Raw genomic sequence first — 144,179 nt, 5'->3', positions numbered from 1 at the left:
TTAATATGTACATATAATACCTGAATGCTGTGCATGCTGTGAGGCTATGTGAAAACCAGGTTATATATCAAGTGAGCAGAGAAGAAGAACAAATAGCTAAACGTACTGTGTAAATGCTAAAAACCTAGTGGATAAACAGTAAAAGTATATAAATGGCTAAAACATGTAACTTCTGCCACTATAGGTGACAGTATGAATGTGAACGTGACCAAAACAGCCATTCAGGTGCATAAAATAAACACTAACAATATTCACCTCCGTATACAGTATAGTCATAGTGTTAAATTATGTCCCTTTTAAACAGATTTGTAACATCTGACAGGTGGTGATATTGAAAGAATATCTGAGGCCTGTGGGGGTCCATCACAGAAGAACTACTGCTGCAATCCATATGTTTAATCTGTCTAAATACTAAACACAGACATTGTTATCTTTAATGGCAGGCAGTGATTGATATCTTGTGTCATCTGGAAACATTTCCAGTTAAGTCTCCTTGCCAGTCTGGGACTTGCATTGTGATTGCAGCCCTTGTGATGACCATTTTGATAAAATAGTTTCCACATACAACACCTGACTGATATGCTGTTTAGCTGTTTGTCTGTTTAGGCTCAACTTGCAATGAAGTGAGTTTTCTACCTTACAGTTTGTTTTCCTTTAGGTCTTGAATCACAACACGAGACCTCTAAACTCGATCACCTGATTTCCTGACTTTGTTTGGTCTTTCAGGTGCAGGTGAAGAGGAGGACGGAGCAGCGGCGGAATCAGGTGAAAGTCGGGGGGAGCCTGACAGCTACTGGAAGAAGAAGGAGGCCTTCCTCAGAGGGAGTACTGTGTCACTGGGAGAGAAATTCTCTTCAGGTAAGTTTCACGATGGTTTCAACAGAGTTCAGTGTCTTGTTGTGCCTGCCTTCTGGAAAACTGGCTTTTCTATCAGCTAGTCTGAACTAGTTGTATTTTGTACAGAGAAGCATTTCCCATGGATATTATGTATGCATACTGATGAAGCACATTCCCCTGTCTACTAGTGTTTTACTCACTCAGCAGTTTAGTCTCATCCATCACTTTCCCCCAGGTTCTTCCTCTCAAATGGATTTAAATGGCCACACTGAGAGTCCAGTAAAAGGCCTAATAGCTTTGTTATTCCTCCAGAGACTCACGTTGTGCTCACAAAGCATCTCACTGAAATATGAGCTCTCAGAAAATATTTAATAAACTCTCAAAAGTTTTGTCTCTCTTGCCTATAGAGAACAAAACATTTAATTTCTGTCTCAGTTTTATTTTCTCATTATTATTCTGACCTGGAAAAATACAACATATTTGTGATAAGTGGATTAGATCTGCCTTATGTTTTAGTCTTTTTCTCTTCCTGGTCAAAGAATGGATGCTTATTGGCAATGACTGGTTTTATTCCATTTTATTCCAGTATAAGAAATGATCGGAGCATGCTTTTTGTCTTTCCTCTAGAAATTGTGCTGTTGTTTACCGGGCGGAGGCGCTCCAGCGTGGATCCTGACCGGGCCCTGCAGGAGGCGCTTCGCACACGACTCCGAGTGGTGGAGAGCAACAGTCAGGACGTCATACAGCTCTTCAAAGTGGGTCAGACCTGACAATGCAAACATTACATGGACTTTACTGCATTTCAAAATGTTCTGATATGATACTGAACAGTAACGTGCTTTTTAATCTGATTTAAGTCCATATGATGCAATGTGATATATTATACTGGATATGTATTGTGTACTTTATAAAGACGGCTAACTGTTGTTACTGTAATATGATACTTTAATCTGCAGGACTTGTCTGCCCGTCTGGTCTCTGTCCACGCTGAGAAGGATAGCTTTGTTCTCACATTCAAGACTGTGGAGGAAATCTGGAGGTTTTCAACGTACCTGTCATTAGGTAGGACTAATAAGCATATTTTTTTTTCCCCTATGCAGGCATTTTTAGCATTATTTCTTATTTTTATCATCACAGTTATAGCTCTGCTTCCCAGCCTATGGTTGGAGCAATATTAGTATTACTTCAGTCGGACTTGCATTATGCTCTGTTCCAGGCTATGTGGCTCGCTGCTTGGAGAATTTCCTGTGCGATCAGTCTGTCTGGCTGGACCCAGAGCTGCTCAGTGACTTGGAGATCAATGTGACAGTGGACGAGGAACATCTAGCCACTCTCTACCTGGGACTTTTACTTCAGGAGGGTCAGTAGTGTTGCAATGAGCAGTGATATTTAATTCATGTTTTATACTGTCAACACAAGGCTCAAAGTTGTAATAGGGGGAGTGAAAAAGGTCTTCTTTACTGATCTTTTTCTAAACATTTGTGGATAGAAAACCATCCAGTAAATTGGTGATTAAAAATCTGTACTTGGCAAAATTACAATGAGAAATATTTTTCTAAGGAAAACTTTAAAAGATATTAATTGGAGCCATCGTCAGGAGAAACCCTGAATCTGGGCACTTAATTGTATATTAACTGAAGGCAGCTGCTATTTGATCCCATTATGTTTAATCCACTTCTTACTGACCCCAATTAACACTATGAAAGACTTATGAATAGACAGCCACACACAATTTAAGACAAATAATAGAAACATTTGATTGCGGAGCTTTTGCCCTTTAAAATTAATCTCTAAACTGTGACACTGCTAATTAAGTCAATATTAGGATCCCAGTAGTATTTTTAACAGAAAAACTTTAATCAGACTTTCTAATGCACTACAAAATTATTCAGTGTCGTGTTAAAGGGAAACTATTGCACTATGAATACATATTGATCCCCTGCTGCCCCGGTCTACACAGACATCCTTACTTTCTCCTGAACATTTCCCTCAGGCAAAAAGCTTCACGGAAATATATAATAGGACTGCAGCGCTGGCAAATAGTGATGAGAATTACATTAACTTAATAGGGGGAGGGTATAAAACATCCATCATTTGCCAGTGACTGAATGAGGGCGCAGTAGCTCGAGCAGTTTTGCTGATATTTAAGTGCAGCAACTTTTATCAACAACAAAAACACTGCGTGTCTGGATTCATACATTTACAGTGTCTGTACATGTGTGTGCGTGTGCGTGTGTGTGTGTGTGTGTGAGAGTGTGTGAGTGTGTTTGTCTGTGTGTGCGTGTGTGCGTGCGTGCGTGCGTGCGTGTGCGTGTGTGTGCGTGTGTGTGTGCGTGTATGTTTTCAGAGGCTGAATCTGCCTACTGATGAATCAGTCTCTTTGCAGGATCCTTCTTTGCTAAGGCACTATTCACAAGAAGTGATCAGGATGAGGATGATGAAGAACAGCTGTCGTTCAAAAAGAACGACCTGCTGATGGTGAAGGAGACGGGGCAGGACGTCATGTGGGAGGGAACCATGCTCTCCACAGGAAACCACGGCCAGGTGCCAGTCAACGCCATGCAGCCGCTGCCGTACCCCTTCTATCAGTGAGTCTCTATATGTTCAGATATCGATTTCCTGATTTACAATGTGAGCAGCAAAATGATTCACACGCTCTCTTGAGAGTTTTGTTAAATCATAATTCCCGTTTGTTCAGGTGGTTCCTGAGGAAGTACCCAGGCCATGCTGGATGCTCAGCAACAGAAAAGGAACTGTTTGAACATTCTATCGGTAAATGTTCACACATGCAACATACTGTAACTCACTGATAGGACCAGGAAGCAGAGCTGCATTGCCTCTTGTGTCGCCAAGCAATAGTACTTTAGATGAATTTCAACATGTGCTTTTTATGTCTCTTCATGGAGTTTGATGGATGAAGTGTATGTTGAATATCAATTCGGTCTCACATAAAAAGGTTCAATAGCTACACTGGTCGTCAGTGCAAAATGTATTCGTTTAACTGTTAACAGATCACAGATTGTGGGATGCCTTCATTTCTATTGTCCTACTTTTAGCCTGCGTCTAACAAAGCCCACTGCTATCTCAGACATATTCACAAGGCGCCCCAGGTTTAGCAAACACAACTGTGTGGTTCAATTTAGGAAAAGATCATGGTTTGGGTTCAAATAAGTACGTTACTTACGCAAGTTAAATGATGTACGCTAGTTAAGTTCACTAAATTTCTTGAAAAAAATACTCATAGCTTTATGCTTTCTCACCATCTTGAACTCTGGTCTCCTGGAGGAAAGTCTTGTGTTTGATTCATCTAACCACCCCGGACCTCCTCCTATTTAGGACACTGTCAATCTTTCTACTCTGTCACATGACTTCCTAAATCAAAAACCAAGTCTAAAATGAAAGCATCTCACAATTTTCCAGCAGTTGTTGTGAAATGAACATGTTTCGCGTTATGGACCAACATGGCTACTGCACACTCTGATGTGAGACCTGGCTACGAATGTTGAGGTCAGCTCAACATAGCTGATCTTCTGGCGGTCTATTGTATAGTATTCAGTAAAAGCATCCTGAATGTCTAGTGCATTACATTTACTCTAAAAAGTAACTGGAGTCACTTGAATGCGATTTTCTCACAACAATTTATGATATTATATCATCCTCCTCTTGATTAGACAGTGTGATTAAATATACAGCGCAGACCTTAAAACACCCATGTCTGTTGCCGTAATCTTGTTCTCCTCCTCACATACTTTAGTGACAGGCTCGTGTGTCGCAGTAGTTGACTACAGTCCAGTGGCGGCAGATGAGCTGCAGCTGAGCCAAGGCGACACGGTGGAGATCCAGGGCCTGCTGCTGCGAGGCCTCGGCGTTTTCATAGGGAGACACACGTCCACAGGACACACTGGCTTCGTTCACAGGGCCCACGTCAAGCCCCTGGACACCACACCACTGTAGGAAGACACATTTTTCAGTTATATACTACATGACATGGCTTGAACCTACTCATAGTGCATCATTTCAACTCTAAAGCTCTTTATCACGATCAAATCCACATCGGCTACCTCTTGTTTATAGTCTAATCTTTTCTGAAATCCTGTTTAGTGTGTCAGCTGTCTGGGGAGGGTGGATCCGCTGGTGAGGCTGGGGAGATAATGCTGCCTTTGTCTTTCTCGTACAGAGATGGACAATTGGTCTTTCTGACTGAGGAGGAGAAGGCCAGCCTGGCTCAGGTTAACCCGTGTAGCTCTGAGCCAAGTGACAGCAGCCTGCTGGAGAGACTCTTCTCGTCTGACATCAGCTCGGTATACCGGCTGGGTAAAGAAACCACTGGGCTGATCAACATATTGTGTACTTTGTGTCAGTTAGGGAAAAGGAGCTGCCGTGCAACAGAAGTATAACTGAAATATAGGTCATGTTTGGTTCAGCGTGCCGCTTCTGTTTATGTCATAAACAGCGCTGCTGTTTGTGATTCATTCTTGGAAAAATATTTTCCGTCTCTCCTCCCGACTGGAAAATTGATGCTAAAATTGATTTACCTTGTGTGTTTGCAGATAAACTGGATGAGACTGACTTCATGTACATCAGGAATCTGCCAAAGCATGGTAATGTTTAACTTTTAATGAGCGTAATGTATTCAAACAGCTTGAAAAATGAACTTCTCTGTTCTGCTCTGATACATTTCTACTCCTCCTTCACAGATCATAAGGTTCTGACAAGCGCCCGTCAGAGCGGCATGTCGGAGAGAAGTGGCGGGACACCTCCATACCAATCCTCCCCTCGCACCTCTCTCTCTCACTCCTCCCCTCGCCTGTCCCTCTGTCACTCTCACAATCCTCTACCACGAGAGGGGGAGCGTCTGTCCTTCGCTCCGGAAGACACATTCAGGGAACTGGACGAGTTCCAGGAAGATCCACCTCTCTTCTTGGAGGAGAACAGCTGGGACGGAGAGGAGTCCGAGCTCAGCGACCCGACACTGACCCTCCTCAACCACCCACACTTCCAGGTCAACCAAGTCCCAGTTTAATCATTCAGTTATTTATCACAGGACCAATCACTGAAGCCAAGCACCATCTGTTCTGTTGTCTTTCTTCCTATTCTTTTCTATTTTCAATTGATATTTAACTACAAAGATGCAAAAACACGATTTTTCTCTGCATTACTTTATCATTTATTATCCAAATTGTTGAAATCATCTTCATAAATTGAAAGACAGATCATTGGCATGCCTTTATCAGATCCTATGAACAAATCAGTCAGAACAGCTTCCTGTGTCTGACTTTACCAAGAGAGGCTTCCTAAGACCTTGTACAGACTTTAACATGTTCTGGGTGATCCGATCACAACTGGACTCTTAAGTGCGTCTGTTCATATGAGCGTCAACAAGTGTCCCCACATACATTTCGAGTGACCACTTGTGATCTGACCTCACCTTTTCCACTCTATATGTAAATGAACACACACATTGCATAAAAAAAAACAAGAAAATAAACACAAACAGAGAAGTAAAGAGAGGAGTCAAAGCAGCAGGCACTTAACACAATGAGACATCTTTGCTCACTCAAGCCTCATTTTAATATTTCCCATTTGTAAATATCTGAACACTCGAGTTTGTAATTTACAACCTGAACAGTCAGGCATCACCTGATCAAGTCATTCAGGCTCAGATTGTTTTAACATTGCAGTGGGTTTGAGGTCCGGTTCTGCGCTGCAGTGGATCCATTTATTGTGCAAGGGGACGGGCGCTCTTCCACAATTGTGGGTCTACCAAGTGGCCGAAATTACAAATGAGGTAAATCCAAAAAAAAACTAAACCGAGAGGAGGCTTTGGTGAAACAAACGTCAGGTAGACAGCAGGTGTTTTCAGGTAAATCTTTCCAACCTTCTGTATAATTTAACCGTGCTCAACAGAATCAATAAGAATATTTTTTTTTTCTATTGGATATTTCTACAGCTTATTCAGAGGATATCAGTTGAGTATGTGGTCCTTTAATGTGGCCCAGGATGAATTTGTGTTCACATTGCTAAAAGAATGTGACCATTTCCATCCCCGACCACCAATGTGCCCTGCGGGTTTATTCACAGCTGTCCACTTGTGATCGGATCACCCAGGATGAATGTAAATGCAGAGAGCTTTTGGATACTAAACTACTTGGCGAAGTGGATGCGAATGTTACGCCCCTGAAAACGGGGAGAACTAATCACGAGTCATGTGGTGATGTTTCCTCAGTGAATGCATTTACTGGAATTAATTACGTACATTTATTATATACAACATAACAAAATGCCCAACACTTGGCTACGGCAGATCACAAAGTTTGCATTACATACCTTGACTGGCAATTAAAGTGAGTGAGATTTCATCACTGGAGCATTTACTGAAATAAGGAAAACACCGCGAATTCCCCGGGTATGCAGGCGAAGACAAAAGCAATCGATCTCAGGATAGCTGATCGGGCTACCGAGCAGATGATTGATAATGCAATAGTTAACTAATCTTTAAACATTTTTATGAAATAAACAATGAATATATACGTTTCTCAGTATTTCAACCTATTTTAACACACTACGAGTTCTCACATTTTATACATTCTTCGTCATGACATATTTTTAACCATTTCATGAGTATGAATTGACTCTTAAAATTATAACAGATCATTATCATTTCCACTTGTCACACTAACACATATTTTACCAAGCACCATGTGCCAAGATTGTAAAAAAAAAAAAAAAAAAAAAAAAAAAAAAAAAAAAAAAAAAAAAGTTACAAACACAAAGAGCTGAAAGAGACATTTACACCCCCTTTAATTCTATTTGAACCCAATGTAATTCTCAAATCTTGTGTTTGTTGTTTTTTCCAGGAGGACTTCCTGCCCCTGTATGACCTGCAGTATTCCTTCCTGTGGGTGACCTTCAGTGGTAAGACTGAGGATGAGCTGCCAGGTCATCTGGAGAGTATCAGGGAGTGCGCCAAGAGAATGGGCATGCACTGGGCTCATCGACGGGCGTGCTTTCTCCTGGGGAGACTGTGTGCCAGGAAGTTAAAGTTCTCCCAGGTATGTGCTTTTTTATTTACAGTCAATGCTCAATATATAAATGATTGCATGCCTTAGTCCATTGCAAAAGGACAATTCAATAAATTCTATTCAGTGTCTACTGTATTTTAATGGCTACAGCATGCTGACTTCCACTTGAACTGAACATAATAAAAATGTGCTACAGCTTTTAAATAAAAGCAAATGTTGAAATACTTGACCAGTGAAAATGATGACCATTTATTACAGCCCACATCTATGTGAAATCCTTTTTCAATCCTTTTTCAGGCACGTGTGTACTACGAGGAGGCTCTGAGCGTCTGTGTTGACAGTTTCTCCGACACGCCTCTCCTCGTCGCTCTCTGCACCAACCTCACTGCCGTCTACCTGAAGCAGCGTATGACGGATAAACTGCCCCAGACTCTGGAGAAGGCCTGCGCCCTGCTCCTCTGTCTTCCCTGCCACGCCTTCACATCTACAGACGAGGTCGAACTGCTGAAGCTGCTCCTGAGGAGATCAGTGGTGCTGGTGGACAAACACCTGGAGGCTCGCGTCTGCTACCTCATGTCCAGCCTCCTCCTGCTTCTCAGGAAGACTGATGATGCTCTTCCCTTTGTCGAGCGACTCCAGTTTCTCTCCACGAGTCTTTCTGCCGCAGAGGGACGACCTATTGTTCCTTTGGACCTCAACTGGCTCTTGAGCTGGCTCTATCATCGTAAATACATGCCTTACTTAGCACTGGCCTCTCTGAGCCTGAACTCAAGACAGGACCACTCCCTCCACGATGCCTTCCAGGGGATTGATCTGTTTATCAGGAACTCTGTTCGTCTGAACCCGTGCTGGAAGGAAGGGACCTCCCTGCTACCTGCTCAGATTGTGGTTTACCTGCAGCACACGCTGGCTAAAGCTGAGCAGGGGGACGACATAAAGACCCAGAGGGACCTGTGTCTGGGCTTGGCCTCAATGTACCAGCAGTATGGCGCCCTGGATAAAGCAGTGCGCTGTGCTCAACAAGCTGTGAAGACAGGAGGCCACATCAACGAGGAGGAGGGCTTCGAGGCATCCGTGCTGCTTGGGTGGCTGCTGGTGTTGACAGGCGAGGCTGAGAAGGCCCAGAGTGTCCTACAGCCACTGCTCACATCACTACAGGTACAGCAGCCTGTGATGAACAATGACTATATTATATTATATTCACTTGGAAAACTGTGCAACTTTTGTGTAAATTTTGTGTAAGTTTTCCTTTCCCAAATGAATGTCATGTGTAATCTGAGCCTCTGTGTATACGTCTTTGCAGAGCACTGACAGTCCTACTCAGCGAGGTGTCATCCATAACCTCTTGGCTTTGTGTCTGAGGCATCAGGGTCGCATCCCAGAGGCAGGCTGGCATTTTCACTCTGCCCTGGTAATCTCCAGAGAAAGTGGAAACCAGAGGAATCAGGCTCTGGCACTGGCCAACCTGGGCTGTCTGGCACTGGATGTGGGGGCATCTTGTGTTGCAGAACGCTTCCTGGTCAGGTCAGATATTTGTTTTCTTATGGAAATATTTTCTGCATGGTATTTCTGACAGCATATATGGAGTTTACACTGAGGTATTTATTTCAATAGTAATGTTTATTGTCTCTCTTAGATCCCTGTGCCTTTTTCTGGAGCTCTGGGAAAGGCCAACAGACGAGGAGCATGTTCAGACCTACCTTTGGCTCGGGCGGAGCTACAAAGACAGGGGGAGGAGCCAAGACAACAGGGAATGTTATGAAATGGGGCTACTAATTGCACTACATGCCAGAAACTTGCACAGTGAGTATAAGTTCAGTGTGCAAATGTAACGTGATGTAAATGAGCTCAGGCAGACACCACTGAACCTTTTTAGTTAGGAAACCCATTCATGTTCCAGTAAGCATACATGACACAAAGCTTGTAACACAGAGAAAGTAACACAACAATTAATTTATTTAAACTCTCCAAAAAAGATAGTGTTCTGCTCCATATTACTGCATTTCAAAGCTAAGATTTTGATGCCAATATCAATATTTGAGGCTTTTTAAGAGTTTTAAAAATAAAAAATCAGATTCAGGAAAAGGGCTAAATTCAAATAACAATACTCACATTAATTGTGCTAAGATAAAAATGTCTTCTATAAGTCCTGCCAATGTAAAGGCTATGCTCTGCTTCTTATTCAATCTCATACATGTGCCACAGTATTTTTGGTTTCAGAACTAACTAAATTGAATTTGTGTTTTTCACAGGTCAGATGGTGGTGGCCAAGGTGCTGAGTCGGCTGTATGTCGACATGCTGCTCTACGGCCAGAGCATCGTCTACTATGAGCACTGCGTGTCAGTGTCCAGGGAGCTGAAGGACAAGAGACTGGAGGGAGAGTATCTGGAGATCCTCAGCAGCCTTTACCTCTCACTCAACACTGAGAAGTGAATGTTTTTGCCTCTCTCCACCTTTATCATAACACCTCTGTTTCGTATTTTATTTTGAACTTTTACATTTTGCCATGCAGGTCATCTCTGAAGTCTCTTGACTACACCAAGCAGAGCCTGAGGATTTCTATCGATCTGGGCAAGAGAGAGGAAGAGTCGGAGACCTGGCTGCAGGTCGGACGCATCTATTACCTCATTAAGGAGGACGAGCTGGCTGACATGTACCTGCAGGTGAGGAGGAAGCGTCATATATGAGTGCGGAGTGGTTACATGAGGGTGGTATTTCAGTCACTATTTTCCTTTTCTTTTCCTTGTTCTTCCCTTTGCTCTTTCATAAAACTGGATTCATGCTCTCCTCAATCCTGAGTTGCAAAGATTCACTGTATTTCATTTTTCACTTTTTCTCAACTGATTTATCTGAGTTTTTTTTTTTTAAATGAGATGAAATATGACATTTCCCTGACAGCATTCTGATGTTTGACATACAAACACTGTTGATTAACAGGATGATTTGATTGACAGGCAGCAGTGAAGACAGCCTTGAGGATGAATGACCCTCACTTTGCAATGAGCATCTATGAGGAGGCCGGAGACGTCTACTTCAAAGGCCACAGAAACAGGATGGCTTCACTGCCTTTCTACAGGGTAAGAAAATGTAAAATGAAGATTTTGAATTATTTTCTTTGACAGACTGGAGTAAATTTGTATTCTAAGACTGTTTTTAAGCCTCAACGCCAGTTACAGACTTGGCTGAAGGCATATCTGGCTCTCAAAGATGAACTGATAAGTTTTGGTGATCTGAGGTCAAAGGTCTAAAGTCCTTGTGACCTCACAAATTATACATGTGGCCATAACTCAAGAATTCATGCACTAATTATGACAAAATGTCACACAAATATTATAGGATAAAATGATAAAGTGATGACATGTTACATTCAAAAGGTCAAAGGTCAACCCCACTGTGACACCATAACATTTTGCAAAAACACTTTTCTGGCCACAGTTGAGGAGCAGAAGGGGATTGTGACCGTTTACATTTGGTCCGATAGTGAATTGGTGACACAAATCTCAGGTGTTCACCTTTAAACTGTAATGAATGTATAAATCATCTGTGCCGTCAGGTTAAAGATTAATTTGTAGCTTCTTTTCAGCAACATCCACATTTGAAGCATTATCTGCTGACATGCATACATCTTTGTGTTTTATCATAATCAAATCTATTGGCAAAGTCCCTACAAAGTTTTCACTATGTAAAATAAGTCACTATGGACTGGATGTAAACTGCAACTTAACTGGTTGACAGAGATATTCAACTGCAAGGTAATTCTAGACATCCTGGGCACCAGTGATCTCAACCAGTTAATTCGTGTTTGTTTTCAGGACGGCAGTCTGCCCTTTGCCCGGAGCATCAAGGACATCCATTCAGAGTTCCGTTTGTTAAGTAAACTGACAGAGCTGCTGATGAACCAAGGAGAGCAGGACGAGGCCTTGCAGTACGCAACACTGGCCGTTCAGATCGCCAGCCAAACAGGTACAGAGTCTAAACATACTCTGACCCTGTTGCTTGTGTAATATCCCTCTTAATGAAGACGGAAATTCAGGCCCAGTACCTGTGGTGTGACTATTCTGTGAGTCACTATTTCTTCCCCGCAGGAGTGCGTGTGAATGAGAGGACAGCCTACCATCGTCTGGCTACAGTTTATTACAGCCTGGAGCAATATGAGATGGCAGAAAACTACTACCTGAAGTCCCTGTCTCTGTGTCCGCCTGTCCTGCAGCACCCCACAGAGGCTCGCTACTACACTAAGGTTTACTCCAGACTGGGAGACCTTACTCTGCACAAACTAAAGGTACAGGTGCTGTGACAGTGTAGAACAAGAAAACAAAATTGTTCATAATGTTCCTAAAATGTGTTCCTAACACAGATGTAAACAAGCTTTTCATGTATTTTTTCCCTCCACCACTAATTCAATACACAAGATTTAAACCTGCAAAAACTTCTTAAATGGTCTTTTAATACACGGACTAACATGAGAAATCAAGAAGTTGTTTTGTATTGGGAGCCATGGTGGCCCTTCAAGGCTCTGTGAGCCACTGTTGTCCCTGGTTTCATCCCTTTAATGTCAAGGAAAAGGGAAGGAAAAAATGTCAAAAAGGAAATTAGAAATGCTTTTTGATACTGATTAAGGTTTTTCTTAATTACTCAAAACATTAAATAAAACTAAAAATATACACTCTTCTTCCATACGATCACAAAGATTAAAGATAGCACATTAAGAATGAATCAAACATAAAAAATGACAAAGAAATTCTTACAAAGCAACAAGAAATATCTCTTCCTCTTTTAGGTATTTCCTGTTGTGTTTTTTCTCAGAAACAGGTTTGATATCTCAAAATTATTCAAAATGTCCTCTTTGTACAAGTAAAATAGTTTTTCAACCTGTCCCTGTTAAAGTCCTTGGCAAAGAACTGATGTCTTTTTAATAGCAAATGGTGCTGATCAGAATCCAACCCCTGTGTTTAATTTTGATGAAACCAGTCCTGACCTCTGTTCTGTGCGCTCGTTGCAGGATGCTTTTGATGCAGTCAGCTACTTCCAGTTGGCTCTGGCAGCGGCTGTTGAGGACCAAGCTAACCCCGAGGCTCTGTACGTGGTGTACATGAAGTTGGCCGAGATCCACGGCAACCACATGCCCGACACTCAGCTGTGCCAACTTTACAGAGACAGAGCCCAGAGTTTGAAGAGAGTGTTGGCTGGAGTGGAAAGCACTGCTGTTGGAGAGGAAAACATGGACGATGCAGACATGGAGACTAAAAACTTGGATGCTGATATGGGATCTAAAGAAAGTTTGTTCAAGAGAAACTGCATTTTTGAATCTATAACTGAAGATGAGAAGCGCGAAGAAGACTCCTCTCCAACAATTTGTACGATCCATGCAGACTCGGAGCACAGATGTACAGACATTACAACTGACGGGAGGGAAAATAGCAACCACTGTGTTCCCGATAAAGATGTGGATGTGTCTGGCTCCGAGACTGACATCATTGCCAGTCAGTCCTACAGTGACAGCATTTTAACGGAGTCCTTTGACACAGCTAAGGAGAACATCTCAGACTCCAGCAGCTCCACTGACACTTTACAAACATACCAGAAGCCAACAGATGGAAAAGTCTCAGAAACCGAACTGTTCACCCTGACTAAAGAGACAGATGCTCAAGCAGATCCTGTTCAACTGGAGTCTGATTCTGATCAGACAGAGACAGTTAGCATAAACACTGATAAAGCTGTGAGCGAGGACGATGCTTTAAACTTCACAGAGAAAGATAAATCTGAGACACGTGGTGACACGGACAGCACACACACAGATGTCAACACATAGTCTCCCGGTGGCACTTTATGTTTTTCACTGACATTTCCTTCATCTGGTCACATGCCTATTGCACAGCAAACTGACCGCGACGTTCGAGCCACATGGCACTTATTGTACTAACGATGATGTCAATACTGTAAAGCTGTCAGAAATGTTGTCAGTTCAAAGCATGTGCCTATTGTGTAATATATAATGTGGTTATTTCAGTGCACTGTGCCTGTAATATATGTTTTCTACATTTTGTTTTGTATCTCTGGTAGATATGAGAAAAACATAAAGAAAAATGTTATTTTGTTTGCTGAGTGTTGATTTTTTTTGTTTGTCCATTCAAATGTGAGGGAAATATGTTATCCCTGAGGAGCAAAGCACAACAATATATGATACAATACATGATTAAATTAAAACACACACCACAACATCACAGCAAAGTGTATAACACAACCACCAGTGCACTGGAGGACGGCGTGTCAGTGTCACGTTTTCACTCGCCTAGGCGTGAAAAAGTAAAAGCCTAGGCGGTCATGAGATGAAGTAGTGATAAAGTTCACAGAGAGGCCAAACAGTACTTTTACGGTCTGTGAGAAAGCAAAAGTCAATGTTGGATTCTTTTTTTTTGTAGTGACGCAAGCAAGTCCCTCACATGCATATTTACCAAATTGTGACCGTGTCACATTTATCAACCCAAGCCATGATCTTTTCGGTAACTTAACCCGGTTGTTTTTGGGGCCTAAACCTAAGGTACCATACTTACCAAGCGGCAACCAGCGGTGACGTCATCAATTGATTTGTGAACGGCTGTTATGAACCTCATGAAGTGACCATATTTGGGCGAGCTGGGGGAGAGCGAGCGGGTGATCTGACTCGATCTGATTGGAAACCCGGCGATACTACGTCCTGCCCACTGATACCTGACTGAACCACAGGCCTGTCAATCAAACAACTCTTTATGTTTTGGTCCATTCGTCAATATTTTGCAACATGCATGGTTCCAAATTCTCTAACAACGCTTGCTGAACCTCCAACCTTTACTGAGATTCAGGTCAGGGAGGATTTAAATGAAGAGTCCAGTGTTGAAGAAGACGCGAAAGACTTCAGACAACCAGACTCTGCTGTTGTTCCAGCTTCACCAACACCCCCTGCTGAACCTCCGTCCATGACATTCAGGCCAGGGCAGATTTCAATTATAACTTTAACCCCAGGAAACTTGGAAATTGTGACAATCCTGCAAATAAGATTTAATTAAAAAAATAAAAATAAAATAAAAATAAATAATTTTATAATAATGAAGACATTTTCAATTGGAGAAGTACAAAGTGATTTACTTAAATTCCAGGGTTTTATATTTGTGTGGCATGGGAGTTTAGGCAGTGTAGTAAATGTGACCATGTCTTAAAAGCACCACAAGAGGGCAGCAGTGGCATATGTATTTTCGTGCTTTTCTGCACTGTAAAAGACGTCATGGTGGTATGATTTTAGCCAGAGGTGGGCAGTGAAAGACTGTGTCTACAGCTGCAGCTGCTTTACACCAGGCGAGAGGAAACAGAGGAGAAAAGAGACAAAGATTTCCATCCTCTTCCTGGCAAAGGCAGCCATCCAAAGTGTCCACTTAGCCCTATTTAAGGCTTTGATTCAGATAAAGTTCAGTAATAACATCCATTTGAATGATGCTTGTATGAAATAAAGGATGAATAAGAAGGAGGAAGACAAATGTCCTGCCAGATGATTTTAAAACTGACAGTAATATCTGATTCGGTCTGTACATGTGGTGCTGCATGACTGTAACCACAGTTTTGGAAGAGAATAGTGTGTCTGATTACATTTCTCGAATTACAGTAATAAGATATTCCCTATAAAGTATATATCTTTTAGTAGTGGCACAGATGAAAACACCAGTGAGAGTTCAAGCAAAGGCAGACATGGCAACTGCAAAAGATTAGTTTGTTCTAACACAACGAGCCAAAGGAAGGAATGTCTGCATACATGATCTGCATGCTGAATAATGTTTCAAAGCTTCTTCCCCTCACAGGCGTGAGAATAGCACACATTCAAAACAAGTCCAGCAGTGCCAAAACAAGCACTGAATTGTTCTTCCTTTTTAAGTATTGCCAGGGTTACTGTCAAATGATCTTTAGGGACTTTTACTTAATTTTACACTATATACTCCATCATTTAAAACTTGGATTTGATGACGGAAGCTCATTAACATCAACAGCGGACGAACACAACATTGAACAATGTTATGTCACCCCAAAAAAATCCACCAACCCAAGTAATAACGTAATAAAAAAAACATGTAAAACCCAAAGTGCACAAAATGTAAAACTTGAATTGTGTAATTTCTGTGGCATAGGAGAGAGCGAAGGTAAAAACACCAAGAAAACAACTTAAAAAGTGGTCTGTCAAGCCCTGACAATGATTAATTCATTCTTGCTCATAATATGCAAGTGACTTTATGTCTTTTACACAATACCCCAAAGGGATTGTCACTGTTGTTTTGTTTTATATAACATGATCAAATTGAGAGAAAACGGCTTAAAAAAAATAGAACTACTTGGAAACCCGTGGAGTTACAGTATAAACGAATGCGGACCTATAACTAGTCTCAAGAGCGTTAGCAAGAAATATCAATAGTTATTTCAGCTATACAGGGAATTAATGCCACTCAACTGTGACACAAAACAAATCTTTACTCTCCTCAGTAAACATATGCAAGTCAGTCTATAAAGCTTTTTATGACTTCATCTGTACAAATGAAACCAGGAAGAACAAAGGCTAGAAACCATTTCGGCATCACTATTGTTTATATCTGTGTCTAATTTATTTGTATTCATCGAGAAACCCAAGAGGACTCCTGGACCCAAAACTGAAGACATTGCTGGAGTAGTGTTGAGTTGAACTCAATGTGTTGAAAGTTGAAATTTCAAACGAACTCATGTCATTGAGACCTTTTGGACTACATGCTAATGTACTATAAACTAACTAACTTTTTTAAAAACTGCTGCAACATAAAAGAAAACATAAACATATACAAAAGTATTGATGAAAGGAAAAGCCTAATACAGCGAGTTAGTTAGCTAGTTTTATGAAGCTAACAGACAGACTAAAAGTTGGTTTGGGAGGTGAAAGAAACTTACACATACATACATACAAACATTGTTGTGCACATGATACACGCTGGACCACACCTGTTGATGTGAGTGACTCACTTTGCGGGACATACAGGTTATACAGAAGCCAACAAAAACAATTAGAAAGGTTCATCTTCAAATGGTTCACAGGAGAGAATCGTACCTTTTGGACCTCTATCTTTTTATTTGTGGAGAAGTAACTTGAAGAATATTTTTGTGGTATTTCTGCATTTGCAAAACCCTGCAAACATGTCAGAGAGTCATGACTTTCAGGATAATTGGTTTGTTTCTCCAGTGTGAAAAGTGTTGTACAAGTTTTTCTGAACAATACTCCTGTTGTGTGGTGGTGTTAGAACGGACCTAAACGCAGCACACGCAGCATATGACTTGAATAAACGATAGGTTTAGAAGAACAGAAGAACAGTCCAGGATATAGTACGTGAACTCTGAGACAAGTCCGGGGTGGCCGTCTTATTATTGACACGGCCTTATTGGGAACATAGCTGATTTGTCACGGTCTAACTTCAGCAGCAGGATTTAAGGAACATGCATGCTTTTCTGTGCAGTTAAGGACACACACACACACACACACATCACAACATTTCCACCCTGCCCTCATGTCCTTCTCCATCTTTCACCTCTGCAAGATCATAACTCTCTCCTCTTCTCCTTCACTGTTCACATCCACCGCAACCAACACACACGTAAGGGCACACATAAACACACTAAAAACACACACGCACACACATGACCTTATCATTTGTCCCATCAAGAGTTGGAGAGTGTGTGCTCTCTATAATATTAAGGAAGGCTATGAGTGAGTAGTCCAGCTCAGATGATCTCACAGCAATATGAATTGTCTGTACCAAAAGTGCCTTTCTGTAACCTCAATAAGGTCGAGGTGAATAACTACAGCAGCTTGTGATGACAGTTTTTCTGGCAGGATTTCACTGATTTCACTGCCTATTTCATTAGAGGAGGTTTATGTTGACAGGGGCTGTCTCCTCTCACTGGACTAGATATGAAGTTGAAAATGTCTGAGATGGTTTATTGTTGATAAAAGGTTATTCAAGTTTCGTGCATTTGAAGTGGTTCGAATACAGTCTTCTTTGAACATCAACTACGGCATGAAGTTTTCAGTCCTGTTTCTTTCATTTACAATTTGGTTTTTAACATATATTACATTTAAGTCTTTGAACTGAACTTATAAAAAAGTACACTTGAAGAACAAGGGGGCTGAGTTGGTCCATTTACTTAAAAACAAAAAGTTAAATAAATGGCTTAGTAATTAAGCTGTGAATAGCAAATGAATCAGTGTGTGTCCATCCACTTGATTAAGAGAGAGCTTCTGACAAGTCTGATGGAATGCACTGTCCATGCTACAATTATTTGCTTTTGGCCTGAGGCGAGTTTAAAATACAAATTCATAGCTTTCCTTTCACATGCTGCGCTGCTCTATTGGGATTGTGGCTTACTGCTGGATACTTCCTTGCCGCTGGACACTAACCATGAGCCATTCAGACCACACACGTAAACACACGTCCAGCAGGAAACACTTGATCGCCACCTCTGCACACCAGCCGACACGCTGCGTCCATATCTGTAGCACCATATTAGGCATCCAACTGACAAGCATCTTTGTCTCACACAAGCATGTCAGGGAATGCTCGGGGGAGATTACTGTGGTGTCAAAGGCATAAAGAACAATCACAGAGAGTCTAGAAGTGATGACGCCTGACAAGTCTGGCTTGGACAGGTCACCATAGGAATTTCGACTCCTTTTAGGATCCAACAAAAATGTGACAGTGACACTCCATATACTTGTGTTTCTTCAGAATGTCTTAAAATCTTTGAGTTCTCCAATTACTTAAAGGTCCGAAATGTTATACTTTTCCAGTGTTTTATGTACAGTCTACATATCTTCTGAAGTTTCAAGTGGCAAAAAACATCTCAATATAGATTTACATCTCCTATCTTAAGCTTCTTTCTGGAGCTCTACCAAGAATAGACTGTTTTGTGACTGTTTTTAAGTCGCTTTGATATCAATGACCCCGACTCTTCTCTGTGTGATGCATGCCCAGGCCAATTACAGGTTTTTCTTCATGTAGCTTTCTAGCTCCATTACAGTGTGTTTTTTCCACATAAAAGGTTGGACTGTGCTGAGGGTTGTGACATCACAAACTTACAGAAGTCCAAATGGACTTTACAAGTTGTGTGCTTTTCCGAGTGGACTTCTTTTCTTCACGTTTACAGTATTTATAGCTCCATTTTCTGATAGAAATAATCCATTTACACACATGTAACAGTGAATGCCTGGTTTTCATCAGACCATTCTCGTGTATTAGTCTCAGCTGCAGAGTAGTCTTATGAGCTGAGATAATAACGAGTTAACAATGGTTAATGTAAGCTTTCTATTTTACCAGTCCTGCTGATGACTGTGCTGTACAACAGTGAGGCTGCTGGTTGATGAATGCCTTCTTCAAAAGCCAATTCCTGCAGCACAGATCACACTTCACCATTCAACGCTACTACAAACCTCCAGAACTGTACTGCAGTATTACATAAGGCTCTGGTTTGACTTTGTAAAGCCTCCAGAAGTGACACTTTACAAAGCCCAATACAATTGCTTATCATTATTAATACAATACACTGGAGCTGGCTCTGAGTCAAATTGATTACCTGGAAGCAAATTATGACTGCTATTTTGTCAGATAATTGAGTCATTAGGAGAGAAAGAAACAGACAGAGCTCAGGGCCCATTTTAAATGGTGTTATTACGCTGCATCCCCTTTGGGCTGTGTCAATGTGCCAGCCACTATCAGCAGCAAGAAAACAATTAATAACACTTCAAATAAGAGGCTGACACTTGAAATTAAGTGGTACAACACTCCCTCCGGATTGCAAGCAGTTAACTTATATGACCACCCGTACGCTCAGTTAAGAAAACTTTCTTCACCTCCTGTAAACCACAGCCAGAATACATTTTTCATCACAGACAAACCACAAACATCTTTCTGAGGAGCTGCTCATACTGTACACGAGTACACATGGGCAGCGTCGGTGTTATCTCCCCACGGTCTTCATGAGGAAAAAAGCAGGAGCCACTTTATTATTATTTATAATTTACATATAATAAAGCCACACAAGGAAGTAAGAGAGACAAAGTAAAACAGGCATCCCGAGTCTCCATCTTCAAGGTTTGACTTTTGAAGAACATAAATGAAGTCAAATACTGTCATGAAAACTAAGTCCATGTTGGCTTTTTCAACATAGTTACCACACAACCATTGGATCCACTTTGAAAAAGGGTCTATTAATAAAGGTAAGATAGTCAAATGAAATTCACAGTTTAAAGTCATTTTCATAATCTAAAAAAAAGCAAACAAAGAAGCAAAGAAAACACAACAAAAAACAGATCAGTCATATCAAAAGTCATATCTGTGTTTATCAGACTATTAAATCCCTAAAATTTTAATGAGGGGTTCCGGTTCTGATGCCACTGATTAGAATCTCCTCAGGGAATGACAGGTGGAACTTGTCTTATCTAAACCTCTGACATTAAGGGTCTGGTGTCCTGTTTGCTATTTAAGTATGTGGTGTCATCATGCCAAGCTAGAAAGAGCTCTCTGAGGCCTTTAGAAAAAAGGTTGTGGATACATAAGAGTCTGGCAAGGTTTTTAAAAAGCTTGTCAGGGCAGGAAAACAGCAGGAACATTCAAGACTCTAAAAAGAAGACAAAACACCTGTTGTGGTTGTTCCAAATTATATTAATGTTGATCAGCATAATATAGAGATGTTTATAGAAGAAACCTCTCAAACATCTTGCAACTGAATGAATTTCTTTTTTTACTTTTTTTCACAGAAGCAGTTGGACAGCAACAGCAACAACAGATCAACAACAGTAAACACAGATGTCGGTCACTGAGCGAGTGACTGCAGATATAGTTGCCCCACTGGTCAGCAGAATGTTTCCTGTATCTGTTTCAAATTAAAAGCTCTCTAGTGTTTTACGTTCATGAACAAAAAAAAAAAGAAGGAGGAAACGTTTGTTTGTTCAAATATGTCTAAAAAGCCAACAATTTCCATGGGATATACTCACTTATTAATGAATAAGAACATACAAACTGCACTGATATTTTGGTTATGACAAAGTACCAAATGGGTTGGCAGAATAGTTTGATAAGTAAAATGTTTTATAGCATTTAATTTGGCCTTAAAAACAGAACGAAACAGATCTTTTGACGTCAAATTTGCTTTCATAACCTCGGGTCGGGTGAAGGGGAGAAAGTGATTTGGGATGCGTCTCTGCGTGCACGTACATACGCATGCTTTCAAATAAACACGGACACTACATGTGCCCACATTGCAAGCATGGCCCTTGGGAGCAAGGGGACTGCAGACATTGTGGTGCCTTGGTCACTGTTGCCACCAAAGTGCCGGGGGACAGGTCCATCTATCAGATATAATGTTTTCACATGCTCACACCATGCATGCATATCGGAGAAAATAGTCATCCTGTTCCAACACATTCTTTCAGGAAAGTTTTCCCTCTCTGGTGCTTTTTTCATTTTAGCTGTGTCTCAGACAACATGGTAGGGGGGTAGATCTGCAAAATTGCCTTATTGTCTCACTCTTAAGGATCTTACTCCTTGAAGCCATGATGATAGATATTACCATGCATGGTCTTATTTGAAGGCCTGAGCAGAATGTTGTCAAAACCAGTTGGGAAGGATTTCTTGAAGTTTCTTTTTCAGGACTGAAAATTGGCCATCGAGCTCCAGAGAGCACGTGGCTGATCTCACAAACCTATTTCTGCACACAAGCTCACAGGGAGGCTGAGGTGTAGCCCAGCTGCCACTGGATGAAAGGCGGGATACACTTGCAGGTTGCCAGTTCGGCCAAAACATGGCCCTCTTCGATCGTCTAATTGCTACGGCCTGCTTGAGACATATAGTTTCCATTCACAGTTTAAACAATGAGTGTTCCTGTTTTGTGAAAACTGGAACAGAGACTGCATGCTTCAAATTTTGTGTCAAACTCGGACCAAAGAAGGCGCGTCAAGTCAGAATGCACACAAGAGCCTGTTCATATCTGGGTGATGTGATCGCAAGTGAAGAGTCCAAGGTACAGGTGTGATCACACCCAAAACACAGAGAGGACACATTGAGATGCGATCTGCTCAAACCACATTCAGAGCCGCCTGTTTGCACAGTTCATTTATCCACCGCGGATGCAGAGCCCAACCTCTCAAACCTGCTGGAATAATCTGAGCCAGATTATCAGGTTGAGCCTGATGGTTCGGGTTGTGAAATCCAAACTCTAGTGTTCAGACATAGCATAAATATAGCATACATTTCTAATTGACAGTGCATCAAAAATGTGGTTGAAGTGGACAAGTTCTCATTTTGTTACTGTGCAGTGTCCATGCCGTGTTCCATCTGGGAGGAGGCTGAGACCTGTAGCCCTACAGATAAATGTAAAGCAAAGTTTTACTTGGCTTTGGCAGCAACACTTGGGTATTACTTTTCAAGTAAGATAGTTGTTTTAACATTTGCATGAGTCTTAGCAATCCTTACAGCTAGTCGCAAGTCTTAATGGTCTAAATTGAAATTGATCCTTTCATTAGCAAATGTGTGTAGAAACAAAACTGTAGATACATGTTTATGAGGATATTACTGAAGATGTTTGTAAATCATACAAAAAATAATATATCATACTGTATGTAGATCTTCTTAAATTGCCTCATTTCGTACCCTACTTTGTCTCATGAGGAAAAGGGAAAACAGCACACATGCTATTGTCTCATTAAAACTACTCATTTAAGTGTCCGACATGTCTGTTCACCCTGAAATATGAGAACTCATTACATAAAATATGTTCATGTTCATGCATCCCTAACCGTGAGGGCTACTCTAAAGGATTTTAATCTTCATTTTAAGAATGAACATATTTAATACTTGAAAGAAACATGAAAAATGCTTTCCACTCTGACTAAGTGCCAAATATCAGGACGCTTTTATGGCTCTATATATCTCCACTGCCACCCTGCCTTGGATTTAATCTATGATCATTTGGAGCTGTGGGGAGACATACAGTTTAAAAAAGAGAGTGGAACATTTTAATAGGATCCCCATCTCCTACATGTCCATCACGCCATCTGAATCACATGCTGATGGTTTCCCCTGCGTTAGAATTTACTACTTACTGTTGTGCACTTTAATGGTCATGAAGAAGAACACATTAATAAGAACATTATGTGCACCATGTACATAATTTATTTCAATACAAATGTTACATCACATACACTTATTTTTCTTAATAAATACCACAGGACACCACATCGTGTAACATACTGCAATACCATAATAAACAGTGACAAGAACTTGTGCGAAAAATAGCTTGCAAACATTTAGTAAACATTCAGTTGAGTGATACCTCCGTCACCCTGGTAACAAAAGAAAAAAGTTCACATATGATAGGTTTACTTTTCATATGACTGCTGAAGCAATATTTAAATTTAATCAAAAAATTCACATTTACACACGTCAGATTCTCTTATTTCAACTTTAACATCTGTGCTGAGATGCTGCTGTGATCATCCTTATTTTGAGTAGCAGACAGGAAAAAGAACTTCCACAAAAAATATTATGGTACAAGTGATTTGGCAAAATTATTTATTAGCCTTAAAAGTGTATTCAGTTGACAAAATGCCTGCGAATGTTGCATGAAAGTGCTACAGTGCTACGTTAAGCTAGTGAACGACTTAATCTGAATCAAGAGGGAGTTGTTCTTGTAGGGCAAAGACACTTTTATTCAACATAGGAATACTAGTGGATCAGTAAGGACAAGGATGATGTGTGCTATGTGCATGTGGCATTGTAACGTATCCTCTAAGACTTGTTTTAGCAGAGAAATTGGTGAGATAACTAAGTGTACATTGTGTGCATCAGTAGGCGCGTTTATGGTTCGAAACCATCCACTGTGCTTAGAATGTTGTAGTGTCGGCTAATTATTCAAGACTCGTTGCACAGAGCAGTGTTGTGTCCTCCAGCACTGGCGAGGTGAAGGCATGAATTACTTCCTTATAAATAAAGGCGTATTGATGAAACACTAACCGTTAATAACTCTGACAGCTGAGGTGCAAGGATGGGCCACTGCCAGGAGGGAGCAGTGTGGATATATAGTTCACAACCGACTCCACTTCAGCTAAAATAGATCACTTTGAAAAGAAAGGGAACAATATTCCACAAACACATCGATCACCACAAATATATAACAGACAGTCAAACAATCACTTGCACAGTGCTTTTAAAATGACATTATTTTTTTTAAACTTATTTTAAACCAGCAGAGATTTAGTGGCAATACATCAATTAATTATGAGTGGATAAATACAACATATCAAAAACTTGGTCTCGAATCATCATCTGTTTTGTGCTTTATACATGCTGTACAGTGAATATGTTGAAAAAAAAAAATGCTGAAAAACATTTGTTATGACCTTCAACCCCTGCATTTACTTTGCTGGAAATCCGTTATAAAGAAAAACAGGAAAAGATCAACACACTGGAAAGCTTGTTTTTCACATGGCAAACACTGACGTAGGATGACACTGTATTTACGTCTATTCCGAAAAAGGTCTGTGACAGCAGTGATGGCAAAACTGAGCGATACAGTACGTAGAGATTCCTCTGAGGGAACAAAGTTCACAGTTTGGACGGTGTCAGCTGACCTTGCTCCGTGCAGAGGCAACGCAACATGCACTAAAACACAGGTCACTCACACCGATTTAGACTGGCAGAGAAGACCCGGTCCCCCTCCCACCTTCAGGAGCTACATTTAGCATGCTGTCACTTTTGATCAGAACACACTAGAGACTGCCAAACTGACTGGGCAAAGGGGTGACATATGCAGCCACACCGCCTTTACTCATCTTCAGACTGATGATCTTACAAGATATACAGTGTAGGAAAAATGTATCAATTCTCCAATTTAAGTCCAGCATATAAAGAGCTTATCCTCCATTAATGCTTCAAAAAATGATATTCCCAAGAGCCTGAGATCTTAAGATGGCTGATAAGAAAGACGGTCTTATTTCAGGTTGGCCCGCATCATGACCTGCAAATTGGAAACTGTATACTTTACAATCTCCTAATCTATTTCGGTGTTGTTTTTAGGAGAGATTTATCGGATTCCCCAGCTGAACGGCAGAGATAATGTATTTATCCATGTTTATTTGGCTGTGCTCAGCTGGATTGAGGCGTTTCCTGGAGACTGCACATCAAGAGAAATCTCAAGAAAATGGAAAGAGCTGAAATAGCTGACAAATTACTGTTCTGTGTACTACTGAGTGTCTCATCCAAATGTTAGACTGCATGATTTCACAAAGACATCCGTGTACACTGAGGAGACTCTGGGAAATATCAGAGAGCAGTGACAAAGTTCCACTATTCAGAAGTACTGACAGTTTTCCGCTTCCTCATTTATTGGGCTGCGTGGTCACGATCACCACCATGTCTGGTGCCTGGAACTTTGTTATCACTTCTCTATTTTGATGGACTGTTTATTATTGTGTGTGGTTTGTACCCCTGTGCCATGACTAAGGAAACGGCTTCTCTGGTTTCAGTAAACATTGCGCATGCTGGAAAACAGCAACCACAAAATGTGATACGCAAACAGGGCTTATCCAACAAAGGGCATAACTGTTGCTGGAGCATTGAGTGGATAGAAACGGTTTTTTTTTCTTACACTTATGTAATGGCTATATAATGTACCAGATAATGGTTTATGTATCACATAAATGTGCTAATAAAGTGCATGAAGTGATGGGTTTGGACTGTGCAGTAGCAACATGCGCTGGAATTTACACATTTAACAGCTGTAGGCTTTAAAAGGTTAATATTTCAGATCAACCACATTATCCATAATGCCATGAGCATTGCTCTGAAATATATCTAATATCTTTAGGGCTGATAACAGAATCTGGCTTATACAATGTACACAAACTGGTAAGATTTATTATATGAATAACAGAGGACGGCACCCAGCCGTTTCTCAGCCTGCACCACTGAGATGTAGAGTACTGTGAACGTTCCTATCTCTGGTGCTACCTGCTTGACACAGAAACTGCAACAGCCTGTAAAACACTAGAGCAGGGAGCAGGGCCTTGCAGCATTGCTGAGGTTCTGCCACACCTCTTATTGGTCCAAAAAAAATGCAAAGTAAAAGATGACAGATTATAAATGTTGGTGGATTTGGAATGTATATATTAAAACAAAGCATCAAAAAGGTATATTGTTCAACCCCTCCATACAACTAATCCACTTTCTAATGAAATACTTGCTATCCGTGCCATTTTGGTGCGCTCAACTGGAATCGGCAACCTCCTACAACATGTACTTTGAAATTGAAAAGCATCTCTTTGATAATAAGAATTACAAGATCTTTAGCCAAGAACTCAGGGATAAATAAAAAAACAATAAACATGCCCATGTTTTCAGTTGAAGCCAAATAAATTGTTCTACTACAGTCCACAGACCATTTAGTAGAGTAAATAAACAGCTGATAAACTGCCCTGGTTTCACCCGTGTGGACAGTCAGTTAATGTGTATGAATGTCACTTTAAATACAAATATTGAAAAGATGTGATGAGGTAGATGTCAAGTCACTGTGATCAAAGTAACAAAAGAACAAGTGATCTACCAACAGTATTTGTTGATTGTGTTTTAGGAGGAACTTAAATATTTATTCTGTTGAGCATGGTTTAGACTGTTTCTTTAAAGTTAGGTCCAGAGAGTCTGTCAGTCAGCAGGACTGGTCTTACCTTCATCAGTAAATTGGAAAAAAGTTTATGATAGCAGTGTAAACATATCTGGATTCCCCTGTTGACTCGGAGTCTCAGAGCTCCGGGTTTACAGGGCAGTCGCAACAGTCGAAAGGCCTTTGCTGCAATTCCCGTTTGGGTCCCCCGTTCTGTCCACATCACTGCAGACCTCCACTGCCTTCCCCAGACACCCTTCGTTGGCGTCACTGTCTTCCGAGCTGCCCTTACTCCTCCCTTGCTGCTCGCTCTGCCAGCTGTGCCTGCTGTAGATGTATCCATTCACAGGTCCCGGATTACTGAGGCGGTTCCTCTTCATGCAGAGGATTTCCTTGAAAGCATACCTGAACTCAGGACTCCGGCAGTAAATGAGGGGGTTGAAGGCAGAATTTGCGTACCCTATCCAGTTGAGGATCCTGAAGGTGAGGTCGATGTCCTTCACCTTCCATATAGCCACCACCACATTGAGCAGAAAAAAAGGAAGCCAGCACAGAGTGAAGATCCCCATGATAATACCTAGTGTCTTTAGGGCTTTGTGTTCCCGCAGGCAAAACTTTACCCTTTTGTGGCCACGCCCGTTGTTGGGTTCTAGAGATTTTAAGGTGCTGTTGTCGCTGTTGTGAAAACGTCCAACGCTTTGGTCAATCTTCTTCAGCTGGCGCTTGGCCTCTTGGAAAACACGGCTGTAGACAAAAACCATGATCACCACAGGGATGTAGAAGGAAATGATAGAGGAGGTGATGGCGTAAGCCATGTTGGTGTAGAATTCACAACAGTTACTGTCCTCAATGCACTCCTTCGCTTCCTTACCATCTGATATCCACCACTTCATGTGTATTGGCAGGAAAGATATCAAGGCAGCAATCACCCATACCAGCACAACCACTATGCGAGCTTTGCACTTGGTCAGCATGGACTGGTAGCGGAAGGGAGAAGTGATGGCCAAATAACGGTCTATCGCGATGACACACAGGGTTTCGATGCTTGCAGTCACGCAGAGAACATCGGTCGCAGTCCAGAACTCACACCAGAAACTACCAAAGTGCCAGGTCTTAAAGATGATGTAACAGGCACCGAAAGGAACCACAATGAGACCCATGACCAGGTCAGCACAGGCCAGAGATATGATGAAACAGTTGGTGACATTTTGGAGACGCTGAAAGCGGGCGATCGCTGTTATGACCAGGATGTTGCCAAAGACAATGCACAAAACCAGTAGGGACATGATCATGCCCAGCAGGATCATTGTTGCCTCACTGTAACCCTCCTCATTCTTAGCTGGTTCTGATGACGCGTTGATCATCTCTGCACTCACATTGAGGTACACTGGGGGGGTTGTACTTCCCATCTGAAGGGACCATATGTGGACAACACACACACACACACATACACAAAGAAGTGAATATCACAACTTAAATGTAAAAACTGCCTGATGAGAACAGAAAAAAACAACCTGTGTCTATATATTAATTGTTCTTTGAAAGCATGCACTGAAAAAAAGGAAAAATTACAGCACCAACACCACAAAACAAATTCACTACATCCTGTTAAACTCCAGCAAGCAATACAAGCACGTTAAAAAAGCACACGAAAATAAAAGCACAAACCTCCACAGGTAGTTTCTGTGTTTCCTGCCTCCCATACAAAGTAAAAATGTCACTGTTCAAATAGTTCCTGCAAAGTGTCGAAGATCATATGTCCCTCGTTCTACTCAGTTTTTTTCTTAATCTCTGTGCGTCTCACTCGCTCGGTCCCTCCGTTGAGCAGTGTCTCTTCTAATGTGTTTCCCAGGCTATTTGTCTGAGCCCTTATAGCATGCAGTGATGACATCATGGTCAGTGTTCAGCCTATCAGACAGCCTGCTTGCGGAGGGTGCTGAGAGCTCTCAAGAGTTTGAACACACTGTCCCTTGCAGTCACTGCTGCAGGGCTGTATGAGACAAGCGCTGCAAACAAAAGCACATACATTCGATTTCAGTTTACACTTTTAAAAACTTCTGCTCAATCAGTTTTAGAATGCATGAACTGTGTCTGAAGTTAAGACAAAACATTCAGAGCAGAAGTGGAGTCCAAGTACTCAGGAGAGTTTTATTACAACTCTTGCCTGTGAGTCTGGATCATATTAAAAACAGGTGAAGTTTTTTGGACTCTGATTCCAAAGTTATCCAACTGGCAGGTTAAACCAACATCAGAGTATAATCTCTAATTTATTGGAAGGTTTGAGTGCTACCACTCCTCTTGTCCAGACAAAATCTTGGCAGGTTATTGTGTTTTTATGATGTAGTTGTTTAACATAAAAATGTAAACTACAGCAAACACAAAAAATTAGAGCCGTTGAGTCCTTGGAGGTACATTAAATTAAAAACAATTATGTTTACATAATGCAGAGGATAAAAGTTTGAAGTTTAAACTGGAGAAAATTACCTCTTGTTTCTGGTCTGAATCAGCATCCATGGCCCTGAGGGTGTAGTCTGCTGGACACAAACAAAGGCGTGTCTATTGCATCCAAATACAAATTTGCATTTGGGATTCAGGGTAAATTTACATTATGTAAAGATACAGCGTTTATGAACACACTTTGCTATACAAAAGAAGAAAGTTTCTCTATATATCTGAAATCCTACCCAAATTCTGATGCAAAATGTTGACCTCTGCTGCAGTTTGTGCATAATATCTACCTGCATGGAGTCAATATGATGTCTCCCCACTAAACAGAAATCAGTCGATTTTACTTCTATTCTTTAATTTAGGGAGCAAGACAGTTAAGATCTTAACTAAATTTAGAGCTCTAATGACTTTCATTGTTATTTTCTGAGGTTTTACTGGAGGACTAAACTGAATGTTGAAAGATTGCACAAAACACACTTAACAAATGGCATTAACGTAAGTTCATAAGATCAGACACCATGTAAGCCACCAAAAACTAAAACGTGTGTGCTGTGGATTGAGATTTTTGTTCTTTATTTACTGTACTGCTTTCCTTTTCATGTGTGCTTTACTATATTTGCCTTTAAAATCACACATTAAGTCCCTGTCACACTCATACTGGATCACTGCAGTGAAATGATTAATGCTCTTTCACACGTTCGTCATCAACTGATAAAACACAATTTCAGGCATGAGTTATTGTGTATTACTTTTTGTGTCTTATCACGACTCCAGGCAATTTGATTGAAATACAGTAAGAATAGAGGTCAGGTTAGGTTTCTGAATAACATAATCATTGTAATAGAACATGGATCACAAACAAGCCTTTGAGGTAAGTGAGTTTCAGTCCTCTGAGTGCTTGCAAGACCTGCTCATGTGTGCAGGTCTTTGCTAAGCTCACAGAGGGGAAGTGATGATGGTTTCCAGAGCCCTGACCTTCAATGAGTGCAGACGCCACAGGCACTGTGATTCATCCATGTGCTCTACAATAATCTCTCACCAAAGTCCATATGACGTGTTCTTGCGTCATGCAAGAACAAATCCAACCAGTAAATATCCGTATGTTCAGATCTCAATACTCAGCATTCATATTGATGTTAAAAACTATTTCCTTTAAGATGCTTTTGAAGATAAACAGCTCAGGTAGCCATGCTGTGCCTTATGATATGAATCTGCATCATGGGCTCCATCAAATAATATTAACTTATTATGTTGCTGCCAATGCAGAGATCTGCACACGTGGCCCTTAAGGCAGAATCCCACTAACCACTGGGCAAATTACCATAAACTCTACGACAGGTATTCATGGCATTGAGAGATTTCTATTGATTTAGTGGCCTTTTGTCTTCTTACACACTTTGTTTCATGACAACTTTTATTGAGAGGTTTTCATAAACATGAATATTAATGTAGCCACAGTTAATTAAAATGTTCTCATGACCTTCTGACCTGTCTTCTGCTGTTTCTAATGGGCCTCATCTTTTGCTCAACATGCATGACAAACCCACCATGTGTAGATAAGTCAGTCAGTATCAGCACCTCCCAACCAAAGGTTTGTAGGGTATATTAAACACAGCAGACCTCAACGCTTTGTTTGTCGTGTTGCTGTTGCCATCTGAAGAGGCCTCACATTTGTCTTTTACATTTTTATTAAGTGTTTAAAAAAAGAAAAGAAAAAGGCTGTCACATTTTGACCTAACCTATACAATCATTTTATTTTGATCGGATGATCAGGTACATTATTATCTGGGGATGTTGGCTTAAGCTCCTTTGGACTGGTTACTTTGAATGTACCTTAGTCAACTACCTCACATATTAAACATCGTTCCTCTGGTTTAGAGCCTCAATGCACATCCTAAACGTTATCTAGATGTAATTTCTGTGAAGTGTTCTGTTTTGGAAAAGAGTGCCTTCGATTCATCATAATTTGTTTCCTCAGTGGGTGACATCTATCTTCCTGTATCCTGTCACTGCCAGGCAGAACCGTTTCACATTTGGATAACCCTTCAGCTGTTTTGGATCCTGTCTACACTTCGATATTACACACTGCTCTGTTGAGTCATACATTGCTCCAATAAATCTATTTCCTCTCCACCCCATCACCTTTTGAATTCCCACTTTTTCTTGGAAAGTTCTGATGTTGACCTGATGACCGAACATGCTCCATCGCCCTCCTCCCTTATATTTGTCCTGCAATCTGTGAGGAATACCTGGAGGTCTGGTTCCCCTAGGGAGAGGTCTCAGTAGTATGACAGGAAATGAGAGGGCCTCAATTCTCTCTTTCACTTCTTCTCTTTAACATCAAATTACTTTACTGGCTACATATTTAATGCATTATAAAGAGAAAATTAAACAAAATGAACAGCCAAATTTTATACATTTTCAAGTTGAAAGTTAGAAATAAAGATTGATAATACCGTTATGACTGTTTGCTAGGTGTAAAGCAAATACACAGGCTGTAATTTTATCATTTCCGATCAGTAGAAAAATAGGCAAATATAATTAAATAAATTGGGAAAAGATTTGGATTTTCCAACTGAATTTGGTGATGTGATTTTTCTGATGCTGATTGTTCAGTCACGTCTAGTCAATTCAATATCTGTCTGATTTAAGGAATTATTGTCCAGCTCAATCATGTCCTTATTTAATTCATTGGAACAAAGACCTTCCCCTTGGGATTATTCCAGACCAGGAACCACTGATTGGTTCATTAGTAAAAGCCCTTAGGGAACTGCTTGTGAGTTACACCCAACAACAAATGGGTGTACAGCCATTGGAGACCAAAGATGTAACACTATTCGCACTTCAATGAAAATGTAGTGTCAGAGTGAGTTCTTGTCATAATTGGAAAATATCAAAGCTGGTATTGCGTGTGGTTCAGATAAACAGAAATAGTCAGACAAAACTATTTTGTATATTTTGAATAGAAAAGACTATATATAGACTGAGCAGCTACTGACCGGGCATAAATGTCATTGTTCACTGAGTTTTGCCCTGATAAAGTTCAGGCAGAGGAAGAGGTTGTAAAAACATTTTACAGTACGATTCAACAACTGTTAGTCTGTGGCTTCTTGAAACAGTTCAACATACACAAAAGATAAATGAAAAATGTCCTTATGGGGGTCTGACCAATGTAACACATGTATTACAGGATACCGTCATGTTTTACTTTGTCTATCTAACAGATTGTGCTGTTTCAGAGCTTGTAAATGTGCGAGGGTCGAGTGTGTTTCACTTGTACTTGTTTTTTCCGAGCAGGCGTTGGCCTGCATTTCACCATAACAATACCCTGCATGGCAATGCAATAATATCTATGCCAAGGCACAGTAAACTCCAATGTAACTGACAGAGGGCAGAATTCTTTCGTTCTTTGCTTGGTGGTAAAAAGGCCGGTCTCAGGGAAGTCACTTTTTCTGTCTGTCTTATTGATCAAGCGTACAAAGGGAAACACTCACAGAGAGTATGCTTGTTTGAGAAGGTTAAAGGTTGAATACTTGGAATGACCCAATGACCGACTGGTTTACCAGAACATCCTGTTGAAAGACAGGAATTCTGTTGCAGGACTTAGAGCAGGATTAATAGTGTAAATTAGGTAGTCAAGACTGAACTGAATTATTGCCTTGGTTAAATGTGTGGGAAGAAAATGAATGCACTGCTTTGCTGTGACAACTTAATTAGTGTGTGCTATTCAGCAAATTATAGACCTCTAGTCAGCAGAGAGGGGAATTTTAATTCATTATTGTTTAAAAAACATTGATGATCCAATTCTTGACTATTTTAACACAAATAAAAAGCAAAGACATTCTCAATCTTTATTTCTCGACCAGTTCAGGAAATGTTTTTTTACTCAGACATCTTGGTGCCATTTGAACTTTGAAGGCAAATTGAGATATAAATAAATGAACAGCTATAATTTTGTCTCCCAAACATTTCAAATGAAAGAGATGGAACAGAGGCATCTAATGGTGTGGCTGCCAATGATATTAATCATTAATGTGAATTTTGTGATGCAGTTTAATCATTATGGATTTGAAATAAGAATGCAAGCATTTTTCTCATCATGTCTAAGTTGGTTTGTAGCCCTCACACCATAGCCTACTGGGTTTTCACGTCCTCTAGCCCTGAAACATGCCAAAGCTTGTAATACACGGGTCCGTCCACAAGAGGATACTGTGTCAGTGTCACGTTTTGCACCACCCAGACGTGAAAAGTACACGAATGTATGACCAAGGTCAAAGACAGACATCATGTGACAAAGTACAAAGAGTAATAAAGTCAGAGTAAGGAGGAGGTCAGGGGTGGTTGGATGGAACCAAAAGGACTTTCATCCAGATGACCAATGTTCCAATTCCGTAAGTGAGTTACTTACATAACGTAACATATTTAACTTTGGTAACATGTATTAAGTAACTTACATGATGTACATAAAGGTACTTGCCTCATGATCTTTTTCCTATCCACACGGTTGTTGGTGCTTCAACCTAAGGCACTTTTCTTTTCATCCGGAGGTGAGGAAAAAAGTGACACAGTCACTGTACCCTCTAGTGGACTAACCAGTGTATTACATGCTTTGGCGTGATAGCGCGTTGAATCCTTCTCATGTGCATTGCATTGAATAACTTCTGAGTGACTTTTGTTTCTCACTGTATATCTGGCAGATATCTAGCTTGTCTAAATATCTGCAGTCTTGTGAGCTTCTATCCACCAAAGCTATAAGTTGGGAGTATATTTACAAAACACAGTCACTGTGAAGAAGCGAGAGAGACACAGGACATTATAACTTAGAAGAGCATCTTTATGTTTCAGTGAAAATACTGACAAAGAGAAGGGCTGACCAAAATTTACTGAACCTGCTGGCTGAAATGATCTTGAAATGATTCATAAGAATCTCAGCTTTCCACAGACCTCTAACACGTGAACTTTAGCACTAGGGAGGAGTAAATCGATGGCGTTAAAACGGGAATATTATGAATCTATATCAGATTAATAAGATCAATTCAAATCAGAAAATATACTTTTTTAAGCCCAACCCCAGTTGGAACTACATTTTGAAACAAATGCTTGACTTCAACACCATTGCACTTAGCCAACTCCACTGATCACTGATTGGTCTGCCCTGCGAGTGGCTGAGCGAACCTTAACGCGAACAGTTTCCAGACTATAAGCATAGTGACAACTGAAGCTGTGAGCAATAAGCGGGCTTTATATTCCTTTATCAGTGTCTAAACTGCAAACAGTTGGATGGAATCAAACAACACAAGCTCAGTAATTTATCACTTATTTATTACTCTGTTAGAGTGTACCACCCCCTCCCCCTCCCCTACACATTTAAATAAACTTTGACAGTGTTCATTGTACCTCTGCACATGACTCACTATATTCTGGTGCTGCTTTTGTCTGAGTGCATCCCGCAGCTGCAAACATTAAACTGCATTGCTGTTTTTGCCAAGTACGAGTTATACATCTACTGGTGACATAAACACTTTTATTACCTTATACAGAACTATTTGGAGTCTAACATAGGTTATATCAACGTTAACCTATGTTGTAATAATAAATGATGATCTGATGTTAAATCTTGGTCATGATAATGTGGGTGGTTTCCATGTCAGAAAGATATACTGAATCTGAGGCCTGCATATCAACAGGGTCTTTTATCAGGATCAGCCATGCCTAGTCAATCTTAGTCACGTGTGATGATAAGTGCCGCAAATGCTCAAGGGACATTCAGACATCAAATTTATTTATTTTGGTTTGCCACAATTTGTCAAATATGATCTAAAGCCAATTGTAGCCTATTTTGTCATTATGTCCTACTTTACTGGAAACAATTACAGTCCATTGGAGGTACATTTTTGATGTAACACGAAGACCTAATGGCATCTGGATTTAATTTCTGATTAAAAACAACAACAAAAAAAAATGTTGTATTCATATAATGTGCCTGTGCGTTTTGGTACCTTTGGATTTGTAGGCTTACAAGGAACTTCAAGGGGTGTCCCTGATGACTATCGGCTAATAAATAAAAAATAAAACATTATTGCACGCAGCTTAATATCAGTTTTTCAAGAGCCTTTGAACGTCATTTTTTGCCATAAAGGTATTATTTGACTTTGCAGTTCATCACTGTGAAGCATGAAATCGGCCACAGACTGCGCACAACTTAATTATTTCATTCAAATGAACAGTAATGTGTCAAGCGAAGCATGAAATTCATGAAAATTGTGACATCAATAGAATAAATTGGGAAATCAGGTAGTGGAATAATTGAGTCATTTCTGCAGCACTGTAGTAATTGATCTATTATTATTATTGAACTAATAAAATTGTTGTTGCTTCAAGTAGCTTATGGCGGATTATTTATTATTCCATAAAAGGCTACTACTAAAGTATTTTTACATTTGATTGATCATAAATGAATATCATCTTATCAGTTAAAAAAAAGTGAAGAATCTGTTTCACCCCTGCTACATTCATTCCACAATACCCACTTATCCCCGAGGTCCACAGGGCACTGGTACAGACAAACATCCATTCAAGTTCACATTCACACTGCAGCCAGTTAACCTGACCTGTGTGTCTTTGAACTGTGGGAGGAATCTGGAGTGCTGGCAGACAACAGAAGAACATGCAGACGGCACACGGAAAGGCTCCCGACAGTCAGCAGGTTTGAGGAACTTTGACGTGCTAAACACTGTACCACTGAATGCGTTGCACCGTAAGCATGTCTAAACCGTGTCACGGTAGTGACAGCTTTGAACATGCAAACACAGCTGTCTTGTCTTGCCTTAGTGCAATTTATACTGCAATTTATACTGCAACTCCACATTCAAGAACATCCACTACATTTAATTTGGTCTATTAGTCAGACTTAAAGCAGTTGTACTAAAGAGCAGATCGAAAGCTCCTGATATGAAAGATTTGTTTCTTTGACGCATTGTCTGGAGATTTTTCAAACAACAGTATGTTAACAGCAGTCAAGGAAAATAAGCATGGAGGTCAACACAACAGAAACTCTGCTTAACGAGAATGGTTTTCCTTTCTATAAGGTTGTGTCGGAGGTAAAATATCTTGGCCTCATATTGGATTCCAATTTAAAGTTTGCAAAGCACCATTTCATGCTGCAAATAGTTTCATGCACTCTATGATCTTTTCACATTTAAGTTATTGTGTAACCTCTTGGTCACAAGCAATATCTACAGTGACCAAAGCTCTTATGATGATATTCAATTGAGCTATCAAAATCTTGGACGGGAATCCAATAAGATCACATCATTGCCATATTGTTAAGAAATTAAATTTAAGTTTCGATAATTTTATCAAATTTTCTAATGTTAAACTAATCTATAAATGCATAAATAATCAGGTTCCCCAGGTTCTCAGCGACTTTGTGGTTCCAGTCAGAGCTTCAGAGTCTGTAACACGTGGAGCATCCAGCAGGAATTGCAAGGTGCCTTTATGACAATCTTCATTTGGACAAACATCGTTCTCCAACCGGACGGTTCAGCATGTGGAATTCTCTGACAACCGAACTCAAACTGGATCCTGATTCAGACCATTTTAAACTCAAACTGAAACAGTTTTTAAAAAGGGAGCAGTCATGTTGTCATGAATGATCTGGTGCTCCTTTTTATGGTGTGTTTTTATATACATTTTCCATATAATCTGTCTGTATTTCTCGTTAACTTTTGTGTTTTGATTGTGTGTACCTATTGTTGAGTGTATGATTTGGATTGTCTCGTGTGAATGTGTTGAGTTGTTAATTTTCTGTATTTTAAAAGGCCCATGAAGGGACGGGCATGGCAAATTAGCTTAGGCTATAAATGCTGTGGTGTGTCGCATTGTTTATGCTACATATAAATAATCTCTTCTCCACTAATTTTTATTTTAATGGGATTTATGTTTAGATTGTGACGCCTCTTAGCTGAATATTTAAAATCTTTCAGTGGTCATAATATTGTTCAAAAAAATAAACTTTGGATGCTGGAACAACTCATTGACAGAGGGCAGCCACTTGATATGGAAGTATTTACTCCCTTCGTGTTTGGCCATGTATCCGATTGGAAACCGCATAGTAGAAAAAGAAAACACACACACACACACACACACACACACACACACACACACACACACACACACACACACACACACACACACAGATGGAGATGGAAAAGCTATGGTCACTGCTTGACAATCAATAAACAGAAGCATAGAAAGGTCTACACACAGATTTAGACATACTCATGTTTCTTTCTGAACTCTTCTCTAAGCTTGTTTGATATGTAAAAAGTAGCCTATTTTTACAGTTCAACCGGCTTTTTATCCTATGGGGATAGCCATAGCCAGAGGTATTATGTTTTTGGGGTTGTTCATCTGTACGTACATACGACCACCCCATTGTCATGAATGCGATATCTCAAGAAGGCTTGGAGGGAATGAGTTAAAATTTGAGCATGGGTCAATGTGAGGTGACAGTGACCTTGACCTTTGACCACCAAAATCTTATGTTCATCGTTGGTATTTGATTATTAAATAAATCAAACGGGCATTCTGTTGTTTGGATTCAAGACAAAAGAGTTGTCACCATAAACCATCTGCTGTCATTGCATCTTGCTGTGTCTATTCCACAGATCTCAGTGGGAATTAGATCTCAGTATTGTATCTGCAGCACTTTGCTGACTACGAATTAGATGCTCATCTGAACCAGGTTCAGCAGCAGCTGTGTACGTTAATGCTCAAAATAGCCATGAGAGAGGGTCAGAATCGACTGGGCAGCCAACATGCATGAGCACGCACCGCGACGCCAACTTTGCAGGTCAACAGCCTCTTACTGCCTTTAAGTACACTGTTGAGCAGGCCAATAAAACCTGCCTCACTTCACTGACTCCATCCAGGTAGTAATGGAGATAAATGTAACTTAGATGTTTTCTCAGTGATGAACCTCTGTTATCTTGGCCGAAGAAGGATGGGACAAGCCTGCAGGATGAGGCTAATTAGAGGTCATTATCACAATAATGGCTGTATGGTACAATAAAAATGCTTTGCAATTGTAGAAAATCACAGGTTAAACTAAACTAAACAGAGCTTGTGTCATTTGCTTTGTTTTTTATAACTGCGAACAGCTTCCCTTCTGCTAAATTTATGTTCATATTTCCTGTCTGAAAATGTCATTTTCAGGTTAGTTCTCTGTGCAAAACAAGACCCCAGCATGTAGTCTTCCTGTCATAGATGCAATCAATTATTCTTTGACCCATTTCTGCAAATTGACAACACACACACACACACACACACACACACACACACAGGTTAAAGAGTCAAACACGTACATAGATAAAGAGAAAGCCACAGCATTTGTTTTTGTTTTGTTGTGTTTCTTGACCTGAAAGTCTAATTCGGACCACAATGATTACATATAAGTTGAACAGAAAATAGAAACGGGGCTCAAAGAAGGGATGCTTCACAGCTTGTGTCATGGCTCTGCATGTCCCTGGAAAGATTGAGACGATTATTTGCTGAATGTATAGCTGACGGACACCAATGTGAAATTATTCCTGTTCGATCACATTACCACTGATCTTTTATTCCAAAAGATGTGAACCCAAAAGCAGGAAACATAAAGCTTGTAAACCACCTGTGACCCAACTTCAGCATCAAAGGGAGAAAAGCAGTCACTGTATTTGAATAAAAGCCACAACAGAGGGCTTATTTTTCTTTGCCAGTGCTAAGGAGTTGTTCGGACATTTGTTTCCCATTACTGTGCTGGTCGCCACACTTTCTTTCTTTCTATTGCATTTCCCCAGACACGCAACACCGCTCGACAGGTGATACATCACTGTGTTAAACACAAGGCCAGCTGAAGGGTTAGAGTTGTAAAGTTCACAACCCTGCCTACGTACAGTGGGTACGGAAAGTATTCAGACCCCTTTAAATTTTTCACTCTTTGTTTCATTGCAGCCATTTGCTAAAATCAAAAAAGTTCATTTTATTTCTCATTAATGTACACTCAGCACCCCATGTTGACAGAAAAAAAACAGAAATGTAGAAATTTGCGCAAATTTATTAAAAAAGAAAAACTGAAATATCACATGGTCATAAGTATTCAGACCCTTTGCTCAGTATTGAGTAGAAGCACCCTTTTGAGCTAGTACAGCCATGAGTCTTCTTGGGAATGATGCAACAAGCTTTTCACACCTGGATTTGGGGATCCTCTGCCATTCTTCCTTGCAGATCCTCTCCAGTTCCGTCAGGTTGGATGGTGAACGTTGGTGGACAGCCATTTTCAGGTCTCTGCAGAGATGCTCAATTGGGTTTAGGTCAGGGCTCTGGCTGGGCCAGTCAAGAATGGTCACCGAGTTGTTCCGAAGCCACTCCTTTGTTATTTTAGCTGTGTGCTTAGGGTCATTGTCTTGTTGGAAGGTGAACCTTCGACCCAGTCTGAGGTCCAGAGCACTCTGGAAGAGGTTTTCTTCCAGGATATCTCTGTACTTGGCCGCATTCATCTTTCCTTCAATTGCAACCAGTCGTCCTGTCCCTGCAGCTAAAAAACACCCCCATAGCATGATGCTGCCACCACCATGTTTCACTGTTGGGATTGTATTGGGCAGGTGATGAGCAGTGCCTGGTTTTCTCCGCATATACCGCTTAGAATTAACGCCAAAAAGTTCAATCTTGGTCTCGTCAGACCAGAGAATCTTATTTCTCATAGTCTGGGAGTCCTTCATGTGTTTTTTGGCAAACTCTATGTGGGCTTTCATATGTCTTGCACTGAGGAGAGGCTTCCGTCGGGCCACTCTGCCATAAAGCCCCGACTGGTGGAGGGCTGCAGTGATAGTTGACTTTGTGGAACTTTCTCCCATCTCCCTACTGCATCTCTGGAGCTCAGCCACAGTGATCTTTGGGTTCTTCTTTACCTCTCTCACCAAGGCTCTTCTCCCACGATTGCTCAGTTTGGCTGGACGGCCAGGTCTAGGAAGAGTTCTGGTCGTCCCAAACTTCTTCCATTTAAGGATTATGGAGGCCACTGTGCTCTTAGGAACCTTGAGTGCTGCAGAAATTATTTTGTAACCTTGGCCAGATCTGTGCCTTGCCACAATTCTGTCTCTGAGCTCCTTGGACAGTTCCTTCGACCTCATGATTCTCATTTGCTCTGACATGCACTGTGAGCTGTAAGGTCTTATATAGACAGGTGTGTGCCTTTCCTAATCAAGTCCAATCAGTTTAATTAAACACAGCTGGACTCCAATGAAGGAGTAGAACCATCTCAAGGAGGATCAGAAGAAATGGACAGCATGTGAGTTAAATATGAGTGTCACAGCAAAGGGTCTGAATACTTATGACCATGTGATATTTCAGTTTTTCTTTTTTAATAAATTTGCAAAAATTTCTACATTTCTGTTTTTTTCTGTCAAGATGGGGTGCTGAGTGTACATTAATGAGAAATAAAATGAACTTTTTTGATTTTAGCAAATGGCTGCAATGAAACAAAGAGTGAAAAATTTAAAGGGGTCTGAATACTTTCCGTACCCACTGTAAACACAATATAAAACTTCACACAGCTACGACATGGACAACACTTCAACATACAAGCAGCTATTAGTAACAGAGCGATCGATCCTGACATCGCAGACTCTAATTACAAACACCTGCATCACCAGTATATTGTTCCGCAAACCTGATGTTAAATGAATAAGCAGCATAGAGTCAGAATGCGGGCCTTAACCACCAAATGCATAAAATTCATAACAAGCAAGAGAGACAGAAAAAAAAAAATCACACACTTACCACAGGTCGCGCCTGTTGTGGTTGAGTCCAGAGGCAGCAATGGTTTTGTTGCTGTCCGGAGCCCATTTCCTCTCTGTTTACAGCACACAGTGGCAGCTTACTGGATCCTGATGTCCCACAGTTCCTCAAGTAGTTTTTGAAAATGCTGCATCTTTTGGACACAGTTAAAACTTCTCTGCTGATTCCCAAAAGGCCGTGCAGGGTATTTTCTGAAGAACTGCCTGTCCAGGTTCCTCTTGGGAAGGACTATGAACTCATACAGCAATGCTAGCACCCCCAGCAGGATCACCTAGCTCAGTGATTTTAACTTCATGGGACCTATTAACATCCCCTGTGTTCGCCATATAACCTTCACAGTCTCCCTTGATCTCTTTGATTGAATCCCCACAGGCGTTTTTACATGAAGTTAAAAATGATTCATCTACACCTAACCCCTGCCTCTGTTCTGTAGAACTGTGGTTGATGGGATTCTTATTATTCACAGGTATTTGTATTTGCTATCATAGACCTGATGATAGGGCTATAGATGACAAATCAATGAGATTATAAATGTACTTCTGTACTTGTTTTATAACTATCCTCTGTGTGCTGGTGTAGCAACATGTAAAATGAGCAGGGTTATGCATTTAAGTGTGTATGTATGTCAACGAATGCTCCACTTGTGGTCAGTGATGGGGTCGCAAGGTCACAGTCTAGTTTATTAAAAATCCAAATCAACCGAATGCAATAGAAAATCTAATGTAAAAAGTATACAAACAGAAGACTGTGTTAAACTGGTAAAATCAGGTAGACCACTGCAGAAGTTTGAAAATTACATTTTGTGAGCGTACATTTTTTTTTTTCCATCAGCCATAGCTTTAGTGTTCAGTCCAGTTTACAGTCAGTTCTTAACCCATATCATATTAGCCTCACTTTTTTGTACATCTGTTAATGGAGATTTTAGTGTTGGTCTCCTCTCACAAAGAAAATAAAGTGAACTTTTCTCTACAGCCTCAGAAATGAAGCAATAACTGCTAATCTTAGGATGCCAAACCATATCTTTAGGAAGTGATCTTAATTTTTTCTGATTTCCTGTCACTTCTAGTTTCCTTTTTTTTCTGCTGCTAGGAGACACAATGTTCAGCACTTATCAGAGGAAGAAGCAAATGTGGGTTACGCAACTCGTTACTAGCCACCACGAATGAGGTCAGTGACTTGCTGCTGTTGCTTGGCTGGTGTCAATCACTCGTCTCTTGTTGACCATTGTGAATACATTCTCCTGTCTGGTCATGTTATAAACTATAAATATTGCAAGCACAGTGTATATGATTTTTATTGTTCTGTATCTCTAAAGATTGTTGTTGAGAAAGAGGGCATTTACCATCCACATCAGAACAGACTGAGGTGAACTTTAAGTGTTTGAAGTTTGTCCTGCACAACGTCTGGACTATGAGCTCTTCATTCCAAAATAAACATGTCAGTTCACTGGCAGGTTTCTAATTGGTAAAGAACAAAGTATGGATTACCACATGAATATGCTGACCTCACTTGCCAAATTTAGACTGTCCTGAATTTTCTCAAAACTTGAAGATTGAAGTTGTGAGGGCTTTACTTGGTAACATAATCCCATAAAAACTGACAATAAAGAGGCAAAACATTTCAATTATCTTATTTATAGAACATGACAGACTTGTATTGCTTTGTAGTATTAACAATTTGAAATTGCTTATTTAGACAGTGCTGTTACACAGGCAATTATATTTACAGAAGATATGTGTCTGAGTGCACATCAGACATTTTCCATAACTTTTTTCAGTCCCAGGCAACTTGACTCACCTTTCCTGCTTGTTTGATGTGTCATAAATCTCTTTAAAAAACAAAGAAATATATCACAATCTCTTCCTCAGTGCCTTCTTGTTTTGAAGGCAGAACATCACAAAATCAGTATTAACAAACGGTGTCATTTGATTCCCGTTAGTCAGCCTCATTTCTTTGTCTCTACACCATTACTTGTATATTTCACCTAACTTTGTATTCTTTGTTCTCTAATCTGACGTTCATCGGCGTTAGAAAAGAGAACGGATCATTTTAAGTTCTTGACCTTATGGAGTCTCATGTTGTGTGCTTGTGAAAAAGACGAAGGCAGATGAGGGGGGAACGAGAAACAAAATACTGAGGGGGCTAATGTCAGTTTTCAGCACACAGAAGTCTGGACATGTGATGATATTTTTGTTCCCTGGGGAAGGGGATGAACACCTGTTCCCCACATGCTGATGGTTTGCTATACATTGGAACCACATCAGCCTGTATTTAATCCTCTTATTCATTCCCTTGTTATAAAGTCTCTTCTCATGTGCACGCTGACCCCAGCATTGATTGTTCTCCTTGTTTAGAGAAAGAGCGGGTACAGACGGAGCAACGCATTAAACACTGACTGTAGCTAACAGCCTGGATAATTGGAGAATTATTTTCGAGGAAAAGTGACGTACAACAGTTAGTACAAGCGCTGACGTGCCTAAGAGCCGGGAATATTCACACATGGGCATGCATCTGCCGGGACACACACACATGCACACGACTGTAAATCCTCCCCCAAGAATTGCAGTTCGCTCCCAGCTCTGTAGGGGGTTGCCAGGGTCCAAGATTACGTTTTAAAAACCAGTTAGTCATATTTGTTGCACCCATAGCGAGCAACAACAGCAGTAATAGTGCAGGCTTCACTAATACTGAGCAAGCAGGCCAAACTTCTACGTAGCATACTGCTTTAAATAACAAATACAAAGGGCTTCATAGAAAACCAAGTCAGACAAACAACGGTGTATTTTAATTGGATGGGTTGATAGAAAAATTAATTCATTGGTATTGTTATATTTCTCAAAAATGTGTGTCAGTTTTGAAGAGGGTTGTACACAGCTTTATACAGCAGCTCAAACTAGACGTTACTGTCAGTTAACACAGCCTATGACATCTTACTGTTTGAACATACTGATTTAAAATTAGGCAGTTTCTTTTTTCTGCAACAAGGTCTGAACTGGAACTGACTCTGAACACTCCACTGGTTAATTTTTGACAAATGGTTGTTTATGGCAGCCTAAATCATCCAAAAATCTATCCAAATGTACTGCACCACCTCATTTCCCACCTACTCTTGCCCAAATACCAAACACCCAGTGTTTAAGTTATTTGCAGGCAAGTGATGGGTCAAAAAAGTAAAACTGTGACATAAACAGGACTCATAAAATGTCACTGCAGTGTGTAAATAATGAAAGCCAGGCATAAACGCTACCGTGTGTATTTTATTAGAATTGTGGATAAGTTGTCATTTACTATGTGTAGGTTGTTACAACCATACTATGACAGAAATATAATTATTGTGTAATTTTACCATTAGCTTGGTTCATTGTTTACCTGTGGTCCATCACATGTTTAAGGGAAACATTAAATTATTGTTAACTCGGGTGTTATGGAGCTTCACCTTTTACTGGTGACTTACCATCTTTGTTCAGCTGTATTGAAAGTATTGACATTGTTACAAAGACAAATTTTCTGATTGACAATGAAAAGAAAAAATGGAGGCTCTATGGAAGTCTTATTCCATCTGAATCAGAGGAGAGTTTACATTTCAAAAGAATAAACTGTCCAATAAACCTCTTTTTAGGCTAATGACCTTTTTACATATATATACTGTAGCTGTCCTGAGCTAAACTTCACTCAAGGGGGAAAAAGGGGTTAAAAGCTTACTGCCACGGACAAGGTAGGCAAGACTTGATAATGATATCAATAGATAATGTCACACTTTTAAACAGGCTATACACACAGGGACGTTGGTACTATTTTCCGGGGGTGCTAGTGTAGAGACCACACATTATAGACTACCTTCCTCACGGCAGTGTTGGACAGCTCTGTTAAATTATGAATGAGCCTGACCCAAGGCTTTGATTTCAAATATCAAATCATTTGAGAAGTATACAGAAAGTAAGATTTGGCTATTTATAAAACGTCTCCTGCATTATGACCATAAAAGGGTTGATATCAGGCATTGCCTATGTCACTCATTCTCATAGTCAATAAACCTCAATATGAAATCCTTTAATAAAAAGTGAAAAATCGAATGTCACTAATCAAGTAATAGGCCCTTGTCACCTACTTGAACAAGAGACCACTTTTCAATAAAGGCTATCTAGAAAAAGTGTGTGAAAGAGAACATGGGGCTGAGTAAAAATATGTGAAAATAGAGAAATAGGAACCTGCACTTAAAAATTTCAGAACTACACTGTTACTTTTTACTTGAGATCTGGAAGGTGCAGGTGTCAACTCATCAGCTGTTGTTTGTGTGTGCGTATCTCTTTCTCAGGTGCTTAACTGGCTCAGAAGGTGCTGTAAAAACAAGTCAGAGTCATGAAGGCCCCACCTCGCAGCTTGCAGGGCTTAAAGGATCTGCTGCTGATGCCGCAGGACACCCTCAGACGTCTTCTGGAGTTTATGGATCGGCAGGTCAGAGCTGTTTTGGTGGCACAAAGGGAACCTGTGGTTGATCTGTGATTAAAGTCCATCACTACAGGATGGGCATGCTTGTCAGACAGTCAGAAATTATCACCCCAATTCTGATGTCAGAAAGTTGTTTCAAAAGTGGGTTAATTGTTTGACAAGCACTTTTGTTGGAATGTAGTGACGCCTTTACTCAGTATGCGAGTCAGTCTACCTGTTTTTTTAAGGACAGATGCTGTGTTACACTTTGTTGAAGTGAGCTATTCCACACACACACACACACACACACACACACACACACACACACACACACCCCACTGCCCTGCCCTCCCCCTCTAAATAACCTGCATTGTCAGAGGACTGTGATATATGCGTGTCCTCTATGATTTAGGATTACAATACGAAACTAATCTTTACTCTAAGAGTAATCACTCTGCAGTCACTGTGGACAAGGCCAAATGATACTGAGCTTTAACTAATTACACACAACCCTGCTGTGACCTTCTCTACGTTGTGTCTGTTTGTGCGGTCCTTCTGACCTTGGTGTGCACCGTCTGAGACTCCAATCCAAACAGCGGCGCCCGGTTACCCTGCACTGACCTGATCAATACTGTTCTATGAGCCACAGCCTCAATACAAATCCTAACCAGGCATCAGATAACTTGGCCTTTTATCCTCGACTTTTTTGTTGCAAATCTCATCTCTCCTCATTACAAACACTGTCCGCATGAGTTGGGCCTTTTCAGTGATTAATTAGAGCATTGATCTTAATCATAAATGACAACATTAGCTGTTCTACAAATGAGCAGCAGGAACTGCCAGATTGGTTTGGTTTGTTAGGTACTGGAGATGTTAGCACAAATTTGTTAAAGGAGCCCAAAACAATCCACATGAGAATTTGAGCAAAACTCAAAAATGATGGTCCTTATATAGCCCAATTCTATATAGCCTATTTCAAAAGCATGTTATACAAATGAATAGTTATTTATTAAAAAAATATAAATCAATAAACATCTTTCTTTTTTCTCATTATTGTATTCCTTACTTGCATATGTATAATGCAGATCCCACCACAGCTACTGTTGCTAAGGCAGTGTAGGACAATCACACAACTTAACAGTGGGTTTTGGGAGATGAACGGTCTACTGAAGGTTCTTCAGGTGCATGTTTCTCACAGAGGAACACACTATCCAAGTATGGCATCTTGCACCTAACTGTCACTCACGCTGTGGACGACAGGATGACAGCAGCGTCTACGTATCTGTGGAATGTTGAAACTGTGAAGATCTAGACTTGCAAACTTACTTGACTTTGTTTATTTAAGTTGTATGCAAACATTGTTTGCAAGTTTGTATATTCAGGAGTGAGCTCACTGGCTTTATCATTAAAGAGCTGAACATCTAGTGTTCTGTCGGTAGACTCTGTTGTGCAAGTTTGCACATTCAGTTTAGTCATAAGCTGGGGGGCAAACAATGCGTGGGTATGTGTCTTACTCCGCTGCACGGCTTTGTACACATTGTTTTGTAAAGGAAAAAAACACAGTTCAGAAGAAAAAGAAGTTATGAACTTCAATTCAAGTAATTTGTTTTTATGGAGCTGCAACAACAAAAATGTATAATTCTGTCAATCATGTGACAGACCAAAAGAAACGCTCACTAAATATTGGCGTGATGAATTCTAATAGCATTGGAAGGTCATGGTCCAAACATTTGATCACAGTTGTAATCTTCGTCATTCTCGTGTTGAGCTGTTTTCTGGGTTCTTTTTTGCCACAATTTTCTGGTCAATAAAATTATTTTGATCACATACAGTGCATCCGGAAAGTATTCACAGCGCTTCACTTTTTCCACATTTTGTTATGCTACAGCCTTATTCCAAAATGGATTAAATTCATTTTTTTCCCCTCAAAATTCTGTACACAATACCCCATAATGATAATGTGAAAAAAGTTTGTTTAAAATTTTTGCAAATCTATTAAAAATAAAGAACGAAAATATAACACGTACATAAGTATTCACAGCCTTTGCTCAATACTTTGCTGAAGCACCTTTGGCAGAAATTACAGCCTCAAGTCTTTTTGAGTATGATGCTACAAGCTTAGCACACCTATTTTTGCGCAGTTTCTCCCATTCTTCTTTGCAGGACCTCTCAAGCTCCATCAGGTTGGATGGGGAGCGTCGGTGCACAGACATTTTCAGATCTCTCCAGAGATGTTCAATCGGGTTCAAGTCTGGGCTCTGGCTGGGCCACTCAAGGACATTCACAGAGTTGTCCTGAAGCCACTCCTTTGTTATCTTGGCTGTGTGCTTCGGGTCGTTGTCCTGTTGGAAGATGAATCATTGAAGCTCTGTCAGAGTGACCATCGGGTTCTTGGTCACCTCCCTGACTAAGGCCCTTCTCCCCCGATCGCCCAGTTTGACCGGGCGGCCAACTGTAGGAAGAGTCCTGGTGGTTCCAAACTTCTTCCATTTATGGATGATGGAGGCCACTGTGCTCATTGGGACCTTCAATACTGCAGCCATTTTTTTTGCACCCTTCTCCAGATCTGTGACTCGATACAATCCTGTCTCGGAGGTCTACAGACAATTCCTTGGACTTCATGGCTTGGTATGTGCTCTGACATGCACTGTCAACTGTGGGACCTTATATAGATGGTGTGTGTCTTTCCAAATCATGTCCAATCAACTGAATTTACCACAGGTGGACTCCAATCAAGTTGTAGAAACATCTCAAGGATGATCAGTGGAAACAGGATGCACCTGAGCTCAATTTTGAATGTAATGGGAAAGGCCGTGAATACTTATGTACATGTGATTTTTTTTAATTTTTAATAGATTTGCAAAACTAATTTTAAAAAAAAACAACCTTTTTCACGTTATTATTATGGGGTATTGTGTGTACAATTTTGAGGAAAAAAATTAATTCAATCCACTTTGGAATAAGGCTGTAACATAACAAAACGTGGAAAAAGTCAAGCGGTGTGAATACTTTCCGGATGCACTGTATTTTTCTCTATTCAGTGAATGCCAATTTACTTCGCGAGGATTACATTTTTGCTCTCGTTATTACATCAGCAAGATGACGTGTTGATGGTTGTCAAAGACCATAATGATTTCCTCGCTGATGTTATTGAGTCTGGCTCATGTTTAGGTGGATGAATGACTGCTTGAAGCTGCTGTTGCTGCTGCACTTTGACGTGCATTTTGTCTGCTTGATGCACGCGTATATGCCTCGTACTTTTGAGCTGACAAGTCATATAATAAGCACATACATTGGAATTGTCAAAGCAGACACCTGTCAACAAACTGAGTACTGAATATCAATCTTTCAACAGAAAACCAATTTCATAGTTACCAGTATACATTCACAGTTTAGCATTAAATAGCACACTGAAATTTAAAAATGAACTTGATTTCATAATGTTCATATATTCACTGCATGCACTCAGCCTAAATATTAATTGATTAATGAATCAGATAACATGCTATCTAGTAATTATGACCTCTGGGTCTTAGTTTTGAATCAAACATTAGTGATGAAGTAGAAATAGCCCAAAGGGAGACAAAGGTAAGCATTTTATGTAACATGTGCTATTATAGACTATTGTGTTCACCCAGTTGTTAACACCACCACTTTAATTTTTTCCACAGCCTTATTTCCTTGAGGCCACTGGTCAGTTCCTCAACCCACCCTCTCCTCTTGTTTTCTGGCCTTCACCGTACACACGCCCAACCCAGTAACACTTCCTTTCTGGTCAGACAGAGTGAATGGGAACGACATGTTGAAGCCTGTTTACGCTGCACCACACAGCACTAAAATGTAAGTACACATGAAGGGATAATCTTTGTCAAGGTAATGTTGCAAGTTATGAGACAATATATTTAGTCAATTCTACAGTAATCTATATGTTGTGGTTAAAACTTTAACTACCGATTACTTACTTGAAAACGTCCAGAAGAAAAATAAAATGATAGCAATATCAGTAACCGTATGCTGTGATTTGGTCAAAGGCGTCAGTACCTCTTTGCCACTTTTTAGGATTCATTAACTAAAGAGTTTTAACTCCTCTTCTTCAGTTTGAGAGGTTTTATTGCTGCTCCAGGCATCACAGACCCTGATTAACTAATTATAAATTAAAAATGCATGAATATCCTGTACTGAAGCGGTCAGAAGTCTTACTAGGTTATCTGAAACTTAAACCACAGATGATAATAATCAGTTATACATTAGCTGTAACGTTGCATCAGAAATATTTAATTACACGTGCAGTTACTGTATTGAAAGTTTCATGCTTAAGGGAGAAAATTAAACTACCAACAAAATCAAAGCGAAGATAATATCAGTTTAAAATTGGACAGGGAAACGACATGCCTTTTGAGGTGATAAGCATATTTGAGAACAATGTTTCTCTTCTTCTGTGATAGTTAAATATTTTCCCGAAGATTCTTCCGATGCATATACTGACTAACTATGAATCACATGTATCTTCTCGTGGCCATATAAATTAAGCCTACTATATTCAACTCAACTTTATGTATCAGAAACACATATTAAAGTGGGAAAGAGAGAAACCACAGATCAAATGGCCTCGCCTCCTCAAACATACAGTACAATTTGTTTCATATATCATTAACCTTTTCACAGCAAATGTCACGGTATGGAAATTCACAGTGATGCAGGAAACAGTCAATACATGTGAAGATTAATGGCATCTGAACCTTCTTCCATAAGAAACTGTTTGGTAACGAGTCAGGAAGACCAGAGGTGTACTATAGCAATTTGAAATGTTGATAAATGTAGTCAGTGATGCTAAAAAAAATGTTGATGGGAAATGTATGTTGCAGGATCTATGTGTGTGGTTGGATTTTCTACTGAATAAAACATCAATCAAAAAAATATATTTCACCACGTTAGTTGAAGCCTTTTATTGTGATAATTGTGTCGTTTAAAGTACAGACAGACAATATTACATTAATGTGACAATATTGTTGTGTGGCACATATAACACCACATACATAACACTGGTCTAACCATGGTTTTAGTATTGCTCTTTACAACAGAAGAAGATCAGCATCTGCACCTGTAACTGTTCAACATTTAAAGAGGAAAAACAAATCCTTGACAAATGGTATTTAATAAAACAATAAGGTTTTAAGAATGGAGCATAGTTACAATTGGAAACATGTTGGAGTGTTCAGTGAGCCAGGTAATTACATACATACCATAGTTGAACATACATTCACTCTTTGCTATGGGGGCTATCTAATCTAAAACCTGACCCTCTACTTAGCCGAACTCACAGTTCTGACAAGTTTGCACACGTGCATAACACATGCCGGTGGATTTGTCCTTAAATTGTTTTGTCATTGATTTAAAACAGGAACATGAAATTAGCTTTCTCAGTTTTAGCCAGATTTTAGAAGCTCTAACTAGCAAGCAAACATTAAAAAACAACTCTATAATAGTCACGCCCAAACTGCAGTCAGACAAACAGCATTTAGTATCTAAAGAGTGAGATATTTCCCTGAAGAGACAAAAAACCAAAATTAGAGGAAGTAAATATTGGACTGAGTCTTTATTTACTAGGTGACCAACGACACAACTCCAAATTGTTTATGTAGCCTAAATAAGCAGGTGTTTGCTAATAAGTTGGCCCTTACAACTTAAAAGGTGATAAGTCAATAGTATTGATAACTTGTTTCTGTCTGTCAAGAAGCAGGACTCACTTTCTCTGACTTGTATTAAAATCAAAAACCTGGAAATGGTATAATATGCCGTACATATTTGTCTGAATACTTGTTATCATGCTGCTAACAGAAGATAAAGCTTACAGGTCCCAGTCTAAAAAACAACATTACTTTTAACTCCCATGCTAATTATATTTTTGCTCTTTAAAGTAACTATACTACTGAAATGAATGTGGCACATTGAGATATCCTGATTTGGACACTTTGCTGTTGCAGCTATTTGCTATTTGAGGAAGGAGTTCATCATTTTGTCACTTTATAAAAAAATAACTCACAGAAGTGGGGGCATTTCAAGAAGATAACGCAGTGTAATACATTCAAATCGCAGAAGAGCTCCCAGAACGCCTTGAACACACCAAACTGACTACACTTGAATATTTCAGTGTAGGAATATCTGACATTGGAATCTTTCTTTAATAAAGAGTCCACTCCTTCACTCTCGCTCCCCCAAGCATTTTTCCACGACGGTCAAGAGAAAGCCCACCCACAAGCCTTTCAGCAGATGGAAATAACCTTTCCCGATTATCCGCGCTGGAGATATAATTATCACAGCTGCCTTGGCTGTTCGTGGAAGTGTTCAACTGCCCCCTGAATGCCTTGCCAGGTCCCTCTGTGACGTTGATTTCCCATGGCCGCCCATCATTACAAGAACACACAAACCTTGAACAGGAAAGAAAAGAAATACGGCTCCCAGTTGTATACCTTCAGCAAGTAAGCAGGGGACAAAAGTGTCAACCTATGTGATGGCAAAAGTACAAGTGCTGCAACTGATTAGGGTCCTGTCATAGAGGGAAAACTGGTTTTGTCTGATTATGCTGGTTCACTGCTGTGACCCTGAATCACACTATTTTTTTTACCCTTCATGTGGAAAGGGGAGAGACAGGTAGAACAGAAAAAAGAGTCTAGCAAGAAGCAATATATAGTTATTGTATTTTGCTACAGCATCCCCGACGTGGAGGTGAACTTGTGGTGAAAACCACAGGAGGCTAGGTGCCAGTCAGCTGGTTAAAAGCATGATAAGCATACAAAACATCATAGGCAGATGGATGGGCAACTTTCAATGTTCTGGCCACGGGGTATTTAATGTGCTCTCCTTGGGGAATTCATGGATGGTGAGGTTGAGTGAATGGACTGGTTTTAGTGTGAGAACAGTTATTTAACTGAGGAGAGAAAGAAGCTCTGTTAAGTGAGAGAATGACAAGGGGAAAAAGATGCAAGGGGCAAATGCTGTGCATTCACTCTTGAATATGATGTGCCAACTGACTATCTGTTAAAAAGGAAGAGGAGCTTCTTGTGTTGGGTAACTGATGTAGAGTCAGCTTGGCTCTTTTCTTATTTAAGGTGGGCTAAAACATACGGGTTCCAATTCATAAGAACTTGAGATGAGACCCATTTCACTTGTGCTGTGCTCCTACCCACGCAGAACGTTTTTTTTAAGACCCCACATGGGAAGACACAACACTGCCAGTGTTTTATTGGCTATGCTTCCTGCTGACTGATGGCCCTGGAGCCACAGATTTGCACTGTTGAGCTGTTGTACATGCAGCCTGAAGGAGCAGTTCATTCCTCTGTCATCTTTTCTCCTGTGTATGATCAGCTTGTATGCAGCTCTGGTCATATGACTGGATGCCAGATGCTTCGAGGTGCTTTTGTGATCACATGGTGGTGATCAATGGACGGTTTGCAATGCGAGGTGAGGCTAAAGGCAAGTGCTGAGTCATGAGAAAATTGTATTTAAATTCACAAACACACAGGTGTGTGTGTGTGTGTGTGTGTGTGTGTGTGTGTGTGTGTGTGTGTGTGTGTGTGTGTGTGTGTGTGTGTGTGTGTGTGCCAGCTAATATTAATTTCTACTCATGCTTGACTCTTGGTCAGGTGTTGGTTTGCCTAGGTCTCTGCATGCCTGCATTTGAGTGGTGAATAGCACCGTATCTGTGTGTTCCTGAGCATATGATACCGGTTACTCACAAACACACACCATATGCATTGCCACCAAATGAAACCTTGTACCCCTGAGTGTTCCCGATAGCTTGGCAGTTCAGACTGGGACAGCACGGGGCCAAAATTACTGGAGGGCAGACAGACTATTTATACCATAGTCTACTTCTTATCACATGACAGCATTCAGAAATTACAATCACTGAGTTTTAATTCTGGACATACAGTACAGTGAAAAAAATTCAGTGTTTACATTTCTGCACTTTAAAGAACAACGGTCTGTCAGTAGATAATTTGGATATTCTAAGGTTTCCTTAAATCTAAACACAGCAATACAGAATTGCAAAACTTTAAACAACTCAGGGTTTTTTGTTTGAGTTTATCAGGTTTCAACAGAAAAAATAGATCCTTAGCAATTGAAATGTGTTTCATCCTTTCTGAATACATTTCTAAAAGCTTGTCACTCATCCAGGGTCCGTATTCATCAACTGCCAACAAAAGCAAGAATGAAAAGGAAAAGAAATAGAAAAAGAAATGCAAAAAACCCAAAAACAGACAGCGATAAAGAAGAGACAAGACAGGCCCACTTTTAGTTTCTGAATGTTGACATCACATTCACTCCATTTACTAAAAGTGGCTTGAAGTAAACGTGAAACTTTTTACTCACCTTGAAAACCTGTGTATGATTTGCCCTAATATGCTTTTTTTTTTTTTTTTTTACTACAGAAATGGTCTGACCTCAGCATTCTTACGTCAGCGTATTACTGATCAGTCATCACCTCCTCTGGTATTTATGACCTAGAACAGTATGTGAGTAGCCAGCAGGCAGGAATAGAAAGCCGTGAACAGGTCTGGCTGGTCTGCTGAGTTCCTGCCGTCTGAAACCAATCTGTGTAGTACTACAACAAAGCTTTCAGGTACCTTACATTCAACTGTGTGCACATGTGAGGACTGTATGTGGGTTATGTGCAGGAGCTTGCATACATACTGTACATATCTGACATGCAATGTAAACAGACATACACAGAAGTCAAGATTTAAACTAAACATTAAAATAGCGAAACAGCTGCTGTTTTATTTATATTTATAACTTTGAATCTCAAGGAAAGCTGCACTGGGAAGCTGCATTTAATGAAGCCAATTATTAACATGTGCCTGAGTGAAGGTGTTAAATTGGAGAGTGCTCTGGTAATTACATTAGAGAGATGCTCTTTTTACCACATGCTATCTTACTTCCTGCAGGTGTCAAGCGAGGCAGCCTTAAATTGCTCACATTTCTATTGAACAACTTTTTCTTTCAGTAACGAGCGGAGCCAAGAAGTTCAGAGCGAGAACGAGAAAAACAGCTTCAACCTTAAAACTTAGTGCAAGAAAGTTACCCTAATAGCTGTGTTCATCTTTATAGATATGAGTCATAAAGTCGTAAGTTTAATGTCGGTGTTTTGTTATCACCTCAGTGTGCTCTCAGATGTTTAATAATGGGAACCAGCCTCTGACAATTCTATGTTTCTGCACACATGATTTTTGACACAGTACAAACATTATATTAACCCTTGTTTTGAGGTTAATTAAAGAAAAACGTATACGTGAAGTGAAGACATGAAAGTTACAGTTATGCTGTTTTTTGACACACAATCATAACCAAAATGTACTAAATGTGTATGGTTGGTCTGCTTTTTCTGATGTAGCCTGTAGTGGAAAGAAAATCCCTCAGCTTCAAGCTTTTTCCTTAAATTGATTTGCACATTAGGTCGCAGATGAGAATGACTCACCCGTTTTCTCTTTTTCACCCACCTTCATTGGTGTTCTGCTCGGTTGCCATGCCGACACAGATGCACACAGCCTCATCGTCTTTTATTTAGGGTGAAGCTAAAAAGCAAAAGGACAAAAGAGCAACAATTAAGGACTCCCAGGACAGAGCAGACACTCAGCAGAAGGCTCATATTTACAATTAGATAAATATTCCTATGATTAGGAGGACAAGAAGCACAACATAAATTACCGTCCTGCTTTGTAACTGTCTATAAAATGTGGTTGAAACAATTCACAGAATAAAGCTCCAAAGACAGTTAATGATTTCCTTTTCTTTCTTTTTTTCTACCCAATAGGTAATCAAAGCTAAGACTGATTTTCATTTTTAATCCCAGGAGAGTGGCAATTAACAGATCACCGCTGGCAGCAGACATAGAACATTGGCTACTTTGTGAGGACATGTGCTGCCATGGTCCCCCCCATGTCTTACTTAAGACAATCAGACCCACAGAGAGCAGAAAGGCTACGTAATATGTGTGGGGTTAGACTTCAAAATGAGCTTCACATCAAACCACTTTAGGACAATAACTCACTTTAAAAAGGAAAATATATTTAATGGACTGAAGTTCAAGGTCAGAATTTCATGATTATTTTTTATAAGCTTTTATTATTTTATCATTCTACAGTAAACATACCATATAAATGATGCATTTTTTTACTCCTTAGGGTGGATATTGCCTTATTTTCCCTGTTGACAGTGTTTGTAAAGCTCTTACATTCATAAAACCACAGATTTGTTACTTTTCATGTAAAATGTTTGTTGAATCAGCATGGTTTTTGCATTTGATGGAAGTTGATCTAAATTGGCTCTGGTACTATGTGTAGTGCATCTTGCTTGTGAGAAGTTGCAATAAACATTTTAAAAATACAAAAAGGGGAGATGACACACCAGCTATTATGTGTCATGTCTTGTGTATCTAGTGAGATATTAGTGGCCAGGAATTAATCTGTACTGTCAGTTCAGGCAATGCTTTATGTCAAGTCACGTTTCTTTAAAAAAATATCTAGTAACAATTTAAATGGATAAATCAGATCCAATTATAAACTTAAAGGACCTAAAAGAAAAAAAAAAGACACACACACAGTTTCAGTACAGCTTATACAAACTGTTGGTGGCCTGGCCTCAAGGTACTTTTAACAAATAACTGCCGTCGATATAGAGTCAAAGACTTCTGAGTTCATTTCGTGGCTTTGACTTTTCTGTATTAGAGAAATCAAAATCTTTGTGGAGACACAGCCTGAACGCAAAACACATTATGTATCTAACAGATAGGAGCCTGACTGTCTTTTGATTTTCTAGAGCTTTACAAAAACCTCACAATAGTGTGGATCAATGTCCAAAAATACTTCTGGAACATATCTGGGTGACCAGCGAACTAGTTCTCTGTGACTTTTGTGTTCAGCAGACTGTAGCATCATCTGTTTCACAGTAACGGGCTTCCAGACATGTCACTTCACCTCCTGCCCTAAAGCTAACCCACGACATAAGTATAATACAATACAAAGTAGTTCAGGTAGCATATTCAGCTCCATAAGCCAAACACTCACATTTCCCTTGATATACACCAAAGTCAGACACCACGCAATGGGAATATGATGAAACAAGGACAGGAATTGTTGCTGCGAGGCTTGTAAAGTGTTTATTCACCAAGTGCTTATTAATTTCTCTGTAAAAGCCTGGTTTACATCTAGGTTTCTATATTTTTCAGAGGAGTGCGGTACCACTTTGAAACATTGCATGACACACATTTGGTGCACAACAGACGTCATTAGAGCCCTGAAAAAGCTCCGCAAATGGGACCTCATCACAGAGGCCATGGCCCTATATATTTCATGAATAGTAAGAACAGTAACGTAGGAGTACTAACAGCATTTCAGACTAAATCAACACCTACAACTACAGTCATTGTTTGATTTCAAATCCAGGCCATCATTCCTAACATTGTACTTATGTCGTGACATGGCTAAAAAGAAGTCTGATACCACAGGAAGTTTTTAAACAAAGCACGGGACTAGTTGCATTTTAAAAGTTAGGGCAAAGTAATTACCCAAATGTGTTGTGATCTGAAAACATCCACTGCAATTTCTGATTTGGCTCAAATTATTTCCTGTACTTGTTGTAGGCTACTTGGTGGAGTTCCTGTACTTGGTGTAGTTGTACATCAGGAATATCAGTTTTACCCATTTAAAAAGTGGTTTAGATCATCAGGCTTATGTGTTGGGCTTTTCACAACCTTGCCCCATCAGCCTTTAGTTTACTGCTAACTTCTAGAAAGTAATTTCCAAAACTGAAAAAAAATCAACTTCTAATAAATTGGATATATTGTTTCAATGTTAGTATCACTTAGACAGTGGACAGTAGTTGAACTCGTCCTCGTACGTCCTGCCTGTCCTCTGTTTTAAACATCACCAACGGCGGTAACAGAGGTATGAAATGAGTACAAGTGTACTGAACTTTCCAGTCCACTATAAGGACCGGTCAAGCAGTGTTAATTTTGACACAAGATATCGCCATGAACTCTGCCTAATCCTTAACAGATTGGGATTTAAGGGTCATCAGGGCAGAAGTTGAGTTATTACATCCTCAAATCTCTTGTTTTGGAGCAATAACACAGAAACACTAGCATGGCTGACCACAGTATATCGCTAAAACACACGTGTGTATGTGCATGTCCAACACTCAGGAAGGCAAGAGATGGACAGAGGCCAAACATGAGAGACCTGTATAAAGAGAGAGGTTCTGTTGTCTGGTTCAGATAAGTAGAGTCAGGCATTAAAGAGGAGCTGTTTCGTTATACTGCCTGTCACTTCACATCCATATGATCAATGTGACCTTTCTGCTTGGACCAGGTTAGTGCTGTAGAATGTGCAACTGTGCAGCACTTGATGAAAATGCACTTCAATGTTTTGTATTCGTAGGTCTGTGATGTGGTTGCTTTTGTACATGAAGAGGACTGCATATATATTTCCTCCATACATGACTCTAATTTGCCCTTTTGATGTACTTTCTGAAATTTGAAAACTATTATTTCAGGCAGCCATAAGCTCCGTGTCCAACAGTTTAGGTATTGATACAGTATGTTTTCTCTGATTTTTACAATCAAATATTAGTAACCAGACTTCAACTTGAAGTCCGTTAACTGAGTATCTGACATTAGCAGTTTGTTCTAATATCCGTACTGCCATACTATTTTGTATGCCAGAAAAAGATGTTGTATGTCCCAATACATAGCATGAGAAATGTATTATGTCAAAAGTATTAAGATGTCGTACTTCATCTGGTCTTATTTTGCAGTACGGAGGCCAGCATGCTACTCTGGCTGTTCTGAACAAGTGGCAACTAACAGTGACGTCATCCATTTTTAATTTAGTTGGCATTTTTGGCGATTCGCACGTTGTACTTTAACAAACTCGTCCTAGGGATTTTGTCGGACAGACTTGAAATTTTTTCTGTGCACGACATGTTCTCCGGTGCTAAAATAGTCCAGCGGTCTATGACGCCTCTTCACAGCAGGAAACGACCTCATGAAGACACGGGTTCAAGCCACGCTCAGGTATTACACATGGTTCACAGAGGGCGAGTCCCCCTGAGGAAATGCTTCACGGAGTCACTCTAAGGTGAGTCCCTGTAAGGCTAAGCCACATGGTTCATGGGGGCGAAGTCCCCCCTAAGGCAAGGCCCTCTAAGGGTAAGCCACAGAGTGCTCACGATTTTAGGTTTCAGATTCACGTTGTACATGCAGCCATACTGATACCAAACTAAAGGTCAACTACAATACAAAATAATAATCCTATTAGTACATTTTAATGCTATAGTATTTTTTTTACATATTTCGGACGACATTCTGTAGTATGACACAGTGGAGCAGTGGTTAGAGCAGTTGCCTCAGTGAGAAGTAACTGGGTTCGATTGCCACTTGAGGCGTACGTCAGTTCAGAAAAGTGATGAATAAATTGATAAAAAAAAAAAAGTGATAAAAAAGTAATTTTTGTATACAGTATACAGCATAGCCAGGGCGATGCGGCTGAGTTTGATGTTTCGCCGTGACACAGGAAGTTGATGTTTAAGGTCAAACAATGCTCCAAACCTCACAAAACTTTCCACATGCGTCAGGCACCAACTTTCATGAGTTTTTTGAAGATATTAAAGCCGCAAAAAAAAAGCAAATTTCTTTCTTAAGAAGAATAAGGAACAAGATCGAGAAAAAAATTAAAACTGCAAGTGGGAATATGCGGACCCTTGCATGCTGCATGTCGGGGAGCCGGCGGCCCCGACCCGCTGGATCCCCGACGTGCAGCGTACAAGGGCCCGCATGTCACTGCTTGCAGTTTTAATTGACTTTGAATTTCATGAGACAAAGTTGAATAGAAGTCTATGGAGCTGGAGGCTTTTTGGAGCCAACTTCTAGCAGCCTCAGTTGTATTGCAGCTTAAGGCACCACAGAATCAACCTAGTTTTTCACACCCGGAAGCCACTTCTATTTGACCCACAATCCTCTGCGCGGTGGAAGATACGTTACATCGACTGAGCCACTGAGAGAGTTGGTGTGCTAATGCTCCACCCGGCTGCAACTTGCAAAATGAAGTAGGAGAAGAAGAAGAGGAGTGTACTCATTCCAAATCACATCCTTTATCTCTTTACTTCAAATGTTGTGCTACAGACTGACACAGATATGACCAAGGGGGTCAAAGTTCAAGCTGCATTTTAATGATAAAGTGGTATGTCCCAACTGTATACATACAGGCAACAGTGCATTATTTGTAAGTGTAGCTGCAGTACATGCTAAAAGTAGAAAAAGTACGTGATCTGGAATGCAGCTTAGATCTTTGTCCAGTCTGACTTCAACACATGCATGAATATTTTTGGACTTGAGTGATAAAATAAGCTAACATTAGAGCAGCATCCATGAACAAGCGTGGCCGCCGTATGGAGAAAATAGTTGTCAGCTTGGATCGTGTCAATGAAATTCAAAGTTGACACATTTTCATAATAGAAAAAGTACCTATGGAAATGTTTGTGGAAAGATTTTAAACCACTCCATAGTGTGATGTACGTCTGGCTCAGTATGCTCCAACAATAAAAAAAAATAGCTGAGTGCACTGTTTGTGTGTTGCTGCCTCCATCATAGGTCAGATTGTCAGTGCTTTAAAAGTCAGTGATGAACAAAACTAAAAACTTTTCATCACCACGTTTCAAGCCTACATCGGTAAAGAGTTTCAGAAGATCATAGTTTTACAATTGTACTGTTTGATTTGGGAGCACAGTGGTTTTTCAACATGCTTTGGATGTTTCACTTAAACTATTCACATGATGGTTTTTCTCATGTTTGAACCCAAAGCTTCTCAGCTTCTTTTCTCAGCATTTAGTCTGAGTAGCTTTATATCTGTAGCTTCACCTTGCACACAACCTTTGAAGCTCAGTGATTGGATATCTTGATGATGTCTCAATTTTTTAAAAGACACAGGGTTGTTGCTCAAACTTTTTTTTTTTTCAAGTGAACAAGATATAGTCTTTCACACTTGCCCAACTGTTACTACTGGAAAGATGTCCCAAAAGTGCAATTGCAATGTAATTGTATTTCTGTGGTAACACAGATCTTATTACAGAGATTAGAAGATGTTACGAGGATCAAAGGAACTGCAATAGACTGGTTGAAATCCTACTTATCAGATAGAGTCCAGTTTGTCCATGTCAACAATGAGTCTTCCAGACAAACAAGAGTTAGTTATGGAGTTCCACAAGGCTCAGTGTTAGGCTCAATACTTTTTACTTTGTACATGCTTCCATTAGGAGATATCATCAGGAAGCACTGCATAAACTCCATTGTTATGCAGATGACATTCAGCTATATCGTTCTATAAAACCAGATGAAACTAATCAGTTAGTAAAACGTGAAGCCTGTCTAAAAGACATGAACGCCTGGAGGACCAAAAACTTCCTGCTTCTAAATTCAGACAAAACAGAAATTATTGTATTTGGTCCTAAACACCTGAGAAACTCTTTCTGTAATCACTTAGTTACTCTAAATGACGTTGTCTTGGCCTCCAGCAAAACTGTGAGGAACCTTGGAGTCATCTTTGATGAGGATTTGTCCTTTAGACACCATATAAAGCAAGTCTCCAGAACTGCCTTCTTTCATGAAACCCTCTCTAGCTTTAAGATTAGACTCAACACTTTCCTTTTTGAAAAGCATTTAGTTAGGGCTGGCTCAGGTGGACCTGAACCAACCCTTAGTTATGCTGTTATAGGCCGAGGCTGCTGGGGGACCTCATTACATGCCGAGCTTCTTTTCTTTCCTCCCAGTCTTTACCTCTCTATGGACTCATACCTCACCATCTTTTTCTCTCCCATAGTTTTTGCTTCTTATCTGTTGTCTCCATTCAGTTCCCTCGCTCGCGTAGTTTCTGTTCTTTCTTTTGTAGATGTCCCGCCATGGAGCTGCATGTCTCTGCCCTGCACTTGTTGTCTCCACCAACAGTTATTCTCTTGTATCTCTATGCTGTCCTTTTCTCTCTCTGCTCTCCTCTCACCCCAACCGGTCGAGGCCGATTGCCGCCCACCTCTGAGCCCAGTTCTGTCGGAGGTTTCTTCCTGTTAAGGGGGAGTTTTTCCTTCCCTCCGCTGGAGGTTTTTCTCCCTTAAAGAGGAGTTTTTCCCTCCAAGCTCATGTGGGAATTGTTGGATTGTTGGGTTTCTCTGTATAATGTTGTAAAGATCCGCTGTGAGGACTTTAATGTGTTAAGTGCCACGAAATAACCTGTTGTGATTTGGTGCTATATAAATAAAGTTGAATTGAATTGAATTGAACACATCAAAAGAATGGGTTATTAAGATATCCACATGCATTTCAAACCTTCTTCACTTTAGACAAATGGGTCCTATTAAGAAATGCATGATAGGGGTCAGCTCTTCCACCCAGGTTCTTTGCCAAGATTGGGAGTGATGAATTATGCAGCTTTTTAATTCAGAATTTAACTGAAAGATGCATTAGCAAAATCTCTAATATTAGCGTTGTGTTCCGGAAGAAAGCTGATATAATTATAGAATCTGATTGCTCTCCATCTCCACCATCATCTCTGACGTGTTGTTTACGAAATATGAATCAAGGGGATAATAGATCGGCATCCACCTGCTCCCTCACCTGCATATAAATGGGAATATTTAGCGAAGACTAAACTGCATCCCAAAGAACCTGAGAGTAGGAGGGACAACAAAGAGGCAGAATACTGCGGGCCTTTACTGTCATTTCACTGTTCCTCTTTTTTAGTCCTACAACACACCCAATTAAAACAGCTGAACAGACTGATGTTAACAGCTTTTAAACCCGACCAATACAAAGCTAAAATAAAAGTATCTCACTGTTAAGGCCAATATCCCAGTATCTGGAGGGTATTTCTTAGTACTGGTAGTAGTTTATATATTTGTGATGTAGAAATGAGAAATTGTGTGTCAAGGACAGGAGCCGTCAGCAAGAGAAGATTTTGTATCTAAACAAACACCGATACAACCAGTTTAACTGGATGTAAAGAAACGCAGACTGTGCAACATTTTATGAGGATGCCTCAGAAACACTCCCATAACAGACTAGTTTCAGCAGACGATGTGCATGACTGTAAGCGATAAATATTTAAAGGCTTAGAGATGTTGTGACGCCTGTTCTGGCTGTGAAGAAAATAAATTTAGTGTGACCATTTAAGAAATAAGAATAGGATCGAGGATGTGGAACAAAGTTCATAAAAGTGCTCCTCAAAGGACCTGCACTATCACACATTGTGGCTGTTTGGTTTGCACGAACCCTCACTAGCTCAGGCAGATCATATGTACAAGTCACATGAACCTATACAGATCCTTGTGACCAGGCAGACCCTTAACCCATATATTGCAGTTAAAGCAATTCACACTGCATTGAGGGAATTACAGATGTGCCTGGCCCACTTACTTCTTGTGAAGGCTGGCAGGCAGTTCTATGTGAACCATGACTTTCTGAGGGGTTAATGTTTACAGACCATCTCCTTCCCGTCTTCCTCATTTATTTCCCAGCCTCTGGGTGTAACCAGCTGTTGACCAGTTGCGCTCCAAGGGGATGGGAACCTTTCCAAAAACGAATTTGTCTCATGTATTAGCAGACACATGGTGCCTCTGTAGCTTGTAGAACATTGGCAATCACTTCCGTCTTGACAAACACATTTAAAAATGCCTCATGTAATCAGCATGAATAAAGAGCACAGACATGTCCATCAATAAAGTAACATTTGTGGTCAACACCACACACTTGGAGCACATTTGTTTTAAGGAGAGCAGTACCCTAAAAGGAAAGAAACAGATATTTCTTCTGTAAGGAGTACCAACACGTAAATGGGCTAAGTGTACTGAGCAGAGATGATGGAACGCACTGATGACATTAGTTTAGTAACAGACCAAGAAACTGGTCAGAGTTCCCCAAACATATTCCATAAAATTTTTCTTTTAAAAATCAGTCCACCTCTGTTCTATATTTATTCTTCGAAAATCAAATTAAAAATATTGTACCCTGTCACCAATTATGGCCTTGTTCAAACTGCCAGCCCAAATCTGTTGTTTTCACATCCAGATTGTATCTATGTTTGATTTTTTTTAAATGTCTGGACACCAAAAAAAACACATAAAATGCGATGTTTGCAAATGGGATCTAAATCACATTTGGAGGTGATTAGAAATGCATCGGATGGGATTTGATGTATCTCGGTCTGGGCGTTCTGGCAACAGAGTGAACAGAAACTATGCTCCCACCAGCAGAGCTATCAGAGAGTGCAATGTGCACCCTTCTCTCAGCATACATGCTTAGATTGAATAAAAGAAATAACATACTAGGAATGGAGAAAGTAAGCTGCATGACAGGAGGAAAGAGATAGAAAAAAAAAATCCAAATAGTGACATGGAAATCAGCTGAAACAGCAGAGTTACATAAGGGAAGAAAACAAGTAAACCAGAACATGCATGAGTTATGACCATGGGAACATTTTTTTGTTGTTGTTGCTTGAATTTTATGTCTTCATTGCGGGAAATATATGCAATTTCTGGTGTCCAGTTTGGAACCTTCAGTTTTTCATTCTCCAACTTAATCCAAATTCAGTTGATTGTGTGTGTGTGTGTGCGCGTGTGTGTCTGCTTGTTTTCAAGTTGACTACTTGATGCTCCAACAGAAAGAGTTTAAAGGTATTGCCCTTATTACAATGCCCGTGGATGTAATTGCAAGAATGTTTTATTTTTTTGGTGGAAAAGATGTCAGCCACAAACATTCAAATCAGTGTATTTGTATAAATGTTTCTGAGCATATGTTGGTAATTATTTTTTTTAAACATATGGGCAGTTGCAAATCAGCATGTTCTCCTTCCCAGGGCTTAGCGCTGCTTAGTCAAAGCTGTTGGTGTTAGAGAGATGCACAACAGGTGCCCTTTGACAATGTAGAAACAGTGACAAAGTCGCTCAGAGAGGAGGTTTACGTTGGTTAGAACAAACATAAGAATTTTACCTGTAATGTTTCAGTCAGGAGGCAAAGGTCAATGTAAATTTATTTTAGGTAACGTACTTAAGTTACTTATTTAACATAATGTATTCATCTTACTTAATGCACTTAAACTAAGTTATGTGACATACGTAACGTTAGTGTCAAAAACTGGCTCAGAGTGTGACATGTAAATGAGTGGACAGAAGATATTCACATAAAACAAGTTAAATTTCTGAAAAATAAACTAATACAATCCAGGAATGGGATGTGAAAATGCAGGAATGGGGTGTGAAAATGAGCACTATTAGCAATGCAAGCAATGAGTGTGTAATATGTGCTGTGGAGTAGTTCAAAATGCTGAAGGGATAAAGAGAGACAGCATGAACACGTATCAGCTTATAAAGCCTGGAAAGCCCAGGTGAACTACATCAGCTGACGACCCTCCCATGTCAGCTAGTTGCCCTCCAATGTAGGATAGGGCTGCCGTTAAGACAGTGTGAAGGGCATAAAGTTAATTAAGTAAAAATACTTATTTTAACCCAAACCAAGCTATTTTGTTGCGTAACCCGAAACAAATTGTGAACGTGTCACTTTTACCCCAAAAGATTATCTTTTCCTAAACTTATACACCTGATTTTTAAACCGAGAAGTTAAAACCCTGTTGCCCATCTCCGAAACTCCATCTGCTGTGACAAAAGTGGCAGTATTTGACACCCTGAGATCAGACGAGGTTGACATAATAGCATTGCCTCTCATCTGATGTTTGGTTTGTGTGTATGAGGGCATATAAAAGCATAAATACTTCACTGAACTTTTAGATCTTTTAATGCCAGGTGTTGTTTGCTTTAAAGTTATTCTTGTGCTTCTGTCTCTATGTTTTTCATCTCAGCCAATTGAAATATTAAATTGTAATACAAATGTGAAAACTACTTGTTAAAAAATGTCCAAGGAGTTAGTCATTGAATTAACTATAATTAAGCAGTTTGACAGGTGGACATGATCCACCAGCTCCTCTGTTTCCTGTGAGTTCTTCTCACACACATGAAAGCTATTCATCAAGTGAAGAAAGAAAACCAGTGCCATGGTGTGATCCTGCCTTTGAAGAGGCTGCCTCAGTGGACATTTGGCATTCCACTGGCACGGCATCACAGGTTCACTCCTCCACATATCAGCTTGTTCAGCTCAGATAATACAATGTGACCAGACCAAAATAGTCCATTACATTGATGGCTGTTGCACGCACTACTACTAATTAGGCATCAGCCTCTTTTATCCAAAATTACAACTGAATGCATCTGAGCTCTGAAGTACTACCTTTAATCAAATTTACAGGCTAACAAATACCACAGACCCCTCTTAGTTTCTCTGTTTCCATCTGTCATACAACACTATCTTTCATTCAAAAATATGCAACCAGGCTGCTCAGCATCACTCAACAGCTCTGATTGACAAGAATAACACACATTTCAGAGGATTGTGCCAGTTAGTGCTTGTTTTTGTAAACCAGCCCATAATCTTAGAATAATGAAAACATTAATGAGTTTCCCAAGGTTCAAGTAGCCAGACCATCTCCTGACCATGTTTCTAAATTGTTTGCAAGGATATGATATGGAATAAATTATATTTGCAGATTTACTGTAAATACAGATTTTCTGTAAAAAAAAATAAAAGCAAAGCAGATTTTGAAAGCCCAGCAGGTCATTTGATGGCACATAACTGCTGTTTTAAAGACCAATCCAGACTCAGACTGCCGAGTATCAAATCATCTGCGTAGTCAAGTTGATTTTGAACACTTTTTACAAAGTTTTACTCTGTTCCTTCAACCCAAAATTAAAAATCATACACATTTTCAAGACATATCAAAACTATAAATGGTTTAATACTGTTCCATTTATTATTCCTACTTCCTGTGCTGTTATTTTTTCACACATTATAACATATACACCATATTTGGTATATTGTTTAAGATATATAAAACAATATGTATAAAAAAAAAATGAAACAAAATGGCAGAAGATTTCTGTCTTTATGGCCTCATTTAGGAGTGGACAAATAAAGGTGAGACCAAGCAGCAGATAACATCAATTCAAAAGTGACATCAGTCTTGTAATAGGCTTCAGTTGAAAACCACTAGAGTGTATCTGCCTTTACAGAACTGACAGGACATTCTCTCGGTCTTTCTGTCATTCTCCCCTTGTCACGAGAGTACATACAACAAAAACTTGCTGTTGCAATGGTAAGGTTGTGATGTACCATACTGCACATAGCAGGAGGGATTAGCCCATTTTGTCTCAGATTTCTCTGGCTTTCCTCCTCACTGAAAAAGGCTCCCAGGCAGAATGCCAGGATACCCAAGGAGAGTTCAGACGTTTGACCTGCGTCAGCCTCAGGACACCAGAACAGGAAGAAATACATTAATTACAGAAAGAAATGGATACAAAAACGGGAAAACGATATTCATGTAGAGCTTGGCGCCATGCCTAATACTTGAAGATAAGAGGCAGGCAAAGGTTGAGTCCTTCAAAGCACATGCAGCAAGTCAATTTGGACAGCAGAAGCTGGACATAACACTTAAAGGGAAGTTATTAGTCATTTCGCTTTTTTGTCTTCGTTGATTCTACGCACTTTATGCACACACCCAACTGCAGACAGCAGTCACTTATCTCATGAGACAGTATAATAAAGTTGCCAGACAGAAACAAGATGTCGTGCATGAACCAGCTCCTTTTTATACTAGAGTACAGTCCAATAGATTGAAGGGGGAAAAAAAGGCTGAACCTCTATCCTACACAGTATGAGAGGAAAATCTGTCCTCCCTTTAAGGACATTCAGAGTTTAAATAAAATGGTCCTGTGTGATAAACTGAAACTAATCTTTAACATTTTAATATTGACATCTCTGCTAAACCAGTATTGAAATAATCCAAGTGTTACAATTTCAAAATGTGGTTCCAGTTATTTCTTCCTGACATATTAATTCTCCTAAAATATTGAACTCCTGCACACTTTAATTAACACCAGTATGTGAAAGGGAGGGAGACCACTGACTGACTTTGGCTGTATCTACATTCCTATTTCTCAAAGCAAATCAAAAATATCCATTATGATTTATACTGTCTTATAAAGTATACATTTTGGGAAAACTGAACACCTCTCTCTCCTGTCTGTATGAAAAAGACATCCGTGTGCTCTTTCACATATCGTGCTTCAAAAATACACAATAGGGAAAATCAATGTCTTAAACATTTTCTGGAATTACTGTATTATTTAATTGATTGCTTCCTTCCGCCTCTCTTGTCTGTTGAGAAAATCATTGTTTCTCCCTGAGAATACCGGAACAAAAAAGAAAAAGAAAACAAGACTACTTCACACAAAAGGCCTCATTGTTAAAGCCAAACCGTCAGACCACCTGATCGACACTTTCTTAACGGGTTTGTAGGATGAACATTGTGCCAAAACTTACACACAGTGACTTGTCTTCAGTGCTTGAGGAGAAACTTTATAGGCAGTATGGTAAAAGGTGATATAAAGCCGGAGAAAATCCCCCCACCCACTCCTCTCCAGCAGGCTACCCCTCACTGACCCTGTTCTTCTGAGACAGGGCGATAAACAGCACTGCCGTAGCCTACATTTTCCCTGAGAGAAGACGATAGGGGCTGTGGCAGTGTAGGATGTCGGCTTCACTAATAACTCTACATCTGCAGTTAAAGTCTTGCGTTAAAACTTACTGAACTTTGTGAATTCTCTTATTTGGTTTTGGTATTTGTTTCCATTTGCTTGAGTTCTGTAAAGAGATAATTTGATTTAACCCTCCTGTTGTCCTTGGGTCAAAATGACCCGCAGCTGTGTTCAACCAAGTTCTATTTTTATTTTCATATTTTTTGGAATCATCGGTGACAAGGAGGCTGTGAGGGTTTCTTTAAAGAATGATCACCAATGATCCTAAAAAATATAAAAAAAATATAGAAATAAAATAGAACTTGGTTGAACACAGCTGCGGGTCATTTTGACCTGAGGACAACAGGAGGGTTAAAGTAAAACTGACTCAATTTGAGGTTTTTTTTTATTATTGTAATGTGAATACAGGCATCTCCAATAACTTAGTACAACTAAATTGTAGTGATTAAGTTATTTTTTCAACAATTTATTTTGGAGGTCAAACATACAGGGTGAAAGAGCCCTCAGGCTCGTTCTTCAACAAAGTTGCTGAATGCACCCACTTGTCAAATCTTTCACAGAAAGGACACAGTTGATACTGTATAATTGGCAATTATTCACAATGACACATAGAACTTCATGTTTACATTTTTTCCTTTTGCTGAGGAAGACCTTGAGAGGGTGTCTGTTTATATTTATTGTAATGGTAAAATAGCTTCTTTTCTGTACTTTTAACCTAAGGATGCAGGGATGTCACTGTTGGTCAGTCTGATTAATTTTGTGAAATATGTCAGCAACTATTTGATGGATTACTGTGACATTTTGTGCAGATGTTCATGGCAGTGACTGAAATGTATGCAGGATTTGGTGATTCCTTGAATTTCCCTCATAATGTCAAATGGTGTCAAATCTTTTGTTTTTCCAAAGCTTTTGTTGAAAACTAAATACTTGCTGAATGTTGAACATCCAATAATCCACAGCTTTACTTTGTCTGTCGTATCACAACATGTTAGCGTGCGGACACGTTAAACTGAGATGATGAAAACAGTAAACATCAGGAACATCAGCAAGCTCCATTGTCATTGTGAGCAGATGTATACATAGTTTCTTTGCCTTTTTCACCATTCAGACATATTTTTTGTTGGCATCACCAGTCATACAGGTTCAATTTAGGGTAATTAAATGTCTTCAATTCAGCACTATGCCCAATCTGTTGTCTCAGCTGCCGCATTGAGTCCACCACAATACTGGCCTATACAATATAGTTCATAAGGTTAATGACTCAGCAACCTATTATGTTGGACAGTTTTCAGATTCTGATCAGGTTCTAATCAGCAGTGCTCTTAGTCACCTGTCAGGGCTGCTCAGACTTCACCGCTCAATGTTATTGATTCATTCAATGACGATGATTCAGTACAGTTGGTTAGGTTGAAAGAGCCTCTGATCAGGATTTGCACAGCTGAATTCAGCCTAACAGACCTTATAATGCGGCTGTAAACTTAGACTAGTTATAATTAGCAACAATAAAAAAAAATAAAAGAACACTGTCTTCAATATAAATGTCTTAAAATTAAACAGAACTCAAATACATACTTATACTAGAGTGTAAATGACAGAGTAAAGAACAGCACTTGACACGTTAATTCGATTTGAATTGTTAAATGTCCTCCATGTAGGATCAGAATATATCAACCATGAATGGAATCAAAGAGGTGAGCACCGTTGACTACGAAGCTGTCGTATAATTTTCTACCAATTCCGCCTCAGCTCCCTTTAGTCTAATTTCCTCACTTTCAAAGGAGTTCACACTGTTGGAAATTCCTCACTTGACAGTTTGATTACCTTACCGCAGTAAATCTGGTTTATATTAATGAGTGGTTCTCTGTAAAGAGGAATGTCAAGAACAAGAACTAAAGTACAGTATGTGACATTTCCAGTTACAGAAAGTTCCATGAATTTGCGCTGAATGTGCACATTCATCATGCTACACATTCATCATGCTACACATATTAAATTAACAATACAGATCCCATCACCCAAAAAAATTACTTGAACACTTCAGCTGAGTTTTAAAAAAAGCCTACCAAAACAATATGAATGCCAACGAGGTTGAGAAACAAATCTGTCTGCTCAGAAACACTAAAGAGAGAAAGGGGCAGTGGATCAGGGCCCAAAATCCAGCACTTTATTGACCTTTCATCCCAGTCAGCTCCTTCCTTCATCTCACTGTACTATACACACAAGCACATGAACACACACATTACTGTCTTCTCTTTTTCCCCCCTTTTATTTCCCTACACTTTCCATCCCTCTCAAATGAGATCATGATTTCATTCCAGCTGCTGTGGTTTGAGGGCATCTGGGAGACATTCCTGTGCACAGTTACAGATCACAAGCCCGTACGGAGCCTCTTGCCCATCTGTGTAATTCTCAACAGCTGCAGAACATTGAGTTGTAACACTTGAGCAAGAACAGCAGCCGCTCTCAATTAAATCTGAATCTCGCTGACAAAAAGTGCACTTTTGCCCCAGTGATAGTGATGTAACAATATTCCTTCAATTGGGATGACTGTACAGCTAATCAAACCACAAACATGTAATAAGTGGCGTTTCTGAACATTACTTTTACTTGTTAAACAGCTTTTCATTTCAAATAGAAAATGTCCTTAAGCCTACTGGCAGAACACCTGTAACCCTGTGGGGGCATCTAGTGGTCACACATTAACAGTACATTAACAAATATGTTCAGAATACACATCAGTTGATAACACCTTAATTTAACACAGACCTCAGATTATCATTTGCAAGAGTATCACCTTTAACATCTGACAAGCAAGTAAAAAAAAGTTCAAAAACTGGACAGATTCCTCACCCCCAACAATAAGGAAAAAGAGGACAGATGAACACAAATGACTTCCTGTAGGCCATGAGACTGAGACCAACATTTTTATGGCACTCTCTGATATCTCATAGTCGACAATATAAATGGTGTTGGCAAGGTTACTTTTGAAATGTCATAAGTCACAGATTAATAGATACCCTGTTAACAAATGTATTAAGTAGTATAACTAAGTTACTGACTTCATCAAAGTAATGTAGCTTCTTAAATTTGGTTACTTTTTCATTACTTTTCTAACTAATGTTTGAGGTAATACAGCGGAAAAGTCAGAAAGAACGAATTAATGAGGAAATATAAACCTCTCAACAGACTTTTATTAAAAATTCTTCAACATAATTTGAATTAAAGCACAACCACCAAAACAAACCACAATAATGTAAGTCACAACTGACTGAAGTGAAGGAAAAATGTTCTGTTAACCTTAAACCATGTCAACATTCAGGTGGACTTAATGCTGAGTAATGATATGCTGTAAATATGTCTATTTATGTTTTATATTTATATTTATGTGTATCTGTTTTGAGATTTTTTTTATTTATTTTTGGACGCTGAGAGTGAAGCTATAACCGGAGTCAAATTCTTTCTATGTGTCAACATACATGGTCAATAAAGTGATTCTAATTCTGATTCTGATTCTGATTCTGATAAAACGATCAACAGGGCTGAATACTGTTCAAAAGTTTTTAACACTGGTTCCTAAATGACTTTTTTTTAAATACCTTTGTCTTATCCAACAAAATGACTAACAGCCTTGGCATGGTTTCTCAGAGCAATGCACATTGATTTTATTGGACCACGAGGGAGAAGAGAACCAATCAAAAACTGTTTTAAACAGTTAGGTCACATTTGTTTCTAAAGCTGAGATGGATCACATATATATTGTAATTTAGTTACAGGTAAGTAGTTACTCCCCAACACTGAATATATATTAGGTTATCACCAATCATTTTCCAGAAAGAAATACTCTGTGTGGTATGATGAGAAATTAACATTTCATGAATAGATTGTATGGAGGAATTATGCATGTTAATTTTACATATGTTTTATAGTGTAATTTGGTCATTGACTCTCAGACCTGCCATTCTTGATCCAGCACCTGGATGACCTTCCCCGTAGTCTCACTCACCTGACCTTCCCCGCTCAATCACACACCTGTCACCAGTTTCCTATCAGTTCTCTTGCAAACCTGTCTGTGGCTTAAAACCATAGGGGCCTGCACTACGAAGCAAGTTCATCACGCACAGGATATCTTTTTGTTATCTTTTCGTGGTCTGCATTTCTACCCTCCTTTCTGCTGACTGTTAACCCAACCGTCACACTTTGCTGAGTCTAAATAAAGCTTAAATAGAAACTCCCTCATTGACACCATCTACTCCGAAACCTGTTTATCACAGACCAAACAGTGTTGAATGACTAGTTTTAAAATACATGAAGGAAGAATCATGAAAGAAAGCAATTATTTTAAAACTGATATTTTGATTAGTTTTAATAGATATGCTGTTCACGTTACACCTCTCTCACTATACCTTTTAATACTTTGTGAATGCTTTAAGATGTTTTGTTCAACTAATCTTGCAATGTGTGCAAGTAACATATGTTCAGTTTTGGCACCACCAACTGTTCAAAGGCTTTTATTTGACAAACACTGTTCAGGAACAGGCCTTAAAATATGCAGATCTTTGTTATCTATCTCTTTGTTCATGTCCCATCTTCTGACCAGCTCATGTTTCTTTTTTTTTTTCTTTTAAGCCTTATCACAATATCTTTTACCCATTTGTTGTCCATTATTTCATCCCTGGCTAGCCTATTTCATTTTGTTTTCCTGGTTTCACTTTCAGGGCGTGTTTCTTCCTCCTGCTTTTCGTTTTTGTTGCAGTGTACATCATACGTCACCTATTGCTGTCTGTAATGTTTTTAGAGATAATTGTCTGTCTTTAAATAAACCTGACATAGATTTACGTGTCCAAACCTGTTTAATGGCATGTCGATGAGCGTGTCTCGATGACATCATTGTGACACAAAGATACACACCTTGCTACAGTATCGTAGGATGTGTCAAATGTAGTTTCTTAGGATGACTAAATATTGAATGAAGAGGAATTCATGTGCATTTTCTAACTTACTGCACATACTTTTTAAACACTAAGCACTGTTCATTTAATCTGATGTTTCCAAATCAGCATAGAAATGCACAAACATTAAGTGATGTTACAAACCTCTGACGTACATGCAAATACTCACATCAGAGCAGGACACCGAAACCAAATCTCTACAGCCATTCCAGTCTATGAGGTCAAAAATATTCCCGCCTCGTCTCTTTCTTCTTTAGGTATGTTACATGTTCGAGACTGGAATGCCAGTAGAGATTTGATTTGATGAAAGCTGTTGACAAGTTGGGGCTGCTGGGTGTGAGTAAAATATTTTACCTGCATGGCAATCTGCCAATAATATTTTGCCAACTGCTTGTCTGAGGTCCCGATCTCCTTTATTGACACCTTGGAAGCGCTAAAAAGCCTCAGCAGCATCACTGTCTGATAAAAAAAATAAAAACAAGCTCCAGATGCCCTTGAAGTCCCCAGAGAAAGAAGTTAAGGTGACTTAAGCAGAAGAGGGGATCATGTACAGGGCCTCAAAAAATGTAAGTCAAGAATGTGAAAAAGTGGACAGCATGGAGGCTGTGAAGTGAAGAGTCACAGCTTTGCCACGATGTCATGGTGGGACCAGTGACCCCAAGAAGAGCTGGCCTGGGGATGATACCGACTCCACATTATGGAGGCCAAAAGGACGAAAGATGGAGGATGGTTCAGGAGGAAGTGAGGGTGGTAGTTAAGGATGAAAGAATCAGTATATATGGGCCAGCAGAGAGCTTCGAGAAGGTGGGAGAAAGCCATGTATCGGAATATCTAATGGACAGAACTCCGGCTGGCAAAACCAAAGTACATCATGTTGCTGATCCAGGTCATGTTCTTCCTTCAAACTTCCTCATCTGGTGCAAACTAAACTCCTAAAACTGCCCACTGTGGATATTGAGATCCTTCCTGAAAACTCTAAAGCAGGTCGACAAGCTGGCACCCTATCAGGTCCTGAACAGCATCAGAATAAGCAACTGCAGACGAGTATGCCCCTCCACACAGAGGATCACGTTTGTGAAACAAAGTGAGCAGCCACAGGCGGGACCCAGGAAATCCTGAAGGGCGCTGCCAGGACCCCTGATGCAGCAAAAAGCTATACGTTATCTATGGACCTGGAGAACCAGCTGAAGTTCCCACCGCACACCCTGACATCGTCCAAAAACATCTTCCTGTGGAACTGATGGTGAAGTCGGAGGATCGCATTAAGGAGGTCTCTTTTCAGTCTCCATCATAGCCCAACTCTACTCATTACACTCCCACAAGGATAGGCTTGCATAGAGGGTTGTCACAACTGCTGAAAGCAGGAAAAGAACAGCAGACCAAGAGTGAAAACAAAGTGTGGCCTATAAGCCATAGTTGGGTCACATGGAAGAGGCAGTCTAATGATGACAGACCCAAAATACCCAAAGACCCAAGTTTGCACTGTTGGTGTGTTCTGGTGTATCTTATTTGTAGTTTACGAACATCATTTCTTATTTTATTATCAGAGAATGCAAAGATAGAAGAATCAAATGCTAAAGGTAGCTAAGAAGGCCACACAAATAAACTGTAATATGTCCAGTCCATCATCTGCTGCACTCATAGAATTCTACATTGTAGAAAATATAAAAGACTTAGATGGGGGGGGGGGGGGGTATTTCCTTGCAGGCTACAGTTTTTTTTTTTTTAAATTCTGTAAATTCATTTTGATCATCACAGCACTAAATAATGCAAACGTTAGGCTACAAAACATTTCCACCTGCCCCGCTTTGACGACCCTTTGCTCACCTTCCACTCTGCTCATCACCCCCCCCCCCCCCCCCCCCCCCCCCCCCCCCCCGCAGTGATCATTTTTGATGGGCCCCTCTGGCTTTTGGTGCCCCGCGCACAGCGCGTGAGGCGGCTTGCACTCTCAGCAGCCGCTCCCACCTGCCCTGCCGTCACCCTGCTGCGTCACGTGACCGGGCTTGCGCCCCTCCACACCTGGCTCCCCTGAGCGGCTGCAGCAGCAGCAGGCCCACCCTCGACCTCCCACTACTCACCCGCAAGAATTCAAACGTTCGCTTTAGCCTCCAGCGTTGTTTTTGCTTGCCGTTTTGAACCTTTGCCTGCTCCCTGTGCTGTAGTAAGTAAAAGTTCGCTTTAATTTCTTTTCACTCACAATTTCCTGAAATTGCTCTCCATGTTAAACCCAGTATGATAGTAAGATAACGTGTTATTTGTCTTGCACCATATTAATTGTACGTTATTTGATACGTACAGTAGCTTCCTTTGGGTGATTTTCCCAGCTCGGGAGATGCGACGGAGGATTTTTTTTTTTTTTTTTTTTTTTTTGCGACGCTAATTGGCACCTTAAAATGTGTCCTCATCGTGTATGTGATGAGGGGAACATTTTTTATAATTGGAACATTTTAAATTGTCTCAGACATTTCACGTGGCTTGGCATTTCAAGCTGGTTTTAGGGCGCAACTAACATTATGTGCCACCCTGCTTTACTGATGCCAGTGTGAAAGGTCCCGACCAAGATGAAAATGAAATGAAACAGGAAATATCCTGCAAGCCTAAACGTAAACAAACAGGGACTGCACATAATAAAATCAGCACCAAACAAAAACTAAAAGGCAGCCAGTGTGTCAGTGGTCATCCCTGCTTTCGTCAGTCACATGGGTGGAAGTGAGTAATAGATGGGTAAATTCATCTATTCATTTGGAATATGGAAAGTGAAGTCCTTTTGGACTTTTTCTATTCATGGCCATGTGGGGAAATTTGTCCATGAAATGTCAGTATATAACCTGCTCACAATCACAGCTTCACCATTGAATCTAGACATGAATGCAAAGGTAAGATGACTACAGTAATTTAATTACATTCTTTTCAAGGTTAAGTGAAAGAAAATATGTGAAATAAATGCAACATATTCAGCCATGCATTGAACAATATGCGACTGCATGTTTTGAAAAACAAACTGCTAAGGTGAATACAATCTATAACTCTGTGTGATGATTAGTAACCAAACATAGTTCCACTTAAGTGTTATGAATATGTATTTATAATCAGCTGGTTGCACTTGGATGTGGATGTTTTCAGAATAACCTGACGGCAAAATTAGATGTCAGAATCACAAAGACGTCTATTGATTTCTATCTGCTTTTCTTATCTGTACGTGCATTTTTTAATGAAGTTATTTTTCTCGAGGTTGCTAGATGCTTGTGAAGGTTTATAGAAGTGCATGGCTTGAGTTTATGAGCTTAAATTATTGTACGCACTAATTACAACAGCCATTTAATTGCATTTTTGTAGATGTAAGGTCTTTGGGCATGTGCATTTCCAATTTGCTCCTTTTTTTCTTGTTAATTTGCCTTTATCACATCACTGTCCCCACCTCACTTTTTACCTCTGTTGTCTCTTGTCATTCAGATGAACTTGTTTGTTCTCAGCATCCTCTGTGTATTTTTACAAGTCAGCTGCCTAAATCCTAGCAGCCACTGGACTCTGCTGCCCAACAGTACGTTTGATCTTCATGAAAATACATTACTCCAAGTTCAAATTATTCTTTCTGAACCTCCCGAAACCTTTATATGTGTGAATGTGTCCCCTGCCAGTTCTGGTTCTGGAGGTGGATGGCTCTCAGGCCCAGCAGCCCCTGAGCTGCATGGAGTCACCTGAGGAGCTCGTGAAGAGAGGCAATCAGAGCCAAGACATTTTTTGGAAGAAAAATGGAGTGGAGGAAGCACAGAGAGGAAATTTGTACGTGGTGCAGCTTGAGGAAAGTTTAGGAGGAGGCAACTACACCTGCCACAGCAAGGACGGATCACTCCTTAACTACACTGTGGTCCTGATCCAAGAGGACCAGACAAAGATGAGCAAGATTCTGGTGAAAAGTGACAAAGGTATGGATTCATTTAAAATGTCACAGTTATATAGCTGGTAAAACTGAACAATTATGTGATATTTCCTCTGCTAATTTGCCTCGTGTTCTGTGACTTTTCTCATTAGAAGATTATTTAAACTGCTCTGCTCACAATTACAACGGAGAGTTTCGCTGCTCTTGGACCTGGCACAGAAGTCGCGTCGGCAAAGTGGCATTTATCAAAGCTCGATGGTAAGCTCCCAAACTGCTCTCCAATAATAACAGTGCTCGGACTCATGTCAGAGCTGAGGCTACACAGTGGCATCCATAAATACCTTCTCATGAAAGGAAGCATAACAAAGTGCACTTTATTTAATTTGAGGGTCATGGTCATGTGTCTGGGTCAGATTTCACGTAAAAATAATACAGCTGTAAATGCTCTTGAGTGATAGCTGTTTTTCCTACTGCAAACCTTTTTTTTTTGCCCATTTGACCATGAGAAGTTCTGAGAGCTTCTGCATTTTCTAATAAAAATACCTTTTTTTTGAACTATGTTGTGCAGGGTTTCTGATGATATCATCCAGTGTTCTGTGGACACCAGTGACCGGCGCTGGATGTGCTCCTCAGGTCACAGTAACTTCAGCTGTTCAGTGGACAGCAGTGGCCACGGGATCTCCTGTCTGGAGCAGCAGCACTGCCCCTACGCTGAGGAGACCCAGAAGATCCACATCACTGTCTACGTGAGGACTGAGCACTTCCTGGTGGAACACTACTCCAAACACTTTCTCTTGTCCGAGATAGGTGAGACAGCTGTGTGGAATATTTTAACTTTCATGAAAACTGTTCTCTTTTGTCTTCCTGTTTTAGTTTTTATCTCACTCTGTGTTTTGCTTCCACCCTCGACAGTGAAACCAGACAAGGTGAGGATTGGTAAAGTCAACACTACTGTGATAGAGTGGGGTTACCCGAGCTCCTGGAGCAGCCCCTTCTCCTACTTCCCCCTCACTTTTCAGATCACACAGCTCAGGAATGGATGCAAAAGGTGTGACAACCCCTGTGCTGACTCAAAACATTCAAAGGTAAAAGGAATTTACAGATTTGTATGTACATTTTACAAAAGAGACCTAAATCGTAGTGAAAGTAATAATGACATTTTTGATTTGCAATAAATCCCGCAAACCTGAAACAAAGAGGAGGACGGGGCATGTGTTGCATAACTTTAGTGATGTAATTTGTCATTTATTTTTTTAGACCTCTATAGTCCACGCCACAGACATCTGTCAGTTCCAAGTGAGGCGCAAAGTTAAGGCCGTGTGTGTCCGAGCGAAGGATGCTCTCTGTAGCTCACAATGGAGCGACTGGAGCCATGTTAGGTTCGTGCCTCTCTGGTGTTGCACGGGACATTCAGCATTTATTTCCCCAGTAATGCTTACCAGTTATACTCCAGTGTTTTCCCACGTGTTGCCTGTCACATGCCTCTTTTCCTGCCAGGACACCAGAGTGTACACACCTTCCCAGTAGCTGCAATCTTCTGCTAGATGTTTGTTGTACTTCGCAGCCTCATAATCATCACTTTCTGTACCTGTTGGCCTGCCTGCCTGCCTCATCCTGCTTTTGGTCTCTTTTGCCTCTTAGCTTCTACAAACAGTAATTTCACTGCCCACTGTGGTGTGTTTTGATGCTCAAAACTTAGTAAAAATTCTAAATTTATAAATGATAACCTTTTTTTTTTTTTTCATGTGTGTTTATTTACAGACTGAAGAACAGAAAGAACAAACGGCAGCAAAACAAAAAATGAGCATAAGAGAAGAAAGAATTCCAACTCTGGATACATCAAGCAATTTTACATATGTTTATTTATCTTGTGTAATAACATGGTGTTTGTAATATTACTATCTGCATTAATAAATGAAACTAAATTGCACAGTCTTTTTTTGTCAGTCATATGCAGGACATCACAACTTCATGTGTCCTGAATATTTTCATTTGTTTCACAAGTCCAGTTTATTGATATAAACTTTATATCAATAAAATAAAGTTTATTGATATTTATTGATATACACTTTTATACACAAGTAAACCAAAATGCTCCACAGCATCTAAAACCACATTAAAATGAAACACCTTAAACATTAAATCCATTAAAAATAAATAAGCAATAAAATAAAATAATTTAAACAGCATTAAGCCAAAACATACATTTTATACATAAAAATTAATTATTATAGACCCAAAATTGGGTCTAATGTGGAAGTGCCATGAGAATAGATATGTTTTCAATTGTTATTTGAATACTAGTAGTCATAACCAACAGCTTCAACTCTGTTTATAAAAAAAAGTCAAGAATGTGAGATGTTCCTGAATTCATTATTTATACCTAGAAATAAAGAATAATCTATTGCACAAATCTTAGCATAAACCTTTTAAGCCTTTAATGAGGTCCGGGGAGTAAACTCCAAGCAACTTGTGTGCTTTGTAGAGAACAGAAACATCAATAATATTTTCTATTTGACCAACAAACAATAGGCTTTAGAAGTCATCAGGTGCTCAGGGTTTTTTTTTTTTCTTTTCCCTGACAAGTTAGGTAAGAGTGTGATTTTTGGTAGAAACTCCATCCTGTTAAGGCTTCTGTTGTTAGATTGTATCGGCTGCCTGGAAACCGATGTGGCACGTGGTATTTCCTGCATGCCATGCCAAGAGACACATGGTTTTTGTGTTGTGTTTTGCTTCCACATCTCTTGCTCTCACTGCCAGTCCTCCTGGATGCAACTACAGATTTGTCAGCTATACCATGAAATTGCAGTTTTGAGGAATATAATCCAACATGTGCTTTACCTTTTTAAAAGAACAACATTAGGGCTGTGAACAGATCTTAATTCTACACTGAATCCGCTTCAGGACAAAACTCAAATCAGTCCAAAGACTAATGGCCGTAACATAACAGACTATTCCCTGAAGTGTGTAAAGTGATATGAAAACTGAGCTCAGTCGGAGTTCCTCAATATGCTTTGTTTCCAACATCCCGACCTGAGAGGAAGCTCACATACAGTGTATTGATAGTTTAGTGTGACAGCAGGGCATTGACATTTAAACAATGTTTCATTGTGAGCATGCAAGTATATTTGTCCAGTGTGTGTGACAGTGTTACTTATGTTACTCTACTGTGGTGCTGCCCCCCAACAGTTTTTTACTTTAAGATAAAGCATTGTCAGTTTATTTTTCTCATTCCAGCTTCTACTCAAAGTGTGCATATGATTTGTGAGTGGTTTTATCTTCTCAGAAAAGTTCTTTACAAGCAAGTGAAGCACTAAAGCAAATATCCATCCAAGCTCACATTGGGCAAAACTAAAGCAAATATAGTGCAGATATGTGTTGACATAAAAAAAAAAACCACTTATAAACTTACAACTGCATTATAGGATGAGCAAACTATTTATTAAATATGTATATTGTTGAAGATATGCTAAATTATTGCTATTTTTTGTGTGTAGCAAACTCTTCTTCTCATCCCTCAGCTTATGACCGTTCACATATTTCCAGAGAGTATTTTGTGGTTGAGTAAACCCACTTGATGGGGATTTATATCCCCTAAAGTAACAAAATTCAACCGAAAAGGATGATAACACTTCCCCAGGCGTAGAAGACTGGGTCCCTCTTTAATTGGAAGCTGTGTGTAAGACTTGAAATGGCAGTAAGCCAGAGCAGACTGTGAAGTGATCAAAGTTTCAACCGGGGCAGCGTTTTTTTTTCCTTTCTGAAAGTTATGTAATTTTACATTTTCAGAATGTTATATAATTTCATGGATAAAATAAAAGAGAGATTTGTGATCCTTTATCTCTAACAAAAGACAGTTACTGATCTTAGAAATAAATGTTTTCGCATATTAAATCTTTTTGAAACAGTAGAAAAAATTACAGTTTTGTGTCTTTGTGGTATGTTTACATTTGAAAACAGAAGTGCACAAAATTAGTAATTATGGCAGTTCATTGCTCTTCGGAGATAAAAAAAAAAAAAAAAAAAAAGTAGACCCAAAAAACCTGAAATTCCAGTGTCATTGTTAACAAAGTGGAAACACAAAATATATATAATTTTTTTTACTAAATTTCCATTTCACATAAGAAAATTCCAAACCTACCCCTTCACACCTATAGAATAGTGAGCCACTCTTGTCAGTGTTGGCCTATAAGCCAGCTGGTCAGGAGGTTGCGGTAAACACTCTCCTCACTTCCCTGTCATAAAAAGCAGAAGAGGTTAAGTGATTTAAGTACTTTCATGGCTGGGATACTGAAAGGTTGAATCTGACACCCCTGACCTTTAAGGTTTTAGATCTTTTACTTGTTTCAGAGGGCACTTGACACATTTTTGAGGAATGTTTCTACTTTTATCCTTTAACCCCTCCCCCTCCCTCCCCCCTCCACCCCATTTCCAGTTTTCATGCAAAGACACTATAAAAGATCTCTTCTAACTGCCTGACACAGTCGAAAGAGACATTTTTAACATCACATCTGAATCAGTGTGTGAGTTATTCTCTTCTTCAAATGACAGTTTCTGGATCATGTTCCGTGTGAGGTCATTTAGTCCTGTGCTGAGATCGCTTTTTTTTTCCCTTGGCCATTCATCCCCCAATTATTTGATTAATGGATTCAATGTTTTGTCTAAATTCACAGAACATAGTAACAAATTCCCATTTTTATTTCCCAGAGCTGAAGGTAAGATAACTAAACTGATTGTTTTGTCTGGTTCAAACAGACCAAAACTCAAACATATTCATTTACTTATATGACAAAAAGAACCATCAAATCCTGAGATTTTTAGAGCAAGAGCCAGCAAATGTTTGTTTTTTACTTGAAATATTACTGAAACAATTTTATGACTAGTCACTTTAACTGTAGTTTGCAGTATGTGTAGTGGGATCATTTTAGTTAAAAGAAAAATTCTCAGAAGCAGTTTCATCCACCATGATCATGCCCTTGGTCCATAACTGTGTGTGCATCATGTCTCACATGAGCCACATGGTTTCACGGGACACAGTGTATGTCTCTGATTAATGGAGGTCAGTTTATGTTTTTCACACTATACAGCATGTTTGTGTTCATTTTGGCTGCAGAACAATGACATTCTTGGTCAGATGTTGTCAGTTGCTGACACAGACTCCTCTTGAATTGAGCAGAAGTGGTCTTAATAAGCATCCTGAGTGTTTGGCTTTGTCTGATTTTTTTTTTTAAGGCTTGAACACAAAGCCAGAGAGAAATGTGGGAAAGAGACAGCGGTTTAGTTTGGTTTAATAACGGCACAGCCTGATACTGTAGGGCCTCCTGGTGGGTGAGAAAAACAAATCATTTGGCTTAAGAGTGCTCACCCAACTTTTAGTACAGTGCTGATGACACTAAAGGTTAAAGTCAAACCTGCACATGCCCTTTTTTGTGTTAAAAAAGAAAAAAAGAAAAAAGGAAAGTCTACATTAACTGCTACAATAAAAATGATCAGTTATGTACATACAACACATACAGTGTGCAAAGAACAAAATAGGCAAAATCTATAGTTGCCATGTGGCAAAAATGTCAGTTGAAATGTGTCTTTTAGGAAATGTGCAGAGACATGTGAACATATTTATTCTAAGAAAGGGACATTTTTATTTTAGTAGTTTTCTGTTTGAAGAGTTGTCTCATTATTATGTGACAAACTTGGGCTGTGTACATTTATAATGGGTGTTTTCTTTTATTAGAATTTTATGCTGAAGGTTATGATCAATGATTCCACAAAGTAATTTAATCAGTAATTCAAATAATTGCTCCATTGATTGTCAGCTTCTGCACATGTACAAATACACACAAGACAATATTTCTTGTTTTTTTCTAGTCCATTTATTCCTTATTGAATAGGCTACATCCGTAGAGAGACTAAAATGATAAAGTTGAGCTTAATGTTAAAAGTGTATTTCACATAGCCTACTTTCACATACATACAGTAATTCTCACTTTGAAAAGCAAATGTTTTATTGTGAAATTAATCATATCCTTTAATATCCTCTTTCAGAAATTAAAAAGAAGTTACCCTCTGCCTTTTGTGCGTATGACATGCAACTGTTTCACCATTACAACTGAAAATTCAGCCTCATCATTAACTAAAAAAAAACCATAGGCATGTATTCATTCAGAAACCAGAACAACAAAATCAAGACATTTGAAAATGATCCGATAATTCCCTCTAAAGACAATAACAGATTTAAATGTTTGCCACATCTGATACTCAGCGGGGTCAAACTGAATCCAAATGATTTGTTATTTATACGGAAACAGTTTACCTTCTGATGTTGCCTACGGGATCAATTACATTCACAACTTGTTCTCATGAATCCACTATCTCACTGACCTTGTCCCCATTTGCTGACCATGTTAATTAATGGGCACAGAAGTAGCCATTTGGACAGATGGCATTCATCTGCATGCTATTACTATGCAAGTGCTATTGGAGAATACAACCGACTTTTAGTGGAGGGAAGAGATTATATATTTAGCCGTGTAATGTCTTTCCAATGCCGCTAGATGGCAACATTACACCTTGTGTGTTTACTAAGTCTTGACTTGAGGTAAAATGGAATTGGGACCTGCCAAACGTGTTGTCTAGGGGAGTTTAAAAATCTCGACCACAGTCGTCATAATCACAATATTTGTATTTTTAAATCCCTAACTACAACCTTAAGCTTGCCACCATAAAAGACTACTTTTTTTTTTTTTTTTAGAAGCGAAAATGTGTTTTTGTTGCAACACATTTTATGCTGATATCAAAGAAGTTGAAGTCTCCTGGCAACTATTTAAATGATCTCTATTTGTCTCCTTTTATGTCGACTGGAGAGCATATTGTTAGACATAAGGCCCATTCTCATAAGCATATGCCTGATTTTTACAACTTGTGATTTTTATGAGCCTTCAATTCAATCAGGCCATTATTATCATCAGCCCAACCTTTTGATTTACGAGAACATCTGGTAGTTGTAGAGGAGGCGGACGGCAGCGCCTACAACTCCTTTCTCATCAGTTACTTCAAAATGTCTAATAGAGTTATAACGCAGGGAATTTTAATAGCCTTCCCATATGTGGACACTTGAACATGAGTCGCATAAACACACACAGACACACCTTTACATCGTTGAAATGGCGTGCGCATCCCTGCCTGTGCGTAATGATCAGAGATATTTTGCAAACCTGACGTCTGGGTGCCATGGCGTTAGTAAATCGCGGTATTAACATGGCTGGATCATCGGGCCCCAACTGACATCTCTGTTTTTGGACACTGAGACGGTGATATTTAGGCTAACAGTGTGTGTTAGTGCGCGGGGATATAAATATATGCCACCCCAGAGGCCTCCAGTGTTCGCGCTGGCCCGCATGCCGACCAAGGCAGACAGATCATTGCGAGAGAGCTGGCCACAATCAAACAAATGTGCTGAAGGATGTCTCTGAACGTGCGTGTGTGTGCGCGCGCGCGCGTAAAGCTGAAGCACTGTGACTGAGAGACATTTTATCTCACGTTGCTTTTATTTATCACTATTTATTGTACTCACGTGGTAGGGCGCTCACATTTCTCCTCCCGCAGCAGGAGACATAAATAAACAGCTATAGACAATGATGAGATGATTGCTCAGGTTTGGTGTCTAACCATGACCGTTTAAGGCAGACTGCGCAACTGGCTGAGACTCATTCGTATGAAGATATGCATGTCACTCAAAAGTAATGTCATTGCGAAAATGAAAGTAAAACTCGCCTTAGATTATTGATAATATAATTTTGTAATATCAAATTGTGTGCATTTTATTACAGCCTGATGTCTGACCTTTTTTTTTTTTTTTCTGAGCCTGTGATCCCAACACCATCTACGTGTCAGGCCGTTTCATTTCAACAAATCTTGATAAAATCTTAATTTTCTAAGATGGCCTCCTGATAAAAAACACTCTCTCATTCTTTCTATTTCATTATAATTAACTGAACAGTACTCATTGAACAGATGCCCCCCGGACAATTCAATTTGACAAAGAAATGACGGGGAAACCAGGATTGATGAGGAACAAGAGGGGAGATGTAACATCCTCACTTTCTGCAGGCTGGATTTGGTTTAATAGTTTTCATGTATGAGCTCACTGTGCAGTTCATGCTTCTGTGAGCAACCATGCAAATTGTGTTATTAGCTTATACACATTTTGTTTTGGTGTTGTTGTTTTTGGGCAGTTATTTTTGAGTGATTGCAAATTGTTGGACAGCGAGACACAGCACAGTTTAGCTGTAATCCTCATATTTATGTTGGATTCGGCACTTAGTCCCGCAAGATTTGTGTAATGCATCTAATCAAAGCTAATTTCAAACCAGCGGGCTGTAGCAGAAAAATGTGCGCAGCGGCTGCCAGGCTTTTTGGGAGCTGAAACTTTCTTAAGCTCATAATCTGCCAGAGTTGATACTCTGAATGAACACTTGGACCGCTCAGCGCAGTTGATTCAGTTCGTATGTGAACATACAACAGTGACATTTGATTTGTAATGTTTAACTTAAGTCGTTTTGTGTTTTTCAAAGCGCACGCATACATAATGTGGACAATTAAAATATGGGTTTTGGTTGGTGGTGCTGAATCTGACACTAGAAGTAAACACAATTAAATCTGAACACAAGTGGTGCAACTACTCCTCCGTTTGTTTCCTCTCACTGTTCTCTTGTACGTTTTTTGTCACATAATAATGAGACAAATTCACTTTTATCTGATGTTCATTTAAACATTTGATCGGATTCTGTTTGGGCTTGTTTTGCACACAGATGCGGGCACATTTTCATGGCTGCAGCTCAAGTGACTACGCAGCAAACAGACGATAGATGTTACAACCTCCCCGGGTCTCCTCCTCACTCTGCCCTTCACTCTCTCTGTGCAAACTGCGTGGATTAAACTAATGTTCTCCCCTGAGTTGGCGTTTGATTGTCGTGAATACACTAAAATGTCTATACACATTCTCAAAAAGACACAGCACACACATTGGCACAAACCAGCGCGCACGCATATACACACTGTGCACAGCTTCTGGCTAAGTGGCTGGGGCGGGACACTGCGTGGGACGAGGCGGGGACAGCAGGCAGGCGGGCGGACAGCGTGCTGTACGGGTTGGTGGACAGCTGATTGTCCGTGTTATTAAGTGGGTTTGAGGGCGTTCCTGCTCGCCTCCTAGACCACGCCTCCCTCACCTACTCGTTCTCTCCTGTTTGGCATCCCAGAGATGGTCCAAAGTGATTCCTCAGGGAAGAAAAGAGCGCAAATCACCCGAGCAGGAGCTGACGACGAGTTGAGCCGCTTTTACCCAGGACTGCCTCTTAATTGCGCGTAATCTCCTTTTTCATTCATCTGAACAGAAGAGACGACTTTGTCAATAAAGACACGGAGCGAAGGAGGGCGAAACCCGTTTCATCTTCTTGGTTTTCTTTCTCACTGTGGACTGTTTGTTGAGAAAACTGACATTTTGCTTGTGTTTTTGTCAGCTGCACCTTGATCCGGGGGACTGTCGCCAACTCAGTGCAGCCTCTCTCATCCTGCGCTTCCCCTTTCATCGCTCTCACGTTGTTCATCTTCATAGCTGCTGCTTCCCCCTGTTTTTCTTCTGGAGTCGCTGACATGAGATGCTGCTAACCCTGGATGCTGACAGCTCCCCTTTTCCTTCCACATGTCGCATCTTTTGTTTACTTTGAGAAACACGCGCGCAACTAAACGCCAAGTGAAATAGACCACGCCACTTTGCTCCTCTGACAGCGCGATCAAACAGACGCAAGAGGAGGGGAGGCAGGGAAATAAGGAGGGAGCCAAGGAGAGGAGGATAGAGAGAGAGGGGAGAGAGTGAGAGAGAGATAGAGACAGTGTGAAGGTGCGTTTTGATGTTTGGCATCCACGAGAGCATCCAGAGGAGTGGGAGTAGTATGAAAGAAGAGCCCATGGTGGCCGGGATGAACGCGGTTCGGACATGGATGCAGGGCGCCGGAGTGCTGGACGCCAACACAGCCGCCCAGAGGTGAGCCCGAGGCGGCCTTGGCGCTGCGCTGACTCCGGGGCGTGGAGAGCGGGGAGAAAGCCCATTAAGATCTGCGGTGTTAAAGACGGAGCGGCTGCATCACTTGGGGCAGCGTGCGTCCCCAGAGGACGTAGTTGTGGGATAACCACTGTTCCCGATGGCATTTTAAGTTTTTAGCTCAAAGTCTGAATTGATAAAATACTTAAAATGTGTTGAACAGATTTGTGGCACACTTAGCACAGCCAGCCCAAAGCACTTTAGGACATCCAGGGTTTAAATGTTGGCTCAGAATAAGTTTGGTTACTTCCGTGGTTGTTTGTGTTTTTGTTGTGGTAAAGCAGAGCAGGTTACTTTTCAAAGTCTGCATGAATTTTTCATGCTTGAATTTAACGGGTTTTGTTACAAAATAAAATACAATTCTTAGTTTTAATCATGTAGGACAAGTTTAAAATACAAATAATCACACTATTACATATATTGCAGGCCTACAATCATGAGAGCAGTTGACCTGTTCAAATTATGACTAATGTGAAATAATATATATCTATTTTTGTTTCATCAGCTTAATATTTAATCGTATTTGTTCAATTATTGTTAAGTGAAATATAAAGTGAGTGTGTGCAGTTTTTTTTTTTTTTTTTTAATAAAATTGCATGAAGTTAATTTCAGAATGGGCACTGAATGAAACTTAAACGATTTTGGCTTTGAATTTATTGGCAGATTTCTTTAATGCTGCACTTTTATTGACTGAATTTCTTTTAACTGCCGTCGTTGTGGGTGCTGCTGGTTTGTGCTTGTGTCCGCAGCGGAGTGGGTCTCGCTCGGGCACACTTCGAGAAACAGCCGCCCTCCAACCTCCGCAAGTCCAACTTCTTCCACTTCGTCTTGGCGTTATACGACCGACAGGGTCAGCCGGTGGAAATAGAGAGAACCACCTACATTGACTTTGTAGAGAAGGAAAAGGTGAGTTCGGAAATTTCACAAAATCTCTCCAGGCCTATTTGTATTTTTATCCTTTGACCGTTTATAATAACATGTTTAAAATAAGCACATAGTGTGTAAATTTGAGCGGAGCGTGGACTGATGCCTGACACAGTATAGTGATCTGTTATAAGTCAAAGTGATAAATTACCAGACGTGTGTTAACAAAGTGGCCAGACGCACACAGCAGGGATCATTGGTCCTGAAGGCTTCCCTGATGTGATTTTTAAATGTGGTTTCCTGAAAGACTTCCAGACCTCTGATCACTATAAATATTATTATCATTATTGTTATTATTATTTTCTTTGTAATTGCAAAATATTCGCAACGACATGTAGATCAATTTATCATAAGTGGCCACTTGTATATTCAGTTTTCCGCTGCTGATATTGACTCATATTTTTCCTGACAGTTCAACACAACTCATTCCTGCAGGTGTTGTCTGTCAAGATATTTTATTTATTTAACAAACATCAAAAACGTCGATCAAGTATAATATTGACGTGTTTGCAAGAGGCGGTAAAAGTGAATGTTTACTTATAAATATTTGTTTTATTCATCAGCATTTAGCATCCGCTTGTCCATTATTTATTAGACCCAAATGCCCTTCTGCTGCTGGTCAGTGATATATTTTTATATTGCGCTGTGATTTATTGGAGAGGGACATTTAAATTAAATGTGATGTCATTTTAATATTTAAATTAGTTAAATATACAGCAACAGTTAAACATATTGTTTTTCCATAAATACAGTAAACAGAACTACAATATTACAAAAACAATTTTGTAAATATTTTTTTCCCATGAAATCATCAAGGAATTGAGTTAACTCTAGCCTATATTTTATTGAATAGTTAAATATGTTTGTACGTTTTTAAAAGTTCCAACCAGATATTTTTGCTTCTTTGGGCTGTGTGGATGATTGAAATAAAGTGAAGTGATTTGAATTTGATCTCAGTCTGATAGACGTAACGTGTTCGTAATCTAAAAATATCAAGTTGTGGACCCGCAGTAAAAGTCCCAGGAGGAGATGGTTCGCTGGCTCTGAGCGGGTCTGTTTGGTTTAATTTTCATAGGAAACGACGGGGGAAAAGACCAACAATGGGATCCATTATAGACTACAGCTCCTCTACAGTAACGGTGAGTTTGGTTTCCATAATTTTTATGGGGCAATAACAAAAGCAGTGAGTGAATGATACGCCAAAGCAAAGTGAGGAAACTCCGGAAAGAAACGTTTTTGGAGAATATATATTTACAGTTGACCTTTATTTTAATGTTTTTTTGTTTTTTGTGTTTTGTACTATTTATTTATTTATTTAATTGCTTACTGTGAAAGATCAGCCCTTTATCTTTTTGGAAAGTGCTTTATATATTACTCATACTTTAAAAACCTAAAACTTAAAAACGTATTGTTGTTTTTATTTAATTTTGTTGTTGTTGTCGTACTTATTTCTTCCTCCAGTAAATATACTATCTTCCTCATCGGCCTACTTTGGGAGGAGTAATAAACAAGTCTGAGCAGCAAACTAAAATGTTTTCCTTTTTAGCGATAATGTTTTTCTAGTATTGGTGCCTCGATTGAATAATTAAGTTATATTGATTATAATTGAGGAAAAACGCGTGTTTCTTCCTACTGTGCTTATTTTCACCAGTAACTTGATAATAAATGTTTGTAGAGATCAAATGAAAAAGGTAGAGAGTAAATTCAAATTTCAAGTCCCAGCCAAACTGACAAGCAGGCAGGAAATACTGAAAGTCATTAATAAGAGTTTGGACTTGCAGTTTCCATGAAGCACCTCACAGGGGAAATCAGAATGAATAAAACTTGTGATCTGAAAGCTCCCCCAAAGCTTTCCCTCAGATGTGATGTGAAACTATGAAACCTGCAAATTACATTCAACATCTCTGTGTCTCTCTGCAGGGATCAGGACAGAGCAGGATCTGTATGTTCGTCTCATTGACTCTATGACTAAACAGGTAAGAGTTTCTGCATTAAACTAAAGGCTAGAAAAATGAACTCTGCATCAGTGGTGTTGGTCTGAATCTTGCCCCCACCTCCACCCAGCTCCCCCACCCCCTCCTCCTCCTCATCATCCTCCCCTCCCCACCCCGGCCCTGCTGCATGCCTGTGTCTGAGACCCTCAACTTCAGCACAGCACAGCCGGCTTGATAAACGACCTGTCTTACCTGTGGAATACATTTACAGAGGCCCAGAAAAGTAGAGGACATGTGTCCTCATACGTTGCCTCCACACAGCAGCCTGTAAGTGGGAATGGTGTGTGTGTGTGTGTGTGTGTGTGTGTGTGTGTGTGTGTGTGTGTGTGTGTGTGTGTGTGTGTGTGTGTGTGTGTGTGTGTGTGTGTGTGTGTGTGTGTGTATGTGTGTGTGTGTGTGTGTGACTGTGTGAATTTCTCGGTGAGGTGCAGGAGCGGTTGTGTGTTAGTGTTTGAGAGAGACAGTGATGCATGCCAGCTCACTCTTTGAGGACCTTGACCCTCATTTCCTCAATGTGAAACAGAACAAACTATCCCAGAGTGTGTTATGGCCAATTCAATCACACAAAGAAATACAGAGCAGCACATGTGGGCTGGCGCACACTGAGGGAATTCTCCATTCCGATGAATTAGACAACGAAGAAAGTAAGCCTCTTCAACGCTGTTTTGATATCAGGTCTTTTGTTTTGCCAATTCTGCCTCTAGTGCCATTAGGCTTGAAGAGAGTTTGCCTTAGAATGAAAAGAGTAGGAGGAGATGTTGTTTGTGTGAGAGCGTTTGTGTTTGCATGTTTATCGGCGTGTGTGTGTGTGTGTGTGTGTGTGTGTGTGTGTGCTGGGTGATCACAGCCCTGGAGAGCATGTTGAGTGGGGTTGGAGGGGTAACCAGACTAGATTTTTGGACGCCGTGCTGCATGGACCAGATGGTGCACTATACTCCAGTCTGGCAGTCCAACTGCTCACTGTAAACCGCACATAAACATACGTGCATGCACAAACACATATGCACATGCAGTAGAACGCACACGCACACGCATCCACAAACAATTTCCCTCTTACTGTCGCTGTCAGAACAGAGCGTTCCTGTTCAGGAGGACTGGATTCCCACGATACACACATTTGCCAGATAGACAAACACTACTCCCAGAGATGAAAGACACACATATTTCTGTATTTTATTTGCCCCTGCATTGTGGTTGATTTTTTTTTTTTTTTTTTTTTTTTTTTCCCCGCAAAGGTCTAATAAAAATATAAATCTATCATTTTTAATTATCTGTGATTGTCCCCCCACCCCCTTTTTTTCCCTTTTTTTTTTTTTCAGGCAATTATCTATGAGGGCCAAGATAAAAATCCAGAGATGTGTCGGGTCCTGTTGACCCACGAGATCATGTGCAGGTAAGACAAACCACACCGAGCTTTTCTTACCTGACCAATGTTTTACTTCGATCAAGACGAGTCTGTCTCTCAGGTGTTTCTGTCGGTGTACAGAAGGGGCAAAGACACGAGGAGCACTGCTAAATTACAATAGAAATCTTATCATTTTCCTCAAAGTGGGTTGGGGAGATGGGCTCTGGCCTATTTCTGTTGTGTGTGTATGTCTCTGTGTATATGTGTGTGTGTGTGTGTGTGCATCCCTCTCATGTTCAGCTAATTAGGACAAGGAAAAGCTCATTACTCAAACCCATCCTCCTCAGCCTGTGTAATACATGCAGTTTGCTGTGTCCTGACAGTGAGCTATGTGCAGAGGGTGGCAGACTCGAATTACACATAAAATACAGACGCACACACACACACTCTCACTCAAAAGTAGAAAGTAGGCAAAACTCTCACAAGCCCATTCCATGCATTTACAATCAATAAAAGCATCGCGCAGCGTGTGATTGTCTCTCGCAAGCCAGTCATCTAGAAGCATATGTGGAGTTGCATGTAGAAAAATGGCTAGTGGGAAAGCATAGCCACTTCCTGGTTATCACACAAAGCAATTTAGACCACTTGTTTTCATATACTGCAGGAAACGGTCGAGATCAGAAATCTGATCTGGCTCTCCAAGCCTCTCCTCCTGTGGGACTAGAGAAAGTAGGGGGAGGGTCAATTTCTCTCCCCCCTTTCTCTCACTGGCTTCGGTGTCTTCCTCCATCTCCTCCCACACACATGTACAGTAGATGCACACATGGAGTCAGACTCAGGTACACAGACATGCAAACAGCCAGACGAGCAGACAAGAGAGGAAAAGGTAGACGACGTGATACTTTTTGGGGGGGAGAGGAGGGGGGTTGACGGCACACAACACACTGTTACATTGTGCTGCAGTCAAATGATTCAGAAACGACTCGTCACATCAGTATGCAACCCCCTTCTACCCAGCATGCACTACTCCCCAGGTCCAGTGGGACCACTCTGTGACCCACTTCTGAGAGAGAGAAAGAGCGAGAGAGAGAGAGAGAGAGAGAGAGAGAGAGAGGCGGGATAGAGGGAGGGGACGAGCACAGAGGAAAAATAGAGAACATAAGATGTCTGGTTGTGTGATGTCTGACAGAAATGGAGCTAACCTGAGCCCTGGAGGCTAATTCAAGTTTGTATCGAGCCCCATTCAAGCTCACAGCTTTTGCTCGGCTCCTCTAAACTTTGCCTAAAAATCGCCCCGGCTGATCTCCCCGCCTGTAGTGCGAGAACCCTGGTCTTACCTCGACAAGCCAAACAGAAATCCTTCTCATGCTTCTTCTTGAACTCCACAAAAGTCTCACGCCCTTTTATTCCTATTTCTCTTTCCTGTGTGCTCATCTGACTTCCTCTCCCTGTCTAAGCTGTGCCTTATCTTGCTCCCTTCGTCGTTCACATCTTGGTGACTAACTCCCCTTTTGTCTCTGCCTCCCCTTGTTCTCTCGCCCCCTCTTCAGTCGATGCTGTGATAAGAAGAGTTGTGGCAACAGGAACGAGACCCCATCAGACCCTGTCATCATCGACAGGTAAGAAAACTTTGCCCTTCAACCTCGGCCGACAGGATGCTGCGCTGTCACTGCAAACACATCACATATGACTGGGTGTGAAGAAGAACTGTGTGCCATATGCACAGGCAGCAAATGTTGCAGAATCATATAATAGATATAAGTATCATGACAGAACTTCATTTAAATTTCGAGCGTAGTAAGCCGATGTGATTTGGCTAAGAAAATGTAACCTGCAGGCCTAATAAAGCAGGCCACAGGTGGTTGTTTCAGCGACCACAATTGTCTATGTAAGCAAAATGTGTGAAACGGCAGTAAATTATATTCCAAAGGGATGTGTGTGAAGTGGAGGAGCAGTCGCAGAGCAGTCGCAGAGCAGTCGGGCCTCCGCTTCAAGTGTGGTCAAACAGTGTTTGTGTGGTTGTGCTGATGACTTAGCTGATGAGCAGTTTGGGTTACAGCTGCCGTCTGGTGTGTTTCTGTGTATAAATCTCACTCTCGGGCGGGTGTGTTACTGAAGGTTGTTAGCTGCTTTTGACACTCACACACACACAGACACACACACACACACACACACACACACACACGCACGCACGCACGCTTTTTTTTTTAGTGTGTGCCTTTCTCCTGCTGTCATAAACTACCTCAGACCGATGCAGCAGCCTGTGTGATTTACAGTCAGAAAAGAAAAGCGCTGCAGATTGAGTGTCCGGCCTCTGCTGTATGCATGTGTTTGGCACACGGGTGGACAAACAGCGTGAGCAAGAGTATTTGTTTACAAGTGAGCAGTTCTTCAAGCATGCAGATTTAAAACTTATCTGATCACAACTGAAGGAGAGAACATAAACACTGCAGTGATTTCCCATGAAAGAGTCACAGTATGACATTTTGTTGGCCATATTTTGTGATCTATAACATGTCCAACCAACGTCATTATCAGGTGAAACGAAGAACTTCGTAGGCTATTTCATGTCTGATTTGAATTTGTCACATTTGAGTGTATCTGTGTGAGTGTTAATGAGGCAGTGACCTGTGCTATCTGATGAACACAGCTGTCCTGTTCTCACTGCTGCTCTGTCAAAAGCTACTCTTTACCTGTGTGTGTGTGTGTGTGTGCGTGTGTGTGTGTGTGTGTGTGTGTGTGTGTGTGTGTGTGTGTGTGTGTGCGTGCGTTTGTGCGCGTGTGTGCGTGTGTGTATCTATGTGTGCGCAAGTTTGTGTGTGCGTGTGCCACCCTCGTTCCGCTCCAGTGAAGCGGAAGGCCTCACCTCAGCGCTCCCTGAGACAGCTGCACCCCACCACGTGGCCTCAGACAACACGCCTGCCCATCACTCTGTGCCATATTTCAGATTTCTGTTTTCCTGTGTGCATACTTGTTGAATTTCTCATCTGTGCACTCTGTCGCTCCGTCTTTCTGGGCGCCACGCTGCCTCACCACGGTTAAACTTTCCCTTCAGTTTGCCACACTTTGAGCACAGCCACCTCGGCGAAGCAGGCTCTTCTCCTGTGAACAGCTTTCCCACACTGAGCATGTGTTGTGGTCGCTCGCTGGCGGTATTCCCCCGGCGCCCAATGGCTCAGGTGCGAGGGCAGCATTAACGAACAACAAATTAGAACAGGGGGAGGGAAAACAACAACAATATCTGTGTTTTCCTCTCCAGTGAGCACTCTTTCTGGACAGGAAAATAGGTCAGGTGAGAGCAGAGCAGTTGGGGAGGGGGTGGCAGCTAGTTTTAAAGGGGAGACTGAAGGGGAATAAGGAGAGGAGGGTTTATATATTTGCTCATTTAGTACCAATATATTCTTGGCAATTGCAATAATCAGGGAATCATAAACAAACAAACAACTGTGAGGCTGAAACTGACTCAATTACCGTGAGTTCCCCTCCTTCAAATTCATAAAGAAATACCATCAGCAGCCCCTCTCCACCCTTGAAGTTATTTAGTTCGTTAAATAAGGGCTCGTTAGCCCTCTGCTGTTTCGCAGAGATGATTAGATTTTACAGCCCTAATTAGCTGGGCTAGCTCTAACTCTTCTGGAAGAGTAATGGGTCTGATTGCCTAATTAGCTCTCTCTCTCGTTAATATGGGAGAAACAGGCCACTGCAGCAAAACCGCAGGAATGAGGAAAAATAAAGTCTGCTAATGAGAAACTTATTTGATTGTTAGGAGAACAAATCTGGTACAGTGTGGATCGGCAGCGCTCTGGGTACTGTACTCGCTCACCGGGAGAATCTCTCTCACCCCTTTTCTTTATCTCGCCTCCTGTTGAAAGGAGAATGCATTTGGTTTTAAAGCGTCTACATGGAGCAATATGATTCAGATTTTAATTATGAAGCATATTTGTTTAGGCTATGATAACAAACACCACTAACATCTCTTAGGATTTCACTGAAGTGGAAAGAAATATTCAACACAATATGTGCTGCTGTATGGCTTCTATGTCTTCTCTGCCATCTGATCAACATGACAACCCATGGCATGTTTTATGATTAAACCTCAGAGGTGCTGCGTTCTTGGGAATTCCGGTGGACCTCGGCATGACATGTTGTGTCAGTGCTTGACACCGGGCAGGGGAAGCAGCTGAAAGGTGAGCCGCTCCCGTGTGTCTCTTCCCCAGGGAAACACGTGTGGTCCACTTTAGCCTCTTACAGAGACAGGATAATATGAGGGGGGCCCTTAACCCCCCAACCTCCACTTCCACTTCTCTCCATCACTCGTGCTTAGTGTGGGGTTAATCATATGCAGCCACTGCATATGATCAGTCTATCATGTGCCTGGATGGGCCTCAAATCACAAACAGATTTGCCTCCCTCCCACCCACACACACCTTTGCCATCTCTCTGCATAGCTTATCTTAAATGTGTCTCCCAGCACAACTATTTTTGTTAATTTACTCAGTACATCGATATAACTGTGCACAAATCTGTCAACCTCACTCGCTTTGAGGGTATGACTGTCCCTCCAGCGCCATGTGTCCTCTCCTGCTTTCTACCACCTGTGTCCCGTGGCCTTTTCCTGCTCGTCCAGCTCCCACAGGCCTGCTGCAGGGTGTCCCGCAGGCAGGGAGAGCCTCTCTCGAGGGGGGATAGAAACACTCTGTGACCAGAGATAAGAATCCACCGGTTAGCCCGGCATGATCCCCCTCTCCACTCACAGTGCCAGGAGGGGCGAAGGGGTGTCAAGTTTACATGCACAGACAATGTTATTTCAGGTTTATTGCTGTTTTTGAGTGTGTGCCTGTGTGTGTTTGCGTTTGCACACACTCCTGCAGCCCGCTGTTGATGTGCCCCATTTCCTTGCATGCGTGTCGGTGCTTGTGTATCCGCATCGATGTTGGTCATTTCCCCAGGAGTGAGTGTGTGTGTGTTGATAGAGGCCATTTCCTGACGAGTGTATGTGTGTGTCTTGAGCAAAGAATGTCGGGCAGGAAGTGCTCCTCCCGGGGAGGATGATGTCATGGCCGACGGTTTCCTGTTCTCTGAGCGAGTGGAATGGACTGGATCTCAGCTTCACGGTGGGTAGTTAGCACTTGTGGACCAGGTTTTGGTTCGGCTGCCTCAGGTCTACACCTGGTTTAGATCACCTCACATCTGGAAGAAAGAAAAACTTTGAGGCTAGCAGTGTATTGAACATTTTCATATTTAATGTATTGCTAGCTTGTCACTGTCCCTCTCCAGTGGGGAACCCCCTCATTGTTTTGGTTGTTATGTTTGGATGCACTTCCTGGGGTGAGAGGTCATGTGTTGCCTTGGCTGGGCTAACGTGCACTAGTGAATAATGTATGTCATTGACTTTATGTCAGCCCTGCCAGCCCCCAAAGCAGAGCCCACCCATGTTTAATTCATCCATCTCATTTGTGTGTGTGTGTGTGTGTGTGCCTGAGAATGTGTGTGTGCGTGTGTCATTTAGAGGCCCAGTCTGCACCTGTCCAGCCATTAGCCCCCTTCTCATTTGCATTTGATGCTAATGTGGTTTACTGGCAGCGCCTTCCGTCCCCTTAGCTTAGTTTCATTTTCATATCCATGACTGTGTTTGTGAGAAGGAGAACGCACACTTATAGTACAGCTACCCTACATCCTTCTGATTGTATCTGCTGACACCTGAATATACAGGTCTTCATTGTTTGCTTTTCCACATGTTGGGTCTGTTTTATTTCATGCAGAATAATGGTTCTTTTTTCCCCCTTTATTCCCCTTCTTTTTTTCTTTTTTTTTTCTTCTCACAGTTGTTTTTCTGTTGTGTCTCTGACCACCTATCGGTAGCTTGACATTTCCCTCCAAGACAAAGGGAAGCTAGAAACAGAGTCATGAGACCCTGGGGGTGACACTGCTTTGCTTGGTGGAATACAGTATCTTTGCTCCTTTTTTTTTTTTAAACTTGTATGATCTTCCTTTGGCTTGATTTGGTGCTTTTCTGTTTGGGGGGAGGAGGTGCACATCACACGCACAGCCCCCCTCTTTAGAAGATCTTTTTTTGTGTGTTTGTGGTTGTTCTTGTTGTTGATGCGCTGCCTCTTTTTTGTGCAGTCTTAGGGGGAACAGCTGCATCAGATGTTATGGGAGGCTTTGAAAAGGACTGGCCCTGAGCTGGTTGTGGTGTTTGTGCAGGGCTCAGGGGCAAAGAGGCAGAGTTGCTGGCTCATCGATATGCAGGCACAACTCCCCTCCCTCAGGTGCTAGCTGCCTCACAAATCTGCCACACACACGCAAGCACCAACTCATAGACATACATGCAGCTCTCACCCTCAGATAAACTCATACAGAAATACATATGCAGACACACACACGCACACCCGGTTCGAAGAATCCATAGGTGTGCAAAAATATAGCACGTCGCGCGCAAACACACACACACACACACGCACACAGATTCACATTGACCTGCAGCTTTCTGCATCTGTTTGGTTGTGTTCTTTTTTCCCTGCGGTGGTTCCCCCCCATGCAATGGAGGAAAGCGCGTCCCCGGGGACGGACGGCTGCGTTGATTGACAGCAGGGAGTTTGGAGGTCGAGGAGCCTCTAAAACAGCGCTGCCTCTTTCTCTCTCATCCAGACCTTCAGCCCTTCTCACCCCCATCGACTGGATCGCTTTCATTAGCCGACACCTCACAAAAAATGAACACATCATTTGTTCACATGGGTTCATTTTGGGTTTGTCAATATGAAACATCAAATTAACACAAGAAAAAAAAATGGAAATATTTAGTTTTTTTTATTAATGCTGAAGTTTGTGTGTATTTCATTGTTGAATTCTTTCCCCAATAAACTAAACAGAGCTGCTATCACACTTTATAGGTAGTTAAGCTAATGCTCCCCAGCTGAATGCAGGTAACAGCCAGTTTATTAGGACTTATAAAACATAATTTACAAATGCCATAACAGTGAAAAGTTCTGGGCTTCGTGACATGCAGTTTTTTGGCTGCAGCTACTGTAAATAGCACTGTTGTAGCTCTATTTTCTCTGCAAACTGCTTTGTCATTACTGCTTGACATTCCCTGCTTGACCTGGCTGCTCTCCTTGGTCGTTCCCTCTGCCTTTGTGTCAGTGTTTGTTCTGTCCCAGAATGAAGGGGTTTGGCTGGCCGCAGCTGACCCAAATGAGTAGCGTCCTACTTTTCTGAGAGCTATTTAAGACATTTTTTGGTGTTGGAAATTGCAGGTTAGAGAGATAGAGATAGAATGGGAGTTAAATAGAATGAAGATATATTTACCATATGAAAGGTCTCATGTGTGAACGTGTGTGTGGTGCTGCAAGTGAGGGAAGAGTAACGTTTTCCAGGATTTAGCCCGTGACTCGCCCTAGAAGATGCGCTCAATTTGCTTTTCAAATGAGGCGTGAAGAGCACAAGTGTGTGCCTCTCAGTGTGATGCTATACGTTTGGACGTGCATGCCTATGTGTGTGCGTGGCAGGAGCAAAGCTTTGTTTTCTCAGTGCTGTGATGTGTGTGGACAGTCTAGCACACGGCCCACTAAGTGCTCTCTCAAAGCCAATGTGTTACATGGCTGTCCGTGTTGCTGCTCTTAATTGAATAGACACACCAGCTCCTCTCAGGGAAAGATACTCAGGCCTCCTATCATAGCAGGCTGCTCGATGACACAGCGTCATCAAGCAATATAGCTTCAAGCTGCCCTGATCTAAGCCCTCAGCAATGATTCATTGTTGACTGATTATTTCTGCTAAGTGAGAACACAGACCGTATACTGCATGCCAGCTTCATACCCCCCAGCCTGGTGTCTCACATCCTATCAGCCAGTTTCAACTGCAGCCTGTCCTCGGACATGTTACCTCAGCGCTGTAGCCCATGATGTAAGTCCAGGTGTCCAGGATGAGTGTTTGTGACCCGCTGTGCCCGAGCAAGATGTATAGTCTGTTGATTGTTTTCCATCAATCTGTCCAGGAAGAATGGATCGCTGGCTAGGCGCTGTGAGCGGCGCTCTCAGTTTCACATGTCACAATGGAAGGAAAACCTGCACGACATGGGGGAGACAGGGAGGGAGAGATATGTATTGTGATAGCGGTGCTGAGATTCTGCATCAAAGTTATGGCATTTAAACCATATTCTGATCATTTTTAATGGGAGATTTTCCTTTTTTGTATCCAGGATGATTTTTAATTGTCTTTAAAAGATTAAAAACATACATACTCTATTTTCTTGGCATATCATTCTCTCCAAGTTCATCCTTTTCATGTCTGCTCTTATATATGAGTTTTGTGACATTGAGCTTGACTAATTTGAGCTGTAATGTTAGGAGACGAAAGGGAGAATGTCTGCTGTAATTAAACGTAAAGCAGGGACGTCAACATGCAGACAATTATGGTCAACAGCATTGTTCGATCAAAGAGCTTATATATTCTTACATTCCTAATATATTCCTCTTACTTTGCATTAATCATCAACAAATGAGACCCAAGCACATGTCACCGTTCCACTTCAAAAAGCAGAGCTGGATTTAAAGGCCTTTGTTTGTTTTTATGTAACTCATGAGGGGAGACAAAGTAAGGCGTAGGCAATCGACTGAGACACTTTGTTGTTTTACACCGCCTCACCTCCTTTATGTGTGCTGCTAACGTTGTTTGTTTGTTTACCGAGTGGCTTGACCTCGCTGAGAGGAAAGTTCACTCGTTTCCTTTTCTTCTGAGTCTCCTTGTGTGTTTGTCTCCCTCTGATTTTCTCCATCCATCTGTCTCGCTTCTTCTTCTTCTCTCCCTCTCTATCTATCTGCCCCTCTGTCTATGTGTCTTTTTCTCTTTGGTCCTCCCACTCAAAACTCCAGATTTAACTCTGAAGGTTTCTTGGTTAATCACACTTGGAATCTTCCCCACGTTTGAACGCTCTTCCTCGGCAACGTACTCTTCCTCGATCTCTGCGTGCGGCGCAGGAGAGAGTCATGCTAATTATCCCAGTTATTGGCTTCTCCAACACAGGAGCTGTGATTTACATGAGGTGACATTCAGTTCAAACACACAGGCCTTTGCAACCTTTTTCTGGAAAACAATTAACAGCGGCACTTTCTCCTCTGCCTCTCTCCTCTACCTTGTCTTCTCTCTCCCTACGCCACTCCCTGCCTCTTCCTCTGGCTATTGTCTTTGCACAAACAGGGAAGATTTACTGCCAAAAAAATTAAGGGTGTGTGAGATGTGACAGGCAAAACTGTTGGAGTATTTTCTGTCGCAAGTGATGGCTTGCTTGTTAATTTACAGTTATTCTTTGCGATAGTTATGCAGTGAGGAGTTTGGAGGAGCTTTTGAGCGAAACTAACAATATTTTAACTTCAGTGGTCTTTAAATTGTGTCACATTTGTACAAAAAAAGCCTGTTTATACATTTCATTTGTATTTCCTCCATTGACCCTGGAGAATTTATCATACTTTTTTAAACACACACACACACACACACACACACACACCTACAGACAGACATATAGCCCACGCCGGCACATACAAGCACAAAGACAAACTTACAAGCCTGCCGTTAATGAAGTGCGTCTCTCTTCTGTCATGACGGCCATGTTAGCATGACAAGATGTTTATACATACAATCACGGCTGCGGCTCTGATGTGGGCCGGGATGAAAGAGAGATGAGAGGAGAGGAATAAGAGCCGGCAGAGACGTGACGATGAGCGTCGGGTACGGCCTGCTTTTCTCTGTTTGACAGGAGGACAGTTGTAACAGTACCCCACTGCGAGCCGAGAGTGAGGAACAGAGACACTTACAGCAGACAGACAGACAACAGAGAGAGAGATGTACCTGGAGAAAAATATTCTGAAAAGGAAAGACTTCTCTTTTTTTTTTTTTTTCCACAGAGGACTTCTCTGAACTCAACCACATTCTCCAAACTGGAGGAAAACAATTAGATCCACCCGCTTCCCCTTGTCCTGCAGTGTAGATTACAAATGAGCAAACTGGCATTTATCACATTACTACAAACATTTATTAAAGCCGGTTCCCCTCTAAAGCTGCAGAGATAACAGTGGGTAATTGCAGAGACTGGCTCTATTAGTTAAGTATGCCTAATGTCACTGCCTCAGAGCATTAATGGACGCCGTAGTATTATGTTCCTGCGCTCATTACCACCCCACTCCCCTTCAAACAGATACACACACACAAAATCACACACACACATTCACACACCCTCTCCCCCTCCATTGACCCTGCAGCAGGAGTCTGTGCCACTCTAATGAGAAATGGAAAACACTACTCCGCAAGCTCCAAGACACACACACACACACACACACACACACACACACACACACACACACACACACACACACACACACACACACACACACACACACACACTCAACGGGAGACATTACAAGGGGACAGAGGGGTACAACACTATAATCACACACGCCCAGGGAAACAATTGTGCCGTTATCAGAGTGATCACATTATAAAAGTTTAATAAACACCAAACGGCCTAATGGTGAATTAGCCTGCATCTGCCCTGTGTTGTGCCAGGCTATAATTAGTGATTTAACAGAGACAAACAAATGTTTTTAGCCAAAGCTTTTTACAGTCAACAGATTTTTAGTCGAACATAAATTATCACGTTTGTCCAGTATTAAAAGAAAATGAAGGAGGTTGTTTTTATTTTTTTCTCTGTGATCTCGACTCCAAGACACCAAAAGTCACACAGACAGTCGCACAAACACTGAACCGCAGAGGAGAGTTTTGGCTCAAGCCCCAGTCTGGTTTTCTAAGTGGCACTTGAGATGTGTATGGAGAGAGGCGGATGGGTGCTTGAGATTGTTGAGGAGGAGAATGAAGGGGGGTGGGGAGGGGTGGGGCAGGAAGAGTTGGTGGTGAATGACGTGGAATAAGACAAGAGGAGGGGAGAAACACTCTTCCGTCTCTGCTGGGCAGAAGCAGTGGACTGTCTATTTTGATACGCATGTTTGTGTGTGTGTGTGTGTGTGTGTGTGTGTGTGTGTGTGTGTGTGTGTGTGTGTGTGTGCACGTATTTGCATGTGTGCAGATGTGGGCAGGGATGCGAAATCAATGACAATTTATAATTTACAATCACGAGGACGTATCACTTTTTACAGGGCCTCCATCTTCATTCATCAATATTACATCAGGACCCAGACGCTCAGTGTGAGGGAGCAGGAGGGTGAGAAAACGGCTGAGGAGAGAGAATATGGCTTTGGTCCAGTGTGTGTGTGTGTGTGTGTGTGTGTGTGTGTGTGTGTGTGTGTGTGTGTGTGTGTGTGTGTGTCTGTGTCTGTGCGCATGTGCGTGTGCATGTGTGTGTGTGGGGGGGGGGAGTGGCAGCAGAGTGGGTGAGTGGGTGGATGGGGGTGGATGGGGGTGGGGGGCATTTGCTGAGGTTGTAGAAAACATTGCTTCCAGCATACACAAATGTGCAAACGCATACCCCACCTCGCATGTGTGTATGTGCGTGTCCGCATCTGTCCGACTTGCTTTTGTGTGTGCATGTCTGCGTGTGCGTGCTTCCCAGCTGAGTGACAGCTTAGTATTGATCTGTGGGAGGCCCCGGTGTCATTAGACCCAGTATGGACCAGCAGGCACACGTGGAGGTCAGGGCACGGAGTTTGTGCATGTGTGTATGTGAGATTGTGTGTGTGTGTGTGTGTGTGTGTGTGTGTGTGTGTGTGTGTGTGTGTGTGTGTGTGTAAGACTGGAGACCAAGTGTTCAGTAGTGACAGGCTCAAGCCTCTGAAAGAAAATCAATCGTGTCATAAGAGGAAGGTTTCCTCCAGCCTCCTTCTCCCTCTTTCTTCTCTCCTCCTCTTCCTCCTCTTTTCATCTTTTATCCCTTCTTTTACTTTTTTCTTTTAGCTCTCCTCATCTGGGAGGTCATCCAAAGACCCTCTATTTATACGTTTACCATCAGCTTCTTTCTTTCTGTTTGAGCCTCTCTGTTTCTCTGCCACACACTCACCACATTGCGCTCCTGGGTCAGGATGGGGGTTACATGTGTGATGTGTGGATCAATTTGAGGGGTTATCCTGGCAAAAACGCAGCCATTAGTGACAGAACTGATCCTGGATCAGCCCTCATTAACTAAAAGGGTACGGGGACTGTTTGTCCAGATAAAAGAAATGACCCCAAACCAGTGCCAATTAACTGAGAGGGCAGAGACTAGTTAAATTGACGACATGCATTATTTTGCTTAACAGAAGTTTGATTCGAAAAGAAAGTGATAAGACTTTATTTTATTGTGAATTTAAGCTGTCCTTCAGTTATTTATCATTAAGGATGAGCACACACATGCTCACTCACACACACACTCACACACACACATACACTCTCACACACACACACACACACACACACACACACACACACACACACACACACACACACACACACACACACACACACACAGGGCAAGCATCCACCTGTTCTCCTCTCCCCTCTCTTGCCTGAGGGGACTAGTATGGTAGATAACAGTTTGAGTGGGCTTGCTGCAAAACACTAATCAGACCTAACACTGCCTAATTAGCACAGAGTCCACTGATTGGCTTACAGCAATAATTAACACAGGTGAGAATAATTAGCTCCCCATAGACCTGTTTGTGCTTGTGTGTGTGTGTGTGTGTGTGTGTGTGTGTGTGTGTGTGTGTGTGTGTGTGTGTGTGTGTGTGTGTGTGTGTGTGAAGGATGTTATTATGCAGTCTTGGTCCCCAGTGAGACTGAGGAGGCAGAGAGAAGAATCAAACTCATTACTGAAACCAGGCCAACCTGTGTTAGGTGCTCTGCTTTCCCACACCCAGAGAATTAGCCACAGAGAGATCCACCTCCCATCTCTCCTCTCTCTGTCTCTTCATGTGTGTGTGTGTGCGCCTATACTTTCTCGCTTTTTCTTCTTCGCTCTCCCTCCGTCCCTTTCCCTTCAGCCCCCCGTGCTGATGACTGAAGGTGCGTTTGAGGAATCTCACCGCTAGGTGAACCTGCTAAGATAAGATGAAACACAGACACGGGGCATCTTTCTATCATATTCTGTCTCTCTGGTGGTCTGGTTCTCTCTTTCATCCCCCGCCCAGCCCTCTTGCAATCTCTCTTTAGAATAGTAAGAACAAAATGGGGGGGGGGGAAATGTTGGCGATTGCTGTCTTCCTCTTCCATATAAATAACTCCATCACATAGCCTCTCCCTCTCCATAAAATTGTATACCATACTCTCCACGAACTACTACTTAACTGCCTGGCTGTATAAAGAAGCTACTGGAACATGCTCAGCCAGCGCCTCATGTTGCCTCTCCCAGACAGAGACAGAACGAGATAATGATAAAGATTGAGAAGGAGAGACAAAGAAAAGAAAGAGGGGAGATTGTTTTGCTGGAAGACTGGCCGTCGTTCATCAGTCTGGAAGCAGCATGGTGTCCTCCATCTCACTCTCCCTGGTTATTTTTACCAAAGTGCTGCTTCTTTGATCAAGCCAACATCACAGGGAAGAAGACGGGCACGCAGACATTGAGAGGGGGTTAATATTGGAACACAATTGACGGCTTGTCACTTTTAGCTCCGAGGCACCAACATCGCAGAGTAGTTAGTTAGGTGCCAGAGAGGGAGAAAGAGGGGGGTAACGCACACACACACACACACACACACACACACACACACACACACACACACACACACACACACACAAACATGCACATACACACAAACATACACACACACCTCCAAGAGCTTTATGTGTGCTAAATAAATAACAAGCACCGATGTAAATTGGTGTTTTCCTGGAGTGTGCGGCTGCTCCTGGGATGTATTTTTCATGTCAAGACATTTTAGTGGTTTAGGAGTGCAAGATGTACGGATAATGAATTTAACCCCCCCAAACTGTGCGTAAACACACACAAACACACAGTTTTGCTCCCATACATACACACAGGGAAGAGAGTCAGACTGTTTACCTGACCACAGGTGCACCGCAGCGTTAATGTGAGGCACATTCAAGCTGATTCCCGCCCCCATCTTGCTTCTCTACACAGTTGTTCTCCACCCACCAGGATCCAGGGAGGTGCCAGGGGCAACATCAGCCTATAACCATAAAGTAGTCGAGACACAGTGGGAGAGGAAAGCTCATTGTTGGCTGACTGATCTCCAGTCGCTCACTGACAAGCATCCATGTTTGCTGGATTTGTTTTTTTGTTCTGTTCGCTCGTGGTAAACACTTGCCTCTCATAACAGGCAGCTACTACCTCTGTCGCACCACGGCTGTCAACACGGCGCTCACCACCACTGTGCTCCACATCACTCCGAGCTGTACAGTGCACACACACGCATACGAGATGTATGTATTAGCGAAATGGATGTACTCAAAGGCAGCTTAAATGCATATAAGAGCTGTTAAAGCAGTGTTTATGGGAGGCATTTGCATAGTATTCAAAGCACTTTCTGTTTCCTCTTTCCTTACACACACACACACACACACACACACACACACACACACACACACAACACACACACTCGTAGGCTGCACTTTTCCACCACAAATACTCTCAACATGCCTTCCTGACTAAAAAAACAAAACAAAATGAAAGAAGGTTGATTGAGGCAAAACAAGGAAGGCTGTTTTTTTCCATATTTCCTGTTTCAATAATTAATATGCATGAGTTTTATGGCCGCTTAAGATGCGATCAATTATTCATTAACAGCATGTTAATTGCATCCACAGTCGTGAATATTTAACCAAACACTAAATCAATGGGGTCGAATGAGCAGCAATATGGACATTTTATAAGCTTTGCCAAAAATTAGGTTAGGCTTTAATGAAAATGGCAGAGAACATATTGAAAAGGGACAAATGTGAAGAAAGAGCTAACTTCACAAAGCAGACGATTGGAATAAATGCAAGGTTGTTGACTCGTAATCGTATAGTCAGTGACTCTTAGCCTTTTCTTTTGCTTTGTCTCTTTTTTTTTCTAATCTCCTTTTTTAAATGGAGAAGATGTAATCTCTTCATCTCTGCCCACTGTAGCCAGCCTTTTTCACTCTCAAAGACTCCAGACTCCTTTGTCCTGGATCTTTGTGTGTGTGTGTGTGTGTGTGTGTGTGTGTGTGTGTGTGTGTGTGTGTGTGTGTGTGTGTGTGTGTGTGTGTGTGTGTGTGTGTGTGTGTGTGTGTGTGTGTGTCTGTGCAGCTCTTGTTTTTGTGTGTGTGTGTGTGTGTGTGTGTGCGTGTCACAGCGGTGTCTGGACAGTGACATTTCTCTGCTTGGATAACCATCGCGCCCTCTGTCCCTCTGTCCCTCCAGCCATGACGCAGGGTAATGTCACCTGTCAGTCTCAAACTCCTACTTACAACCGCTATCCCCTTCGAGTCCCCCCCCCACACACACACACACCTCCACCCGGCCCCCACACAAAACACCACCACCGCCACCCACACCAGTCCGCCACCATCTCGCCATGACCCTAAGCTGCTCCTCCCCTGGACCTCACCTGGGAGACAAAGCCCTCACCATCTTCCCCGTTCCTGCTCCTTTTGTCCTCCTCACCACTACCTTATATGACTCCATATCCTCCTGCTCTTTCACTGCCTTATATCCAAATGGCAACCCCACCCCTTCTCCCCCCTTACATGTGCAGGACTCAAGAATATGGCATGGGAAGACAGCATATATAGTGAAAGGCAAAGTCAGGGGTGGGAAGTTGACTTTTTGCTTGGACCCTGGTGTGTTCTGCGCCTGTTTTCAATTACTCTCCCTGCACTGGCAGGGTGGAGGTTTATGCATTATATGGGAATGTAATTGACTATAACTGCCCTCTTAACATTAACCAGGTGTACTGGCTGAGTGTGTGAGATTAGGCCCCGGGTCTTGGACGTTATGATGTGTGTGGACTGTCTATGCGGTTGCGTTGTTGTTGATGTATTTATACCTTACTCCTGTGAGGTGCTGTCCATTAGCACCACATTTAGATATGCCATTTTCCTGGGTATACGTGTGTTTGCGTGTTTGCGTATGTGCACACCACAAACGCTGGTCTTTTTTGTGTAAGTTTCACCATCCGTCTGCCTGTGCACATGTAAGAATGAGAGGGAAAGTAAAGAAAGAGGCAGGATACAGATACAGCCCGCTTCAAGGGGGGCCTGACTTTACAAGGACAAAGTCAAAATGGGCCCATTCACAAGGCTGACATGCTGTGATTTGTATGTATAGCAGTGTGCAGCCTGCAGGGCACTAGCCCAGGGGCTATCATAGACACCCAGACCTGTACACCAGCAGGGGGAGGTGATGGAGGCGAATGGAGAGTGTGTGTGTGTGTGTGTGTGTGTGTGTGTGTGTGTGTGTGTGTGTGTGTGTGTGTGTGTGTGTGTGTGTGTGTGTGTTGGTGGAAAAAGAAGCATCAACAGGCTGTCAATCAAACACCAGCCACAGCTTGTCACTCCACGAAAAGAGCTCGTCCGGGGGAGAATGGGAGTCCCTGGGACCCTGAGAGGAGAGAGGAGGTGGTGCTGGAGGGCAGGTGGAGGCAGCAGGGAGGAGGTGACTGTCTGTCTGTCTCAGCGACTCAAGCTTGATTTGATATTTGATAGCGAGCATGTGGCATTTGAATGCAAATCTATTTTGATTGTCTCACCGTCTGATAGGGTTAAGAGGAATCTATAGGGGATAGGCATGCATGTGTGTGTGTGTGTATCAGAGGGCCGAGTGGAGAAACACACGTGCAATAAGAAAGAGAATTATTCAAATGGATTATATTACTCACCAATTCACTTGCATCAGGCTTTTTGTCCCTCCCGAAGCAATAAAAAGATATTTAATCAGTATAAATATAAAAGGTAATGGGTCAAAGGTTATGGAAGAGTGTTGTGCAGTAATATGTGTCTCCTTGAGGTTGTGGTAAGACTCACTGCAGTCACTCTTTATGTAGGAAACCTTGGCAGTCTATATAGTCACGATGTACATCCCTGTGTGCATGTGTACATCTGAAAAACTTGTGCAGGATAATTATTTTTGCACATGGAGGACTGTGTTTAACAGCAAGCATGCCAAGTAGGTAGACAGACGGACAGAGAGACGGATATATAAAGTCGGTATTACTGCAGTATGGAAATCCGAAGCTCAGTTCCCTCCCAATTAGAGCAGTGACTTCTGAAATGCCATAATACCCATTAATTAGCAGGCTGCTATTTTCTCAGTGATTTGGCTAATTAGTCTGCGAGGCTCTACACTATCTGGACCATTATTATTGGGTTGAAGCCATGCACACACACTCAACACACTCGTGCTCGAGTTGCCACGCAAACAACAGCGTCCCTCTTGATATATGTACCTCACAACTGCAGCAGATACACACGCAGTGCACATTGCAACAATTTCCCACAGCTGAGTGACCCTAATTTAAGCGCCACCGTTAAATGCTTCAGTAGCAGCACAGCATAGCATGAGCAAGTTAAAGCTAAAGACGGCGGGGGGGGGGTTTGATGAAGAGTTAGACACACGCCGCCCTTTTCCTCTTTAATTACGTGATCCTCATAGCATGGTATCACATACTGATAAAGCCCAACAAACACCAACGCAGCCCCGTCCTCCTGTGAGGAACAACAGGGAAGCGTCTCAGCCCCCCGTAATGACGAGGCATGTGTGTGTGCGCAGCCCTCTCTGCTCCGACAGTCCATCAGTGTCTCCCACCGGACAGACAGGCCACTGACACAGCACCACGAGGCCGGGGAACCTCTTCAATCACTCCCTCACTTTTCCCTCTCTGTCAGGCAGCAGAACGGCGTGATTGATCTGTTATTTCTCCGCGGTGTTAAAGGAAAGAAGTTCTGTTGGAGTTATTTAAAAAAAAAAAAAAAAAAAAAAAAAAAAAAAAAGAGGTCTGGTTTATGTGACAGCCACTTTCATTAGTTTATTAATCATCTTCATCAATAATGTAGCTCAGCTGTTGGTCATCTTCTAGCTTGCGTGTGTTTACATGCATGTGTTGTGAGTGTTTTGCTCACACTCCTAGCAGCCTGATGAACTTCATAAGTGTCCCATCACCACTTTAATCAAATTACTTATGAACCAAAATTGACAGTTTTCATTAATTATAAAGGATTATTCTAATTGCGATTCAAATTTATTCATTTAGAACAGACGGCATTCAGTAATGTTTCAGGAAATTTGCATATTAAATGGAGAGGGTAGGCCATTAGCTATGCTAATGTATGCATGATTCCTTATTTTGTGATTGGTGGGCCATATGTAGCAGGCTGGGGGTGTGCAGGTGAGGAATCTAGAAGGAGCTGTAATATGTTTGATAAACACAGAGGGATGCAAGGCCAAAACACACACACGCACACACACACACGCACGCACGCACACACACACGCACGCAAACTGTAGGAAGCCATACGTCTCTGTTCAGTATCAATCTCCCTCTGTCTTTCCTCTGTCACACACACTCTCTCTCTGTCTCACATTTTCTCAGCCTCTCCCACTCTCTGCTTCCATATTCCTCCCTCAAGACCCATCGGTGGAAGCAACTTTTCACCTGAGAACAAACATGGCACACTAATTAAGTTTCTGATTTCTGATCCTGCTGCATTTAGAAACACAACCTTGAGCCTCTGTACAGTCACAGTCGTGGTTATGATTTAATGTGGTGCTTAAATGGAACAAAAAGAAAGAACTTTTGCAAGCGGCACATTTATTCCCACAATGTATGGGGCCGGTCCCGGGTTGACACAATGCTCTTTATCAAGCTATATATAGTCGATGCATTATGCATTAAGTTTAACATGTGCTTAAATCAACTATGAATACATCAGTCTTCAACTGAGGCAGAGAGGAGAACAGTTTGGGTAAATGACTGTGCGGGGAGGTACGAAGGCGGACATAAGCACCCGGTCACACACACACACACAGACGCGGTCACACACACCCTTCGGCTGTGCGGCGGTGTCTACCCAGGCCGATGACAGGGCCATTATTCACTGGTCAATCCCACGAGGGCAGGTTTGGGCCAGACGTGGTAGCAGAGTGTCCCAGCATGGCAGGACAGCGCTGAGGTGAGAGGGACCAGGACCCGTCATTACTCCTGTGGTCCAGAGGCCTGGAGCCTCTCTCTCCACCTCTCTTTGTCTCTGTCTCCATCAGATTAATGGGCCAGGCCCGACAGAGGAAGTGTTTCAATCAGCACCGCCTGCCAAGACTGTCCATCACCCAGACAGCCTCTTATTCATCATGGCTTTGATACACAGGCAGGCGTACATACACACATGCACAGATGTTTATTTGGTTGCATTTTCCCCCTGGTGCTCTGGTGTAAAGCCAGGCCACAGGTAGAGATATTATCAGCCTACAAATTGTTGAACCCAGCACTCCTTTCTCCATCACTGTTGCCCAAGCAGGAAAGATCTCATTGCTTGTCTTCCGATGCTCCTTGCACAATATCTCAGTTGAATTTTGAATGATCCTTTTCGGATGAAATGGATGAAACACAATTGGTTAAGTGTCTCTGGGACTTCTGTCCCCAAGCTGGGACTGGAGCTCCAGCTCCGGGGGAAGCGAGGAGCGATCTCTCCCAAGTGGGGCCTCTCCCTGAGCGGCGAAGGCACAGCGTGGATCCCCCCTGACCCACCATCTCCCTTCTCCAGGGTCCATTTGTTCTGAGAAATATTTAACGACGGGGCAAATTCAGCTGACATGACATGCACACACATCAAGCAGATAAAGAGGAGGATGGGACGATGCACGGAGTGAGCTGGAGATGAATTTTTCAGCGCAGTGAGATGTTCTATTTGAATAAATCATGACACTTAAGATAGACATGAGGGCAATATAGAGGTGCCCACCACTACTTTGAGGAGTAGCACTCCAAAGGAATGGAGAGGAGTGTGCGTGTGTGTGAGATGTTCTGTCTTTGGCCATCTACCAAAATGTTCCTGTGTTCAATACGTGTTTTTACATATTTTCTTCGATATTTTCTCTTTTGAGTCAAGTCGTATCTCTGTATATTTATCTTATATGGCATGTTGAACTCGATGTTTCTCTCCCATCTAAACTGGGCCACTGCAGCCTGTTACAGCCTGGTGTCCGAGGCCGAGGGCCAGGCCCAGAGACAGACCTGGTTCTGGATTATTAATGTCCCCCCCTGTGGAGCCAGGCCCCCTCCCCCACCCAGTGCCCCCCACCACCCCTGGGGTCAGCCTGCATGGCTCCTGGTGCAAGGCCCCCTCATAAATCTCCCTAAATTAGTGTGTGTATGTGTGCATACGCGCGTGTGTGCTTCCATGCTTAAACGCATACTGCAGCCAGGGAGACAGGTCACCACAAAAACAAGCCAGTCAGGCTCTTGGTTGAAGTGTCAGTGATGCATGGCGGAAAGAGCAAAAGAAAGAGTTGCAGTGAAAAGAAAGAAAATGAGAAATGAAACACGAAGAGGAAAAGAAAATACACAGAACTGTAGGCGAGGAAGATATTTGATTCTGTGAGAGCACCGGACTTCACTTTTTGTTCAGCCGCGTATTTGTTTCTCCTTTTTAGTGCTGTAACATTATATTTGCTTGCAAATATTTGCACTTAATTTGAACTTGCCTTTGACTTCATTAGGATTGATTTCCTGAACAAATCTTAATGCTTAATTGTCGGAGTGCAAGATCTTCCATCCTTCTACCTGCCTAGATTACTTCAACATGTTCCACGGTGGTAACAGGCATGGGGAAGTGCTGTTGTGTCACTTAGTTAACCCCCGAGACAAATGGCTCCCCTCTGGAGCACAGTGAATTACACACCTCATGAAGCATATTAGGAGCCAGACACAGTGCTTTTCTTCTGGAGATGATCTGTGCAGCAGAAATGGATGGAGGGAGAGAAGAAGGCTGAGTTATGGCAACACCCGCAGCCATTTTTACAGCGCAGCGGCATCAGAATAAAACAGAGAGAGAGGAAGGGCAAAGAATAAAGAAATGAGGCACAATGTGTAACAAAAGCCCGAAAAGATGAATAAAGTAGAACTACTAAGGAAGATAAAGCCACAGCTCTAAAGTTAGCCATGTAAAATTTGACTAGGAAAACAACTCTTTACCTCATTTGTGGCTAATGTAGGAAAATTATTAGAAAATATAACAGAATTGTCCCTCGGAGGCTTGCTTGCTGTTAGCTAATCGCTTAGACAATCTTTATCACCACAGTAATAATATTTAGATGCTACAGGGATTACTTAAAAGTTGTGTTATAATTGCTTTCCTTGTTTTGTTTTTTATGGGCAGAGGGTGATTTTGTGTTTAATTGCTCCAAAGTGACAAATAATGCCCGTTATGATATGATGAAAGTGTGAGATCATTAAATTACTACGGCGACCGGCTGCATGTGTTTATTCGTTCTGTTCGCTTGTACAAATTTATGCCACGAGGCTTCAAGAGGCCAAGCAGTTATTTACACAAATTCACTTCCACAGCCATTTCTGGGTTTGGGGGTAATTACGTGAGAGCAAAATGGTTTTATTTCATTTAATCCAGCCGGTGCAGCAATTTGCACTAATATTTGTGGCTGGTGGAGTCTGCAGAGTGAAACAGCTCGAAACCAGCAAGAGTTTCCGATACAAACAAAATGCAGGAGGCAATTCTCAAACATGAATCAGTGCTGAAACACAATAGTGTAAAACTAAAAAGCATGCCGTCAGAGAAGATGCTGTTTATGTTCTGGGCCGGCATATGTTGTTTTATTTTACAGATGATAACACACAATCTAAAGAATAAAGACACTGAGGTGAGGAGTCCAAATGATATTTAAGATCTTGTAAAAAAAAAATTACATTTTGTTTATGCATTGCACTATAAACTATATTATATGTAAATTTAATCTTATTTAAAAGCTTTTTCTCAACATGTTCTACTTCCAAAAACATTTAAATAAAGGACATTGGGTCTTAAAAATGCCAGAATTAGCATTAATAACATTATTATTAATGTGTGATTGTAGAATGTAAATATATAGCAAAGACAGCTCCAGAGATATAATAGGAATCAATAAGATCCTACTGTGACAACATGTCAGATTTGAGTTACTGTTTTCTGCTCTGCCTTTCAAAGAGGGACTGATATGAGTAATGTGCCTTTGTGAAGAGCAGTGATTCTCATCCAGGGGTTCTTGCTTGTACCCCAGGTGGTATGTCTGCAGTTGCCAGAGGGGCATGGCAGGATAGAGCAACAATTGTTAAACAATAAGTTTGTTTTTTATTTACTGGTCAAAAAGCAAAGAAAACATGATAATAGGGAGCTGAACAGAGCAAGCGAGAGATTTACAGGTTATCGTCAGCTATCTGTCCATATTTACCGGTCAGCTGTCAATCAGATTATCCATAAATCCTTATTTGTAATCTCTTTGCTATTGCAAATCAACACACATTGCTCTTTATCCACCCCCTTTCCTCCTCCTCCCCCCAGCACACCCCCACACTCTGTTGATCCATGTAAATGTGTGCGGTTGTGATTCCAGTCCCTGGGCTCCTGCAGAGATGAGATAGAGCACAGAGGAATCAACTTCCTGCAGTTTTGTAATGTTTCCATGCGGCTGACTCCAGACACCTTAAGTTGTGTAAATAATGAATCAGATGATCCATGCATGCAGGCGATGCAGGGGACACGCTGACATATAGCGCAGCAAATGATGCATGTTGACTCTCTCTTATTCAAGATTCTCACTTTCTCTCCTCCTCCTAATATTTAACCTCCTGATTTGGTCAAGTCTGACTCCGCTGACCTGAACTTTCCTCCTTTCACTTACCTCCATCCATCCATCATGACTACCTCAGAGGAAGAGGAGAGGGACAGTTGGGGGAAAGAGTGGAAGCAATGAATTAAACAGAAGGTGCAGCACGGAAGGTGGAGTATGTTGGACAAGTGGATGTAGTCTGCAGCTGTCTGTGAGGCTGCACCCTGACCTTGAGGAGATAAGAAAGTTGGGAGACCCTCAGTCTGTGGGGTCTAACAGCCACTGTAAAAAAAAACAAAAAAAAAACCTCCATCTCTCTGCTTCATGAATTATTGAGATGTTGGCCTACAGCTTCTAAAATATACAGGAGGGTGGTCTGTCTCTCCTTTCAGATTTCACATACTTTCTACCTCGTCCTTCTGTCCATCTTTCTATCAGTTCCTCCTCTCACTCTTTGCCTTTTTCTCTCACTCTTTCTTCCCCTCTTCTCATTCAGATTTGGCCCCTTGCGCCAGAGAAATCATAAATCAGAACACAAACAAAGCCAAAAGGGGAAAAAAGAAAAAAGAAACAAGCGCATCAGAGAAAGACAGTTTGTTATTCAGATCATAAGAGGCTTTTTCTTCTTTGCTTGAAGAGGAGCATCTACCACTAACCAGCTGTCATGCATTTAAAAGTTGTCAGGGATAAATTCTCCAGTTCTTGTGTTACATCAGATGCTTGTAATGCACACAGCAGTAGGCTGGCCCTTGAAATGAGACACAAGTCTGGTCTGTCCATTTATCTTCTTTGCTCTCTTGTTTCTTTTTTTTTTTTTCCACCAGATAAAGCAATTGTCCAAGACACGCTGCTGCTTACTGTGTTTCTCCTGACGTGTGTGTGTGTGTGTGATGCGTTTGCTCGTGCATGATTATATCTAAGGCAGTTGGCTCCAAACGCGCTGCCCAGTGCAGAATCCTCGCCATAACAAATGAACAGAGGGGAGAAAATAAGACATATGAAAGAAAAGCTGAGCAAAGGAGTGATTCTCTCTCTGGCTGGTGGAGATCTGTATTGTAAGCAGTTTCAGCTGTCAGCACTTCTTTGAGCTACCTCAAAGGGAGGAGGAGGGTGCGGGGGCGGGAAATGTTGTAGTTTTATTTTCCCCCTTTTGAGGGTTCCTGTTTATTTGTACACACTGCTGTTTACTTTTGCGGTTCATTTGATTCTTTTCTCTTTTTTTTTTTTTTTTTTTTGTCGGAGACAGACAATGTAGAAGGGAGAGTGACGAGATGTACAGTGCTGTAGTTTCAGTTAAAGAAGAAGTTGTCGGGCTTTGAGCCTCGGGGTGGGGCGAGGGAATAAATTGTCAGCCGTCCCCTTTCTGCTTTTCAGCCCCCCCCCCCCCCCCCCTCAACTCTCCCCTTTTACTCCTCCGACCCGCCCTCCCCCGACCCTCCCTCCTCCGTCCCTCCCTCATTAAGTATTGATGTGGGTAGCCATACTTGCCATCTCAGCCTATTAATAATGCATGGCAGGTGCTGTTGATGTGGTCTCTCACACTGAGATTGAGAGAGGCAGGAATGGCAACACTATGCTGCAGAGTAGCTACAGCACAAGCTCCGTCACGCGGCTGTGCTGCTGGGGGGGCCTTCGTCTGCCCTGGTGAGTTTATGGCAAGCTGTGACAGCAGCTCGGAGATGGATATACAAGGTAGCATCTTACTCAATATCCTGGAGCCGTTTTTACATAGAAAACTGCCTTTGTCATAAAGATCTGACGGATGAGGGTGGGGTAGTGTATGAGCCTTGTCTGCCACCGCTGTTTTATTTTTTTCATTTGTATTTTGTGTTTTATTGAAGTTGCTCATACTACTTTCAATGACTCACAGATGTTCATCAGATTCTCTCTCTGTCTCTCTTTTTCTGTATACGCAGGTTCTTCCTCAAATTCTTCCTGAAGTGTAACCAGAACTGCCTGAAGAATGCAGGGAACCCTCGAGACATGAGGCGTTTTCAGGTGACACGCAATTGTCCAAATGGAAACAATATGTAATGGACCTCACACCATTTGTACAGTGGACAAGAACCACACTTCCTGTTAACTGTCTTTTATCATATTATTGCAAGACGGCAGAGAAAGCCACAACAAACCCTCCCTGCTTGCTTGTAGAGCATAGCAAAGCAGTCACAGGGTGTCTCTGAGGGGAAAAGTCCAGCAGCAAAAGAGCATAGTTTGTACTAACATTACAAAAAGATAAATGTCCTAAAATCAACGAATAATCAAATAAATTCAAGTATTACAACAAAATATTAATTTGGAAACCCACATACCTGCAGTTGAAGAGACAAAGTGCTTGTGTAACACCATGAACAAAGCTACTAAAGGCCCTGCCAACATGGCCTCAACAAACTACACTTGGCTCACAACACCTGCTTTGACAAACTCCTTTTCCAATTAGTAGATTTATGTATAGAAATTAAAAAAAACTTACAAGTTAATATATAATCACTTTACATTTGTTGAATGGGGTTATTAGCTAAAAATGTTTCAATAAAAATATATCAATAGCTGTGTGAAATGTGCAAGGGGAGCACTTTTCGAATTGAATCCAAGTCTGCATTAGACAGCTCTACAGTGTTTTAGCATATTTCAGCTCATTATTTTGACAACTTTACAGTTTTGGGTGACTTTTATCACTCTTGTAGCATTGTTTTCTGTGACCACTGGCTGCGCAGCACCAAACATCAGACATACACAGGTAGTGAGGAGCTGGTAAATAAGGTGGAGCATTAAGTAGCTAAAGGACCTGACATTTGTCTTCGGTGTTGCTAGAGACCAAAACATGGCTAAAAGAAGAATTATCCATGACTGTTGAATGTATAAATAGGCAAATTCAACAGTCATGTATAATTTTTCTTTATGTATGTAACAGTCATGGATAATTCTTCTGTGTAAATAGGCAAATAGTAACTTAAGCAACTTTTAGCAAAATTTGATATCCTTATATATCTATATATATATCTATATATATATAGATATATTTATTTACCGCTATTTTCACAAGTGCTGAAAACAATCAGTTATTCCAGGTTTAAAGTAATGTGACATAAATCAAAAACAAAAAAATAAATGTAACCAATGAAATTTCTCCCTTCTTTCCAAGCACAAGTCCACAAAAACACAAGGAAGTAAAGCTGCAACATAATCTGCTCATAAAATAGAACAGGTGCTAAACTTTATAGAAAAGTTTAAAGTTTTTATGAAATGTTGAAATGTTACTTGTTAATCTCACGCTAGAAACGCTGTCATGTTTACTTCAAAATAAAACTGCACTTAAGCCACATAGGATTTTACAAAAACTCACAATGCCCTGTCCATAAGCTGTTCAGTGAGCACAACAACATCCAAACTGTAAGCATCTGTGTCAGTGTGATGTTTATTGTTATTCCTCTAGATCCTTCATTTCATTGGATTTTCTCTTTCTCAGGTGGTTGTGTCGACTACGGTGAGCGTGGAGGGTCACGTCCTGGCCGTCTCCGACAACATGTTTGTGCACAACAACTCCAAACACGGGCGCCGAGCTCGAAGACTGGACCCCTCGGAAGGAACACCATCCTACCTGGAACACGGTATTAAAAGCAGGAACAAAACACCCAGGGCTTTCTCACTCCCAGCTTTCTTTGTCTTCTTCACTTTCTTTCTCTCTCTTTGACTCCCCTCCTCTCCCTCCCTCTCTCATCCCCTTCCCCCTCCGTCTGGCTCCGCACTCAACCCGTCTTCTGTCTCCACTCTATTCCCCTCAAACCTGCTTTCTTTCTTATCTCTCGCCTGTTTCCTCCCGAATTCTCACTTTCCTCTCTTGTAGGGTTTCTAACTTGAGCTGAGAGAGGAGTGAGTGGTAGCTAGTGAGTCTCTCGTCTCTCCCTTGTGGCTTGCTCCCCTCAGGTCTCTGCCTCTGGGCCTTCTACTCTGCCTCGCATAAGCACTATGTGTCTTATGAGGTCTGTTCTGCTTAAAGCCAACACTGGCTTTATTTCCTCGGAGACCTGCTTTTATCCTCCAGCCCTCCATCACTCCCCATCCCTCAGGTTTTCAAACACACCCATACGCACACAAAAAGAGCCCATGCACACACGTACACACCCCCGCATGCAGTCAAACCAAAACCTTTAATACTTCATAATGACATGTGCACATGATTTAGGAGCCTGCACTGATTCCCAAGTCCCTAATCCAGTTATTTTCTCATTTCGATTTCCCAGACATTGAATAAGAGAAACATATTTTTTTCTTTGAGGAAAGTCAACCTCAGGGATGATAATGACAAAATACTAAAAAGGGATTTACATGATGGCCCATACTAGATTGCGTTAAGATTGAATGTTATGGTTAAGTCTTTCTAATCACTACTCTCCAGAGGCAAGGTGGACCACTTGTCCCTGCGACTGGTCTCACAGATGATTGGAAAAGTTTGCAAAGACAAGACATATTGGAGACGTCAGCGAGACTTGGATCTTACACAGAAAGAAGAAGAGCAGATGTTCCCTGTGTCAGAGAGATTTGTTTGGGAATTTCCTCCTCTCTGATTTTCTGTTCTCCTGATGACGGGAGTTAAAAGGAGGAACAAGAGAGGAGCGAGAGAACAGAACAGAGGGGGACATGGAGAGATGTAGGCACGATGAGAGGAAGGGGTACAAAGTGCATGACCGTATAAAGAAAAGATGAAATGCTAAGACAGTGGTTTCTTTTTGTTTTCCCTCTCTCCTTCTCTGTCTAATGTATGTGGAGTTTGTGTGCAGGATACACAACTTTGGGGCCCATTTCAGGGAGTAATAGATGAGCAGTGCATAGAGTTGAACAGATGGCACCGAGGAACACCCCAAAGTATAATCCTATCACATGGATTCACGTTCCACCATCTGGTTAATCCACACACACAACACACACACACACACACACACACACACACACACACACACACACACACACACACACACACACACACACACATCCACACATGCACATGGAGCGCACATATTATCAGCGGCTGTGAAAAGGAGGCATCTTAGGCCATGATTACGGCCACAGATTGCTGCTTGGTGAACGCTGATCTCTGCAGGCGTATCGGGGGGCTAAATATCATTCCAGCTTGTTGGGGAGGATCAACAGAACAAGGAGTCAGGCAGAGAGCAAAGGCTAGGCTGCAGGGAAAAAAGTCAGCCTAGTCTAAAGTGGATTATACCGCTTTACAGAATTACAGCATGTCTGACAAGCTGCATATCTGTTAAGGAGAGGAGATTTAGCTTGTATAAACATGTATTTTCCCAATGCTGTTCTTTTCTTCAATCATATCCAGTAATCTCCAAGCACATAACACCAGCAGATAAGGTCAAAAAGCACATTGAAGAGCAGTTATTGAAAATGTGCTTTATTGTTGTTATTCCATGTACTTTGTCCGATAAGATGCAAAGAATATGCTTTAAGGGAAAACATCAAAGCTTACAAAACGCATTACAAATATACACAGAAGGAGCTGAAATGAGCCAATGTGGTTATACGCTCCGTGGCCAGGCGCTGAGATGGCTGAGCTGCGCCACAGATATACGAAACAGACAGCTGAGCAAGAGCTAAGTGTTTGGTTAATGAAGGCAGCGTATTCAGAGGGCAGAGCTACTGTTGGCTCTGCTCTGTTCCCCGGTCGCGTGGCCTTTGATCAGACACTGAGCACACCTGACATTTACACGCCCGCACGCTTTGCCACGTGTCATAAAACAAGCGCACCGCCGCTGCCCTCACACACAGGGCAGGGGTGATGTTTAATAACGGGGTGCGTATAATCACTCTGATTAGTATTCCTCGGTCGCCCCCGACCCCTGGGAGAGAGGCGAGAGGTGATGTGATGTGTGTGTGTGTGTGTGTGTGTGTGTGTGTGTGTGTGTGTGTGTGTGTGTGTGTGTGTGTGTGTGTGTAAGTGTAAGTGTGTGTGTGTGTGTGTGTAAGTGTAAGTGTAAGTGTGTGTGTGTGTGTGTGTGTGTGTGTGTGTGTGTGTGTGTGTGTGTGTGTGTGTAAGTGTAAGTGTAAGTGTGTGTGTGTGTGTGTGTGTGTGTGTGTGTGTGTGTGTGTGTGTGTGTGTGTGAGTGTGAGTGAAAGAGAGAGATAGATGGAATGGAAAAGAAGAGAGCGGACTGTACATGGTGCCAATAGCAATAACCTTTCTGGGCCGTCATTAGGTTCGTTAGCGTCTAATCTATTACGTCTGTAAATTTTCCAGCAACCCCCAGCATCAAAGCCATCAGCCCCAGTGAAGGCTGGACCACAGGGGGCGCAACAGTCATCATCATCGGGGACAACTTCTTTGACGGCCTTCAAGTCATCTTTGGAACCATGCTAGTCTGGAGTGAGGTTAGTCACCATCTGCACATGTGCACATGAGCATATGTATACACTTTGCAATCTTAAAATATAAAATAAAGGCTTTCCTACTGAGCTGAAAACCAGCGTCTCCAAATGTTTGGGCTTGGAGCCTCTTATAATGAACCAATATGACCTCCTGTCATAGGTTATGGCCTTGGCGTGGGCATGAGTGGAGAGCAGCTCCAGCAAATAGTTTTATTTCAGTTTGTGACCCCTCAGGTTAGAGACCACAGCTTTTGCAATAGTCCACACTGCATACATTAACATGAGTTGGTTACTATTGTTCAAAAGGGGAAAGAAAAAAAAAAAAAAAAAAAAACTTTTTTTTTTATGTCACTGTAATTTAATTCATTTTAGAGAATAAGCAAACTAAAAATAAAAACTGTTTCTCGAAACTTGCATTTGTAATGAATTATATATATTGTATAGACTAAGAATGTAATCAAGTTAAATGATAATAAATTGATTAATTGACAATGAAAGCAGTAATTAATTGCAGCCCTCTATGTGCATATCAGAAATATTTCACAATGTGAACAGTAGCCCGCTCTCACTTCTCTCTGCGCCGGCTCTTATTTCTGTCATATCTCTGCTCACCTCCCTTCCTGTCTTTTATTATGTTAGTATCTGCCTTCTTGAAATATGTGCACATTGTACAGTATGAATCTCTTTGTAAGGAGCATCTGCCACATGACTAAAATGTAAATGTAGTGTATGTGTGAAATTGAAGGTCAGTGAGCGGCGCAGCTAAACAGCTTTCTCTTTAGTAAAGGAATAATTCTATAAAAAGCTCCTATATTATCTCGCTGAGAGGTGAGTGGGGCCAGACAATGGTAGAATGAAAGCCTACCTAAGTGAGCAATGAAAGGGACAGTTAGAACAACACACACAGACACACACACACACACACACACACACACACACACACACACACACACACACACACACACACACACACACACACACAAAGCGCTGGCAGCATCATTGATAGCTTTTGAGCACCGCTAGCTTTGAGTGCTAGTTCACTATGGCGTGCAGAAAACGAGCACTCAGCGAGGTCTCATCTGTGTTTTGTCTTGTTACCGTTTTCCTTCAAAGACCCTTCAGCATACACACACATACATGGTGAGTGGGCTCATCAACCACACTAAGTGAGCCTGTTTAAGACACAGTGGTGCTTTAATGTGGCTAACGGCAGCCAGACAGCTTCAGCTGACAGACACAGAGACAGGGGCAGCAGAGACAGGCATATTATACGTTTACTTATACTCAATAGACATATGCAGAGGAAAGTGGGTTTTATTCATAAACAGATAACTGCTTTTGAACCCTTCTTACAGAGTCCATGTCTGCACTGATAACCATCCTAAGCCTCACAGTGACATTGCCTCGGGCTACGAGGCCACCTGAGGGCTTTAGCGCTAACACATCATTTTCAGGCTTATTATACAAAGAAAGAAACTGCAAAGCTGCAAAGGAAAGGTCTGAGACGAGCCGAGAATAGTCCCTCGAGTGCATGTTTAGATGTGAAGTTTCACTGCATTAATCTGCCCGCCCTCTCTGCTCTCTCTGTAGCTGATCACCCCCCATGCCATTCGTGTGCAAACTCCACCCAGACACATCCCCGGGGTGGTGGAGGTCACACTGTCCTACAAATCCAAACAGTTCTGCAAAGGCACACCTGGACGCTTCATCTACACAGGTACCATCTACACGCACTAACACCTACCTACCTACCTACCTACCTACCTACCTACCTACCTACCTGCCTACCTACCTACCTACCTACCTACCTACCTACCTACCGACCTACACCGCCCCAATCTACCAGTCTGCTGACTTATCTAATGCAAATGTCTCGCTGATTTTTTTTTTTTTTTTTTTTTTTCAATTCTCTGAGCAACGTATGAACATAGCACGTGTGAAAACATGCCATAATCACATCACATTTCTTTCACACACCGGCTTTACGTTTTATTAAGTCTCACTTTATTGCAATATCTGATAACGGTGATGTAGTGAACAGTTTATAATCTGACATCTCTCAACGCTGTTCCGGGAGAGAAACGTGCATGCTAAACAATTTAAAATTCAATAACATGACTCGATAATTCAGCCCGCTGATCAGAGCAGGAAAAGTCTTTGCCCTCTTTTATGAAGCAGGTGAAGGTCAGAGGGAGGTTTAACCTTTTGATTGGAGGGATTATTGAGAGTTAACCCTGTCGAAAGCGTGATTCGGAAAGGACGAGGTCTGCGCGGAGAGTGTGATGTTTTTTTGTTTTTTTTTGACGGCGAGTGCAGGCGCATGAATAGCCCGAGTGTTACATCAGAGTACAGAGTTATAGCTCTGCGGTGAAAAGAGCGGCAGAGAGAGTGAATGTGAAGCGGTGATTAACCAATGCGAGGCCACAGGTCCTCTGGGAGATTGTGAATCACATAAATCTGTCTGTAATCTCAACCACTGATAGACTTAGGTTGTAAGCCCCGGCTGGAATTGCCAACATTTGACAAAATCACAATCGTGAGAGCGTACGTGTGCGTCACATCACCAGCATGCATTTCCTGCATCTTGTGTGTGTCCTAATTACTGAGCATGGACAGAAGCCACGTCCGTACGTCACAGTTAGGACTCTGTTTGTGTGCGCTTATGTGAAAGACTGCAATATGAATGCCTGTTGTTGTTTTTTTTTTACATATAAATGTACTCCAAGTACACACATGCACATTGACAAGTAACTGCATTACTAAGACAGAGGGCAGATGGGTGGGCAGCCTTTGCCATGCCAGAGCTGTCCAACAGCGTGCAGTCTGCCAAACTCATAGAGCTGTGTGTATATAAGTGTGTGTAGGTGTGTATATGTGTGGACGCAGCCTTTTAATGTGCCAGACATGTGGGAACCGTATGCATAAACGCCCTATCGCTTCCCAGCCCTCCACTCTTTCACCTTGTCACATTCACTTATTCAAAACTTGCTTCTTTTGAATGAATTCATCCCTCTCTTGCTTTCCCTCTCCCTGCCTCCTGGCTTCTACGGAGGCACATAGAAGAATCTCAACAGGTGAGAGGCAGCAAGAGGTCATCCACGAGGAGCCGAACACACACGCACACTGTGATGCTGCTTGCCAAGCGCTGGCATCTTCACGGTGACACAGTCAACCGTGTCGAGGCATCGATCCCAGTTCTACTTTTCACACACTTCACTTCAGGCCCTGCTCTGTACCCTCAGTGGGTATTTGTACCTCTCACATTGCTCCTTTATCAGCCCTTTTTATCATTGTACTTTCTGCTCGCGAGGAGGAACCTGCTCACATTTGGTCTCTTGAGTGAGAGGCAGGGAATGACGGGGGAGGATGAGCAGAGCAGTTGGAGCAAAAAAAAGCAATTGATGTGAGTGCAGAGACAGAGAGGTGGATGAGAAAGAGGAGAGAGGAGAAGGAGGGGAGAGAGGGATGGAGGATTACCATCGGCCATGTTGCCCTCCTGGGTCTGTTTGGCACCAGTTTGAGCCCAGTTGCCAGTGGGTACTAATCATAGAGGATTGGCAGCACCGCGTGGCAGCTGGCAGCTAGCACATACACACACTAACATCAACACACTAGCAGACATGCATATACTCATATATTACACACACATCCACGCTCGGAATTACATTGGGGACAGCTGGCATTGCTAATCAACTTCTGCTGAGGAGAGGAAAGCGAGCAGCTCACAGACCTAATTAAGTCAACACATACCCAATACTGCTGCTACTGCTGCTTTGCAAACATACCCAACACACACTCACACACATATAACCCTATCTATAGGTTTATTACCCCCCCACCCTCCTCTGCGTGATTATTGATACTCCCAAACCAGCCACGACCAAATGAGGGGGAAAAAAAAAAAAAAAAAAGAGATTCAGCTGGAGCTCTGGACAGAAGAGACAAGGAGGGGACTTTTGGTGCAGAGGAGATGCAGAGAGAAGTTATTACAGTAATGTGTCCTCTGCCGTCTCTGAGGACTCCTCTGCCATTAGTCTTCAGAAAGCTCCAATTAGACTCATCAAAGGCAATTAAGCTATCCACTGATAAGAATAAAAGAATGTTGTTGTTTTTTCATTCCCTGCTCTTCCTCTGTCTTTTTATCCCCTTATCCCCCTTCTGTTCCTCTCTCTGCCCTCTGCCTTACCCACCTCTGGGGCTGAGAGCTCTCCCTAATCTCCCTCTCTACCCCCTCTACCTCTCTCCCTCTCATTATCAGGTCATTGCCCACCCCCCGCCCCCTCACACACCCCCTCATCCTCCTCTCCCCTGTACAAATGCATCTCCATGTTTGGTTGTGTATCACCTTTTACTGGATTGCTGTCTTTGTAACATTCATCAGGGAAGCTCTCCCTTTTCTTTTCTCCATGCAATATTATGTGATAATACCCCACCAGTAGGGGCCTGTGTATGTGTGTGTATGTGTTTGTGCGTGTGACACGGGGATACTGGCCATAGATTGGGGGAGTTGATGAATCACCCTTGTCGTTCAAAAGGCAATCCCTCCCTCCTCAGTATGCAGCCTTGTCTCCTTAGTGCTTCCTCTACAGCTTCTGCTGATATTAAAAGGCTCTGCTGGCTCACATTAAGGCTGGCACCGTGCGCACCGACATGCATCCGCACACATGCACGCACAAACATTAGGGGTAGTTTTTCAGCTCTGAGTGCAGATTAGGTGTGTAGGAAACATCACTCAGTTGCAGCGAGGAGGAGCGGGAACAGCGAGGGGAAAAGACAAAAGTCAAGAACAGAATTTAAACCAGCTGCTGCTGACATCTCTCTCCGTCTGTGTGCCTACCTCTGTGCTCCAAATTAGTTTCAGGACTGGAGGAAGGACTGTCAGTTGTCTGTCATTTTATACACTACAGACACTGGAGGGAAGCGCAGATGATGTCAAAGTAAATGTTGTAAGCATGAACATGCTCTGTACATTTTTGATATGTGATAGCTGTAATTGAACGCTGAGGAAATCTGTTCGTGTGACACACTTAGAAAGATTGGTTTAATTAGATAGTGCTTTTGTTAGGATATGTGAGGCTGGTTGTGTTTATTATAATTTTGGTGCAATATGTGTGATGATCAGTGAGAGGATCCAAAGCATGTTTTTTTCTCCACAAATAAAGTTAACATAGACTTCCAGATATATTCAACATTCATGTACACGTGAAACACCTACAGTTATGCATGAGCACATTCACACATCACAGATGCACAAATGCGGCGTGTAGTCATCTGGCAATAAAAGTAGGGTGCAACCACGAGCTGGTCAATTACCTGTCTTGCTCCTGTTTGTGAATGCTGTCTTTTATTGAGCTTGGGTGGATGCCTGCTGTTGATTAAAATGGCTGGTCTACAGCTGGAGACAAGGCCAGCTGAGATAGCTGCAGACATTCAACATTTACTGCAGACAGTCTTAACTGCGAGGAAATTCACACCTCTATTTGAGATTGAGATTAATTTTCTGCACCATGTGGCTTGTCTCCCCTCTTTAGCATGCTCCGCTCTTATTACAGGAGCATCTGCTCCATGATGATGATGTAAATGAATTTCAAATGTAGATTATTTTATACCCTGCTGAAATGAGCAGCGTTCACCAGAGGGAATGATTTCTTGTGTTTTCTTATATCTTAATTCAAGCGCACACTTTTCATCCAGATTTTTTTCAAATTTACATTCTCCCGTGCTGTCAGGTATTGTTAACTGTCGACATGCACTTTTTGCAACAGATAATTAGAGCTTAGGTTGTAGTAACATCCACACCTCCATTGATTTGTAGAATCTCTAAGCGCTCCCGCTGCACCTCCATCTTTCCCTCCTTCTCCACCTCTCTTAGGCTCAGCCTCTCCCTTCCTTTAGGAGCAAAAAGCTCTACTCATCTGTTTTCTGTGTATGAATTTCCAGCCATGCATTAGTCTCCCTGACATGTTCAAGCGATGCTTTATTTAGCTTGTCGGATTCTGCAAATAAACGCAATCTCAGGGTTTATGGAAAAATGGATAAAAATTAGATTGTAAGGTATTGATCTGGATTGCGAGTAGTTGGTGTGTGTGTGTGTGTGTGTGTGTGTGTGTGTGTGTGTGTGTGTGTGTGTGTGTGTGTGTGTGTGTGTGTGTGTGTGTGCGTGTGCGTGCGTGTGCGTATGTGTGTGTGTGTGTGTGTGTGTGTGTGTGTGTAAGGGGGAGGGGGGCAGCTCTCATCTGTGTGAGGAGGTGGGAATGGTGGGGGGAGGGGCAGAAATGAAGCCGTAATTCAGGGCTATTGAACCCCCTGCCACTGGCGGCATCGATCGCCAGGCAGCGCTTATGAGATCACACCTGAGCACTGGAGACTGCAGAGGGGAGGGAAGGACGGGGGAGGGAGAGAGAGAGGGATGTGAGGAGGAGGAGGGAAAGAGGAGGGGAGATGAAGGAGTAGGGAGTGAGAAAGGGAGAGAAACAGAAGGTTGTGATATGATCATCTCCTTACCCACTGTCTGAGGGCCTGTTAAGGTGTTAACATCAAGCCTCAGAGCCAATTACCTAACCCTGCAAGTACACTACCCACTCACCTCCTCACACACACAGTGTTGTGACACGGGAGGAGAAGGAGACAAGGCAACTGGACGCTGACTGGTGTTTCCCCTCCTCCTTCATCTCTCCTCCTCCCCGTCTGTGTTTCCAGGACAACTCGGCTGTTCTGACCTCTCAATTATCCCTCCTCCTCCTACTCTTTGCGCCCCAAACATCCACCCCCTTTTACCCCACCCTTCCAGCTCATACCTCCAACACCCCCTTTACCTCCCCTCCACCCTGGCCTCCTCTCCTGCTTCTCTTACCCCCCCCCCCCTCACCCCTTCATACACACTCCCCCTGCGGCTCTGTGGGTTATTATAGTGAAATATGAAGCGATGTGGATTCTGGGCTTCATGAAATTTCCATGAGCATTGATCTGATCTGATGTGGGTGATTGCTAGGTGAATCCCTCCAGTCCAGGGCTGTTGCTCATCTATTCATTTATTTATGGCAGTTATGTTTTACTGGCTTTGATTTGCTCTTCTGGAGAGTGACAGCTAAGGATTATAAATATACCTGTATAGGAGAGTGTGCTTTGAATCCTGGAGTGTTGCAGCACACCACTGCTCTTTCGAGGCAGAAGAGGTTTTTTTTGTTTCGTTTTTTTTCATTTTCTTCCTGCACTAATTCCTGGTGTGAAATGTGAGATATTGAGCATGGATATAAGGGCATAAAAAGCCAACATAATCCCCGAAGAGACACAGCCAGGTAGTTAGAGATGTGCGTTGTCCCCCACATACTCCTCCTCTGGTTTATGGTCCTTGAAAACGAGACAATATGACTTCCTCTCTCAATTACCAAAATTGTCTCTTTATTTGTAATGGGGGTATCTGTGCATGTCTTGGAGTTTTTATGCTATTGTTCACTCGAGGCTCATTTGGCACATTGTGGAGAACTGATAAAAAAATTCATCATAAAAACAAAAGCCTTTGAGACGAAAGAGAGGATGTTGTCGGAACAATCCCCTCCTCAGACTGCAGGCCTAATCCAGGGCAAATCCTCCTTAAGGCTTTAGAGAGATCAGAGAATAGGGAAGTAATGTCAAATATTTGTCCTCGGAAATAATTCATACTTTATTTGTTGCATGTGATCATCTCATTGTTTTGGCTTATTTTATCAGTGGACCAGCTGGCCTGTAATGTGTGTCATTCTCCCGAAGCTGAGCCTGCCTCTGGCATCTCGACGAGCACTTTCTCCTCTCTGTAACCGCCTTTGCTTCCAGCTATTCACCTTTCCTTTCATTCACTCTTATGGATTACTGGAACTGTCCGCTGGGAAAGCTGTCCAAATACGTTTGTGTTGCCAAAATAGAGTATCACCTCTTCTTGCTCCTGTGCTCTCTTTTTTCAGTTTGTGTGTTTGAGCGGGCGGTTCAGGAGGAGCCCTGGTGGAAGTCACTAGAGGTCCAGCAGGACAGCTTGTACTCATAGCCTCTAGGGGCCTTTTTTCTGGGGGCCGCCTAGTCAGCCTGGCTGCTCAGATGTGAGGCGAGCAGGGCATCAGCCCTCAGGAAACGTCCAAGCTGCGACCCACAGGGGAAACAGACGGACGGCACAAACACATACAGACGGTTCTCACGCATAATGCCTCCTTTTCTTTCTCTTCCCAGCACACATACAAGTACGAATGCACACATGCACGGCCGCAAACTCTGTGCAGGAGCAGCATCTCAGAGACTCAGAAAAGTAGTCAAGACTGCACTGACTTCTCAGGCAGCCCACAAACAGGGGAGAGGAGGGTAAAAGGCAGAGGAGAGCGAGCGAGAGACAGTACATTAGGAATGAATTATGTGGAGAGAGCACTTATCCAACAATCCTCCTCTGAAGTGTTTGTACTATAAGCCTCAGATCTTCATTGTATTTATTCTAATGTTTAAATATTCATGGTAAATCTTCTCGTATTCAATTACCGTAGCACGACCACAGCATGCAGAGAGAGTGCTTTCTCCCTGCTGCCTGGATGATCTGAGTCTCTGTGTGTGTGTGTGTGTGTGTGTGTGTGTGTGTGTGTGTGTGTGTGTGTGTGTGTGTGTGTGTGTGTGTGTGTGTGTGTGTGTGTGTGTGTGTGTGTGTGTGTTTAGCTTGTTCCCCGGAGCGATCAAGCCTTTGTTATATTGGAACCAAGCTCTGTAATTGCTTATATTAGTCGCTGATCAACGCAAGACCACAGGACACGCATACACATGCATGCACACAAACACACATTCCCTCTGCCTGATTCCTGACAGTCTTTTTATTAACCACCAAAGCTGGCGACAGAGAGAGATTCATTACATCACAGGCAAACAAAGACACACACCAGACTTAATAGAGAACACCCACATTTTCAGCGTGTTTAGTTTAATGTTGAAATATTCATGTAAAACCGTGCTTGATTCAGTCATGTCTACCATCACTTGTTTCTCTTGCTGTATCTCTCAGTTGCTCGTGAGCAGTAGTTGTTTTCATTATTAAGAATCAAGCAATAACCATTTCTCTTTTTTTCCCCCCTCTCTCTCTCTCTCTCTCTCTCTCTGTTTCTGCTTAGCGCTGAACGAGCCAACCATAGACTACGGCTTCCAGAGGTTACAGAAGGTCATCCCCAGACACCCCGGAGACCAGGAGAGATTACCCAAGGTACTCTGCCTCCACTCCTCCTCATGTAGTTCAATTATTTTATAGGGATTTGTTTTGGTAACTCTGGTACAGAGATGTATTGACAACTTCTTGAGTTCCATGGCGTGCATAGATATACATGGCAGCATGACCTCACACACAAAAGGAATAAGTGTGTGCTATAGACAGTGGACCATACATGAAACTATGTAGTATGCACATAAACATTTAATCGTACGTTCATGGTCATTTTCTGTTCAAACAAATACTTTATTTGTGCAACGAATGCACAAGCAGGTCTATTCATCCTTCCACGGAGTATAAGGTCATTTAGACTGGCAAAGTGGGAGTGGAAAGGAATAGATGGAGGGAGGAAAAGAGGGAGTGAGGGAGGAAAGGAGGTTGAGGGGAGAGAGGAAGAGAGAGGCAGAAGCAGGTTAGGTGATCCATCATAGCTGTCCAGTCTTACCTCCTGCTGGGTCAGTGGATCGAAGTCAACCCCGGGTGGACTTTATTACTTCCAGCACACACACACATATCCAGAAAGCAGCATACACAAACACACACACACACACACACACACACACAACTTATAGAAACGCACATACACACTTCTCTATTCCTGTACGTACACACAAATACACACACAGTGGAGGGAAGTCACCACGAGGCAGAGATGGAGAGCCCAGGTAGATGCAGAAGGTAGATAGAGAAATCACTTGTCCTCGCTGTGTGTCATGTCTGGTGGATACAAGACTTGTCCCGGTGAGTCCTGGTCTTTAGCCTATCAACCCCCTGCATCTCTCTAAATATCTTTGGATCCATCCATCTCTTTTTCCTCTCCTCTCCTCCTCATTCCCTCTCGCTTGGTGGTGTCTCTTTCTCTTCTAAATGAACAGCGGTAGCTGGCAGGCCTGGTTGTTCATTTCAGCTCTATTGATTTGTGCCTTTATTGAGGTAATAACAGTTTGTTGACCACACTTCTCTCAAGTGTTGGCCTCAATCATTAGAGAGGGGCAGGAGAGGGGCACACACTGGCTACGCTGGCAAAGTCTCATTGGGGGTGTTTATCAGCCAGTTTTTAAACTAGATAAACTCACTGAGAATATATTTCATGAAAGTGGCACGTTTTGCGAGGGCATTCTCAACCAACCCTTGCACACACACTAAGGAGGGGAAAAAACTGGATATATGACACTGCCTGTTCAATCTCTGTATGCTGGGATCCACCGTCCAGCTGAAAACAGCCCCCACACTGAGCTGTAGCTAATAGTCCGGCAGTCACATTGAGGAGGGAGCGCTGGAGTAGCCAGACTGCTGGGTGTTTAGCCAAGGCTTTGGTGTAGCTGGGGGTCTGGGGCCGGCTAATGAGTGAGCGCCCTGCCAGACGAGGCCAGGCTCTGCTCTGGATCAGGTTCCTCTTCCTGTTGACGTCTCTGCGGGCCTGACTTTACGGGAAGAGACCCTGCGCCCAGGAAATGGTCTCCCCTTACAGCAGCAGAGCAAGGGAGGCAGCGCGGCGCTAACCACATTTATCTGTTTATCAGAACGACTCTGGAGCGCTGCCTAATCGCGTTTAGCTACTGGACAGATCCTTTCGCTAACGAGAGACCAATAGGTACAGACAGGGCACAAGACCACGAGAGAGTGATTAATAGAGAGAAGAACAAGAGGGAGACGAGAGAGAGGAGTTTGGAGAAACAAGTGAGGAGATGTTAGAAAAGGAGATGCACAAGCTGTAAGTACTTCAAGGCCCTATGGAGACGGCGCTGAAGGTCCGGTGCAGAGTGGCGAAGAAATAATTCAAATGAAGTGACGGAGGTTTCACGTGTCCTCCCGGAACACCGTTACACTCCAGCTGCAGATCTGTTTGTGTCCTAATGCCTCATACTTCCCTCATTTCCCCTCCTCCTCCTCCTCGTCCTCGTAACCCCCCCCCTCTCCTCCTCCTCCTCCCCCTCTTCCTGCCCCCCCCACCCCCTCCTCCTTCTTCCCTTCATCCATCCATCTACCTATCTGGCAATCCCTGGGAGGCATGGGGCGTCGAGTAAAAGCAGAGAGAAGGAAGCGAGGAGCGGTGCATACATACTAAAGAACCACTTACCTTCCTAGGGCCTCTACATCTCTCAATCACCTCAAGCAGGCCTCCTCTCTGGTCTCCCCTCTTTCTGTCTCCCCCTCCTCTTCCCCCTGCCTCCCTCTCTTCCTCCCCCAGATAGTGCTAGTAATGGGAGGTTAACACAGAGGCAGCGCTCCCATTATTGAGTGAATTTAGCACCTTGGACAGCGCTCTACAATCTTTATTGCTTTGCTGACCCTCTCGTCATGTCCTGGGTGTGCTCGACAGCCTCCACATGTGCACGGTTGCTTGTGCGGCTTCGCCTGTGTCTGCATGTGTCTGCGTGTGTGTGTGTGTGTGTGTGTGTGATATGAGGTCTGATTGAAAGGCGGTGTGTCACGGAACAGAGAGCACACATGCTCCAGGGCTTGTTCACAGCCAGGGATACACTCAAGAGAGTATAACGCACAGCGTGTGTGCGCGAGTGGGAGAGAAAGAGGGAGAGAAAGAAACGAGGAGAAGGTTGGAGGGGAGGGGGCTGCAATTTTCTGGTTGTCGCGCCTCCAGCATATATCCTGGCCCCGGCACATTAACTTTTAAAAAGGGTTTCGTAGGGCTGTAGGTGTCTACATCACACACACACACATATAACGACTGCCTGGAGTCACACACTCATACACTCAGGGAGGGAAAAAAGAATAGAGACAGAGCGAGGAGAGAAAGGAGGGTAAGCGGTAGAAAATGAGCGCGGGGAAAGCGGTAACGCTACGTTAGGATAAATGTTTGATGTGGGAAATTCCACTCGGCGGTTTTCACCTGAGCAATGATGTTCTACATTTATCAGACAAAGTGGATGCAGGGCTATTCACTCGGATCATTACCAGGGTTAATACAGGGCAGGAGACGGGTGCGTCCCAGCTGACGAAGGGAGTTGTATTGCCGTCAACCTGATGATATGTTGTGTTAAATGAGATTGATGCGTGATCATGTACGCTCGATTCATGATCCATCAGTGACAGAAGGGAGGGAGAAGACGTAGAAGATGTTTGACTGATAGAGAGATTTAGGCTCATGTTTTATTCACAGATAACAGTATCTTCCCTCTGCTCTCCCAAACTGCCCAGCGAGTAACAAAGTGCTGGGATAGGCCCATTTCTCTTCCTCTCCCTTCCTCCGTCTGCCTTTTTCCTCTCTCGCACTCTCTGTTCTGCATTCACAGCATAATGTAAGGAGTGAAATGTAATAAAAGTGACTGAACTCTTTGGGCCGTCACACTCGTGATCAATCCCCTTCTTCTTTCTGCGTTTGATTGTAGGAGGTGATTTTAAAGAGAGCAGCAGACCTGGTGGAGGCCTTGTACGGGATGCCTCACAACAACCAGGTAAACACACACACACGCATACCAAAACAAACACAAGCACATACATGTATTTTAACACAAACATCAGTGTCTCATCGTAGGTGAAATTATGTTTGTGGTCCGGACCAGCGGCAGCGTTTAAGGCGGCGTCTCCGCTGGTCCTGCAGCACCCTGCTGGGTTCACGCAAGATCCGGAACCCACAAACACACACATGGGAATGTGTTTGTGCTTTTATCATCTCGTACGCCGGAGAGGAAGGGAGAGGAAGTACAATGAAAACTAAATGTAGAGGGTGGAGAGGAGGATAGGGAGAGTACAGAGGCAGATGGAGAAGAGGAGGAGAAGTGGGATTAAGGCTTGACTCTGAAGGAGGAGAAGAGGAGAATGGAAACACGAAGCAGGGAGGAAGAAGCAGGCTGAGGATTTGATGAATCTGTTAATGAGCCTTTCCTCCATTAACTGGAACCAATCCCACCACTTCCAGTGACCACTGATAAAAAAATAAAAAAAAAACACTCAGCTCTGCTCGGTTTACATGCGCAATATCTTGCGTGGAAATCTAGCATTCTGTAAGAGAGGCTGTAAAGTCTCCTTCCAGGCTATATTTTCTCTTCTCTTGTCTTGTCTTGTCTTCTCTTCGCTCCTCTGTTGCTGACCACAGCTTCTTTTTTGTGTTTTTTTCTTCTTCATTGTCAGGAGATGATTCTGAAGCGAGCAGCAGATATCGCAGAGGCCCTCTACACAACAGTACCACGAGGGCACAACCAGCTAGCGAGTCTTGGCAGCAGCTCCGTCCATGCTGGCATGATGACCGTGAACTCATTCACTGGGTCAGAGGTGGCGCAAACAGCCAATCAGGGTGAGCGACCGCATCAGGAAGCAATTAATCGATTATCTTGGGGAAAGTCACAGTGATTTATTTATTTATTTCATTATCAGGATGGATAATGAAAAAAAAAATGTAGTCGTGGAATAGAGATTTTATTTTTCATGTGGGAAATTCAGAGAGGGTGATTTAGGAGCTTGGAGTAAATTAAAAAAAAAAAAAAAGTCTGAAAAAGGAGGGAAGGAGGAGGAGGAGAGGAGGAGGAGGGGGAGGGGAGGAGGAGGAGGAAGGAGGAGGAGGGGAAGAGGAGGGGGGCAGCAGAAAGAAACAGGGAAAACTTGAAAGGTGGAAAGAAAGACGGTGAGAGAGTGAAGAATGGAGAAAAAGAGAGCCATGGATGGAGTACGATGGAGAAATATGAGTGGGTCCTCGGGGTGTGTATATTAGACCGGGGTCGGCCCCTGTCTGACAGAGAGAGATGTGGGTGCAGTCAGCGGTGATTCATCACATGTATCAGGGGAACAAGAGGAGAGTGGATGGACCGGCCTCTGGAAGGTGTCTCAATAATTCCAATGAGCTTCCTCGGCCCTTCATCTTCATCTGGAAACATCTGCAGATATGAAGGAAACAAGAGATATCAGCTGGTTAACTTGTAACCCAGAGTTTCTTTCCAAATCCAGAGCAGATACGACCGGGGAATTGATGGTACCTAATTATGTAGTGGGTAGAAGTGTAGTGAAGAAGTGAGACGACAGTAGTGAGAGCAGCTCTTGTTGCACAGGAGAGAAATTCCTGATGTTCAATTCCAGATGTTTCTTTTTCCTCCAGCGTCAGCATGTTGGACCTGAGACATACTGTGTATTTATAGTCTTCCTATATTGTCCTCCTTCTGTTCACTGCCCCTGTAAAGCATAAAGCAGAGAAAGGTCCTGTCAGAAATACTGGCTTCATTCTTTATAAATTACAGGAGAGCTGCAGAGGCCTTTTAGTGTTAATTGCCTTATCAATATATGTAATTTTGGAGAGGAGCCAGAAAGGTTAAAGGCCTCTTGTTGCAGTCGTTGGATTGTCGCTATATCTCTCTCTTATCATTCTTCCTCCACTTTCATTGCTTTCTCGCTCTGCCATATGCTGTCTAAGATTTTTAGAAAATTTCTCTTGGCAGCGCTGCATGGAGGCTTTCTCGTTCAGTTTTGACTGCCATCTGCTGTACAACCTAACACCTCGTCTCTCTCCGTCTCCCTTTCTTTTCCTGTCTATAGGTTACAGTAGGAGTACAAGCAGTGTGTCCCCCCATGGTTATGTCCCCAGCTCCACTCCCCAGCAGAGTAGCTACAGCTCTGTCTCCACTAGCATGAATGGCTACGCTAACTCTGGCATGGCAACCCTGGGCACCTCGCCCAACTTCCTCAATGGATCTGCAGGCAACTCGCCCTATGCTAGTGAGTAAATACACCACATACTCGACCCGGAAACCAAGAGAGGGTGACAAATCAAGGCAGGGGAGGCCAAACAGATTGAATCGGGGCTTTTTCGAATGAAACAGAATATTCGTCTGACAGGAACTGAGGTGGAAACCAGAATTGACACACAGGGAGAAAGATTTGCAGTTCAGCTGGCTCATCTGTTTCTTTAAGAGCAGAGTCAAACGCAAATCCCCACTTTATTGGCCAAGGGAACAGATCACCAACCACCCCCCACACCCCCCATCACACACACACACACACACACACACACACACACACACACACACACACACACACACACACACACCACCACCACCACCACCACCACCTCTGCTCACACACATTCACCCTCTACATTAAAGACCCTTGATTAAATCAATAAACTAATTGCTAGAGAAGCAATTCCATTTCAGCTCTTTGATTCCTGGGTGTTAACAAGTATTTTAACAGGCTCATCGGCCCCACACAGACACTTTCAATCAATGGCCCCTCGGCCTGCCTTTGTAGGTCCAATTTTCATTAATTGATTAGTTAGGCCCCTTCATAAATGGATTATGACTTTATTGCAAGGATTTGTCAGGAAGAGCCATAAAAGCTAAGTGTTGGATAATAACAACAATAAAGGCAGAAGCAGATATCAGAGGGCAGGTGAAATACGACTCAGTTGATTGTAAAATCACTGATGGGGAAAATGCTCTTAGTGTATTAGCAGACAAAAGACAAACCAGGAGAAGCGGATGGATGAGATGACGTCAGTGGATTTGCTTTGTAAAGATAAATGTGTGGTCATTTTGTCTGCGTGTGACGCTTATGGTCGTGATTTAAAACCATATCCGCTATCTTCAATAAATTTAATCTCAAGTATCCAGATATTTTACACAAATTCTGGGGAGCTTTTTATTCAAATGTTGCCGTTTTCTTGTTTGAACTCTTCACAGAATTAAATCCAGAGCTCTAGTGGTAATGCGCAACTAAGGTGGATAAATTCAAAGAGAGCACAGACACATTTAATACTGGAACATTTTATGGAAAAATAAATCTCTTCTATTAGACTTATGATCCTCAGTGATGAAGTCTGGTGAACTTTGACATGTGACCATTAGCCAATAGCAAGCCATCTTGACACTGCTGATGTTTGCATCTGTGCTAACCTACATTGGTCAAACAGTTACAGTAGCAAACTGGTGATTATTTTCTCTCGTTATTCTGTGAAATGAGCCGGGTATCCCCGACATCACCAAGCTTTTACAACTACATACTTTCTGAAGGCACAGATGAATTTGGCAGTGCTACATTATGACACACGGCTAACAGCATCTTTAAAGTGCAATAATAATAAACACATGCAAGCAGTGAAGAAATCCATATCTGTCAAGCAGATGTTATCAGCTCATTTGTTTTAATTCATTGGAACCACTGGCTCTGGATGCTGATTAAATCTCTTGCATGATTATCTGTGATAAAGGTGACGTGAGAGAGGCATTTCTTTTTTTTTTTCTTTTTTTTTTTACAAGTTGCCCTGCAAACAAATTACGGGTGCAGCACCCCCGGTAGGTGAGGAGATGTTTATCAACCTGCTGTGCCCCTTGAGCTCAGGATGAGTCATCAAAACAGACTGATCAGAGGGGAAAAAAGGCTGAGGGCTGTTTTCGGTGCAAGTTTCCAACTAAACCCATTTTTTTTCTTAGCTTATGGAATATCTCATTGCCAGGTAATTGCTTAACAACACAAGAGGTTGCAAAACAAGTCTGAGCCAGTTGATCTGAGTCCAAAATATTATCCCTCCTGCCATCATCCATTGACCAGTCCCTTTCTGTTCGTCCCGTCTGCCCGTCCTCTGCCCTCGGCCCTCTCTCTAAACCCCGTGTCTGTCTTCATCTTTCCACCCCGTCCTTCTTCCCTGACATGCACCCTGGGACCCCCTCCCTCCTTAAACGCCCTTTCCTGCCCGTCTCTCTTCTCCCAGTCGTCCCGTCCAGCCCGACCATGGCGTCGTCGACCAGCCTGCCCTCCAACTGCAGCAGCTCCTCCGGCATCTTCTCCTTCTCGCCAGCCAACATGGTGTCCGCTGCCGTGAAGCAGAAGAGCGCCTTTGCCCCCGTCGTTCGACCCCAGAACTCCCCCCCTCCCACGTGCACCAGCGCTAATGCTAACAGCCTGCAAGGTAAGCAGCTCCACAAGTGGCCACATTTATTTACATGGCAATGAATAAGGAGCTACCGTTAACGTGCACATTCAAAGTATATTTACGTCCTCGAGCTTTAATCCTGCTCTTCTGCACCTCTTATGATAACAATTTCTCACTTTTTCTCCCTTCTTTTTTTTCCAATCTTCTTTTTCTTCCTCCTCTCCACTCCTTGTTTTTCTTTTCTTTGCCTCCCCTGAACCCCTCCACTCTCCTTCCTCACTGTAGATCAGTCTTTTGTGGACTCTAGCAAGTACTCATCAGCCAGCTCTCTGCAGGGCCTGGCCTTCTCCTGAAGTACGTTATCCCTCTCTTTCGTTTTCTCTTTCTCTGTTCTGTGTCCACTGCGCACCATCCCACACCGCTCATTTGCACCATCCTGCCCTACCCTTCCTTCTCTTTTTCTGTTTTTATTTGTCACTCTTGACTTGTCAGAGAGACAGCACGCCACACCATATGTGTTCTATTTCCTGTTTTCACTTCCTGCTTCCTGCTTCCTGCCCGCGCTCCAGTGGGTGTCTCTGTAGGGCGGGGGAGGAGGGAGGGGTTGTTATGCCACCGCGGGTCACTCTGCACTCCCATTTCCATCGAAGGCAGCGCAGGGTCGTCTGCTCTGCTCGTCAAGGCAGGATGTTGTATGGTGTTGAGATCCTGAGAGAGAGAAAATGATGGATGGGAATCTTTATCAGAGCCCCAAGCTAAGCACTTCCTCACTTCCTCTGTCGGCGTTGATGAGCGCTGACCACGGTGACCCAAGGGCCAATGGCCACTGCACGCTGATCGCACTGACACACACGCACACGCACACACACACGCACACACACACACACACACACGCACACGCACGCACACACACACACACACACGCACACGCACACACACACGCACACGCACACACACACGCACACACACACACACACACGCACACGCACGCACGCACCATTCTGTTAATCCCAACAAGCCCGGGACACTTAGGAAATAACCTGGGAATTAGTGGATTGAAGAGAGAGAGAAATCAATAGAGAGCCAATATGTTATATGAAAAATTCCTCCCTGTGATGGGTTCTGTGTAAAAGACAGAGCCGGGGAACGGGGTGATGGGGGGAGGAAGCGTGTGGGGAGGAGTAGATGTAGGAGTTGGAGGAAGGTAAAAATATGAGCCTCTGACAGCCTCATGGATTCCATTTCCATGTTCGAGCGTTGAGCCTAATTTCATCGCCTCTGTCATCCCACACCACCGCATTCACTCTTTATCTCATGTTTGAATTATGCTCCATGATGCACAATTGGCTTACACAATGTAACTGCTAACAATTAACAGTGGCAGCTCTTGCATGAAGCTGTTCACAAGGCCTGCGAAAAGTTGAATGATGCTGTCGGTGTGCGCCAAGTTAGCGGCACAGCGGAGAAAAATGTTTTGATTCAGGGGGCCTCAGAATGAAGAGATAATGAGGGAGAGTCGTCTTTGTTCGCCAGATGCTGGAGCACATTTCTGTTATGTGACTGTTGTGATGACAGATGAAACCCAGCAATCACATGACTGACCTCTCCCTCCCTCCCTCCCTCATTCTCTTTCTTTCTTTCTTTCTTCACCCCTCAATCTCCCGTTCGCTCCCTCTTCCTCCCCCTCTTTTCCCACAAAGCAGCAATCCCTGGGATGATCGTTCCACCCATGTAGAGGATCTGGGATAGCTGGAGATTTGAGAATATTGAGGGGAAAAGACAAAGACGGTAGCGGAGTCTGGCGAGTCTCTGTGATGCTCCGGAGCTGAACTGAAGGAAGTCAAGATAAGACGCAGGACTCTGTTAAACTCAGGCCTTTCCATTGGGATTTCATCTGGAGGGATAGGGGAGAAGAAAAAAGGAGGACAATATGAACCTTTGTGATGTTATTTCCCTCTTGGTTGAATTAGTGTAGCTTCTCTGACACCGCGTTGGATGGACTGTATAGAGACTGATAGTTTGCCCACAGTGTGACACTGACCTCATGAAAAGAGCATTTATTTATCTTTATGTTTATGCCTGTAAGGTTTGGGTTTGATTACCGGGGGCCCCACTACGTCTTGCAATCCGTAACTCGCACAAACAACAGTGAAGTGTTGGTTTGGCCACGAAGTTTACATAACTTCTGTCACAATAGAAGATGCTTTCCCTTAGCTAATCCGGCTCACTAAAACCGCATAACAACACGCTGGCCAAATGGAACTGAGGTCAGCAACACAAAAGAACAAAGAAATACTGAAAAGAACAAAATCAACCCTCAATTTTGCTGCTAATTATCCCATAAATCTAAAAATGGTCTATCAAAATCTCCCTTTGCTGTTTCAACATCAGAAACCATGCCTTCCTTTCTTTCTTTCTTTTATCTCATTTGGTTCGTTTGTTTGGATTTTAATAAAACTGTGAGGATTGAGCTGTTTGCAATATGCTTTTCTGCTTGTCATGTGAAGAAAAGGTGATGATTTTTAGCCAAATTTAACATTTGTGTCGGAGATTTTAAGTGAAGACTTAAAAAGCCAGAGGATGTGTGCGTCCAGCCAGCACTGTACTGAAGGAATCTAGCAAATATCAAATTAGAATAAATGCGTGATATATGTGATATATTTTTGTATATAAAAAAAAAAAAGTTGAATTTTTCATTTGACATTTCTTTTCTTTTTTTTTTTGCAATAGCTATAGTTTGAAATGTAAACATTAAATGTCTTAAGGCAGCTTCTCAGTACAGAAGATAGATTTACTGTGTGTTGTCAATAATCTCATCTGTTAACCATGAGAAACATGGATTTGGATACAAAAAGGGGATTCCTGTAAAATATCCTATAAATAATGTATTTATCCCTTGTATTTGTACATTGACTCTCACCCTCGTTTAGTTGTGTTGTGTAAGTTTAATACAGTAAGTGAACATATTTCAGTGTTTTGTTTCATTATTTACTGTTGTCTCTCACTATTTAAATGTGACTTTTTTATTGTTGTTTTTTTTTCATTTGTTTTGTATGTCGATTGTTTTGCATTGGTATACCATGCTTTCATTTGTTGATTGAAAACATGCCATTGTCTATTTTTGTATTATTTGTAAGTTAATAAAAAAAAGTTCCGTTTTTTTCCTTATGAAAATGTTTATTGTATGGCAAAAAAGTAGCATCTTATTCAGAGTATTTGGTTGAAGTAGATTTTTTAAGAATATAAACACACATTAATATATACTGTAAATCTATATCTTTTTGTTTGAACTCTTCGAGGCTTTCAGATTGATACTGTTCTTGAACTGATAATATGCATGGGTTCTTCTCTTGGGTGACTCTTTTTTTTGTGTGTGGAAACCAAGAGAACTAAGAAATTGCTCTGTTTTTTCTTTCTTTGTGTTCCTCTTTTTTCCCCTCTGTTCTTTCTTTTGCTATGTTATTTATGCCTGCTTACATACTGTATCTATATACTCTTTCTTTTTTTTTTTTCTGTCACTGTAATCTTTACCAGCAGTCTAGATGCCTTAACAATGCAAACCCATTCTTCATTCAATCACGTGTACAGTTTTCTACCCTCACCACAATTGTCTATTGCCACAGAGGAATTCATGAGAACTTGGGGACAAAGCACAAACCCACTCTGTTTGGTGGTGAAGCCAGACTAGAATACAAAGAGCCATAATTCAACAATCACAAACACCCCGATGTACTATAATACTACAGCAATGGCACGCTTTGAAGGACAGTCGGAGCGGCCGGTCTCAGCTGCACATTAGTGTTCACAGAAACGCGCATCTTTTTTTTTTTTGTAGCGATTATGTAGCTTCTTTTTTTTTTTTTTTTTTCAATTAATCAAATCATTTCAACAGCATGGTGGTGATAGTTCTCGTTTACTGCGGGATCACAACAGTGTGACAACACAGAGCTGTTTTAATTGTAGTACAGAGGGGCGCACAGTGAAGACAAGCACTGTCACAGCACAATTTTAATCTCACACACGGAGTCGTAGTTCTGACTCCAGTATCTGACAGCCGATCCCCCAGTCTTTCTCTCCCCGTATCCGCCTTTGGACAACACAGCTTCATTACAAGCTAAACAGAACAAGAACATGTGAGGAAGCAATGAAAGGGAGCTCCTTGGCCCATCAGCCATTTCTGTAGTCTTTTCTTTGTGTCTGCCGTGTGTCTTCAAGCTGTTGCTGGACAGAGAATAGGGCTTTTCTCTCTGCTTTTCTTTTCTAGAGCCTGGATTTGTTAAGTGGGTAAAAAGGACCGTTTTAACAGAGGCGCCTGCTGACAGACGAGTGTTTTTCAGGCACTTGTGTGCCTGTGCCGGTCTGGGCCGGGGCGGGAGGGGCCGCAACATATCTGTTTCAAATGAACTACAGAGGTCTGTTGTCATACAATGGCATCTTTGTAAGCAAAGTTCCATCCTGAATATGAATATCAGTAATGGGTGACAAAGTTTTGTATTTAGGTAACAAACAACAAAAAAAAAAATGCAAACCAAATAGCTGGTGTCTATTTTTTCCTCTGTTTGTCTTTGACTGCAAATACACTGAACAGCTCTATGATATAAGGGAAGAAAAAAAAATTCTACTGTATAGATTGTTATTGTTTTTGATGAAAATTGAGCTGTAAGATAACTTTTGGACTCTCACAATGTTGAATTAAAGTTACCTCTTGTCTGTGACTTTGTCAGGTGTCATTTTATTTTGAAATGTGCCTTTTCAAATGATCACCTAACAAAAAATGTGATTCACAACCCATGGAGCACCGAGGAGGATGGTTATTATGAGTTACTTCTATTTTCTGACCGACAGTTTATTCTCCAAATATAGCTGACAGGCAGTTGACTGAGAAAAGAGAAGAACTGACTATACGACTAATTCCACAGGTCAGAAACAGGCCGGCATCCCTTCCCCCGCTAGGCTCCTTTCTCTAATGAATCTAATTCATTAATGCATTACTGATGGCATGGTGAACATGGTTAGCCTGACAAGTTTCCTCCTAAACATATTAGTTAATGATGATTCCAAGGTTATTAATTGCAAAGGCACCAGCCCACCATAATTGAGTCATCATTTGCATACCCGGTCATCAGCAGAAAATTAATTTCTTTTTTTTTTTTTTTCTTTTTTTTTTTTTGCATATCTAATTTAGAAAGCTGCGATTGGATTAGCTCGTGAAAATAGCGGATCCCAGGATTCTGCTGACCTCAAAGTATTCCAGGGTCTCCACGGTAACTGGAGGCTTCCGTAACGCCAAGGGGGAGAGCAAGACGACCTGGAAGTACTGATGAAATGGTAGGACTGATAAACACTGTGTGTGTGTGTGTGTGTGTGTGTGTGTGTGTGTGTGTGTGTGTGTGTGTGTGTGTGTGTGTTTTTGCCTTCTTAATTGCCCAAAGGTTCATAACTGCACAGGGCTGTTTCTCCAGTTTATCTAATAACAGAGTTGATAGTTTGCTGACAAATAGTAAAGTGGGTGGAAGCGTGTACAATTTAGCAGTAAGAGGTGGATTATTGAATGATGGAGGTTGCACACTTAGTCCTGAGGAAAATGAGTCCCGCAGCTTTTGATTAGCAAGCCGAGCTCCAACGTTGCATTGCACCAGGCGGCTCCAGGGATTCAGTTTCCCCAAATGCAGCTTGCACTGCAACACACACACACACACACACACACACGCACACGCACGCACGCACGCACACACACACACACACACACACACACACACACACACACACACACACACACACACGCACACGCATGCACACACACACGTTCATAAATCATAAATACACGTAGACAAAAGGTGAACCCATTTTGCTCTTTATTTCCAGCAGCTTTTCAGGCCCAGATAGACTGGTCAGTGTGGGAGGAGGACAATAGGAGCGGGAGGCCGAGGGCAGTGTGGAGGTAGCAGACCTCAGCCCTCTGGAGACGTAACATTAAAGACGCTATTCCTGGAGAACTGCTCCACTGGATGCAGCCGGCAGAGCCTTCGCACTTCAAGAGAGGTGCTGTTCAGGAGCTTCTGTGCCGCTACTATCCTAATGAAATATATTAATGCACACATTCCTCGCTCTCCTACTCCTACTCCACCTCCTTCTCTTTCTCATTCTCCTCCATGCGTGGACACATGAAGGGAGGAAGAGCGGAGAGCCGTATTTGAAAGAAAAACAGGAGTCCCCATGGGGATCCCGGATAAAGAAAGGAAAGGAAAGAAATGGAAAGGAGAGAGGATGGGAGTGTGGAAGGAAGGGGGGTGTTCAGAAATGGAGACAGACCTAGACAGTGAGCAAAACACAAGGAGAGGAGGAATGAATAATAATTTGATCCTGTGTTGGAAAGTAGTCACAGTGGACATCATAGAGAGAGATGTAGAGAAGCAAGTTCCATCCCCGGTCTTCCTAAATGTGTGTGTGTGTGTGTGTGTGTGTGTGTGTGTGTGTGTGTGTGTGTGTACTTGCAGGTATCACCTTTCTGCATGTGTGTATGCACGAACGCGCCTGCCAGTAAGACACGTTTGAGAATACCCAGGATGAGCGTGCACACACATTTGGGTTTGCGCTCTCGCTTACGAGGGTGTGTGGTCGTTTCCCACAGTAATTATCCTGGTGACTGTGGGTGTCTGTCTATGATCTGTGTGGTACCTGTCAGAGGGAGCCCAGCAGAGCCCATGCTTTATATTCCCTGTAATTGCTGCTGCTAATTTACTGTGCGTTGGCCTAATGAGTAGGGAGGTGAGGGGCTGGGGTATGTAATGGATGTTAGAGAGATAGAGATAGAGAGATGGATTTCACCACTGCCGGCAGAGAGAGGGAAGAGGGGAGGAGGCCGGCGAACTGTGTGTGTTAAGCAACCATGTAGAACACTTATCTTTATTGTTCTA

At 42.0% G+C, this 144,179-nt stretch overlaps 4 protein-coding genes and 1 long non-coding RNA gene across 9 annotated transcripts in view; 3 read left to right on the top strand and 2 right to left on the bottom strand.

The window, feature by feature from the left end:
* The window catches only part of sh3tc2 (SH3 domain and tetratricopeptide repeats 2), a 20,943-nt gene extending 6,983 nt beyond the window's left edge, over positions 1-13,960 (top strand). For all 4 annotated transcript variants that reach the window (XM_069171387.1, XM_069171388.1, XM_069171389.1 and 1 more), the window contains 20 exons: positions 727-858; positions 1,465-1,592; positions 1,794-1,899; positions 2,054-2,197; positions 3,224-3,425; positions 3,536-3,609; positions 4,592-4,787; positions 5,015-5,151; positions 5,388-5,438; positions 5,535-5,839; positions 7,695-7,889; positions 8,157-9,017; positions 9,163-9,383; positions 9,496-9,662; positions 10,112-10,289; positions 10,373-10,523; positions 10,815-10,937; positions 11,673-11,823; positions 11,946-12,142; positions 12,863-13,960. In XM_069171387.1, coding sequence (XP_069027488.1) covers positions 727-858; positions 1,465-1,592; positions 1,794-1,899; positions 2,054-2,197; positions 3,224-3,425; positions 3,536-3,609; positions 4,592-4,787; positions 5,015-5,151; positions 5,388-5,438; positions 5,535-5,839; positions 7,695-7,889; positions 8,157-9,017; positions 9,163-9,383; positions 9,496-9,662; positions 10,112-10,289; positions 10,373-10,523; positions 10,815-10,937; positions 11,673-11,823; positions 11,946-12,142; positions 12,863-13,672 — 4,529 coding nt within the window. In that variant the 3' untranslated portion in view covers positions 13,673-13,960. The remainder of the gene's footprint in view (positions 1-726; positions 859-1,464; positions 1,593-1,793; positions 1,900-2,053; positions 2,198-3,223; positions 3,426-3,535; positions 3,610-4,591; positions 4,788-5,014; positions 5,152-5,387; positions 5,439-5,534; positions 5,840-7,694; positions 7,890-8,156; positions 9,018-9,162; positions 9,384-9,495; positions 9,663-10,111; positions 10,290-10,372; positions 10,524-10,814; positions 10,938-11,672; positions 11,824-11,945; positions 12,143-12,862) is intronic.
* Positions 13,961-23,056: 9,096 nt separating this feature from the next.
* Positions 23,057-28,371, bottom strand: adrb2a (adrenoceptor beta 2, surface a). Its single transcript, XM_069171703.1, has 2 exons — positions 28,219-28,371; positions 23,057-27,959 (listed from the first exon to the last, which is right to left on the bottom strand). The coding sequence occupies exon 2, from the start codon at positions 27,957-27,959 to the stop codon at positions 26,703-26,705; it is 1,257 nt and encodes a 418-aa protein (XP_069027804.1). The 5' UTR covers positions 28,219-28,371; the 3' UTR covers positions 23,057-26,702.
* Positions 28,372-76,352: 47,981 nt separating this feature from the next.
* Positions 76,353-78,679, top strand: il12ba (interleukin 12Ba). Its single transcript, XM_069171212.1, has 7 exons — positions 76,353-76,440; positions 76,538-76,825; positions 76,932-77,037; positions 77,348-77,586; positions 77,692-77,864; positions 78,037-78,158; positions 78,541-78,679. Exons 1-7 carry the CDS (start codon positions 76,353-76,355, stop codon positions 78,581-78,583), a joined length of 1,059 nt encoding a protein of 352 aa, XP_069027313.1. The 3' UTR covers positions 78,584-78,679.
* Positions 78,680-86,036: 7,357 nt separating this feature from the next.
* On the top strand, positions 86,037-141,977 carry ebf1a (EBF transcription factor 1a). 2 transcript variants are annotated; one of them, XM_069170397.1, is made up of 17 exons: positions 86,037-86,821; positions 87,628-87,784; positions 88,878-88,941; positions 89,723-89,778; positions 91,116-91,189; positions 92,692-92,760; positions 115,774-115,855; positions 117,327-117,468; positions 120,111-120,241; positions 121,829-121,955; positions 129,355-129,443; positions 132,797-132,862; positions 133,539-133,701; positions 134,931-135,110; positions 137,101-137,298; positions 137,548-137,616; positions 138,966-141,977. In XM_069170397.1, exons 1-16 carry the CDS (start codon positions 86,688-86,690, stop codon positions 137,613-137,615), a joined length of 1,800 nt encoding a protein of 599 aa, XP_069026498.1. In that variant the 5' UTR covers positions 86,037-86,687; the 3' UTR covers position 137,616; positions 138,966-141,977. The 2 variants fall into 2 exon arrangements, with proteins under 2 accessions (XP_069026498.1, XP_069026499.1); XM_069170398.1 differs by lacking the exon at positions 137,548-137,616.
* LOC138210948 (uncharacterized) lies at positions 133,744-134,889 on the bottom strand. Its single transcript, XR_011179300.1, has 2 exons — positions 134,378-134,889; positions 133,744-134,278 (listed from the first exon to the last, which is right to left on the bottom strand). It is a non-coding gene; the product is annotated as an uncharacterized lncRNA (long non-coding RNA).
* Positions 141,978-144,179: the final 2,202 nt, after the last annotated feature.

This window comes from Embiotoca jacksoni, unplaced genomic scaffold, assembly GCF_022577435.1.
Source record: "Embiotoca jacksoni isolate LCO1_2020_lvr unplaced genomic scaffold, fEmbJac1.0.p SCAF_5, whole genome shotgun sequence".
In the NCBI taxonomy this organism is placed as follows: Eukaryota; Metazoa; Chordata; class Actinopteri; family Embiotocidae; genus Embiotoca; species Embiotoca jacksoni.
The sequence above is the reverse complement of the archived record's forward strand: the minus strand, read 5'-3'. Positions and strand labels throughout refer to the sequence as shown.

Bases quoted from the DNA above. Each gene is read 5' to 3' on its own strand.
- adrb2a (XM_069171703.1), bottom strand. From the start codon at position 27,959: ATGGGAAGTACAACCCCCCCAGTGTACCTCAATGTGAGTGCAGAGATG.
- il12ba (XM_069171212.1), top strand. From the start codon at position 76,353: ATGAACTTGTTTGTTCTCAGCATCCTCTGTGTATTTTTACAAGTCAGC. The intron at 77,587-77,691 runs GTGAGACAGCTG...CACCCTCGACAG, and splicing joins CTTTCTCTTGTCCGAGATAG to TGAAACCAGACAAGGTGAGG. The intron at 77,865-78,036 runs GTAAAAGGAATT...TTATTTTTTTAG, and splicing joins CTGACTCAAAACATTCAAAG to ACCTCTATAGTCCACGCCAC.
- ebf1a (XM_069170397.1), top strand. From the start codon at position 86,688: ATGTTTGGCATCCACGAGAGCATCCAGAGGAGTGGGAGTAGTATGAAA. The intron at 88,942-89,722 runs GTGAGTTTGGTT...GTCTCTCTGCAG, and splicing joins ACAGCTCCTCTACAGTAACG to GGATCAGGACAGAGCAGGAT. The intron at 133,702-134,930 runs GTGAGCGACCGC...TCCTGTCTATAG, and splicing joins GGCGCAAACAGCCAATCAGG to GTTACAGTAGGAGTACAAGC.